We start from the raw sequence: 101616 nt of genomic DNA on the forward strand, positions 1-101616 counted from the left end.
TGCTCTGCAATGGGAGAGGCCACAACAGTGAGAGGCCCGAGTACCGTAAAAAAAAAAAAAAAAAAAAAAAAAGTGGTGATAACGGGCAACTCTATTCTGGCCTTAGGAAGAAAAGGTTCAATATTTTTCCACTAACTATTATATTAACTACAAGTGTTTTGGGTTTTGTTTCATTTACTTTATTCTACCTCATACCATTTATAAAAATACAGTGTAACTATAGAGAACTAAAGAGGATTTCTGAAATATAAAACTATAGGATTAACTGAAGAAAATTTAGAACTATATCTGTGACTTTAGATTTCTTAAACAAAACGATTTCTTACACAAAAGAAAAACTATCCAAAGCAAAAATTATGAGGGAAAAATAGACAAATTAAATTACATTAAAATTAAGATTCTCTCATCAATCAAAGATACCATAGATAAAACTAACACATAGGTGACAGACTGAGAGAAGAGAGATCTGTAAAATCCAAATCTTACAAGACACTAATGTCTAGAATGTACAGGGCACACCTGAAAATCAGGCAACAAAAGTATAAAGGAGCACAATAGGAAAATAATCAGAGAATATGAACTGTTAATTCACAGATAGAAAGCCAGAATGTCTAGTGAGAATGGGTTACTGAAGTTCAGTACTGATCAGAGACATGCTACTTAAACAATCCTGAGATACCACTTTACATGCATCAGAGGTAACACCAGTAGGTTGGCTAACAAAACATGCTAATAAGAAGTCCACATAGGCTGCTGGTAAGTGTGTAAATGTGTATAGTTTTTTTGAAGAGCAACCTGGAAGTCTTTAGGAATTTTCTCACAGGTTCACAAGAAAAGAGCAAATTGTGTTTATAACTGCAGAAAGTTGAAGTCAACAAAAATACCTGCTAAAAGAGTGGATAAATAAAATGTAGTTGATACAATGAATGTCTGTGTTCCAGTAGATTTGCACTGAATAAGGCTCAGAAGCATAATGTTGAATGAAGAATGTAAGAAATCAAATAAAACTTTTAGCAAAATACCATTTGTGTAAATTACAAAAATACACATGGAAAATGATACTTTGTATTTTTAGGATATAAACATATATATCTAAATAATCATATGTAAGGACAAACATGAAATACAGTAACACATAACTAATCTGGGAAAAGAAATGAAACAAGATCATGGGGGAAAATAGTGAAATAAAGTAAAAGATCTTCCACAGACCAATGACGATATGGTTCTATAAACTGTGGAATGTGATAAATTCTGTGCATTTAAATCTTTTTATTTTATGACATGCTGTCACAAAATTATATATCGTGTTTTATATTATATATATGTGTATATATATACATACATATATATATATATATATATATATATATATATACACATTCCTTTGAATGTGTATACTTACACAGAGAGACACATACACATACATATTTTATGACTGGAAGTATTTACTCCAAATATTAATAGTGGTTTTGTCTGTTTATAAAAAATGATTTTAGGGGCTTCCCTGGTGGCGCAATTGTTGAGAGTCTGCCTGCCGATGCAGGGGACGCGAGTTCATGCCCCGGTCCGGGAAGATCCCACATGCCTCAGAGCGGCTGGGCCCGTGAGCCATGGCCGCTGAGCCTGCGTGTCTGGAGCCTGTGCTCCACAACCGGAGAGGCCACAACAGTGAGAGGCCAGTGTACCGCAAAAAAAAAAAAAAAAAAAAAAAAGATTTTACTTTTCCTCTTCATACTTTTCCACATTTTCTAAATCTTTCTCAATAAATATTATATAATCAGAAAAAATCGATATTTTTTAATTAAATGGACAAATTACTAAAGGGGGAAGGCAATTTTAAACAATTTATTCTAAAAGGTTTTCGAAATGAAGTCAGAAACTTTTCAGTAGCAATACCCATTACAATATTCCTTGAATGGGAAAATCATTGAAAAATCAGGACCCTGTGCAATATCTCACTCTGAAGAGTTGCAGGGTTACTGCTGATTGAAGAGATCATTTGCATAGTCCAGAGTTTCTAGGGAATGTTTATTTTAACAGCACTCTAGGTGTTGTTAGATCTCTGGGACATGACCTTGTGTTAGTTAGCAATGGGGAAAAAAGACTTGTTTGGATTGTCTTATAAACCCTTTTCACTGTGAGTACCTATTGTTTCCTTAGCCATTGCAGATTAGTTCCCTGGATACCACAGACTCTGTTTAAGGTGAGTGACATAATGATCTCCTTTGTATTCTTAATATTTCAAAATCATATATCATGTTTCTAACAAACTTACCTTTTCATGCATGAAAAAACATAAGAGCTTACAGCCATTTGTCTTTCTTTTAATATAAGATATAACTATTTTGCTTAATCCTCAAAAGAAACAAAATATTTATATTTCTTAAAGAAGTGTCCTTCCAGAAAGCTGCCTTGGTGAAATCAAATTTTTCTGTGAGCTAAGCTACAGTTAAAAGTAAAACAAACATACCCTTTAGCCAAAGACTAGTCATGTGCCAGAGCTCCCTAGCCTGCCCTAGCAGTGGTAAATATAATTTCTTGAGCTTCCAGGGCATGTGTGGAAGGAAAAAATAAAAAATAAGAGATTCAAGACATTTACAAGAAGATGGAAAGGAAGAACCTGTAGTTGGGGGCAAACTAGAGCATCCTCTGAACCTGTCGGGTAAGATATGCTGAACTGCCTTAGGGACAAGTCATTCATGTAAGTCAAGGAGGTGGGAAGGAGACAGGTCAGAATAAAATGGATTTCATCCAGTGCTAGAATTCTCCAAATGCTCACAAAAGCCATCTTCAATGGTTCAATGGGATCACTAATTTTTAGAGTTCAAGAGGGGATGACAATTATGAGAAAACTGCAGAACTGCTGCTCTCCTACTATGTTACTGCAGTGGAAGATTTTTCATAACTATCTTCCTCTATTCACTGAACATTCTTTTTGTTCCATGTTTATAAGAAAATTGTATGGTAATGGGTATAATGCCTGCATGAAATTTTAGATATCTCTAAAATGCCTAGAGATGTTATAAGGAAGCATTTGATATTAGATGCTGAGCTATGCTAATAAAAAAATGAGAGAAATAATTCTCTTTATTTGAATGAAAATTATCAGTTTAACATAAAACAATTTGTCCTTATAACAATAAAATTTTATAGAAAGAGAAGCTACCCATTAGCTCTTTTATTAGCATCTCCTCAAATAAGAAGCTTTGGCATTACCATCTTCATTTTAGCATTTTCCAAATTGTCTCAGAATACTATAGCCAAAGAATAGATCAGAATATTTTACATGAGTTCTGTTCTTGCAGTTTTTGGTTATAATTGGAATAAAATCCACCTATATTTTTCAAGCTTTTGGAAGTTAAAACAGAGAGCATCTGCTGAGAATTGAGAACTAGTAATCTCCTGTAATTCAACTTCTACCTATTGTTTACATGCTGATTCCAAAAAATACTTTAAGAATTTGTTTTCTCTACAATTGAATTATTCTGGAAAATATCTATCTTTTCAAAATTTAATAAGAAAAACAAACAACATCAAAAACCCCTCTTTTAAGTTTCCTTGCTGAAGCAGTTCCTATATGAGAAGATCCTATTTGGGAGTGGGGGGATGGGGTGGTGGTCTGTCTAGTGATTAACAGGGAAACTTCACATTGTTTAGGAGCCTCAGCTCCCAAGGGCCCTGAAGACAGTTGAAAACCATTCAATCTCAACTTGGGTCTGATGTATAGGGTACAGGACTCATACTATGTATTTGGTCTGATCACAGCCTAATTTCTGGACACTCTTGTCCCAAAGTCTATGGTTCTGTGCTGCTGAAGAAAACCAAAAAAGGTGAGTTACATACCAATGAAATAAAATTGGCAGGCAAGTGCAGTGGTCTTTAAAGGAGCCTCTCTTTTTTTATGATTGAAATAGCTTAGGGCCGTAGAAGCTTATCTATGAGTTGGATAAAAAAGCTTGGATAAAAATCATGGGGAGCATCTTCACTTTCTCTCTACCCTCCCCAGACAATGATAATGAATTCTATTTCTTTTTATCTCACTCAATGGATACTCAAATGTGTGTCAATTCCATTTTAAATTGAAGGGTATATTCATCCATATGTCAGGGGATTTAGTTGCTTTTATTCTAGCACTTTTCGCTGAGCTTGTAGGACAGTTTAAAAATGCTTACTGACTTACATACTAAGTGAAGTAAGTCAGAAAGAGAAAGACAAATGCCCTATGATATCACTTATATGTGGAATCTAAAATATGATACAAATGAACTTATTTACAAAACAAAAACAGACTTACAGACATCAAAAACAAACTTATGGTTACCCAAGGGGAAAAAGGGTAGGTGAGGGATAAATTAGGAAATTGGGATTAGCAGATACAAACTACTGTATATAAAGTAGATAAACAACAAAGTCATACTGTATAGCCCAGGGAACTATACTCAATATCCTGTAATAAACCATAATGGAAAAGAATCTGAAAAAGAGTAAATATATATATATATATATATATATATATATATATATATATATATATATATATATATATATATTCAGTTATGTATGTATAACTGAATCACTTTGCTGTATGCCAGAAACTAACACAACATTGTAATTCAACTATATTTCAATTAAAAATTTAAAAAAAATTTAAATGCTTACTGATTTATTATGAAGAAATGCTCTAACTTCTGAGCATATTGGAGAAAAAAAAGTTTTTTTGGAGAAAGAATTCCTATATCTGATCTCAAACTCTTGGCTTGAATGAAGATTTATAAAATGAGGAGACTCAATTTTTTAACTGAAGTATCCTTCCATCCAAATAAAAAAAACATAAAGTAACCACATTAAAATATAATTTTAACTCATCCTCTGAGACTTTTGAGGGAGCCATATTTCAGTAGGGCAATTTGGCAAAATCTATAAACATTTAAAAATTTATATCATTTGACTGAGCCATTCTACTGCTAGGAATATTTGCTGGTCCCATGGATATACTACAAAAGTATGCTAAAATATAATATAAAGATGTTTATTGCATTATGTATGTATACTAAATGTCTACAGTTAGAATAATGGTTAAATTCAGTATCATACATCTATACAGTATAAAACTATGCAGTCATTAAAAATAAGGAAGTAGATAATAGGACTTTCCTGGTGGCGCAGTGGTTGAGAATCTGCCTGCTAATGCAGGGGACACAGGTTCGAACCCTGGTCTGGGAGGATCCCACATGCCGTGGAGCAACTAGGCCCGTGAGCCACAACTACTGAGCCTGCGCGTCTGGAGCCTGTGCTCCACAACAAGAGAGGCTGCGATAGTGAGAGGTCCACGCACCGTGATGAAGAGTGGCCCCCCCTTGCCACAACTAGAGAAAGCCCTCGCACAGAAACGAAGACCCAACACAGCAAAAATTAATTAATTAACTCCTACCCCCAACATCTAAAAAAAAAAAAAAAAAGAATATGCCTGCCAATGCAGGGTACACAGGTTCAATCCCTGGTCCAGGAAGATTCCCACATGCCATGGAGCAACTAATCCCCTGCACCACAACTACTGAGCCTGTGCTCTAGAGCCTGTGAGCCACCACTACTGAGCCCATGTGCCACAACTACTGAGCCCACACACCGCAACTACTGAAGCCTGTGCACTCTAGGGCCCACATGCAGCAACTACTGAAACCCACGTGCCTAGAGTCCGTGCTCCACAACAAGAGAAGCCACCACAATGAGAAGACCATGCACTGCAACAAAGAGTAACCCCTGTTCGCCGCAACTAGGGAAAGCCCAAGTGCAGCGACAAAGACCCAATGCAGCCAAATAAATAAATAAAATTTTTTTTTAAAAAAGAATGCTAGGGGCCTTCCCTAGTGGTGCAGTGGTTGAGAGTCCGCCTGCCGATGCAGGAGACACGGGTTCATGCCCCGGTCCGGGAAGATCCCACATGCTACAGAGCGGCTGGGCCTGTGAGCCATGGCCGCTGAGCCTGCACGTCCGGAGCCTGTGCTCCGCAACAGGAGAAGCCACAGCAGTGAGAGGCCCGCGTACTGCAAAAAAAAAAAAAAAAAAAAAAAGAATGCTAAGGGAAAAAAAATGAAGTAGATATACATCTATTAATATGGAAATATCTTTAAAGTATATTGTGAAGTGAAAAACAAAGTATAGAGTAATATACATCATACTTCTTTTTTGTGTATATATTTAAAGAACATGCATACATGTATATGTGTAAGGGGATGTGTGGAAGAATTTTCCCTCCACTTGCTACCTATAAAAAGAGAAAACTGATTACGTGTAGGAAGAGGTTCTGGCTATAGGTAGAAGGGACCTCAGGTGTTACATTTTTCTTTCTGTTCTTTTTAAAATTTTCAAATGCAGGCATATATTATATGTATTTTTTAAATGTCAGCAGAATTTTTCTGGTTGGTTATATAATAAATCATCTTAATTTTCTTCCTCATGCATTTCTATATATTTTAGAACACAATAAATATTATCAAATAAATAAGAGGCAGAATAACTTAATACATTATGGTGTTCTAAAAATAAATTTGAATCTCAAGAGATCTAGTTTTTTATTTCAATCAACTATTACAACAAACTAGAAATAAACTAGTTATGCTACAAACTATCACTCTTGCTGAAACAATGGGTGACAACTGAACAGACAAGTTCATTTCTAGTCTATGAAATATCCTTAATCTGGCAGAAATTTTGAGAATAATATTACAGAAGTGGCTGTAATTATGGACTTAAATTACATTATTCAGATTTCATCAAAACCCGTTTCTAAACTGTTTCCTAGACTCAATTCTATAACATTTATTCATTACATGGTATGCTTGCTCTCATTCTTCTAAATGCTGAAATGAACAAAACAGACAAAAAAGATCAACTGTCCTGGTGTTCATATTCTAGTGAAGAAGGAGAAAGGAAAGAGGAGATATTTATTTAAATTACATAGTAATTTATATATTAGGAAGATATGAATAACAGAGAAAAATAAAGCAGTGAAGGAGGATAGGAAACACTGGTGGGAAATTTTAATTTCAAAAAAGATGGTCAGGGATCTGATTTTATTTGTAAGATGAAAAGTAACTAAAGCTGTATTTTAAATCATGTTAAACATGAATGGTCTTATTTAACATCAAAACATATTTTAAATTTTCATATGATTCTTGCTGTAATTTGAGGAGCCCATAATTTTGAAAAATTCATGACCGATAGCTACAATTAACTTTGAAACACTCAAGTGTTACTACTCTTTTGAAAAACTAATATTTATTGAGTGATGATTCTATATCAAGGATTGTTCTAAGCAGTTTACATGAATTTTCTTCTTACTGAATCCTAACAAAAGCCTTATGAAGAAGGTAAAATTATTATTCCTATTTTATGGATAATAAAACTGAGACACAGAGAAATTAGGTGAATGACATTCTATTAATATTTCTTTAAATGGAAGTTACAATACTAATTACAGCAGCATTTTCTGTACATATTTAACCAGGTTGTGTGTTTTTTCGAGATACAAAAATCAAAATGGCAATATTGGGAGGGCAGATAAAGGTTTTGCAGTTTCCATCCAATAACACACAGATCCTCAAGGCTCCACAGCACATGAGGAACGACTGGTCCAAGTTTTCTCTGGCATTCAGCCACATCTGAATAAATCCTCTTGTGTTCTGGGTAGTGGAGTTCCAAGCACCTAGATGCTCCAGGAACAATAGTTAGCGTTATTAGAAATTCAATGAAGGAATGCATCTCATCCAAGAATGAGGAGGGTGGGGCTGTTACTTGTCATGTAGTCTCAACCTTACTGTTCCTGCTTAAGCCTCCATCTCATCATCCATAAAATGAGGGAGTTTAATCTGAAGGTTTCAAAGATCCGTTCCAGCTCTAACTTCCATGACTCTAAAAGTAGAGATAGTTGGACAGTGAACTCTCTTTAACAAGCTTCCAAGGTGCCAGAAAAGTAAATAGAGCTTCAAAAAGAAAGGTTCCAAAGTCCTTCTCCAGGCCCAGAAAAGTATGAAAAACTGAAAGGTAGTACTAGGTACTACTTGAGGGCACTGTCCACACACAATAAGCAGTTATTTTGAAAAGTATAAGATTATATAAAAATGTCCATTTAGGAATGAAATGAGATACAAATATACTACTACTTAGTTTGTCTTGTAGCCTATCACTGACAGTTCAGAGAAACTTACTAGTACTGGGGTTTGTAACTGTGGGAATGTCCACCCTAAAAATCTTTAGAAATAACATTTATACTCATAAGCATGTGAATTTACAGGTGTTACTTTGCCTTAAGGAAGGCAAGATGTTTTCTAAGATCATATTTGAGGTTGTAACTGAGAATGACCTGTAAAGTTTTACCTCACAGATGTTTGGTATGTTTAATATCATTTCTTTTCAGGGTCTGGAGGCTCTCCAGGCATGGCCAGACACTCCATCTTATATTTAATCCTGCTGAGTGCTCTGATTGACAAGGGTCAAGCCTGTTTCTGTGATCATTACCCATGGACTCAGTGGTCCAGCTGCTCAAAAACCTGCAATACTGGAACTCAGACCAGACAGAGGTGGGTGTGGACTTTGTAGCTTTTCTTTGTGCCCTGTGAAACCTCAAGGACAGAGTTAGCAAAATCAAAAGTGCCACACTAGGGCTTCCCGGGTGGCGCAGTGGTTGAGAGTCCGCCTGCGAATGCAGGGGACGCGGGTTCATGCCCAGGTCCGGGAAGATACCACATGCCATGGAGCGGCTGGACCCATGAGCCATGGCCGCTGAGCCTGCATGTCCAGAGCCTGTGCTCCACAACGGGAGAAGCCACAGCAGTGATAGGTCCGCGTACCGCAAAAAAAAAAAAAAAAAAAAAGAAAAGTGCCACACTAAGCGATGGGAAAAAAATATATCTAAAAGTATAGTTTTTGCAGAGTATAATCCGCAAATTTTTTCTTTTTAATTTTGAAAAGAATTCATGAATTTGGATGGAATTTGAGGTCTTTCCCACATAAGGTTGAAATGGAGTCTACTTTTGTTCTCCATAAAAATTGAGGTGTTTCAAATAAATTTAATAAAGAATCTGTGCAATATTTTCAGTTGACTAACTTGCTTAGAATCACTACTCAGGCTTTTTTTCAATCAGCACATAACTCTGCTTGCCTACAGTTAGAGAGTTAATTATGGAGAATTTTCTATTCATTCAACTGAGTCTAACAGGACCTCAATTGAGCAGCACTGCTAGCTATTAGCTTGATTGTTGTCATTGACCAGAAGGCAAGAAACTGTGTTTACTTGATAACATTTAATAATTCAGCCTTTTCATCAATTCAGACTACTCATCTCCCACAGTTTCTTTAAATCTGTTAGATATTTCTGTTCCATGAAGATGCACACATGACTTGGAGGAGAAAGGCATATATTTAATGTGTTTTAACTGTTATAGCACTTTTTTGAGATCTATTTTAGAAAACTATTTTTACATATGTAGTGTGAGTGTCATTAAATCACCAACTGACTGTCCCAATAAACCATCCACGAAGGACGTAAGAACAGATTTGTTTATAATACTCTGTACTCAAGAGTCCCTCCGTGGTTCTCTACTGCCTACCAAATAAAGTACCACAATATATTCCATCCCTCTCAATTATGCACTTCTCAGGTCCATCCCACAAGTCCCTTCATGGACGTGTCATACTCTCCACCTCTAATCTTTGCATATGATCTTCCTTCTGAATGCCCTTCCCTTTCTTGCCTGGGAAATTCACATGAATTTTTCAAAATGCATCTCTCATGTCACTTTCTCCTTTAATATTTGGGCCCATGGCACTCTGGCTCTATCTCAATCATTGTATTTATCACCCTGTGTTGTCATCTTTTAAGCAATTTGCAGAAACTTTCTTCTTCCTTTTCTTTCCCTTTCAGTCCCTTCCAGGAATTCAGTTAGGGCCAGCTTCATGGACGTGTGACCTATGCAGTCACACAGGACTGCACACTGAGAAGGGCTCTGTGCTTGGCTTAATGCTCTGCAGTCATTTTCTTGAAATTCTTAATAAGCTTTGAACGTGAGGCCCCCCCACCCGTTTCCATTTTGCATAGGGCCCAACAAATTATGGACCCTGTGCTGAGTTCCAGTAAGTGGTAAGAATTGCACGCATGCCACACTGCCTGATTTTCCACGAAAACCTTCTTTCCTTGTATTCACTGTAATTGAGTCAATGATCTTGTTCTTATGGAGCTGGAGCCACAATGAATACACTCATTCTAAGCAGCTTTTTCCTCACTGTTACAGACAAATCGTTGTGAATCAGTACTATCTGGAAAACTTTTGCGACCAGCTTTGCACCAAGCAGGAGACCCGAGAATGTAACTGGCAAACTTGTCCTATCAATTGCCTCCTGGGAGATTATGGACCATGGTCAGACTGTGACCCTTGTGTTGAAAAACAGGTAGGTGATATGTGGGTATATTCAGGAAATAGGAATCACAGTAAAATTTTCGAATTCCCTGACAGACTCAACAGTCATAGAAATGCTGAATTTCTTCAATATTTGAAAATAAACTCTCCCAGCTTCCACTGAAGGAAAATTCCATTTAGCAACATGTTGGGGAGGAGAGAGGATTCATTTTGCATGGCTTATTGTCATGTGAACACCAAAAACAATGTTCTTCCCCTCAGAATTGGTATTGCACCCGCCCAGCTCTGAATTCCACTGCCTGTGCCCTCTGAGAGCTCACAAAGCAAAAACAAGTGCTAAAAAATGGGGATTTCAGTCCAAGGTTTAAAATCAGACAGAAATGGGGGGTATTAATTAAAATGACTCCTTGCCTTTCCTCTAATTTCCCTCTCCCCATGGGAAAGTCCCTCTATTTGTTTATTGTTCCCAGCTGCAATATTTACCCATCTCAAGCTCATTCCTGTAAGGACACTGGCCCATGTGAACCCCAGTCAGGTCAGGGGCTAAGCATTCAGACATTAGGGAAGTAGAAAGAACTCATTATTGGAGCACCCACTCTCTGAGAGAAATTGTTCTAGGCCTTTTACGTACATCACCTTCTTCAAACTTCACATCACATTGTTTTTCTACCCATTTTATAGATGAGGAAGTGACAGCTCATTAGGGGTTAAGTAATTTGCCCAAGAATACACCACTAATAAATAGAAGACTACATTTTGAACTTGGATTTTTCTGACTTCAAAGTCAGTACTTTTTAATCCTGTCCTATTTCTTTCCTTCTCTGACTCTTTGTTTTACTACTGCCTGTTTAAAATCTTTTAAAGTGTGGAGAATGTGTCAGCCCTGGTTTCCATGGTGACTTCCTCATGCAAAAGAGCCCCCAAATCCTTTCACATTTATCATGTCACACTATCTTTGAGGAATAAAAGAGCTACTGTTATTACCTGGAAGATTTATTGCACTCAGGACACGCTCAGTAAATACGTGTGCATTTGATTTCTATTCAATTTAGAATCATATGATTTCAGAGTTAGAAATCTTAAGAAATCTTTTGTCCCAGTTCCTCATTTTACAGGTTGGAAACGTGAGACCCAAAAAGTATTGACTTCCCTAAGGACACACAATAATAGAACTGGAAAATGTCATTATTTAATTCAGCAAACGCCACTATAGGAAAAATCACTACTGTGATTGAGAAGCCCAGTTTTCTTAGATAGTTTTTGGCTTTGACCCAGCCTCTGTTACTCACCTTTCTCTCCTTTTCTTTCAGTTTAAAGTTAGGTCCATCTTGCGCCCCAGTCAGTTTGGAGGACAACCATGTACTGAGCCCCTCATGACCTTTCAACCATGCATCCCATCTAAGCTCTGCAAAATTGAAGAGGTTGACTGCAAGAATAAGTTCCGCTGTGACAGTGGTAATGTATTTTTGGAAAATGTTCAGTCTCCATTAAAAATGACTAAATAAATTTATTCCAATTGACTCCCAGTGAAAGTCATGATAGAGAAGTCCCACCATATTTTAAGCCTGTGGGGACAGGGGTGTTATGCTACCAATTACATGCTATTCATGTGTAAAATTATAGCTTTCAAGCTATAATCATCTTGACCACTTACTTGACTCATTTGCTCATCAAGTACCACTCCAAGATTCCTACACTGTGATACAGCAGTAGGAAGAGAATGAGGAGGAGGAAACGGAGGAAGAGGCAGAGACTTTTAAAAATCGGCTATTAAGAAGCACAAATCTAGAATCAGAATAAGCAATTGAAAGGGAGTGACAGATTTTTTAAATTTTAATATAGTTTATTAAGATAAGAATATTAAAGCTAAGATAGTATGTCAAGGGGATGACTAGAGATGTTGTGACAAATTTTCTGCTGTGGTCCACTGAATGACTCCAAAGGTAATTGGCAGAAGAAGAGGTTGAAAATGATTTAAATGGTGGCAATGTTCCCTTCAAGTCCAATTCTCATTCAGATTTGTAAATTTTGCTATTTAAGTATCATTAGATTATAATCAAATTTTGAATATACCACTTAATCTATGTATTCTCTTGCTAATTAATGGCTCTCCAAATCTCAACAATTTGAACGGTCTAGATGAGATTTCTACACACTTTTTCAGGAAAAGTCCAGATGGTAAATATTTTAGACTTTGCTGTCCATACGGTCTATGTAGCAGCTATTCAACTCTGGCATCTTAGCGTCAAAGCTGCCATAGACAGTCGATAAACAATTGAGCATGGCTGTGTTCCAATAGAATTTTATTTACAAGAGCAAGTGGCAGGTCAGTTTTCATCCATGGGCCATAGTTCACTGATTTCTTATATAAATAGTCAATTTAAAGTTAAAATTAGAGTTCAGATGAATAAAATCCCATCATTTCTGTGTACTCTGAGATACAATGAAAAGTATTTAGAACTAAATAGCAGATTTCAAATTCCTATAGAAAATTGACCCCAGACTTGGGTCTAATGTTTCTCTCTTCTTACTCCTTGCTTGCTGCCTTCAGCTTTGCCAGTCTTTTCTGAATGTCAGGCAGGAATGCTGGTGTCAGGGTTTTCCCTCTGTGCCTCATCCCCCAAACCTGAGATGTGAGGGTGGGACGTGGGTAGGGAGATAGACATTATGCCTACAAAAATAAGGTCATGTCACATATTGACAAAAGAGGGAATATAAGAAAAATCTTGATGGCAATGGCTCAGGGGAATGCAGACGTTAGCGTTATAACCAGAATATTAAGATAAAAATTTAGAACTGAAGCACAACTATTTGAACCTTGAAGGGTAGTTTTTAGAACAGATTACCAGGAAGAACTCTTTTATTCAATAGATGATAAATCTATGAGATTTATTACAAAAGAGCTTTGTTTAGGCCAAAAATATCCACAAGTTTGAGAAGGCTTTAGATACATCCATGAGCTAACAATTCATAACGAGGGATTTCAGGAAAGTTAGTGGTATAGGCACAGCTGATCTCTAGTTCATCAGCAATATGTCCATAACTAGTGATAGAAACTGAACTGTTGAAATACATCTGTAATGGTTGGTAAGCAGCTGCTACCCTGAGGTCTCTTAGTGACCTCTGCCCTACTGTCCAGATCCCTTCACCAAGAATCCCTAGATCTTCTTAGGATCCAACAACTAACTAGCTAATCCCTGGCACAAATAAGGTTGGAATCCATTCTGACTGAGCGGTGCCATGGCCTATTGGTTGTTAAATATTCCACCGAAGATGATACACCACTGTGCTCTCCTAGAAACATCCACTAGTGCCACTCTGAAAGGGAATAAAATGTTGAATGGACCATTATTTGTCTGACTCAGGATACTCAGAATGATGTTTGGCTCAATTAACAACAACATCAAAAAATGTCTATTTTTCCTTTCCTCTCTCATGATTGCATCTTCAGAGTCCCCCGAGACTAAATATATTACTTTAATGTATACATGGATCTTTGAGAAGTACCCATGAGGATAATCCCCATACACTATGCCAACTCCTCTCTCAAAGTTGTAACTTTAAGCATAAAGATGAGAATTTGCAACTAGTTATAAAAATAATATACCATTGTAGTAACACAAATCAGTTCAAGTAAATAGGAAAATCATGTACAATTCAAATGACTACATAGTTCCAGGTGTAAATATATATATGCATGTTCTGGCTAAAGCATGCTGACTTCTACAAATACTGTACTATCCGAATTTCTCTTCATTTTTCCCATTCCTTCTTTGGTATAGGATATATTTATGGCTTACAATCTCTCTCCCCTTGTGCTTCCTATTCCATTGTGTTTCCAAGGCCTGGAATCATTCTCAGCTGTGTCCCATCACAGACCTATACCACTCCTGCCACCCATTCCTAAACATCACTGAAGAGAATTCCTCTTGCTTTCATCCCTACCCTTGCTAATAAATCCTCTCTAATATCCCTGGAAGTACCAAATGAATAGAATTCCTAACATATCTGGTACCCTGCTCACAAACCTAGGTTAATGAGAACCGTACCTTACATGTGTACCCCTATCTCCACCTGATAAAATAGGATATTTTTTAATGTAACTGTATCAAAAATTAGCTTTTGTTCAAATTTGTGAGTGTTAGGTTCAAAACTTTTAAAAACTGTCATATGTGTCCTTTCTTTTTCTTTAGGAAAAGCATCTCTATTGCATACTAAATTACCCATTCTGCTCTGCCCTAAGAAAAGCAAACAGAAAAACTAGAGATGTGCTGTTTTAAAAACAGAGCGTCTTTCAGGTTATGTCTTGGGAATGACAGGAATTCAATTCCCTCTGTATTTTCAGTCTTGTATGTTTATGATGCTCAGAACTATAATAATGGTCTCGATACAAGATTTTGAATAATCAAAGGAGGACTTAATTACTTTCATTACATTCTACCTTCTTACTGAATGTTATTAACCAAAAAACTAAATACTTTCTGGGGAACTCTCTATTAGTACAAAACTTTAATTCACCAGAATACCCAATTTCCCCAAGCATTTCAGTTAGTCCAAATAGTCATGCATAGCTGTAGTGAGATGTTGATCACAATTTAAAATAGGTAACCAGATAAGCCTGAGTAAAACATTTAATCATTGTCAGTGAGACCCGTACGTAATGGTACAGATGCCAGCATCCCTGACTATAGGCAAGAGGCTGAGGGGAAGGAGACGGGCTGTCATTGTACATAAAGCATTTCAATTTCAGTAATATATAGGCACATGCTGATTCCTAGGATCCTTATGAAATTCATCAAGTTTATAAAAGAAGGGGATTGTCTGGGTACATGGAGTTGGTACTATTTTCTAAATTCACTCAAACTGTTACCTAATACTGTAGTACCTAGGCATTTAATTTGTCCAAAAAAATAATTAGATATAGTAAATTATATGCAGTGAAACAATTATTAAGAGTAATCATAAACAGTGACTATCTACATTAAAATATGTAATAATTATGTATAGTAAAATACACTGATAGTAAGTGTGCAATTTGATTATGACAAATATATACACCCACGTAAACAACCCCCAATCAAGGTACAGAAAATCTCCATAAACCCAAAAAGTTCCTTCTTTCCTCTTTCCAGTTAATCCCTCTCCTTGTTGTTGAACATCAGATAAAGGATTCAAACATCAGATAAAGGATTCAAACGGCACTCTTCTGTGTCGGGCTTATTTCACCCAACATAAAATTTCAGGCATTCAGCCACGTTATGTGTACCAGTAGACGTGTGTGTGTGAAATTATAGTTTTTTTGAAAAAAACAGTGACCTTGAGCCTGTTATCCTGAATCAAAAAAAAAAAAAAAAAAAGACTCTGAGCCTATTGTTAATTTTCTCCTACAGAAGATGATTTCTACAGCAAGCTCACTGTAATGGTAATGGGATTCTAGAATTATTTCCCTTATTTAAGACAATGAGCTCAACAGTGACTAAATAATTATATACTGACTTTTGTAATCCTAAAAAATAAGGGAAAACATCAGTTTGTCATTCCATTTCCATATTTCCTAAATTTTTATCAAAAATAATGAAAACTTGCCCTCAACCTTCCCTTGAAATTTAAAGTGTTCATGTTTCAAATCAGCAAATACTCTCTTAAATGACCATTTGTTGTCAATGTTGCTGTTTCTTGACTAGGTCGCTGCATTGCCAGCAAGTTGGAATGCAATGGAGAAAATGATTGTGGAGACAATTCAGATGAAAGGAATTGTGGGAGAAAAAAATCAGTATGCTCACGGCAGTATATTCCCATCCCTAGTGTACAGCTGATGGGCACTGGGTATGTATCACCTTTTTATCATTTGGGAAGTAGGACCATCTCAGAACTAATGAGTTGGAAGCAACAATGAAGCAATGAGACCCACCATTGTCTACATTCCTCATGAGTGTCTTACTCCTCTCACCAGCCCTGTCCCGGACACTAGGTTACCATGTTCAAGCAGCATGTGGCCATAATCCTCATTCCTCAGGAATAAAAGAATTTAGCATTTTCATATTTAGTTCGTAGAAGACAATGCTGTGAGTACTTCATAAACATAGTTTGTTTTAATTCTTATATAGCCTTCTGACAGCTCTGGAGGGGATCAGGGGAAACTGGTGGGAGGCCAGCCAAGCTGGGAGGTACCAGGGTGGATTCCCGGGACTATATCTTGAAAGGGTGAGGACCCACTCAGAAATGTGCAGTCTCCACATCTGTATGTTGGAAGACTACAAACTGATTTGAGGTTAGGTCCTAAAATTTCCTAATTAGAGCTGATTTCAATGAGAGTGATTCAACAGCATCTTCTTATCAATGTGCAGAAATCGTTTCCTTCTTCTCCATTCCCTGGAAGAAAACCTCAGCCAAAAACTCCTACTGACAATGGAGAAAAAGCGTATCAAAAAGTATGCTTGTGAGTGTATTGAAAGTGAAAACACTAAAGAAGCAAAACCATTCTTCAAGCATGAGAGGCAAGCCCTGAGACAATAGTGGAGACAGAGCCAGAAGGAAAGGAGTCAGGCAAACACAGAAAAAATATGGTGATAAAAAAACAATGATATGAAAAAGTAGGGGAGTAAGAGGAGATGTGAACATGCCGAGGGTGTCCAAAACTTCCTCCTTCATGGACTATGTGATGTATGGATAGGTCAGTACAGTTTAAAGGCAGAAGGTCAGACCTGCATTACCATCTGGTTCTACTTGCCCAACTTACAAACCAGGAAAAGGAGCCTCAGAGAGATTAAATAACTTGCCCAAGTTTAACAACGAGTAAATGGAGGAACAGGATTCAAACCCAGACTCCAAGACCTGGGTTATTTCTACCATTTCATTCTGATTTGGGACAATATCCACCTTAAAGATGGGAACGTAATGGAAGAAACCTCGGTGGGCCATGAAACCCTCCTCCTGATCTTTAAATAGTGCTCAGAAATTCTAATGTTCCTCTTTTAGGTCATGAGGACTTTGGAGGTTTGGCAAGAGATTCTAAATTCATTAGACTGAGACAGTGTCTGAGAAAACTTGAGGAAATGCAAGAAAAATTGAAAACGAGCTAAGCCTTAGTTGGAAGCATAAGAAAAACCAGTAATCTCTTGTACTCTCCTTTTCTCGTGGTAAAGAATTCTTCTTTCAATTTTTGCCCAGAAAGCAAATAGTTTTCTATAAACTTTTATTGCTTTGTAGTGGGTTTTTTTTTTTTTTTCATCTTTACTTGTATGGCCAGACTTGAATAAAATGAAACCTTGAGGCACCAAAGACAAACAACAGAAATTGCAAATACAACCTCATTTGATTAGAATAAAAACTAGAAGCTATTGAAACAAACTCAAGGACAGCAGTACAATGGAACAGCCATTAGTCTGGAAATAAGGGGAACCATGTTCTAGTCCTACTTGTGCATTAATTCATTAGATTGTGACCAAGTAATTGAACATCTCTGGGCTGTAGTTTCCTCATCTGTATGTTGGATGACTACAAACTGATTTGAGGTTCTGTCCTAAGAACTCCTAATTAGAGCTGATTTCATCGAGATTGTTTCAACAGCATCTTATCAGGGTACAGAAATGGTTTCTTTTTTTCCTTTCTTTGGAAGAAAAACTCAGCCAGAAACTCCCACTAATAATCACATTTTCTAATGTTCTGATTGATTAGGGGTGACATTAAAAACTCACCTCTTGTTCAGTTGGTCTAGACTTTCAAGTTACAGCTGGGGAGGACCACATGCTCTGTGTACTTTGGCAGAAGGACCATGTGGACCCCTGCCAACCAGAGCTGTTGTCCCAAGAATTCTCAGAAATGAGCAAAACCTACTGGCTCAGGGACAGCCAGTCCTCTCCTTGCCTCCCCAGGGATTGAGAGTTTTGAGAGCTGCTTACTGGAATCTCTCTAACCTTCTGGCCTTAGAATTTCTGCCTCCCTCCAACACATTTCTACCCAAAAAAGGAAGTTTCCGGGGTGGCTGTCCCTCTTTTTAAATGGCATCTCTCCAAGAAAGAATTTAATAAGACATACCAACATTGCTACTTTGTCAACATCAGTCACAAGGTCTGAAATCTGAAGCAAGAATCAGGCGATAGTAGTATGTTGTTTGTTTTTTCTCAGGCTCAGCCAAAGTACAAACGCGTATACATACACACATACACACACACACACACACACACACACACATATAATACATGAACACACATGCATATTTATGTATCTGTATATATGAAAATTTTAATTAAATTCAAAAAGTTACAAAATATAACATTAAAGCCAAATTAGATAAAACACTTTAGGAACCTAAAATATTAAAAGCCACGATATATTTGAAACACCAAAATATTTAAAGTCAACTTAAATGCCACAGAGGGGAGGAGAAAGAATAGAGCTCAAAATTGCTGCATAGTTGGCTTCACTTCTAAAAGTTTCCTCAGACGTGCCCTGACAGAGTCACCTCCACAAAAATCCTACCTTCAGGCTCTCTGCCAGCAGCTGCTACCTTCATAGATAACTCATGACCTGGGAACCATTTTTCTCAAGCCCTTTCTTTTTTGTGACAAATTTATAGTACATGGTATAAGTCAGTTAAAGGTAAACAATTCTTTTTTCCTCATTGATCCCTCTTAACTCAGAAAATGAAAGTCTTAAATACGTGTGTTTGTCATGCAAATTTAAGTACTTTGGAAAGTTCTTTCCAGACCAGCTCCTCTTATTTCCTCTCTCAAATAACCATTGATACAAATTCAATAAGGGTGAGAATTTGACTAAGAGATACAAGTTACAGAACCCACAGGAATCACTCTTTTTTTTTTTTTAAAAAAAAAAAAGAGCTTTACTGAGATCTGATTCACATATGGGTCCTCCTGCTGTGTACCTCATTTATTCTCACACTACTGCCACACTCACAACACTTCTGATGCCAGACATGGGGTAGGTTTCCCCCGACCAAGCAATTCTCTGTGTCACCAGCCAGGAGCCCTACAGTTTAACTGAATTTTGACCCAATCTACTTGGAGATAGTGTCAGATCCCATAGGTTAAGGGCTCAGTCCTGGAAAACTGCCCCTGCCCCCTGCAATGTCAGATGCCAATTGCAAGTTCAGGTTCTCACCTGTGCCTCTGACACATCGAAGATTTCCAAGAACTCATCCTTGGGTTTGATTAATTTGCAAGAGCTGCTCACAGAAATCAGTAAAATAACTTACTTATATTTACCAGTTTACGATAAAAGGATATGATAAAGGATACAGATGAACATCCTACTGGGAGAGATTGTTAGGGCAAGGATGTGGGAAGGGGAATGAGCTTCCATGCCCTGGTTAGGTACCACTCCCCCACACCTCCATATGCTCACTAACCCAGAAGCTCTCTGAGCCCCATACTTTGGGGATTTTTATGGCGGCTTCATTACATACGTGTGATAGATCATTACTCCTATTTCTAGCCTCTTTCTCCTCTCTGGAGAATGGAGGGTAGGGCAAAAAATTCCAAGCCTTGAATCATGGCATGATTTTTCTTGTGACCAGCCCCCATCCAGGAGCCCACCAAGAGTCACCTCATTGGAACAAAAGACACTGCTGTCATATAAGAAATTCCAAGGGATTTAGGAGCTCTGTGTCAAAAACTGGGGTCAAAGAACAAATACTAGAAGAAAAGATGCTGTTAGCGTTCTCATCATTCAGGAAATTACAAGGGTTTTGAGAGCTCTGATCCAGGAAATGGGGGACAGACACCAGTATATATATTTTCTATTATCTCATCTTATGTAATCCAGCATTATCAAATTTTTGACACAAAACTTTTTTTTCACAGAATACATATTAATATCTATAAGAACTTGGAAAACAATTAACATTCTGAAAAAGTTTTCATCTACCACAAAACAATTTCTTAAATACTTGATTTGTACTAAGCTAATTAATCTCTCTATGCTTCAATTTCCTCATTTGTAAAATGGGTATAATAATTATATCTATATCACATGGTTATCATAAATATTAAGTAAATATAATATTAATATTAAATACAGATCAAACAGTACTAGACTTATAGTAAATATTATGTAAGTATTTGTTAAACAAATTTTAAATATCATTATAGTTATTAATAAAAACAATAATATGATTACAATTCTATTAAAATATTGCCATTACTATTTCCTTATTAGCTCTCTATAAGAATTCTTTTACTGTATCATACTGAAGGAAGTGAACCCAGATTGGCATTAATTATGTAATAATTTATTTCATAATCTACTTCCAAAGTTTGTACTGGTTCTCTAACTCATGAAATAATTATAAACTCAAATTTTATGTCATGATGAAAGCCTAGAACAATTAAATAAGTGGAATAGGGAGAACCTAACAGAACCAGAGAGGCTGAGTTTGGCTTCCAGCCCTTTTTGGATACCTCACCATAAACTACAAAAAATGGGCTTTCCTTCAAGACATTTGTCATGAGTCAAAAACGTCTAAGAGAAGAATTTCTTTCACATACAGTAAATTTTAAAGACTGCTCTACATCTATTGAATTCTTTAAAATTACTTTGTTTATAGGTTTCATTTTCTGGCAGGGGAGCCCAGAGGAGAAGTCCTCGATAACTCTTTCACTGGAGGAATATGTAAAACTGTCAAAAGCAGTAGAGCAAGTAATCCATACCGTTTCCCGGCCAATCTGGAAAATGTCAACTTCGAGGTACGACAGCTTATCATGGGGCACTCCAAAGGCCAATGGTGATTATAAGCTAAATTTCCAATGAAAACTGAGGCATGAAGGAAGGGACAGAATAGAAAGGTAATGAACCTTTTTCATCACCTTTTATGTGTTGGTGTTTAATCCTTCCACAAGCCAGTAAGGTCAGGGTTATTATCATCAATTTACAGATGGAAAATAAGGAAACTAATTTGTCCAACGTTAAACAGCTAGTAAGTAGTGGATTAGAGATTTAAGCACAACTTTTCCAAATTCCAGAGTCCATGCTTTCTCCCGTGAACAAAGAGCTGTAACATGTCCCCACTCAGATAAATGACTTGGTTTATTCAGAAGTTTCTTCTACCATAGTTAGTTCTCTCGGATAGCCACAAAATTTAGACATAAAAGAGTGCCTGACTTCTAAAAAAAAAATTAAGATGAATTTAAGTATAATGGGGATACTTCGGCTTACTTCCACCCCATTTTATTAGTTGGTTTGGTTTTCTGTTTGTTTTCCTGAGAGGTAACAAGCAGCATACTATATATTCTCAGAATCTAGCCCAGTGCCTTACACATGATAAGTACTCCATACTTGCTGAACTAAACAATTTGTTTCTTTTAATTTATGATAAGAGAAACAGAAGAGACATGACTTTAATGGCTACATCCATGCATACAAATTTGACATACTAGAGAGAATTTCAGAAAATCTAATGATTTCTGAGACCACTTTACAGATAGTATGCGTTCAGCAAAATTCATTCAATCCCTTCTTAAAAAAAAAAAAACTTTTATATTCATATAAATACAGGCATTTTCCAATATGACAAACTCAGTTTAAAAACCATCTAATAGGGCCTCCCTGGTGGCGCAGTGGTTGAGAGTCCACCTGCCGATGCAGGGGATACGGGTTCGTGCCCCGGTCCGGGAGGATCCCATATGCCGCGGAGCGGCTGGGCCCGTGAGCCATGGCCGCTGAGCCTGCGCGTCCGGAGCCTGTGCTTCGCAACGGGAGAGGCCACAACAGTGAGAGGCCCGCATACCGCAAAAAAAAAAAAAAAAAAAAAAAAAAAAATCTAATATATATTAATGGGTGTGGGGAACTGTCCTTGGGGTACAACTGCCAAATTCAAACACCTTTGGGGAGACTTACCCTGAGAAGTCCCATCCCTGCCTGGAGGTAGATGCAACAAGAGTAACATGTGACTCTGATCAGGTAAAGAGAATACTCACTATCTCCCCACAGATCCAGAAGATGCTAACCCCGGAGGGTCCACCACTACCAAGGGAGGTAGAAAAGGTCTTGCTGGTATACTGAACAGGAACTCAAAAGAGACTTTTTTCCAAGGGCTTCCCTGGTGGCGCAGTGGTTGGGAGTCCGCCTGCTGATGCAGGGGACGCGGGCTCGTGCCCCGGTCCGGGAGGATCCCACATGCCGCGGAGCGGCTGGGCCCGTGAGCCATGGCCACTGAGCCTGCGTGTCTGGAGCCTGTGCTCCGCAACAGGAGAGGCCACAGCAGTCAGAGGCCTGCGTACCGCAAAAAAAAAAAAAAAAAAAAAAAAAAGACCTTTTTCCAAAGAAAAAATAACATCAAAAAGTCTGTCAATGATGGAAGATGTATTCTATTCTTCAGATGTATTGAGTAGGCTTTGTAGACAGAGCTAAAACCCAGACATTTACATATAATATCATTATGTTGGAGGATGCTTTCTAACTCCTAAACAACCAATCCATAAGCTTACTTTCAAAATACAATAATTTCCAAAGAAACATACTGCCTATATTCTCTGCAAGCATCCCTTTTATACAGTTTTACAAGTAACAAATGTTAATTAAGCTCAGCAAAAGACAGCAAACACGTGCTTAGATAACACTTTACACTTATATACCTAGGGTTTTCAAAGTACTCGCATATGTTGTTTTACTCAAGTGCCATAACAACCTTCCCAGAAAGAGAAATTTATTTTATGTTCATCTTACTTATAGGAGATTTAGGATCATTGAAGTTAGAAACTTTCTCAGAGTAATGAAGCAAGTAAATGGCACAGTGGAATTAGAACTGCTGGCTCCTGGCTGCTAGTCCAGGGCTGCCTGTACCAGATGAGACGTTGATAGTAATATCAAGAGAGATGTTAACGACTCTGCAATGAGGGCCAGGTCTGAGTACCTTTCCTAAACTATCCTTTAAAAGGTATCACCTGTGAAGTTCACCAATGGTGTGCCAGAGCCAGCTCTTCTAGCTTAAAAAAGCCAACTGTTAAATTTTCAGGATTTTTGCAAGCCGATTATTAAACACAGCCATCATTAAATATTAAATACATAACCTGACAGTTAAATAAAGATATTAAAAACACAGGTGATAATTACTCAAAATGTACTACTTCTCAATTACTTTGCCATATTTGACCATTCTCTATGCCCTTGAGGTTACTTACATCTATTGTATCTTAAAAATACTATATAATAATTTGCAGGACACAACACTTATCCATCAAAGCCAACTGTCAGTCCTTGCTAAACGTTATAAACCATTAGTTTTCCCACCAAAAAAATACTAATAATTTGCTACTGTGCATCTCTTCCCAAGTTTGAATTCAGGGGCATCATATAGGTAGGTAGCTTGAAATCAGCTATAGTAGGAATATTTATGCCACAAGAAAAGGCAAATGCTGTAGTAAATCACTGATTTTTTTTTCCCTCTCAGAGAATTGGTTGTTAAACATTTACCAGCAGAATGTTGGATCCACCCATATAATTTAGTAACCCAAGGGTGCATGGCAAGTTACATCAGGAAATACAGCCTGAAAAATCCTCATTCAGAAGAAAGCAGATTCATTTCGTTATCCATGTAGTTCTGAAACTTGTCCAACCTTAAGAAGCTGCCTGAGCTGATCTCTAACTATACGTCATTGAATTTTAGATAATATTCAATTGCTGAGGAAGGTCATGGTGATATTGCTTCAAACAAAGATTTGGAAAAGACCAGACCCAAGGTCACAGCTATTGGTTTACTTTCCACTGATCTCTTTATTACTTTGTTCATACCGTTAACAGGCAGCTGTGCAAATCTAAGCTATTCCTTACCGAAAACAGTAGAGGAAGAGAAATTCAGCAGGCATCTGACTTCCTTTCTTCTACAGTATGGGAGCTTATTGAGACAGATGAAATCATGGGCTGGCTGGCACAGAAAGATTAGAAGGGGGCTCCTGAAAGGAAGGCAATTGGACAGGAAGTCAGAATGGAAGACCATAGGAAGAATTCTGCCCCTCAGGGATCTTCCAAACGCTAAATACAGAGCTAAATACCATAAGATAAAGAGCTAAATACCATAAGATCCCTGCACTAGTCCCCAGAATTGTATCAGTGTCTCAGGAATCCTCCTCTCGTTTCTTTTCTTTGCTACCAGGTGTACGCTAAAGCACTTGCTGTCACCAGCAAACTACAGAGTGCAGTTACCACTAGACTTTTGATTCTTACCAATATACTGACCTACCTAGCCAAGGTCTCTTGCTATATCCCAAAGCCTCAAGCCTTCATAGATCTGCAATGCCCCCAAAGCCTCCCTAAATCCCTTGTGAAATTCACAACTTCAGGTTCTGTCTCTAACCCTCACACCACAGAAAGTAGGTGTCACCCTGTCCCCTCCATTCCCCAAGTCTCTCTTAACTCTCTTCTTCCCCTCCTTACACACCCAGCTCCTTTCTTCAAACACAAAAGTGAAAGTGTCAACACATATTGAGCCCCAGGAGGTCATCAGCTCACAAGATCCACAGGTAGTCAGGAGGGCTAGGAATAAGATGTAAAATGAGGATTAAACCTTTTCCTCAGAGTTTGCTTAACATCTCTTCCTGGGAAAAGCTAGGAAGATGGAGCTAATCAGAGCCCACCAGCTGTTCTTACACCTCACGAAAAGAACTCATCTTCCTCCTTTCAAATGTTGTCTTGGCTTTCCATATTCCCATTCATGAAACAGCATTCCCATTCATTCACTCATTCTTTCTCTCTCTCTCTCTCTCTCTCTCTCTCTCTCTCTCTCTCTCTTTTTCTCTCTCTCCTACACACACACATACACATTTACTTGGTCAAAAACTTCTGTTGACTTACCTCCTAAATATCTGTCAAATCCACCACTTTCTCTCCACCCAACCACCATTCCCCTATACCTGGCCATCCTCCTGAATCACTTGGCTGATTGCAACAGTTTTTTAAACTGCTCTCCTTGCCTCTACTTTAGTTATCTGTAGTTAACATGATCTTTGCAAAACAAATGTGATGGCAACATTCTCAATTTTTCAATCACTCAAATAATATTTTTAAAGAACTTGTCAGACGCGAAATCTTGCATTTAGAAGTCAATTCAAGTGCTTTAGCAGGGCATACAAGCCCAGGCCCCAGTTTCCCAGTTCAATCTAATTTTTCAGCACTGCTCATCTATAAAACTGCCTTCCCACCAAGCCAATATAGGTGGTCAGATTTTCTCTGAGCTTCTGCCCAGGATACCCAATGCCCCTACCTTACATACAAATATTGTTTTCTTTAGGCTGACACAGCTTTTCTGTGTGAGAGTTAATTTATAAAATAAAATATTTGTAGTCTGAGTATTTTTAGGCAAATGGTAAAGAAATGTCAGCAACTACATTTAAGTATGGTTGTACTGCTTTGTTGTTAACAGATGAGCCTCATTTGTGGACATTTTAAATGCTAATTAGCAGGCCCTGCAATGTCTCAAAGGAACACTGAACTTTTGACTGTATTTTACTGTTGAGCAAGATTCTCTTGCAGCTGGGTTATTTCTTCCCTTGACTAATTGTGCAAGCTATTTAATTTTGACATGTGGTTTGCTTCACAGTGCCTTTTAATATTGAATATTTTAAAACAAGAGATTTTTCCATTGCAAACCAGGCAAGCATTTTTTTTTTAGAATATAGTTGATTTATAACGTTGTGTTAGTTTCAGATGTACAGACAAGCATTTTTAACATAAAGAAGTACTCTTCAATCAATTTACTTTGCGACTTTAAAAAATTTGTCCATTGTGCTCTTCTTACCAGCATAACCATAACAAGGATTTACCTTGGACTTGGCAAATACCTGCTCCACTCATAATTCAAGTCCCACTGGCTGTTTTTTTAATTCTTCCCAGACCCAGTCAGGTGAAAACTGATAACCACCCACCAGGCAGAACCAATGGATGATTTGATTATTTGTAGACTTGGCCAGTGGAGTGCTAATGCCCAACATATGAATAAGACTAAAGGATTGGTGATGGAGCCAGAGCAGGGTAGGACAGGATCTGCCCTCCCCTTTTCTAGGCCTCAATTTTCTAAAAGATACCTTCCATTAGCTTGCAAATGGCATCAAATTCACAGGCAGATTAAAAATAACTCTCTATTCTTATCACCTCACTAAATCTCAGTTATGGAGTCATTTCCTTGACAGAGGTTTCCCTGGTATTGCCTCTCTGAGTTTTATAGTTATTTGTGGCACTCCCCTTGGCAACACAACACTACCCACATTGAATTAAGTGTCTGTGATTATCTTTCTTCCTCACTAAACTTTGACTCCCTGAAGACAGGAACTAACACTATACCTCGTTCTCTAGCAAGATGGGTCTTCAACAAACCATTTACTGAATGCATAAATGAATGAACGATCATTGCATTAAGTGTTCACAAGTAACTCCAATATTGCCTAAATTATGTCTTACTTCATATGGATTTTTCTCCAGGTACAAACTGAGGACGATGATTTGGAAACAGATTTCTACGAGGATTTAATTTCTCTTGAAGATAATAAAGATCAACAAAGTTTAGCTTTCAGCCAAGAGAAGAGCTCTTTTCATGTACCAATTTTTTATTCCTCAAAGAGAAGGCAAAGCAGCACCCATAATTCTGCCTTCAAACAAGCCATTCAAGCCTCCTACAAAAAGGTAAAGAAATGGTTCCTGATCTTTTTATTCTTTTCTGAAAATTAACACCAATTCCAGCAATCATGCAAGGAGAAAGAGAGTTTTTAATATCAAATGAATAGGATTGCTAACACAGATTTAAATAGACTTACTTTTTTGTGGTTATATCCCACTTCAAAAGTTGTAGAGGTAATATGTATAATAATGCTTCTTTTTTGCATGCATTTGGCTGTGTTTATGGTTGTTTTCTCTTTAACTTTTTTTCTCATTATTTTAGGTGTATTTCTTATAAATCACATGCCACAAAATGTTCCTTTTTAAATGTGATCTGACAGTCTAGGGTCTTTGCTAGAGAAATTCAGCCAACTTATATTTAGTATATTCCCTGAAATATTTGATCATATTTCTTCCATCTTTAATTTTTCGTACTCAGCTTTGTTGCTGGTTTCCTATTTCTTTACTTTTGTTTTTTCTGGTCACATTTCTGTTCACTCCTTTTTGTCCTTTTGGTTATTTTGGAAGTTCTACTAAACTTTTAAATTCTGCTGGTAGTTACCTTTCTGTAGTTAACAAGCATAATAAAACATATGTTTTTCTTTTATCCCTTGAAGTAATATCTGTAGTGTCCCAAAGGATGTTTTATTTACCTATTCCCCACATCCCATTCCAAAGATCTCCTTGAAAATATATTTGCTTGTCTTTTTCCCAACACTATCACAACAGGGCTCCAAAACCTCAGTTTTATTGAGGTAGTTCAAAATTTTTGTATTTCAAGTTATTCCTAGGATTCCTAGGGATTGTTTCGTATTCATTTATATATTATATATGTTCATTTGTAATTTATTCTGGTTCTTGTCTTCCCAATTAACAATTCCTCACATAAAACATAAACTCCAAGTTTATAATCTGTATTTTATATTTGCATTATATTTTATATATGTATTTCTATATATGTGTGTATATGTATGTGTGTGTATATATATATATATATGTATGCATATATCCATCCCATATACTCATTACAGTTTACTCTTCTTTCATCTTCCCTTTCTTGAGATCCTGTTCTCATTCAATAGCCATATTTTTAGTATTTTCTTCAGGTAGGATACATGCAAAGTATATACCCTAAATCCTTATGTATCTACAAATGCCTACCTTTTCACTGAGCAATAAAGATAAAGAACATTGTGGCTGGATAAAGGAATCTTGGAATATTGTCTTATTTTCTTGATAGTTGGTGTATGTTATTCCACTATCTTCTAATTTCAATTGTTACATAGGAAAAATTACATGTAAGTTGATCTTTCTTTTGTTTTCTCTCTGGAAATTTACAATTTTTTTATACTCTAAGTATTGGAATTTTTTCACTAATCTTGCCAGAAATGAATGGAACTCTTTCAATATATAAAAATGCATCTTCATCCATTAATTTTTCCTCATCTGTTCCTGTTTCTTTTATTAATTGCTTATAAAGGCTCTTAGATATGTATTCCAACTCTTAAATGATTTAGGGAATAGACATTTTCTATTAGATATTTTTAGACATTTACAAGTGTCTTTTAAAATGATATCTGTTCCTCATTACAACCACCACTCTAAGTAGGATTTGTTCTTTTGAAAGAGACGAATGGGGAGATTGAGCCCTGAATCATAGAACCTGAGGGGAGAGGTGAAAAGAATAAACAGAGGTACCAACACCAGAACCAATGGCACCAACACTGGAGGGAACCATTTTATGGTTCCTCCTGTTTTTACTGTAGTGCCCCTCATATTTTTTATTTATTAATCCATTCATACATTTATGTAAATATAAGAACTTATAGCACTACACAGATAATCTTTCCAAGCATTTCATTTATCTTCAAAAGAACCCTAAAAGGTAATAGTGGATTTTTTTTGCTTTATTTTCATTTTTTAAATTGAAGTACAGTTGATTTACAATACTGTGTTAGTTTCAGGTGTACAGCAAAGTGATTCAGTTATATATATACACATACATATATATATATACATGTATATATTCTTTTTTGGATTCTTTTCCATTATAGGTTACTACAACATATTGAATATAGTTCCTTGTGCTGTATGGTAGGACCTTGTTGGTTATCTATTTTATATATAGTAGTGTGTAGCTCTTAATCACAAACTCCTAATTTATCCCTCGCCTACCTTTCCCCTTTAGCAACCATAAGTTTGTTTCTGAAGTCTGTGAATCTGTTTCTCTTTTGTAAATAAGTTCATTTGTACTGTTGTTTTTTTTTTAGATTCCACATATAAGCAACATCATATGATATTTGACTTTTTCTGACTTACTTCTGTCTCACATACTTCACTTAGTATGATAATTTCTAGGTCCATCCATGTTGCTGGATAATAATTTTTTGATGTACTGTTGAGTCCAGTTGTGTCACTGGTGAAGTCAACTTGATACCAGTGTTCTTTGAATGGGAGACTGATCACTGTTTTGCTGAAATCCAAATGTACCACATCCATAGCAGAAATTCAACCTCCAAGTGGAGGAATGAAGGACTTAGTTCCTGGCCTCTTCTCTCTAGCTGTCTCAGGCCTTGGAGTTCCTGGCCTCCTCTCTCTAGCTGTCTCAGGCCCTTGGAGATGCCATACAGATTCACAGCTTCAAATACTATCTACATGTTGATGAAGCCAAAATTTATGTTTCCAGCACTGTCGGTTGAAATCTATTCCAACTGCTTGTTCAACATTTCAACTTGGATTTTAATAAGCAACTCAAAGATAGCATGTCCAAAACTGGGCTCTTGATATTTCTCCCTGCTGTAACTTGTCCCTTTCCCAGTCTTCTCCATCTTGGGAAAGGCAATTCTAACTGTGCAAGTGGCTGTGAGTAAAGACCTTGAGGACATGATTGATTCTTTTCTTTTCTTCACATCCCTATATACAATCGATCAGCAAATCCTACTAGCTCTGCCTTAAAAATACATCCATATTCAGACCATGTTCTATCACCTCCACAGCTACCATCCATGGCTCAACGCACTATGGCCTGGATAATGCCAATAGGTATCCAAGGGGTCTTCTTCCTTCCTCTTTAACTGTCTTTCAGTCTATTTTCAACAGAGCAGCCAGAGTGATACTGACTGGATACTGGCTATAAATCATACCATTCCACTGCTCAAGCCCTCGAAGATTAAAAGCTTAAGTCTGTCCACTGACCTACAAGACCCCTCATTATTTTTCTGCCTTCATCCCCCGTTATTCTCCCCTGTCCTCATTCAATTCAGCTCATAATGCCTCCTCACTGTTCCTCGAACACAGGCTGACCACACTCTTACCCCAGGCCCTTTGCACAAGCTGTTCCATCTACAAGCTTTCCCCCAAGATTTCTGCTTGCCTTCCTTTCATTGTTTTTTTTTTAACTGGAGTATAGTTTGTTTACACTGCTGTGTCAGTTTCTGCTGTACAACAAAGTGAATCAGCCATACATATACATATATCCCCTCTTTTTTGGATTTCCTTCCCATTTAGGTCACACAGAGCACCAAATAGAGTTTCCTATGCTATACAGTATGTTCCCATTAGTTATCTATTTTATGCATAGTAGTGTATATATGTCAATTCCAATCTGCTAATTCATCTCACCCCCCGTTTCCCCCTTGGTATTCATACCTTTGTTCTCTACATCTCTGTCTCTATTACTGCTTTGCAAATAAGATCATCATTACCATTTTTCTAGATTCCACAAGTATGCATTAATATACCATATTTGTTTTCTCTTTCTGACTTACTTCACTCTGTATGACAGTCTCTGGGTCCATCCACATCTCTAAAAATGATCCAATTTCATTCTCTTTTATGGCTGAGTAATATTCCACGGTATATACGTACCACATCTTCTTTATCCATTGCTCTGTTGATGGACATTTAGGTTGCTTCCATGACCTGGCTATTGTAAATAGTGTTGCAATGAACATTGAGGTGCATGTGTCTTTTTGAATTATGGTTTTCTCTGGGTATATGTCCAGTAGTGGGATTGCTGTGTTATATGGTAGTTCTATTTTTAGTTGTTTAAGGAACCATACTGTTCTCCACAGTGGCTATATCAATTTACATTCCCACCAACAGTGTAAGAGGGCTCCCTTTTCTCCACACCCTCTCCAACATTTGCTGTTTGTAGGTATTTTTGATGATGGCCATTCTGACTGGCATGAGGTGATACCTCATTGTAGTTTTGATTTTCATTTCTCTAATGATTAGTGATGTTGAGCAACTTATCATGTATCTCTTGGCCATCTGTATGTCTTCTTTGGAGAAATGTCTATTTAGGTCTTCTGCCAATTTTTTGATTGGATTGTTTGTTTTTTTGATATTGAGGTGCATGAGCTTTTTCTATACATTGGAGATTAATCCCTTGTCAGTTGCTTCATTTGCAAATATTGTCTCCCATTCTGAGGGGTGTCTTTTTATCTGGCTTATGGTTTCCTTTGTTGTGCAAAAGATTTTAACTTTCATTAGGTCTCATTAGTTTATGTTTGTTTTTTATTTTCATTACTCTAGGAGGTGGGTCACAAAAGATCTTGCTGTTATTTATATCAAAAAGTGCTCTGCCTATTTTTCCTCTAAGAGTTTTACAGTGTCTGGCTTTACAGTTAGGTCTTTAATCCAATTTGAGTTTATTTTTGTGTATGGTGTTGCATTCTTTTACATGTAGCTGTCCAGTTTTCCCAGAACCTCTTATTGAAGAGACTGTCTTTTCTCCATTGTGTATTCTTGCCTCCTTTTCCATAGATTGGGTGACCATAGGTGGTGGGTTCCACGGATCTATATTTCTGTTTTTGTGCCAGTACCATACTGTCTTGATTACAGTACCTTTTTAGTATAGTCTCAAGTCAGGGAGTCTTATTCCTCTAGCTCCATTTTTCTTTCTCAAGATTGCTTTGGCTATTCAGGGTTTTTTGTGTTTCCATACAAATAGTAAAATTTTTTGTTCTACTTCTGTGAAAAATGCCATTGGTAATTTGATAGGGATTGCACTGAATCTGTAGATTGCTTTGGGTAGTAGAGTCATTTTCACAGTATTGATTCTTCCAATCCAAGAACATGGTATATTTCTCCATCTGTTTGTGTCATCTTTAATTTCTTTCATCAGTGTCTTATAGTTTTCTGCATACAGGTCTTTTGCCTCCTTAGGTAGGTTTATTCCTAGGTACTTTATTCTTTTTGTTGCAATGGTAAATGGGAGTGTTTCCTTAATTTCTTTTTCTGATCTTTTGTTGTTAGTGTATAGGAATTCAAGGGATTACTGTGTATTAATTTTGTATCCTGCAACTTTACTAAATTCATCGATTAGCTCTAGTAGTTTTCTGTTGGCATCTTTAGCATTCTCTATGTATAGTATGATGTCATCTGCAAACAGTGACAGTTTTACTTCTTGTTTTCCAATTTGTATTCCTTTTATTTCTTTTTCTTCTCTGATTGCTGTGGCTAAAACTTCCAAAACTATGTTGAATAATAGTGGCAAGAGTGGACACCCTTGTTTGTTCCTGATCTTAGTGGAAATGGTTTCAGTTTTTCACCATTGAGAATGATGTTTGCTGTGGGTTTTTTGTATATGGCCTTTATTATATTGAGGTAGTTTCCCTCTATGCTCACTTTCTGGAGAGTTTTTATCATAAATGTGTGTTGAATTTTGTCAAAAGCTTTTTCTGCATTTATTGAGATGATCATATGGTTTTTATCCTTCAATTTGTTAATATGGTGTATCACATTGATTGATTTGCATATATTGAAGAATCCTTGCATCCCTGGGATAAACCCCACTTGATCATGCTGTATGATCCTTTTAATGTGTTGTTGGATTCTGTTTGCTAGTATTTTGTTGAGGATTTTTGTGTCTATGTTCATCAGTGATATTGGCCTGTAATTTCCTTTTTTGTGATATATTTGTCTGGTTTTGGTATCAGGGTGATGGCAGCCTTATAGAATGAGCTTGGGAGTGTTCCTCCCTCTGTGATTTTTTGGAAGAGTTTGAGAAGAATGGGTGTTAGCTCTTCTCTAAAAGTTTAATAGAATATGCCTGTGAAGCCATCTGGTCCTGGACTTTTATTTGTTGGAAGATTTAACCTCAGTTTCAATTTCATTACTTGTGATTCGTCTATTCATCTTTTCTATTTCTTGCTGGTTCAGTCTTGGAAGGCTGTACTTTCCTAAGAATTTGTCCAATTTTTCCAGGTTGTCCATTTTATTGGCATATAGTTGCTTGTGGTAGTTTCTTATGATCCTTTGTATTTCTGTGGTGTCAGTTGTAACTTCTCCTTTTTCATTTCTAATTTTATGGATTTGAGTCCTCTCCCTTTTTTTCTTGATGAGTCTGGCTAAAGACTCAATTTTGTTTGTCTTCTCAATGAAGCAGCTTTTAGTTTTATTGATCTTTGTTATTGTTTTCTTCATTTCTATTTCATTTATTTCTGCTCTGATCTTTATGATTTCTTTCCTTATACAAACTTTAGGGGTTTTTGTTGTTGTTCTTCTTCTTCTTCTTTCCTTAGTTGCTTTAGGTGTAAGTTTAGGTTGTTTATTTGAGATATGCTTGTTTCTTGAGGTAGGTTTGTATTGCTATAAACTTCCCTCTTAGAACTGCTCCTGCTGCATCCCATAGGTTTTGGATCATCGTGTTTTCATTGTCATTTGTCTCAAGGTATTTTTTTTTTCTCTTTGATTTCTTCAGTGATCTTTTGGTTATTTAGTAATGTATGGTTTAGCCTCCATGTGTTTGTGTTTTTTACAGTTTTTTTCTGTAATTTATTTTAATTTCATAGTGTTGTGGTTGGAAAAGATGCTTGTTATGATTTCAATTTTCTTAAATTTATTGAGGCTTCATTTGTGACCCAAGATATGATGTATCCTGGAGAATGTTCCATGTTCACGGGAGAAGAAAGTGTATACTTTTATTTTAGGATGGAATGTCCTGTAAATGTAAATTAAGTCCATCTGGGCTAATGTGTCATTTAAAGCTTGTGTTTCCTTATTAATTTTCTGTCTGGATGATCTGTCCATTGTTGAAAGTGGGGTGTTAAAGTCCCCTACTATAATTGTGTTACTGTCAATTTCCCGTTTTATGGCTGTTAGCATTTGCCTTATGTATTGTGGTGCTCCTAAGTTAGGTGCATAAATATTTACAATTGTTATACCTTCTTCTAGTATTGATCCCTTGATCATTATGCAGTGTCCTTCCTTGTCTCTTTTAACATTCTTTATTTTAATGTCAATTTTTTCTAATATGAGTATGGCTACTCCAGCTTTCTTTTGATTTCCATTTGCATGGAATATCTTTTTCCATCCCCTCACTTTCAGTCTGTATGTGTCCTTAGGTCTGAAGTGGGTCTCTTGTAGACAGCATATATATGGGTCTTGTTTTTGTATCCATTCAGCCAGTCTATGTCTTTTGGTTGGAGCACTTAATCCATTTACATTTAAGGTAATTATCCATATGTTTTTTCCTATTACCATTTTCTTAATTGTTTTGGGTTTGTTTTTGTGGGTCTTTTTCTTCTCTTGTGTTTTCTACCTAGAGAAGTTCCTTTAGCATTTATTGTAAAGCTGGTTTGGTGGTGCTGAATTCTCATAGCTTTTGCTTGTCTGTAAAGCTTTTGATTTCTCTGTCAAATCTGAATGAGATCCTTGCTAGGTAGAGTAATCTTGATTGTAAGTTTTTCCTTATCATCACTTTAAATATATCCTGACATTCACTTCTAGCCTGCAGAGTTTCTGCTGAAAAATCTGCTGGTAACCTTCTGGAGATTCTCTTGTATGTTATTTGTTGCTTTTCCCTTGTTGCTCTTAATATTTTTTCTTTGTATTTAATTTTTGTTAATTTGATTAATATGTGTCTAGGCATTTTTCTTCTTGGGTTTATCCTGTATGGGACTTTCTTCACTTCCTGGATTTGGGTGACTATTTCCTCTCCCATGTTAGGGAAGTTTTCAACTATAATCTCTTCAAATATTTTCTCAGACCCTTATCTTTCTCTTCTTCTGGAACCCCTATAATTCAAATGTTGGTGCACTTAATGTTGTCCCAGAGATCTCTGAGACTCTCCTCATTTCTTTTCATTCTGTTTTCTTTATTCTGCTCTGCAGCAGTGAATTTCACCATTCTGTCTTCCAGCTCACTTACCCATCTTCTGCCTCAGTTATTCTGCTACTGATTACTCTAATGTATTTTTCATTTCTGTTATTGTGTTCTTCATCACTGATTGTTCTTTAGTTCTTCTATGTCCTTGTTAAACATTTCTTGTATCTTCTCAATCCATGCCTCCATTTTATTTCCAAGATCTTGGATCATATTTACTATCATTACTCTGAATTCTTTTTTAGGTAGATTGCCTATTTCCTCTTCATTTATTTGGTGTTGTGAGTTTTTATCTTGCTCCTTCGTCTGCAACATATTTCAATGTCGTTTCATTTTGTCTAACGTAATGTGTTTGTGGTCTCCTTTTGGCAGGCTACAGTGTTGTAGTTCCTCTTGCTTCTGTTGTCTGCTCCCTGGTGGATGAAGTTGGTCCAGGTGCTTGTGTAGGCTTCCTGGTGGGAGGGACTGGTGCCTGTGCTCTGGTGGGTGGAGCTTAGTCTTTTCCTTCTGATACGCCAGACCACATCAGTTGGTGCGTTTTGGTGTTTCTGTGAGCTTAGTACAACTTTTGGCAGCCTTTCCACTGATGGGTTGGGTTGTGTTCCTGTCCTGTTGGTTGTTTGGTGTGAGGTGTCCAGCACTGGAGCCTGCATGCAGTTGGGCGGAGCTGGGTCTTGGTGTCAGATGGATATCTCCAGGAGAGCACACACTGATTAATATTTCCTGGTACTAGGAATTCTCTGGTGGTCCAGCATCCTGGACTTGGCATTCCTACCCTGGATGCCTAAGCCTGACCCCTGGCAGGGAACCAAGAACCCACAAGCTTCACAGTGTATCCAGAGAAAAAAGGAAAAAAAAAGGAAAAGAAAATAAACAGATAAACAGAACCCAATACAAATGACAAAAACAAAAACAAACAGCAAAACAACACAAAAAAGGAAAACAAAACCCAAGACAAATGATAAAAACAAAAACAAAGAAACAGACAAAAAAAGACAAAGAAAACAAAAAAACAGGAGAACAAACAAAAGAGCTCAAAAATGAAAACCATCAAAGACTAATTTAACAAAAACAAAAAATAAAAAACTAAACAAAAAAAGAAAGCAAACTAAATAAAAGGCAAAGAAACTATAAAACAAACACACAAAATGACCAAAAAAAGAACAAAAACAGGAAAAAAAACACAAAACAACAAAAAAGTAAAGTAAAAATAGAAAAAAATTTAAAATATTAAAAAATAAAATATAAAACATAATAAAAACAACAAAAACTGAATAAAATGAAACAAACAAAAAAGAATAATAGTGATAAGAATATTTCCTGGGGCCTCTGCTGTCAGCGTCCTTGCTCCCACAGTGAGCCACAGCCCAAATCCACCTCCCCAGGAGGTCCTCAAATACCTCTAGGTAGGTCTCGACCCTCTGTGGGCTCCATAGGGGCAGCTCAGGCTCCGACCTGGCCCAGCTTCCATGTGTACTTGCCCCCAAAGTCCACTGCTTTTAAAGCTAGACAGGTCTCTGTTGTGGGAACACTCATTGTCTATTCAGGTATTCCACAGATGCGGGATTTACCAAGCTGATCATGGGTGTTTAATCCACGGCTTGTACAGCTGCATGGAGTGATTTCCTCCTCCTTAGTCACACCACCACTGAGGCTCAGCTTTGGTTTTGGCCCCACCTTTGCATGTGTGCCACCCTCCGGCATCTGTTTCCTGCCAAGGCAAGAGGGGGCAAAAGCCACACTTGATTGGAGCACACTTACTCACTCAGGCCAGGGAGGGGTATGGTAGCCACAACTGGGTTGTGTGTGAAGTGTCTGTGCCAGCAGAGACCAACAGGCAGTTGCAACAGACTGGGATGCAGTCACTCTGGTGGGAGTCCCTCCCATTGCTGCAGAGGCAGGGGCTGGCATGTTGGGGCAGTGGCGGCCCTGCCCCTTGAGCACCACTCAACAATGGCACCTCATTTCCTAGGCAGACTACACTTCCTCTAGGGGCATTCCCGGCCTCAGAGCCCCTCACTCCTGTCCCCTGTTGTATCCACACAGCCAACAGTGGTCCTTTCCCCAGATATGCTCTCTTAACCCCACACTTTAGCACTCAGCCCCTGCCAGCACTGGCAGATTCCCATCTCAGGCAGGGGCACCCAGGGCTGATTCCCGAGGAGGCTTTGGCATAGGCGGCGCTCAGGAACTTGGAGCCTATGCAGGGAGAGGAGGCCTTGGATTGAGAGGCAGGTGAACCTGCTCAGATGGATGCTCCTCCCAGTGCCCATGGAGGCCAAAACAGTTGAGTGGAGAAGGAGGTTGCAATGGCAGCCCCACCCCTTGTGTGTCACTCAACAAGGACTTCTTGCTTCCATGGTGTCCCAGGCTTCTGCAAATTTTTCCGGTTGTGGAGCTCCTTACTCCTGTCCCTTTCACAGCCAACAGTTGTCCCCTCCCTGGGTCCATGCTCCAAACCCCACTTTCCAGCACCCAGCCCCGCTCTGCACCAGGAGACACACGACTCGGGCTGGGATGTGCAGAGCTGTGTTGTAGACCATGCACACAGCTCTTACTTTGTCCTGCCTTCCACAGATGGTCTGCTGCATTCCCCTTTGATCCTCTGAAGGTCCCTTTCTGTCCCAGCTGATTTCCTCACCATGAGGGTGTTTTACTGAGTGCAGGAACCTCTCCTTACCTTTGGCTTCCCACCAGGGGTACTGGTCCCTTTTTTGATTCTTCTTTTCTTTTGTCTTACCCAGTCGTGAGGGGATTTTTCTTGTCCTTTTTGGGGTCCAAAGTCTTCCTCTAATGTTCAGCAGGTGCTCTGTGAGAATTCTTCCATTTGTAGATGTATTCTTTTTTTAAAAAATTGGGATATAGTTGCTTTACAATGTTGTGTTAGTTTCTGCTGTACAATGAAGTGAATCTATTATATGTATACATATATCCCCTCCCTCTGATGTACTTGTGAGGAGAGACGAATTCAGCATCCTCCTATTCTGCCATCTTGACTCCTCCCCGTCGGTAGAAGATGTTTTTAACACCATTTTGCAGATGAGTAAATTGAAGTCCATATATTTATTTTTAATTCAACAGAATTCATCAAATACCTACCATGTGTCAGGCACTACACTAAAGTCCAAGAAGTCAAGTCACTCCGATTATCTTACTATGAGTAAATGCCAGAGTTGGGAATTAAAATCAATTGTCTAATTTTTGCCCACTATCACATCTACCACATTATACCTCAAGCTACTTGCTTATTCATTCATTCCTTTATTCAACATTTCACCAAACTCTGGAAAGAGTATTGCTCTGGTGATATGAGCATGTTGAAAAAGAATAAAATAAATTCCTTTTATAACACAGATTGTTAGTTCACTTTTGAATGGACTCTGGGTCATATTGTTCCCCTCACACTTACCAAATTATATTCTTAAGACAAGTTCGTGACAGAATTACCAGGAGGTAAAAAGACACCTCCCCAGACCCTTCTTTTAATTTATTGATTCAACATGTCTGGGATTGGGCATGTGAGTCTGGCTTTTTTTCAATAAGTCTCCCAGCTTGCTCTGAAGCAAATCCATTATTTATATATATATACCAGTCTCAAAATCAAGGTTTGCTTCACAGAATTTGTTTATAAATGTTTCAAACATGCTAGAGAACATTTGTAAAACCCTTATCTGTAGGTAAACAGCTGTTATTTTATCTTTAATAGTCTGCCCCGAAGTGGAAACATTTCAGGCTATTCACAGTATCAGGTCCGAACATATGAAACTGCTGATATTCAACCATTTTTGACTTACAAGATTGTCAACTTTGTGTGGTTCAACCCAACATCTTTGATTAGATCTGAGCAGAATAAGGATATCTCAGGTTAAGTAGAAAATGCTACTGCAAACTCTCTTAATCTTCAAATAGAGAAAATAACGTCCCACAAACTTGAAAATCAATCCAAGCCCTTAAAGTGGAGTTTAATGCTTTATTTATCTTGTCACTAAAAGATCTGACTAAACATTTGTTGGGCAGATAGTCTGTTTCAAGTCAAAACACCAGTTATCTCAGCAAGATTCAGTGCTTTTTTGAATTTCTTTACAAAATTGAACCAACAGAAAGATGGTTAAAATAAAGCAAGCTCTCACAGAATGTTGAAATAGACCACACATGGTTAATAACATACTGTCACATAATTTTTTAGTCCAAAATAGCCAGTTCTAGCCCCCAGGATCTGACAAGTGGGGCACCAAGGAGGTGCTTGTGCTAAGTCGAGTTACCAAAATTTCACTTGTATTTTCCACAATTTCATTTTTTAAAGCAACCTGGAAAATTTTAACAACCCATTTCAATGCAGATATCCAAACAGGCACATTTCAGTTATTCAGGAAGTAAGTGTGCTTCTTTCTAAAAGCACAATGTCCCTCTACTTTTCCAAAGCCACACCTCCATGACAAAATTCAAGTATTAAACTTAGAAATTAATGGACTCTTAAAATGTAAGCTCCATAAAGACCTCAATTTTTTCTTCCTTGTACACATCTATGTCCACTGCATATGAGATAGCTGAGAGATAAATGTATTGAAGGTAAGGAGATAGGAAAGAGTAAGGAAAGGGAGAGAAGGAGGGAGGAAGAGAGAAGAAAAGAGAGAGAGAGGTGGATGAATACTGACTCTTCCTCAAGTCTTGTGAGATTTTTCTTCTTTTGTGTTAACAGTTATTTTGTTCCACAATTATAGCACACAGAAAGATAGCTGTTTAATAATTTACAGCTATAATAATTTAATTAATCAATTTAACAATTTAACTAATAAAGAACTTTGGCTAAAATATGCCCCTCTCTCTTTTTATTACTTAAACTTTACAATTTGCTAAAATTGAGTAATCCTTTACAGTATATAAATTTTTTTAAAAGAACAGTATACATGGATACACACATAAAACAGTGGCTATGGAGAAAGACAGTATAATGGAATGAAATTTGGGGCATAATACCAATCACCTAATCCTAAATTAATTTGACATAACAAAAGAAAATTAAAGAAAAAAGAACCTCCAAGCAAATATTTCTATTTACGGATAGAGGAGAGAGAATACAAATAATTTTGTTTAATTTTACTCCTTACGTAATTTTAAGTCATAACATTTTGGAGTTGAAAGGGGTGTGAAATGTCACAGATGAAGGCTGTGCAGCAGGTGACATTTCCCAGACAACTGAGGCCCAGAGAATTGACATGCTTTTCCTGAGTCTATGACAAAGTGATGACTTGAATCTCATTGTGTAACTTCCAGTTGAAAATTTACACAATCTTTGTTCAATTATTTGCATTATCTAGGCTTTCTAAATAATAACGTGGTAGGGGTGCACCCACAATTGACCATCAAGAAAGAAATGTTTACTTTTTTTTTTTTTTTTTGCAGTACGCGGGCCTCTCACTGTTGTGGCCTCTCCTGTTGCGGAGCACAGGCTCCGGACACGCAGGCTCAGTGGCCATGGCTCACGGGCCCAGCTGCTCCGTGGCATGTGGGATCTTCCCAGACCGGGGCATGAACCCATGTCCCCTCCATCGGCAGGCGGACTCCCAACCACTGCACCACCAGGGAAGCCCGAAAGATTTACTTTTTGATACTTGATCTCTTTTTGGTAGAGAGCAAATGCCTCAGTCACACAGTTTACATGATTGAGGTCATCTTAATCTGTTTACCATTTTGAACATCTGAGGAAAAGGTACTGGAAAAAAATAAAATGAAAATTATCATTTTGTCTGTGGGAACATGCAATGGAGAGTTAATAATTGTTGTAATGCTGTGGTTAGAATGAAGCGGATGGTAAACATTTACTGCTTGATCCCTCAAGCTTTCATTACCTTTAATAAACTTTTTCTTTTTTTTTAATCCTTTCTCCTCTTCCATTTAGGATTCCAGTTTTATTAGGATCCATAAAGTGATAAAAGTCTTAAATTTCACAATGAAAACTAAAGATCTGCAGCTTTCTGATGTCTTTTTGAAAGCACTTAACCATCTGCCTCTTGAATACAACTCTGCTTTATACAGCCGGATATTTGATGACTTCGGGACTCACTATTTCACCTCTGGCTCCCTGGGAGGCGTGTATGATCTCCTCTATCAGTTTAGCAAGGAAGAACTAAAGAACTCAGGTTCGCTTTCTTCAACCTTCATTTTTAACTGATAAGATAGTGTGCAATACATTTTTCTATTTCTCTATCCTTTTAGTTCTTCTTTATTGACTTTATTTTGACCCTGCTTTATTTCCAAAATGATATGAAGAAAAACCAAAAAGTACACACTCAAGGAAATAAAATAGAAATAGAAAATTCAGACATAAAGAAGAAGGAAAAATAAATAGGCTTCACCTCTTTGGACATCAGATTTGACCCAGAATTTCCTGACATTAAGAACATCATAAGCTGCTTAGTAGTGGTAAACTAAAGAGAGATGCATGCCATCACCTCAAGGAAAACAAAATTTGTCTTGGAACTAAACTCTAAAAGATAATTTACTTATAGCAATTTTATAGGAGATAATAATTTTATAAAACTGTAATTACAGCATATCCACTGACAGTCTTTTTTCTTTCTTTCTTTCTTTCTTTTCTTTTTTTTTCCTTGGCTGAGCGCATGTGGGATCTTAGTTCCCTGACTAGGGATTGAACCCAGGCCCTCAATAGTGAAAGCGCAAAGTCCTAGCCACTAGACTAATTCTTTTTCTTTTAATGATTTTAACTGAAAGTCAAGGGCAAAGGATGAAAAGCAATTAAGGACTTGACAAGGGACTAAGTTAATATCGGCCAGATATGCACCTACTGGTGACAAAACTTGAAACCAGATGGGAAGCACTTTCATTTGAGGAAAGGTTGCAATTTTATATCTTGGGATATAAGCAGTGATATTTTTCTGCTTACATATAAAATAACAATATAAACCTTGGTTAAAAAATTAATCTTGGTTGCTTATTATCCTAGATTGCCAATATTAATTACTATTACTTAAGTACCTTGTATAAATTTTTCAGGCTCCTGTGTGAAATTTTTCAGGCTCCTGTGTGAAATGACACAGCATCCTTGTGATGCTTCTATCTTGAGAACATGGCTAGGAAATTGTATAATAACCAGAACCCAACTGACAGATTCCCCTAAATAAATCAGAATTCTTGGTCATCTAACTTTTTTTTTTTTTCGGTAGGCGGGCCTCTCACAGTTGTGGCCTCTCCCGTTGCAGAGCACAGGCTCCAGATGCGCAGGCTCAGCGGCCACGGCTCACAGGCCTAGTTGCTCCATGGCATGTGGGGTCTTCCTGGACCGGGGCATGAACCCATGTCCCCTGCATCGGCAGGCAGGCTCTCAACCACTATGCCACCAAGGAAGCCCCGATCATTTAACTTTTATACAAAAGAAATTAAGAATTTATTTTAAAAGACACCAAGCCAACTCTGAGGTGACTATAGTTTCAATCCTTCTGTTCTTATATCTCATTATGGCAAATGGTAATGTTTAATGGGGCTTCCCTGAGTCCTTCTAAACCTTAATTGATCAGATGTCCATCAAGATCTGCTTTTTAAGAAAGGAGATGGGATAAATGTCTTTGAGAAAGATTTTCAGTAAGAAGGTCTTCAAAATTTTTTGCCTGACAGAGTTACTGAAATCCAAGGCTTATGCTGTGATGGGCTTTCCACACTGCCTGCCTCTTATGTTTCCTTACCGTTATCCTTTCCACTGGAGCAATGTTTGCTTGATGAATTTCATCAACATTTATGATGAGCAAAAATCATTCGGGGAAGTCTCTGGCCCTTGACTTGGTTTCATCTCACCCTTGGGATAAAATTATTCTGGTCACTGCTGCTGTAGCCAAGAATAATTTCTCACTTGATAAGCTATACTCATCATGCATTCACAGCAAAGCCTCTAAAGGCTTAGAGTTCAGGTCAGTTAAAGAACGATGTGAATCTTTAGTCAGCCATCCAGCATTTTAATAGTTGAAGCCCCATAACAAAAATGAAGAGTGATGAGCTATACTTTCTTCCTGAAATATTCTCACCTTCTATCTTTTTCTCTTTAAATAAAATAGAGACTTCAGACACAGAGCCACACATAATAAGAGAAAGAAAGGGAGTTTGAGATATGATATAAAACTGATATATATAACCATACACACATATGTACACATACACACACTATATATATACATAGTATTTATAGTATGTGTATATATATTTATATTTAATATATTAAATAAGATATATATCCTTATATTCAATATTTTTATATATAATATATATTCTTATAGTCATTAAATATGTGCATTTCCGTGTATATATATACTTCTCTGAGTCACAATAATAATATTGGAGCTCAATTTTAATTGTGGTTAAGATGAAGCTCACTCAGACAGAAACAAATCTCAATAAAATGGTATTCTCTGGTGGGTGTGCTTACCTGTTTTTGCCCACTCTTCAGATGAATACATATTCTGGCCTCCTCCCTTTTCCCTCTTTCAGTCCTTCTCCCCTTACTTCTCGATAATGTAGAGTTAGATTTAGGCTTAGTTTTTATTTGCTTTATTCAATAAGAATTATTTGCCTTATTCAATAGGAATTATATCCCTTGTCATTAATTTTTTTTAAAATGACTTGAATACTTCATAGCACTTTCTCTAGTGCAAGAAGAATAAAACAAAATTAAATTGCTTTTTATTTGCATCCCTTGATTTATTCCTCTACTGCACAGTGTCCCATAGTCAATTTTAAACCTTGAATAAAAGTTGCCATTGCTTCAGCATGCAAGGTAAAAAGAATTTCAGGAATACAGAGAGAACATTAAACAATTAAAATATCATGTTATACAAGATGGTAATTTTAAAGTCCTTTGACTGGGAAGTCATTTTCTGCTCTGAATTAGAGGAGAAAAACTATACACCCCACTATTTATCAGTATGACCTTTTTTTGTGTGTGTGTGGTAGGAGGACCTCTCACTGTTGTGGCCTCTCCCGTTGTGGAGCACAGGCTCCAGACGCGCAGGCTCAGTGGCCATGGGTCACGGGCCTAGCCGCTCTGCGGCATGTGGGATCTTCTCGAACCGGGGCATGAACCCGTGTCCCCTGTGTTGGCAGGCGGACTCTCAACCACTGCGCCACCAGGGAAGCCCCTATCAGTATGACATTTTTGATTGACATTGTTGACCTTTGCCCAGTCAGAGTAGCTGAGGACATTTCTGAAATACTCATCCCTGTGTCACATCAGAGGGACACTCAAGCTTGAGAGGGCAAGTGCTTCAGCATCAAGAAACTCCTGTGTCAGTGTGGATTGGGTCAGGCACAAGCTATAGGACATCTTGTGAAGAAGAAAAGACCAGCACAGAAATTCACTGATAAAGCCTTGATATTTTGATCACTGCATGACCAACACCATGACTCATAAGAGAGATTCATCATTCAAATCTTTAAGCGTTCTCCTATGACCCTCAGCAAATGTAATTAACTTAATAGTTAATTAATTATGTTATAATTAGTGAATTAGTCACATATAATTTAATTTTCACTTATAAATCATAGAAACTTAATGAAAGGATAAGAGTTGTGCACTGCAGACGTATTAAATTCCTCATGTGGCCTAAACATTTGTCTGACCCACTTAAAAGAACAATACTACCAAAAGAAAAATGAGTTGTGTTTATTCAGTCTGACCAAAACAGCCATCAAACCAAGAATTCTTTACTCCAACCTGTAATATATTTCTTTGAATGGGTCAAACTATTGAAAAAACGGTGAAGTAGGAAGCCCCATCCCCATCTACTCAGCCTCATTCCTCGGTGATCTGAGCCCTCAGGTTTAACTTTCAGCATCATACTCACATGACGCATCCAGCTCTGAAAATATTCTTCCCTGCCTCTTGTAACCTGCAACCCTAAGAATCAGTATCTGATAAACTACTTTGCTTTAAGGTGCTTAAGAGCTCACATAATAGCTCTATCTCTCATGAGCTTGTATTTTTCAAGGCAATTTTTAACTAAACATCAAAAAAACTGGATTCTAATTTAGGTGTTTTGGGTACCAGGTCAGGTGACTTGGGAAGCTGTTAAAAAAAAAAAGGAAACACTTATTCTCCTCACATTACCCCAGATAAGCAGTACCAACTTAGCCTCCAAACAGCCAGACCTGTTTCTCTGTGCTCTGTCCCACTCAATCCCTGACATCCCCATCGGTTTTGAAGTCATTAAGAATAATGGTTAGCATTGGGGTGGAAAAGACTGATTCAGATACCAAAATCTTTAACAAATGATGCTTCAAAGTTTGTTAAAAGATAAGAACAATGAAGACCAAAGGAATTAGAATTGGATGTCCTGAGCTTCAGAGCATCAAGACTTTTACAAGAGTTATAAAACTGTGGAGTGTCATCCTATGAAAGCAGCACTGGGAAACTAGGAAGATATCAAGCCCAGGTCCAACTCCTAAAGAGGCTGGGAAAGAGGCAACATCAACCTCCCTTGGATACAACAGTGGAAATATATCAAGTCTAGGCTTGAATTAAGATGAGGAGAAAGAGCGAACAGTCATCAAGGACATAAAAGCAGAGTTCATGAGTCAGGAAGTCAGAATTTCTGATAGTAAAATGAAAGGGTTTTGGAGGTAGAGGTGGAGTGAGCAGCTAAGTCAGGGAAAGGAAGCATAGCCAAGTATGAGAATGAGTGTTCCAGGAAGGAGAGGTGACCAATGAGATCTACATTTTAGGTGGTGAACAGGGGAAGAAGTGAAATGGACTCAGTTCTCACAGAATCAGCTGTGACCCCAAAAGAAGACCTGTCAGCGAGGCACCAAACAGAGCATGTGTTCATCTCTTGACTTGTGGGGCTATACAAGGGCAGTGGCCAGCAGGACAGGAAAGCTTAGAGATTTATTGTGTGTAGGCAACATGGAGATGCTAACATGATCCCCATGGGGGAAACGGCAGGGACTCATATATACCTCTTCTCTTCAGCATGTCCCAGGGCCTGTGAAGGACTGCCTCTGTAGTAAAAGCCATTAATCATTTGAGCCCACGGGAACTGGAGGAGTTGTGTGCTGATATGGAGTACCTGTAGCTCCCCAAGTGCCCAGAGCCTCATGCTTCTCTTCCCTGAATTGTCCATGGTACATTCTCAGGGTTTTTTGCTTGTATTCCCTTTCCTAGGTTTAACGAAGGCAGAAGCCCAAAACTGCATCCGGGTTGAAACAACGAAACGCTTCCTTTTTTTTAAGAAAAAAACAGTGGAATACCGGTGCACCACTAACAAGCTCTCAGAGAAACATGGAGGTAACAATGCTTTCTCTTAGCAGCTTACCCAGTGCGTCCTGACTGGCAGTAATTTAACTACCATATTGCACATGACTGTGACTACACTATTTTTCACTTTTCATTAGTTTCATTTGTTTACCTCAGAGCCCTATGTGTGGTGGGGGAAGGGAGCAAATCAAATATTAGTACTACTTAAAAGGGGACATGGTTAAGATTTTCTTTATCTCCTATTTAGTTTGTTTAACTGAATGCACATTTACTGATTCTTCCTATCGGTCAAACTCAGTATTAAGCACTGTAAAGTACAGATGGGCATGAACTAGGTCTTCCAGTCAAGGAACTTACAAAGTAAGGATACATATAGACAATCACTAAAAATACAGAAGATGTAGTACATATATACAATGGAATACCACTCAGCCATAAAAAAGAATGAAATAATGCCATTTACATCAATGTGGATGGACCTAGAGATTATTATACTAAGTGAAGTAAGTCAGACAAAGACAAATACCATATGATATCACTTCTATGTGGAATCTAAAATATGATACAAGTGAACTTATTACAAAACAGAAACAGACTCATAGACATATTATAGAAAACAAACTTATGGTTATCAAATGAGAAGGTGGGTAGAGATAAATTAGGAGTTTTGGATTAGAAGATACAAACTACTATATATAAAATAGATAAGCGAGGTCTTACTGTATAGCACAGGGAACTATACTTAGTATCTTGTAATAAACCATAAAGGAAAAGAATATGAAAAAGAATTATATATGTGTGTGTGTGTATATCCATATATATGAAAAACTGAATCACTCTGCTGTACACCAGAAACTAATAGAACATTGTAAGTCAACTATACTTCAATAAAAATTTTAAAAAAAAGACAAATTAGTTGTAAGAGAAGTACATTAAAAAGGCTCAGGCAACAAAGCCAGAAACCTGAGTGCTGTCTTTGATTTCTCCCTCCCTCTTTCTAGCCTGTACATCCAATAAGTAGTCATTCCTCCTCCTTAATATTTCTCCCAGTTCTCCCCAGCTCTTCATTTCCATAGACATGTCTTCCATTCATCATTTCCAACCTGGATTACCACAGAGGCCTCCCAACTCGTTCCCTTGCCTCTGGTCTTGCCTTCTTCCAATCTATTCTACACATTTTCTGTTAAAGGAATATTCTCCAAGGCAAATCTTATCATGAAACACTCATGCCTTAAACTTGTCATGGTTTCAAATAGCCTTGAAGATAGGTTCCTGCCTCTCTCTCTGCCTAGCTAAACTTTATGTAGTCTCCTAAATAAGTCATGCTCTCTTCTGTGCCTTACCATTATAAATAACTCCTTCCTCTGTGTAAAGTTTTCTTATTCCCTTACTCTTCCTGACTGATTGCTACTTCTGCTCAGAACAAAGGAAATCAGAACCACAAAAACTCCCAAAATATGAAGTTTATATTGTCATGGGAGGACAGCCAAGGAACAGATAATAATATCATATTTACTATAATAATAAATAGGTAGTTTTAAATATCAGAGCCTATCAATGGTCTACATGTGGATGCCCATGTTGAGCATAAGCAAAATGAGAGCTGATATGACAACTACACATTTGTATTACTCTCCCCCCAAAAAAGAACAGTATGCAAAGCAATCAACCTAGTAATACAAACCAAAGAATGTACAGATTCTATACCAGTTTGTTTTGCAATAGAATAATTTAATAAGAATGTGAATTCAGTAAATCAAAAGCTCAGAGATTAAAACATTAAATATAAGAATTAATTGAAAAGGAAGATTTCAAAGCTAAGGTATAAAGACAACAAATATTGAAAAGTATTGCCATTATAGCTATAAATAGACACTGCAACTTCAAAATATAATTGTCTGAATATAAAATTATTAAAGAAAAGATCTAAAGTAATTCATAATGAATGCAGAGAAAAAATCCAGATATTAACCATTATTAAAGAATATCTAATGGAAATGGAATGATAAATGTAATTCAATAGATGGGAATTAGTGTTCCTGAAATAGAGAGCCTAAGAAATGAAACAGAAAAACTATTTTTTAAAATATATATAAATATACATACATATATATATATAAAGTCCCTGAAATAAAGGAAGAAATTTGTCTTGATTATTTGTATGAGAAATATTGTTCAAATATACAATTTCAAGACAAATTCTAGTTAATTAACTAAATACAAAGATTTTTAAAATGAATTCAAGTATCCTAGCTGAAAGAACAAGTTCCCTACAGAATAACAACAAAATCTGGCTGGCGTCAGACTTCTTCTTGACAAAATGCAAAGCTACAAGATGATAGAGCAATGTCCACAAATTTCTAAAAGAGAAAAGAAAATATGTTCATATGTAGAGGTAACAGAAAGACATCTCAAAACATGAGAGAATTCTGGAAATATTCATTCTTGAATACTTACTGAAAAAGAACTACTTGGCTATAAAATCCATCCAACATAGAGATGAGAAAATGTCAAATATGAATTCTAGTTTTCAGCTTGTAGGGACACTGCAAAATCAGAGACTATTGCAATAGTCTCCAAACTGGTTAATCAACTACCAATCCTGCCCAGCTGACACATTTCTAATATTCCTGAATGTGTCAACTCCCCAACCCAAGTTTTTAGTGCCTGGCTTATAGCAGGTTCTCAACTAATGCTTATTAATCACAATGACAATTTGCCTAAAAACAAAGACGCATTTATGCTGTTTTCTAAAAGCAAAGCACACTTAAGAACATAAATTTGGATGGACTGGTTCAAGATGGCAGAGTAGAAGGACGTGTGCTCACTCCCTCTTGCGAGAGCACAGGAATCAAAACTAACTGTGAAAAATCATTGACAGGAAGACACTGGAACTCACCAAAAAAGATACCCCACATCCAAACACAAAGGAGAAGCCACAATGAAACAGTAAGAGGCGCACAATCACAATACAATCAAATCCCATAACCACTAGGTGGGTGACTCACAAACTGGAGACCAATTATACCACAGAAGTCCACCCACTAGAGTGAAGGTTCAGAGCCCCATGTCAGGCTTCCCAACGAGGGGGTCTGGCAACAGGAGGAGGAATTTCCAGAGAATCAGACTTTGAAGGCTAGTGGAATTTGATTGCAGCACTTCGACAGGACTGGGAGAAACAAAGACTTCACTCTTGGAAGACACACACAAAGTAGTGCTCACATGAGGACCCAGGGGGAAGGAGAAGTGATCCCATAGGAGACTGAACCAGACCTACTTGCTAATCTTGCAGGGTCTCCTGCAGAGATGGGGGACAGCTGTGGCTCACCATGGGGACAAGGACACAGGCGGTGGAAGTTCTGGGAAGTACTCCTTGGTTTGAGACCTCCCAGAGTCCACAATTAGCCCCACCAAAGAGCCTCTAGGCTCCAGTGCTTGGTTGCCACAGGCCAAAAAACCAACAGGGAGGGAACTCAGCCCCACCCATCAGCAGAAAAGTGGATTAAAGTTTTACTGAGTTTTGCCCACCAGAGCAACATCCAGTTCTACCCGCCACCAGTGCCTCCCATTAGGAAGCTTGCACAAGCCTCTTAGATAGTCTCATTCAACAGAGGACAGACAGCAGAAGCAAAAAGAACTACAATCTTGCAGCCTGTGGAACAAAAAACCTATGGACAGAAAGACAGACAAAATGAAAAGGCAGGAGTTTCCCTGGTGGCACAGTGGTTAAGAATCCACCTGCCATGATATACTTAAAGTGATGAAAGGAAAGAACTGACAACCAAGGTTACTCTACCCAGCAAGGATCTCATTCAGATTCGATGGAGAAATCAAAAGCTTTACAGACAAGCAAAAGCTAAGAGAATTCAGCACCACCAAACCAGCTTTACAACAAATGCTAAAGGAATTTCTCTAAGTGGGAAACACAAGAGAAGAAAAGGACCTACAAAAACAAACTCAAAAAAATTAAGAAAATGGTAATAGGAACATATATATCAATAATTACCTTAAACGTGAATGGATTAAATGCTCCAAACAAAATACACAGCCTTGCTGAATGGATACAAAAACAAGACCCATATATATGCTGTCTACAAGAGACCCACTTCAGACCTAGGGACACATAAAGACTGAAAGTGAGTGGATGGAAAAAGATATTCCATGCAAATGGATATCAAAAGAAAGCTGGAGTAAGTGCTACTCCTATCAGATAAAATAGACTTTAAAATAAAGAATGTTACAAGAGACAAGGAAGGACACTACATAATGATCAATGGATCAATTCAAGAAGAAGATAAAACAATTATAAATAAATATGCACCCAACATAGCTGCACCTCAATACACAAGGTAACTGCTAACAGCTATAAAAGAGGAAATAGACAGTAACACAATAATAGTCGAGGACTTTAACACCTCACTTTCACCAATGGACAGATCATCCAAACAGATAATTAATAAGGAAACACAAGCTTTAAATGACACAATAGACCAGATAGGTTTAATTGATATTTATAGGACATTCCACCCAAAAACAGCAGATTACATTTTCTTCTCAAGTGTGCATGGAACATTCTCCAGGGAAGATCACATCTTGGGTCACAAGTCAAGCAACTCTATGACAATAAAAAGGACAGCCTGGAAGAAATGGACAAATTCTTTAGAAAGGTATAACTTTCCAAGACTGAACCAGGAAGAAATAGAAAATATTAACAGACTAATCACAAAGAATGAAATTGAAACTGTGATTAAAAACCTTCCAACAAAAAAAGTCCAGGACGAGATGGCTTCACAGGTGAATTCTATCAAACATTTAGAGAAGAGCTAACAGCCATCCTTCTCAAACTCTTCCAAACAATTTCAGAAGAAGGAACACTCCCAAACTCACTCTACAAGGCCACCATCACCCTGATACCAAAACCAGACAAAGATACTACAAAAAAAGAAAATTACACACCAATATCACTGATGAATATAGATGCAAAAATCCTCAGCAAAATACTAGCAAACAGAATCCAACAATACATTAAAAGGATAATAGACCATGATCAAAAGGGATTTATCCCACAGATGCATGGATTCTTCAATATATGCAAATCAATCAATGTGATATACCATATTAACAATTTGAAGAATAAAAACCATATGATCATCTCAGTAGATGCAGAAAAAAACTTTTGACAAAATTCAACACCCATTTATGATAAAAACTCTCCAGAAGGTGAGCATAGAGGGAAACTATCTCAACATAATAAAGGCCATATATGACAAAAACACAGCAAACATCATTCTCAAGGGTGAAAAACTGAAAGCATTTCCTCTAAGATCAGGCACAAGACAAGGATGTCCACTCTTGCCACTATTATTCAACATAGGTTTGGAAGTCCTAGCCATGGCAATCAGAGAAAAAAAAAGAAATAAAAGCAATACAAATTGGAAAAGAAGTAAAACTGTCACTGTTTGCAGATGACATCATACTATACATAGATAATCCAAAAGATGCCATCAGAAAACTACTAGAGCTAATCAATGAATTTGGTAAAGTTTCAGGATACAAAATTAATGCACAGAAATCTCTTGGATTCCTATACATTAACAACAAAAGATCAGAAAGAGAAATTAAAGAAACAATCCCATTTACCATTGCAACAAAAAGAATAAAAAACCTAAGAATAAACCCACTTAAGGAGACAAAAGGTCTGTACTCAGACAACTATGAGACATTGATGAAAGAAATCAAAGATGAGACAAAGAGATGGAGAGATATACTGTGTCCTTTGATTGGAAGAATCAATATTGTGAAAATGACTATACTACCCAAAGCAATCTACTGATTCAATGCAATCCCTATCAAACTACCAATGGTATTTTTTACAGAACTAGAACAAAAAAATTTTAAAATTTGTATGAAAACACAAAAGACCCCAAATAGCCAAAGCAATCTTGAGGGAAAAAAATGGAGCTGGAGGAATCAGACTCCTTGACTTCACACTATACTACAAAGCTACAGTAATCAAGACAGTATGGTACTGGCACAAAGACAGAAATATAGATCAATGGAACAGGATAGAAAGCCCAGAGATAAACTCCCGCACCTTTGGTCAACTAACCTATGACAAAGGAGGTAAGGATATACAATGGAGAAAAGAAAGCCTCTTCAATAAGTGGTGCTGAGAAAACTGGACAGCTACATGTAAAAGAATGAAATTAGAACACTCCCTAACACCATACACAAAAATAAACTCAAAATGGATTAGAGACCTAAATGTAAGACCGGACAATATAAAACTCTTAGAGGAAAACATAGGAAGAACACTCTTTGACATAAATCACAGCAAGATCTTTTGTGACCCACCTCCTAGAGTAATGGAAATAAAAACAAAAATAAACAAATGGACCCTAATGATACTTAAAAGCTTTGGCAAAGCAAAGGAAACTACAAACAAAATGAAAAGACAACCCTCAGAATAGGAGAAAATATTTGCAAATGAATCAACGGACAAAGGATTAATCTCCAAAATATATAAACAGCTCGTGCAGTTCAATATTAAAAAATAAAACTCAATTCGGGCTTCCCTGGTGGCGCAGTGGTTGAGAGTCCGCCTGCCGATGCAGGGGGCGCGGGTTCGTGCCCCAGTCTGGGAGGATCCTACGTGCCGCGGAGCGGCTGGGCTCATGAGCCATGGCCGCTGAGCCTGCACGTCCGGAGCCTGTGCTCCGCAACGGGAGAGGCCACAACAGTGAGAGGCCCGCGTACCGCAAAAAAAAATAAATAAAAAAATAAATAAAACTCAATTAAAAAATGGGCAGAAGACCTAAATAGACATTTCTCCAAAGAAGACATACAGCTGGCCAAGAGACACATGAAAAGATGCTCAACATCACAAATTAGTAGAGAAATGCAAATCAAAACTACAAAGAGGTATCACCTCACACTGGTTAGAATGGGCATCGTCAGAAAATGTACAAACAAATTCTGGAGAGGGTGTGGAGAAAAGGGAACCCTTTTGCACTGTTGGTGGGAATGTAAATTGATACAGCCACTATGAAGAACAGTATGGACGTTCCTTAAAAAGCTGAAAATAAGATTACCATATGACCTAGCAATCCCACTACTGGGAATATACCCAGAGAAAACAATAATTCAAAAACACACATGCACCCCAGTGTTCACTGCAGCACTGTTTACAATAGCCAGGTCATGGAAACAACCTAAATGCCCATCGACAGACGATTGGATAAAGAAGAAGTGGTACATATATACAATGGAATATTACTCAGCTATAAAAAGGAACGAAATTGGGGCTTTTGCAGAGATGTGAATGGATTTGGAGACTGTCATAGAGAGTGAAGTAAGTCAGAAAGAGAAAAACAAATATTGTATATTAATGCATATACGTGGAATCTAGAAAAATGGTACAGATGAACCAGTTTGTAAGGCAGAAATAGAGACACAGATGTAGAGAACATACGTATGGACACCAAGGTGAGGAAACACTGGGGTGGGATGAATTGGGAGATTAGGATTGACATATATACACTAATATGTATAAAATAGGTAACTAATAAAAACCTGCTGTATAAAAGAAATAAAAATTTTAAAAAGAACTTAGATTTTTCTATTTCTAACCCTGAGCTACTTTGATTAAATCATTTGACTCCAAACTTTTATAATCTGTAATGGTACCATTAAATTTTTTTGAGGATATATCCCTAATATATGTACACTTACTAACAAATGTTTATAAATATATTATTCTAAAAATACATTATGGACAAAAATATACACAAGTGTGCAAAATAGAAAATATCAAAAGATAATCTATATGAAATAAACAGACTTTTTCCTTGTCTTGCTCATATCATAATGATAATACTTCATAAAATTCCTTAAAATTTTTGATATGTTTTGAGAGTGGCTTGCTGTCAAACTCATATTGTGATTGATGAGAAGCTTGTGGAAGAAATACAAGTGTCTGTTCTTCCTTCTATTATTTGTTTTCCTTATGTTTGCACTGTTGGTATCATCTTCAGTCTGCATTTTCTTTCTTGAATCCTTTTAATCAATTTATTCATTTGTAAGCATTCTGTTCAAAGTAGCTAATAAAATAGTAAATAGACTTAACTAGTTCTTTCTTCAGGTTCCTATGCTTATCATATATAGCTCTTACCAGTGTCAATCCATTTATGACATATATCAACCTGCATGTCAGAGTCACTGTCAATAGGTATATGATATATGGGCAAATAATAATTTCTCCCTTATTTTATTTGAAAATTAAATGCAAAAAACTCTAAAAATTTCTTCTTATACCCCTCTTAAGCAGCTCACTTTGAAAAGGACCATACTTTTTTCATAGAGAGAATATTTCACCCCTTGTTCTAATCATCCTAGACTCTCTTACTGTAGAATTTCTAAACAGTTAGGGGCATGGCTGATCCTTACTGACACTCCAGAACAGACACCAGATTAATGTCATTAACTATTACCCATATCACTAGCCTTTTTTCCATTTGATTTTATTTCTCACTATAATTTCTTATTACTCAGTTCCTACCCATATTAAAGACACCATTAGTTAAGAGGAATTGTTTTGAAAATTTATATGAAAGATCTGTGCTGTATAGAGTAAATGCCAGTACCTCTAAAGCAACATTGTACCAACTTTTAACTTGAGGTTTAATTTTTTTTTTTTTTTGGTTAGCTGTACTTTTACTCCTTTCTTTAAGCTTAAAGGTATTCTATCAACATTTTTCTGTAATTGTAGTCAGTTATGGCATGGCAGTCAACTGATTGGGTACCAGAAACCATGTGGTTTATGTTATTCCGGGGGCCCAAGACATATGCCCATATAAGTCAAAAGTGGGAGGCTTGGCATCAAGGAGCAGGAGATGGAGTCCTCAGGCCTTGGGCTACATCTGCATGCCAGCCCCCCTCCGCCCCCTTAGTATCCATGTGTTCCAGGACAAATTACTTCTGGCTTCAATGTCCATATTTATAACACCTACTGCTCCGGGTTGTTAAGGGAATTACATAAATAATGAGTGCAGAGTGCCTGGCATACATGTGTTGCTTAATAAGTGGTAGCTGTTGGCACTATTATTATCATTTCTATTATTAAACTCCCTATAGGGACAAGAGACATGTTCTCTTGCTTTTCACTTGTTTACTTAATTGAGCTACATGACTCTACCATCTGCTTCTTTCTCCTGTGCAAATAGGCTTTACTTTCAAGTTTGAATTTGCAATAAAATTAAACACGTAATTTTCTTGAAATACCTTGCAGGTTCGTTTATGCAGGGATCAGAGAAATCCATATCCCTGGTTCAAGGCGGGAGGAGTGAGTATGCAGCAACTTTGGCATGGGAGAAAGGGAGCTCTGGTCCAGAAGAGAAGTCATTTTCTGAGTGGTTAGAATCAGTGAAGGAAAATCCTACTGTGATTGACTTTAAGGTAAGATAGAAAAGCATTATGGGTAAGAGCTAAGGCAGTTCTCTGGCAGCCCAAACTGTACATCACACAATTCCTTTTCCATTTTCTTCTCAGATGATAAAAGAAATGTCTTTCTTTAGTGTGTATGCACAACATACCTTTTTAAAAACCATTAAATTACACATCTCTTGTTTATGCTGTTCAAACAAGCATTTTGTAGTACAGCATTTAGAATTCCCAGCACACATTAAATACCAGAAGAGGGAGTTTAGTGCACCAAACTGCCTAAACTTACCTGGAGTAGTGCTCTACTCCCCATGTGTGTAATAAATTTGATTTCTGTACTTTTCTTGCAACTCTTTACTTGATGAGCCCTCTTAAATCTTCATTTATAGCTCTGTGGGGTAAATGGGATTCTAGACTTATTTGATTTTCTGTTTCTATCACCACTGATTAAATTTACCAGTCTTATATTTGTTGTAATTACATTAAAGGGTGATTTTTATTAGGTATGAAATACTTTGTCCACAAATCAGTCATATGCCACTTTGAGCCAGTTTTGCCTAAAACATAAGCACATTTTAAAAAGCCCCTTAAGGAGCTATTCTGCTCATTTCATTTAAATGAAAATAAAGGAGTTCAATCATCATGAAGGCAGAATGATTTACACGTAGCGTGAAGATACTTGGAGCTCTACATGTTATGGTAGGAAAATGAGGTCCATCTGGGCACTTGTGAGTCATACACTGCACTAGACAGTCATTCATCTGAGGTCTTAAAATGTTAATTAACATGAGCCCTGGAAGACCTAAATAGACATTTCTCCAAAGAAGATACACAGATTGCCAAAAAAACACATGAAAGGATGCTCAACATCCCTAATCATCAGAGAAATGCAAATCAAAACTACAATGAGGTATCACCTCACACTGGTCAGAATGGCCATCATCAAAAAATCTACAAACAATAAATGCTGGAGAGGGTGTGGAGAAAAGGGAACCCTCTTGCACTGCTGGTGGGAATGTAAATTGATACAGCCACTATAGAGGTTCCTTATAAAACTAAAAATAGAACTACCACACGACCCAGCAATCCCACTACTGGGCATATACCCTGTGAAAACAATAATTCAAAAAGAGTCATGTACCAAAATGTTCATTGCAGCTCTATTTACAATAGCCAGGACGTGGAAGCAACCTAAGTGTCTATCGACAGATGAATGGATAAAGAAGATGTGACACACATATACAATGGAATATTACTCATCCATAAAAAGGAAATGAAATTGAGTTTGTAGTGAGGTGGATGGACCTAGAGTCTGTCGTACAGAGTGAAGTAAGTCAGAAAGAGAAAAACAAATACCATACGCTAACACATATATATGGAATTTTTTTTAAATGGTTCTGAAGAACATAGGGGCAGGACAGGAATAAAGACACAGACGAAGAGAATGGACTTGAAGACATGGGGAGGGGGAAGGGTAAGCTGGGACGAAGTGAGAGAGTGGCATGGACATATATACACTACCAAATGTAAAATAGATAGCTAGTGGGAAGCAGCCACATAGCACAGGGAGATCAGCTCAGTGCTTTATGACCACCTAGAAGGGTGGGATATGGGATATGGGGATATATCTATACATATAGCTGATTCACTTTGTTATAGAGCAGAAACTAACACACCATTGTAAAGCAATTATACTCCAGTAAAGATGTTTAAAAAAAAATGAGCCCTGATTTTGTGTTAATTCCATATTTGTTACTGTAATTATTCTATTGATCCTGCCAGCAAGTTCATTTCTCCATTTTATCTCTCCACATTTTCTCATCTGGTTCCATCAAAAGCCAGTAGTAGTGTCCCTGGAAAAACAAAGAACACTGAAAGCCTCTCTTCAGCCTTTCCAGATTTTTCTCCTTGAGCCAAACTGGATGAGCATTCAGCAAAGCATTCCTGAGCTGCCTAACTCTTGGTCACTTTTCTCAGTACTTTGATGCATGCATTTGATGCTTAATAAACAAGTCGATGTAAATCCAAGTAAGCGACACCTCATGTGAGGCTTCCTCCATAGTAGAATTCCGAGGAAAGTAAGCTCCAAATACTTTACACCTGCCATGCTTTAGGGAAAGCAGAAGCCAGCTAACCTTGCAGATAGCTGCTCTACCCACTGTAGAAGGGAAAGAAGCTCCCCCGCCCTCATGGGGAGGGCTTTTCTCCACTAGTCCAATCGACAGATATACCATATTCTACAACAATTCCTTTGAAGTGTGGGATTTTCCAGACCTTGCTTCTCATTCCACGGGAATTGGACGATGATGGCAACATATGCCAAAGAGATGTGACTCTGACTGAACCTCCTCTCTCCCATCTGCTCTTAGCTTGCTCCCATTACAGACCTGGTAAGAAATATCCCCTGTGCGGTGACAAGACGGAACAACCTCAGGAGAGCTTATCAAGAATATGCAGCCAAGTTTGACCCCTGTCAATGTGCTCGATGCCCTAATAATGGCCACCCCACACTCTCAGGGACCGAATGTCTGTGCGTGTGCCAGAGCGGCACCTATGGTGAGAACTGTGAGAGGCGCTCTCCGGATTACAAATCTAGTAAGTGTCAGTAACTTGCTATGAGGTAGGAAGCTTTCCACTCCCAAAGGTATTGTAGGTTGGTCAATGAAAACAACAAAACAAAACAAAACTTCTCTGCATAAGAGAACTGCATAAGCAATTTCCACCTTATGCAAACTCACAAGGGAAATAGGCCTGGAGAAAGTTAGACTCAAAGGTCAAACAGTCCTGGTATGAATCTCAGCTATAACCTACCAGCTACATGACCTTGGGAAAGTCACCTAACCTCTCTATGCCTCAATCTGTTCATCCATAAAATGGGGATAATGCCACTATATACCCAAAGATTATATATGTGTATATATATAAAAAATATACAGCACAATGCCTATAACATAAAATAAATAAAATAATAAAACACACTATAAAGTAAAATATGTGATGCTTTTGTTATAAATCTCTTGTGCATTATAATGTCGAATGAGGGTACAGGACCAAGCAATGTTTATGGTTACCTCTAACCCTCCTTAGAAAGAAGATAGGTCATAGGAGTAAGAATATAGTCTGTTACCTTTAAAAATGTAATTTTATATATATTCTATTTGGAAGAAGTTCACATGTATACATATATTTATGTATATATGTATGTGTGTGATATGTTGCTGATAGTTGAAAATGATTCATAGTTGTTGCCATTTTATTCAGGCTGTGGGAACAGGAAAGGGAAATCAGGTGATATGTCAGGTCCTTTGTGCAGATAATTTCTTTTAATCCTCACAATAACCCTATGATATTCCACAAAGGTTCCCACAGCTAAACTGTGAGGAAGCCAAGTTGACCTGGCTTCAAAGCCTCAATTCTCCCAGAGGCACCATGATCGGTGGGTGGGTCTTCCTGTGTTCCAGATGCTGTAGACGGGAACTGGGGCTGCTGGTCTTCCTGGAGCACGTGTGATGCTACTTACAAGAGATCGAGAACCCGAGAATGCAACAACCCTGCCCCCCAGCAAGGAGGGAAAAGCTGTGAGGGGGAGAGGCAGCAAGTGGAGCACTGCACATTTTCCATAATGCAGAACGAGTAAGGATGGATACGGGGAGAGAGCAGGGCATCTCCCCCAAACACCGCTACTAAACTAGACAGTTAAGATATTTATTTTCTTACTGCTAAGTAAAGAAATGATTAGAATTTTACCTGTTCCAACACAACATACCAGTGAGGTGTTAGATCGGCTGCTACCCCTTTTTCTCTCTGTTTTCTCCTTTTTAAATGTATTATATACATATATATATACACACACATACACATATATAAAGTGTATATACGCAATCATATATGTATATACACAAACATGTAAATGTTATATATATATATATATATATATATATATACACATATTTATTGTATTATATACACATTTATTTTTCCCTTTTAGTGGACAGCCATGCATCAGTGATGATGAGGAAGTGAAAGAAATAGACCTTCCTGAATTAGAATCAGATTCAGGGTGTCCTCAACCAGTCCCTCCAGAAAATGCATTTATCCGGGTAAGCATCCTGACCTTTACTTTAGGTTTGGAATCCAAAAAAAAAAATAGAACTTAGGAAACATGCACTTTCTTTTATTTAGAGTTATTTTTTTCTTAGTTTAATACCTGTTGACTTAAAAAGTAAAAAAGGAATATTTAGAAAGGCTCCATCACTTTTCCCTGTGAATTCCCTGGAGGTGTCCTCATACCTGGTTGTTAGACCAAACTAACACACACACTTTTGTGTGCCTTGGCACTACTAACTCGTGTGGTGGTACATTTATGTGAGTGGAGAATGGTTTGGATGACTTCTGTAGGAATCTGCAACTAAGATCTGACTGTTTATTTCCGAATCTGAGCAAAGTAACCCCCTATCTAAGGCACGTTATCAGAGAAACAAACTAGTCTTGACTGTAACATAAGAGGTGTTGAGTCTGTAATGGCTTCTTAGGTTAAAAACCTATAGAACTCTTAAGCAGTCAGTACAGTTTTAATACCTTTTAATTTTATCTTTTTTCATTAACCACTATATGTTTCTATGATTAAAAACAACTAAATACTTTTTGTTAGTTCTGTGGCTTTAGATATAAACTTTCAGGAGATAGATAATATTTAAAATTGATCACAGGAGGCATGTGCCCTAATCAATTTTACCTTTTTTAAAAAAGTTTACCTTTCGGGCTTCCCCGGTGGTGCAGTGGTTGGGAGTCCGCCTGCCGATGCAGGGGACACGGGTTCATGCCCTGGTCTGGGAAGATCCCACCTGCCGCAGAGCGGCTGGGCCCGTGAGCCATGGCCACTGAGCCTGTGCTTCCGGAGCCTGTGCTCTGCAACGGGAGAGGCCACAACATTGAGAGGCCCGCGTACCGAAGGAAAAAAAAAAAAAAAAAGTTTACCTTTCTTAAACCCAGTAAGGTCTTTAATGTTTCCAACTGTATCATATTTATGATCAAAAATCAATACCCTCGATTCTCCAGGGCCAGCAAATAAATATCCATGGAGCATAGTCTGGGGCTAATGTATCTTCCCTGTTCATTCATCTTCTGTTCATGTATAAGGTACCATGCCTAAAGGTGTGAGGGGGAGGAAATATTTTGGAGGGGGAGTAATGTCAATTAGTCTTTACTCTAGAACCAGGTATTCTCACACTCCAGTTGCACTAGAGGCTAGTCTTTAGCAGGGCCCAGAAACTTCCATAGCTAACAAGATCCCTGGTAATACCAATGCTGCTAGTTCAGAAATCACACTTTGGAAACGAATCCTTTAGTATAGGGGTTAGCAAATTATAGCCTACAGACCAAATCTGGCCTGCCCGCTGTATTCTTTTCTTTTCTTTTTTTAATGAAATTTGTTGGAACACAACCACGTTACTTTGTTTACATAATGACCATAGCTGTTTTGTGCAACCGTGACACAAGGTGACAGACACTGCCTGACCTGCAATTGATGATCAAGGCCCTTTATAGAAAAAGTTTTCCAGTTCCTGCCCTACAACAGTATCCTCAGAATTACATTTTGTCAGATCCAGATACCTAAATAATTTTTAATCCATTTGTGCCAGCTGCTTAAATAAAGTATTAAAATGATTGACATTCTAATTTTAAAAACACACAAAGGGTTTAAACAGTGATTCATTCTTCTAATGACTCTTTACAAAATTAGATTATATGTTTCCATTTCCATGAATAAGTTCACTCCTTGTTTTAATTTGTTCTTTATTAAAGGCCTAATTCCTACCTGACAATAGTTTTTGCTCAAAAGTAATACAATTTTAACTTTTCCTAATGAGTACCTTCTAGATTCTTAGTAGCAAAATGCCCCTTATATGGAGTCAAACAGAGGCAGGTATGCCTCATTCCAGGCTAGAGCAATCATGTCATTGCACATGAAGATATCTTTTCAGTGACCAAGACACAAGTCCTACCCCCATTGGCAAGTGACAGTGACTAAGGGTCCTTGTTTAGTCGGTCTAGCAGATATGTTGGACAAAGCTTTATGGTTGCAGCATACACTTATACGTTATAGCTTCATAAAAGAAATGGAAGCAGAAGTTTATGACAATAATTTATTTCAGGATGAATGTGCAGGAAAAATGTGCAGCCTTTGAATAAAACATCTAGATCATTAATACTACTCATCATGCCATTTCCCTTGGAAACACAGCCATACCCATAATAACCAAAGATGGAATGCTCTTTTTTGTATTCAGGAAATTAATCATCTTCTAGGAGAAAAGTTGAATCACATGGCCAAGTAATAACAAATGTTGATGATCGAGCTTTCACCTCCCTCAAAATTCCCAACTTTGATTCTCAGAGAATAATTTCCTAGTCAATTCTTTGTACTTGTCTTCCACTAGGTAAGGAAAGAGTTACATTACTGTTACATTACTGTCTTCCTAAGAAGCAGAATGTTTTGCCTTTTTTCAGCAAAGAGTTATTAAGCCCCGTGTAAAGGTTTGTGAGGGGAGACCTGGTAATAGAAATGACACTCAAGTGTAGGGGCGGGGATGATAAATGTGATAAACATAAATTAGAGCTTTGTACAAGTTTCCCCCCAGTACTGAAAGGATGGTACACCTGATGAAGCTGGGGAAATGAAAGAGATTCTCCACAGAGGAAGTTCTATTTGAGTTGGGTCTTGAGAGAACGGAAGAGAGAAGATGTTGAGGATAGAGGGAACAGCCAGGTAAAGACAGGGAGGCATGAGAGTATTATGTGCAAAGAATATCAGATGGCTTTGTTTTGCTAGAGCATAGGTTGTATGGGAGGAAATGACAAGAGGTGAGGATGGGGAAGTGGGTTAAATCTCATATTCCAAGCTAAGAATATAAAACCCATCTTATCTTTAAAATCTTTTAGTGAACCCCAAATGCCAGGAGTTGTACTTTAATTACACATTAACTGGGAAAGTATATGATGACCAATAGGTTATTAGGAACACTTTCAAATGATTTGTAGTCAATGTGTTACCATAGCCTCTGCATATATTTGCTGTGTATGCAGGATACATTATTTATTCCATTTATAGCCACTACAGGATACATATATAGTTTTCTTTTTCTTGCAATAGTAAGCCATCTCATATACAGAGGGGAGCAAGTTATTAATTAAAATAAATATATATATTCTAATCAATTTAAGCAGCAGTATGGAAGATGGATTAGAAGAGGGACCGATTAGATAGTTGTCCTGGTGAGAGATAATACATGCTGTAAGCAAAGACAATGATGATGGCAAAAGAAAGGAGAGAATTTTGAGAGATATTTAGAAGTAGAAATTGAGCAGACTCTGAGTAAATACAAGAGTGAAGGAACAGAAAGAATCCAGGAGGACCCCGAGGTGTTTGAAGGTATTATTCATAACATTAGTAATGTGCTGATTTCTGTTTTAATTCTAGAATGAAAGGAAACTGTACTCCGTTGGGGAAGAAGTTGAAATTGTATGCCTTACTGGTTTCAAACCTGTTGGATACCAGTACTTCAGCTGCTTACCAGACAGAACCTGGAGGCGAGGAGATGTGGAATGCCAACGTAAGAACTGGGCAGGCCTTCCACATGACTCTGCTAGAGAATGGATGTGCCCCAAATAGATAGAGAAGAGTCACACCCTTAGATTAGTACACTTTACTATTTTTTAGTAACTGGTGAAAATGTTTAGAAAGGCAGAAAGTAGGATTCATCTGCTCAAATTAGATTTCAAACTATCTTCATATTTTAGTTTTCCTGCTCCTTCATATTAGCAGGACTGTGAGGCATGTGTTTAAGAAGAAATCTGGAAAGTCTGCTAACTGCATCTAACCACAGGCATCTGCCTTGCCCGACGTACAAAGAAATATGAAATAATGAGTTCCAGGAAGCTGATACTTACACTCTTTGTGTATCAGAGATGGAATTTTTTGTGAAATGCAATTTTCTCCTTGGAGCATATCCACATCCTTTGCTCAAAGAGAGAGGAGGAGTTTTCAGGCTCCCCACATACCCATGCTTCAGGAAAGTCAAATGCGATTCAAACAAGGCTCAGATGGGGACTCCAAAGAGTTATTCTGGAATATCATGACACAAAGTTGAGACCAGTGTCAATTAGAACATCCTGTCTCTGTGTCACCCACAATGTGGTGACCTGCTTTTGGGAAAACTCACTGGGGAGAAGAGTGGAAAAGATTATTTCTTGAAAAGCTCCCAATGATGTAATTAAAGGAGTATCTGAAGCCAGTTCCTTAGTAAGTTCTTCCGTTAATGGAACTAAAGACAGTTTCCCAGTTTCTAAACTGGGATCCTCAACCCCCAGTCTTTCTCATCAAAAGGCAGCATTAAAGCTGAACTAATGCAGTAAATCATATTAAAATCACTTCTTGGATTGCACAAAATCTGCCTGTATCCATTGAGTATTCTGTTCCACCAAATACATCTGAAATATTTCTCTCTCTGCAGGGACAGAGTGCCTCAAGCCAGTGGTGCAGGAAGTACTGACACTGTCACCATTTCAGACATTATATAAAATTGGTGAATCCATTGAGCTAACCTGCCCCAGAGGCTTTGTTGTTGCTGGGCCATCAAGGTACACATGCAGTGGGGATTCCTGGACGCCTCCCATTTCAAGCTCACTCACCTGTGAAAAAGGTGAGTAGCTGCTCAGTATACTGGGGTCTGCTAAGGTGGTGTCCTTTGTGGTTGGTCGTGTAGCATCTACAGAGGAGCTATTTCTTAAGAAGATTCCACCGATGGGCTGGGTTGTATTTCACCCCGTGTCGATGATGAGGTCAGGCAGCACATAAGTAGCTATTGGTCAAGTGAATATCTTCAAATATTAGACTGTGAGGTCAGTTTTCTTTTCCAATTTAATACTTCACGATTTTGAGGGAGTGCAAGCGCTCTCATATGAAAAAATCAGAATTGATGGTTAACTGAAAATTTAGTTCAAGTGGCGAGCCATAGAAAAGTAGTCCACACTACTTTTTAATTAAACATTTTATTTTAACTTAGAACATAGAAATACACAAATATTCACCAATTTTCTGACATAGGACCAACCTCTTAGTTCCTAAACGGTCTCCTGATTTGAGTTTCAAGATTTTTCTCAAATAAAACAAATGCATAATTCATCATCTATGTTATCCCATATCAGTTTCTCTAAAACAATGGGTTTTTTAACTCCAAGTGGGACACTTCTTTAAGAAACACCTCTGCTTAAGTCCCATCCCCTGGTTCTGATGCCATTGAGCTGGGAAGGCCCAATATTTTGTGTTTGTATACAATCTCTCCGAGTTAATCCAGATACAGACAAAGTTGAGAATTCTCTCTCTTTTGAAGAGAGGTGAAAGCTTAAAGGCAACTTTTGCAGCAAATTTGACTACAAAATGCTTTTATTTTTCCTTAATCTTTTATAGTAGTCTCATCCACATTAATTCAAAGCAAAATTTTTGCAAACCACTTTCAATTATTCAGCATTTTCAACTTAGTTTTTATAAAAATAACGTTTTTTCCTCCTTTATCAGTTGATATGTTTAATCAACTTACACAATTACAATAGTAACTGGCATAAATAGACTTGGAAACAAATAAAACTGACTCTTGGTAAGTCTATAGTTGGACTGGTAGGGGCAGAAGTGTGAAGCTGTGGAAGAGAGGAGCCTGTAAAACTTGCAGCTCAGTGTTGGACAGGCAGCTGGCATGGAGCAGCTGAAAACCCTGGTTAGTCTGGCCTGTTGGTTACTTGGAGGACAGTTAAGGGAGCTTCTACTAATTCATAGCTTCCAAATTTCTCAACATGCTTTTTCAAATAATGTCTCATTTTTAATCAAAGAATCCTTGATGAGCTCAGATATGATTGAGCTTATTTTGTCAAGGAAAAACCAAAGGCACAGAGAGGCTAAATTAGACCCAAAGTCAGACAGTTTGGGTCAAACAAGAACTGTGCAGCAGCTCTGATAATTCCTCAAGCTCTCTGCCATCTTGACTTCTTTATCCTCTTCCGGGCTTTTACCATGTGTGAAGGAAAAGGGGAAACTTAACCTACTATATAACCTTAAAACTATTGATAAAGAGACCCCATGGAAATTTGTGAGAACTTCAGGTTAGTATTGTGGCTTGGTTTCATACGACTCTTGATCATATATGTCAGAGGTATGAATGCATTTGGGGACCACAGGGTTTAGAGAGTTAAGATCCTCTGGGCATCTTAGGTAGCATCCTCCTCTTTATAAAAATAACAGCATATGTACACACACACACACAAACACACACACACAAATGCACACACATCTCCATGTTTGGAAAAGAAATTAAAATTATTATCCAAACTGAGAGATAACAAAATGTTCTACATCGAGATAAAGGAAAGAAATATCCCATCTCATATACTTCCTCTCAACAACATTGGCAGGAAGATCAATGAAGGGAGTCACAGAAAAAGAAAGAAAATCATCAATAAAACTGAGCACTCTTTCCTGTCAATGTGGGAGGAGCTGTGTGATAAAGAGACTTCAGGTCATTTTTTGGCCAGGAAGACTTTTAATTCTTTCAATGTGAAAAAGAATTTTGCTTCCTGAAGAAATGAGATACTGCACACCTCCACTGTTAGTTTTTTCCCTTCCTCTAAGAAATCAACACCTCCAGAATATCCCCTTGCCCTCAGCACTTAAAAATCTCAATGTTCTCATTTCCATGTTACTCAAAAACTGTGCAGGGCAGGCAGCATGGGCAGCTGAGGGCCAGTTTGGGCTTCCACCTGATGCTTAGTGAGGGAGCAAAGAGTCCTTGCAGGTGGTCATTGATAATGTCAAATCGGTAGGGAGGGAACAATGCTCTGTGTGCTTGAAAGTTGATGCTCTTTGGAAACAATGTATAGCTTAGAGTCCCTCCTTGACCTAAGTGTGGATTTATTTACAAAAGCCAAAGGCCACACAGAAACCAAAGAAAATCGAGCCCATGTCAATGGAAATCTTAGTATCTGAGACCTTACCAGCAGCTATAGGTTTCCATGTTCATGAAAGTTCTGAGCCAAATTTCACCAGATGGAATGAGGGTCCTAACAGAGAGTAATAATGGGGAATGGAAATGCATAGCAACAAAGAAGAAAACCTACCAATTTTCTAAATCTTTATTTTTGCCTCTTACATAAACCTCCTTCCCTACCAAACCTCCTGCCTGATATACCTGCCTACAGCCCTCCTTTGACAACTACTTGCTTACAGAGGTCACTGTGGTTCTGTGGATGCCTGATTAGTCAGATCCAGTCCAAGGTCTAGACTGTGTTTCATCCAGGAGGCTCAGGATGTCAACTCCAGGTTTAATTCAACCAGTCTAAAGCTTCTCTGGATGAGCCTGAACAAAAGCAAAGATAACCAAGATTTCCCCTTCCATATAATATATCCAAGTGTTCTTCCTTCTACTTTAATCTCCCTTCCTCTCATACACACTATTCAATTGCTCATCTTAGGTCAAGCATCATTTCCTTATAGATCTTCCTTACATTTCTCAGTTGTATTTTTTTGGTGATATGATCTCCTGGAACTGTATTTTTTCAAAATACCTATCTCTGCCTTTAATTATAAACCCATCACTATGATTGTTTGATTAATGTCTGTTTTCCCACTATTAGGGGATTACTGCTGTTTTCATTCTATTTTTTTCCACATAACATCCTAATATCTAGAATATCATAGGGATAAATTGTCACATTTGGGAGTCTCATTTCTTCATTGATGATTCTTATAAGAAAAATCTGACTTTCAAGCCATTATCCCCCCAAATCCATTCACACGATTGTCGTCACTGACATCCATATTGCTAAAGAGAATAGACAATATTTTGGTCCTCATCTGCCTTGCCTTCTCAGCAGCATTCAACAGTGTTGACCTTCTTCTGCACATTCGTTCTTTCCCTGGCTTCCAAGACACAGTGCTGTCTGGTTTAGCTTCTACCTCTCTGGCTGCTACCCTCTATTTTTGGCAGGCTCCTGCCTTTGCATGGACTTTAAATGTTGGAGTTCCTCAAGGCTCAGATCTGTCCCGTCACCTCATGCTACACTCTCCTGCTGGGGAATCTCACCCATACCCATAGCATCAATGATTCCCCTATAGGCTAATAACAAATTTAAATCTTTATCACAGACTTCTCCACTGAGTTTTAGACTTGAATATTCAAATTCCTATGTGTCTATTTTGTTTGGATGTCTTAAAGAGACTATAAGTTCAACATATGCAGAGAGGAATTCTTGAGTCATCACCATAGCTTCCCTGCAACTAACATCTTCTAGTATTTTCTATTTCACTTAAGACACCAATATCTATTCTCTTATGCAAACTATAAACCTAAGAATTATACTTGGCAGTTCTCATAACTTACTCACAATATGCAATAACATCCATTTTATGTGCTTAAAATGTCTCAAGTTCATCCACTTCTCTCCATTTCTACCTCTAGCACTTTGGTCAAAATTACCATTCTCTTTCACCCAAACTCCTATAATAACCTCATAAATTGTCTATTCTCTTGACCACCATGCCTCTCCAAATTCATTCTCCATAGAGAAACCAAAATTAATTGTTTTTCCAAATCCAGACCTGATTTTGTCAAACCACCGCCTGCTAAAACCTATCAAAGAGTTGCCACTGCTTATAAAATAAGACAAAAATACTTTGAAAGCCCTTTATGACCCTACACAGTCTGCCACACAGCCATCTCTCTGGCTGTACCTTTTCCATGCCCTTGTTTTCCTGGCTTTCTTACAGTTCCAAGAAAGTCACACATTACCTCTCTTTTGACCATGTTTATGCCTGCTATTGCCTTTGCTTCAAACACACTCCCTTTTCTCTTCCCATTTTACTGTTCATAACCTTCCTGTCTACATCAATTTTCTTGATTATATGCTTTCTCTTTAATAACACTAATAACAGCAATAATTCTATGTATACAGTGTGTTTTTTTGATTAATTTCTGTCTGCTCCACAAGACTAGAAGCTTTGAGAGCATGGGATCTGGGTCAAATTTTTCTTAACCCACTATCCCCAGAACCTATGGTGGTGCTGGGAAATCATAGTCGCTCAATAAATGTTTGAATAACAAATGAGCAAAAATTTCACCAATTCCATTTTCTTTAGTTCTTTGAACTTAGTAGCAGCTCTAGGTTGGAAAACGATAGCTCCTAGAGCTAGAAAGGACCTTTCAGATGGATTATTTTATGACAACATATTTGGAAAAGCCAAAATGAACGCTCTAACTCCAAAAAATAAATAAGAACATTTCACCACTGCCTTTTCTCCTAAATTCAAACTTATCACTTGAAATCCATGCTGTGCATTGTTCTTATCTACATTTTCTTTGTTTCAGATACCTTGGCACGCTTAAAAGGCCATTGTCAACCAGGGCAAAAACAGTTGGGATCTGAATGCATTTGCATGTCTCCAGAAGAAGACTGTGGGTAAGAGATACTTTATGGACTCTGTTTAGAAATAGAAAACCAGTCTAGTGTAACCAACTTAATGGAGGAGCTGGGTTTCTTGAACCATGAACACAAAGCATATTAATTCTTCACATAACTGATACCCACTGTGCTCTGTTGAATTCCTCCTTCCTCACTTGGTAGCAAGCTTTCTTAATTGCCTCTCACCCTTGTCCACTAAGTTTGCATGGCTTTTGTTACTAAAACAGTCTCATTCTGTGGGCACGAGCTGCAACTATAAGTGCAGACACCAGAGATGGGCATGAAGCGCTAAGCCTGCTGCTGCAGCCACCAAGAATCCTATATGCAAGCACAGGTCACTATCCACACCTCCCGTCCTGGGATCCTGTGCAGCTCGCCACTGCCAGGGTCCCATGATCGAGGGACAACTTCTCTGGGAGAACACAAGGTGTGCCTCAGGCTGGTGCAACATCATGCCAGCCTCTGCCACCGCAGGATCGCCACTCATTCTGTACCCCTCCGTCACCCCAGCCTGAGTGAGCCAGAGCACCATAATCAGCCACTCCTTTAACCCCTTTCTGTCTGGGTGAAGAACAGATGCCAGAAGGCAACATATATGAAGAGGCAAGGCCAAATCCAAAGCTGAACCCCAGAAGCTGTGCAAACAAATGAGAGAAAGGGAAATTTCTCCCAGAAGCCTAAGGAGCAGCAGATTAAATCTTCACAATCAACTTGATGTACCCCACATCTGTGGAATACCTGAATAGACAAGGAATCATCCCAAAATTGAGGAGGTGGACTTTGGGACCAACTGGAGACTTGGGGATTGCTGTATGTGACTGATTTGTTTCTAATTTTTATGTTTATCTTAGTATAATTTTTAGTGCTTGTTATCATTGGTGGATTTGTTTATTGGTTTGGTTGCTCCCTTCTTTTTTATTTATTACTTTCCAAATTTTATTAATATTTTTTTATTTTAAAAACTTTTTTATTTTATTTTATTTTTTTCTTTGTTTCCTTTTTTTCTCCCTTTTCTTCTGAGCCATGTGGCTGACAGGGTCTTGCTGCTCAGGCCGGGGGTCAGGCCTGAGTCTCAGAGGTGGGAGAGCTGAGTTCAGGACGTTTGACCACCAGACACCTCCCAGCACCATGTAATATCAATAGGCAAGAGCTCTCCCAGAGATCTCCGCCTCAGTCCTAAGACCCAGCTCCACCCAATGGCCAGCAAGATCCAGTGCTGGACACCTCATGCCAAACAACTAGCAAGACAGGAACACAACCCTACCCATTAGCAAAGAGGCTGCCCAAAATCATACTAAGTTCACAGACACCCTAAAACACACTGCTGGAGGCAGCCCTGCCCACCAGAAAAACAAGATCCAGCCTCATCCACCAGAACACAGGCACCATTCCCCTACACCAGGAAGCCTACACAAGCCACTGAACCAACCTCACCCACTGGTGGCAGATACCAAAAAGAACGGGAACTACAAATCTGCAGCCTGGGAAAAGGAGACCCCAAACACAGTAAGTTAAACAAAATGAGAAGACAGAGAAATAAGCAGCAGATGAAGTAGCAAGGTAAAAACCCACTAGACCAAACAAATGAAAAGGACATAGACAGTATACCTGAAAAAGAATTCAGAGTAATAATATTAAAGATGATCCAAAATCTTGGAAATACAATGGAGAAAATACAAAACATTTAACAAGGCCCTAGGAAAATTAAAGAGCAAACAAGCAATGATGAACGACACAATAAATGAAATTTAAAATACTATAAAAGGAATCAATAGCAGAATAACTGAGATAGAAGAACGTATTAGTGACCTGGAAGATAAAATAGTGGAAATAACTACCACAGAGCAGAATAAAGAAAAAAAGAATGAAAAGAACTGAAGACAGTCTCAGAGACCTCTGGGACAACGTTAAATGCACTAACATTTGAATTATGTGTGTCCCAGAAGAAGAGAAAAAGAAAGGGTCTGAGAAAACATTTGAAGAGATTATAGTTGAAAACTTCCCTAACATGGCAAAAGAAATAAAGTCCAGGAAGCACAGAGAGTCCCATACAGGATAAATCCAAGGAGAAACATGCCAAGACACATATTAACAAACTATCAAATATTAAATACAAAGAAAAACTAATAAAAGCAGTAAGGGAAAAGCAACAAATAACATACAAGGGTATCCCCATAAGGTTAAGAGCTAAATTTTCAGCAGAAACTCTGCAAGCCAGAAGTGGCAGGACATATTTAAAGTGATAAAAGGGAAAAACCTACAACCAAGATTACTCTACTGAGCAAGGATCTCATTCAGATTCGATGGAGAAATTAAAACCTTTACCGACAAGCAAAAGCTAAGAGAATGCAGCACCACCAAACCAGCTTTACAACAAATGCTAAAGGAACTTCTCTGGGCAGGAGACACAGAAGAAGGAAAAGATCTACAATAACAAACTCCAAACAGTTAGGAAAATGATAATAGAAACATACATATTGATAACTACCTTAAATGTAAATGGATTAAATGCTCCAAACAAAAGAAATAGACTGGCTGAATGGATACAAAAACAAAACTCATATATATTCTGTCTACAAGAGACCCACTTCACACCTCGGGACACATACAGACAAAGTGAGGGGATGGAAAAAGATATTACACACAAATGGAAATCAAGAGAAAGCTGGAGTACCAATTCTCATATCAGAAAAAAACAGACTTTAAAATAAAGACTATTACAAGAGACAAAGAAGGACACTACATAATGATCAAGGGATCACTCCAAGAAGAAGATACAACAATTGTAAATATTTATGCACTCAACAGGGGAACACCTCAATACATAAGGAAAATGCTAACAGCCATAAAAGGGGAAATAGACAGTAACACAATCATGGTAGGGGACTTTAACATCCCACTTTCAGCAATGGACAGATGATCCAAAATGAAAATAAATAAGGAAACACGAGATTTAATTGACACATTAAACAAAATGGACTTAATTGATATTTATAGGATATTCTTTCCAATCACAATAGAATACACTTTCTTCTCAAGTGCTCATTCTCCAGGATAGACCATACCTTGGGTCACAAAACAAGCCTTGATAAATTTAAGAAAACTGAAATCATATCAAGTATCTTTTCCAACCACAATGTTATGAGACTAGATATCAATTACAGGAAAAAAAACTGTAAAAAATACAAACACATGGAACCTAGACAATACGTTACTAAAAAACCAAGAGATCACTGAAGAAATCAAAAAGGAAATTTAAAAAAACCTAGAAAGAAATGACACTTAAAACATGACAACCCAAAACCTATGGGATGCAGCAAAAGCAGTTCTAAGAGGGAAGTTTATAGCAATACAAGCCTACCTCAAGAAACAAGAAACATCTCAAATAAACAACATAACCTTACACCGAAAACAATTACAGAAAGAACAAAAAAAAACAGTTAACAGAAGGAAAGAAGTCATAAAGATGAAATAAATGAAATAGACATGAAGGAAACAATAGCAAAGATCAATAAAACTAAAAGCTGGTTATTTGAGAAGATAAACAAAAGTGATAAACCATTAGCCAGACTCATCAAGAAAAAAAGGGAGAAGACTCAAGTCAAAATACTTAGAAATGAAAAAGGAGAGGTAACAACTGACACTGCAGAAATACAAAGGATCATGAGAGATTATGACAAGCAGCTATATGCCAATAAAATGGACAACCTGGAAGAAATGGACAAATTCTTAGGAAAGTACAACATCCCAAAACTGAACAAGGATGAAATAGAAAATAAACAGACCAATCACAAGCACTGAAACTGAAACTGTGATTTAAAATCTTCCAACAAACAAAAGTCCAGGACCAGATGGCTTCACAGGCAAATTCTATCAAACATTTAGAGAAGAGCTAACACTTATCCTTCTCAAACTTGTCCAAAATATAGCAGAGGGAAGAACACTCCCAAATTCATTCTATGAGGTCACCATCACCCTGATACCAAAACCAGACAAAGATGTCACAAAATAAGAAAACTACAGGCCAATAACACTGATGAATATAGATGCAAAAATCCTCAGTGTAATACTAGCAAACAGAATCCAACAGCACATTAAAACGATCATACCCCATGATCAAGTGGGGTTTATCCCAGGAATGCAAGAATTCTTCAATATCGGCAAATCAGTCAATGTGATATACCATATTAACAAATTGAAAGATAAAAAGCACGTGATAATCTCAATAGATGCAGAAAAAGCTTTTGATAAAATTCAACACCCATTTATGATTAAAAAAAACCCTCCAGAAAGTAGGCATAGAGGGAACTTTCCTCAACATAATAAAGGTCATATATGACAAATCCATAGCCAATATCATTCTCAATCATGAAAAACTGAAACCATTTCCTCTAAGATCAGGAAAAAGTCAAGGTTGCTCACTCTCACCACTATTATTCAACAAAGTTTTGGAAGTTTTAGCCAGAGTAATCAGAGAAGAAAAAGAAGTAAAGGGAATCCAAATGGGAAAAGAAGAAGCAAAATTGTCACTGTTTGCAGATGAAATGATACTATACTTAGAGAATGCTAAAGATGCTACCAGAAACCTACTAGAGCTAATCAATGAATTTGGTAAAGTAGCAGGATACAAAATTAATGCACAGAAATCTCTGGCATTCCTATACACTAATGATGAAAAATCTGAAAGAGAAATTAAGGAAACACTCCCATTTACCATTGCAACAAAAAGAATAAAATACGTAGGAATAATCCTACCTAAGGAGACAAAACACCTGTATGCAGAAAACTATAAGACACTGATGAAAGAAATTAAAGATGATACAAACATATGGAGAGATATACTATGTTCTTGGATTAGAAGAATCAATATTGTGAAAATGACTATACGACCCAAAGCAATCTACAGGTTCAATGCAATCCCTATCAAACTACCAATGGCATTTTTCACAGAACTAGAAAAAAAAATTTCACAATTTGTAGGAAAACACAAAAGACCTCGAATAGACAAAGCAAACTTGAGAAAGAAAAATGGAGCTGGGAGAATCAGACTCCCTGACTTCAGATTATACTACAAAGCTACAGTAATCAAGACAGTATAGTACTGGCACAAAAACAGAAATATAGATCAATGGAACAGGATAGAAAGCCCAGAGGTAAACTGATGCACATATGGTCACCTTATATTTGGTAAAGGAGGAAAGAATATACAATGGAGAAAGACAGCCTCTTCAATAACTGGTGCTGGGAAAATTGGACAGCTACATGTAAAAGAATGAAATTAGAACACTCCCTAACACCATACACAAAAATAAACTCAAAAAGGATTAAAGACCTAAATGTAAGGCCAGACACTGTAAAACTCTTGGAGGAAAACATAGGCAGAACACTCTATGACATAAATCGCAGCAAGATCCTTTTTGACCCACCTCCTAGAGAAATGGAAATAAAAACAAAAGTAAACAAATCGGTCCTAATGAAACTTCAAAGCTTTTGCACAGCAAAGGAAACTATAAACAAGGTGAAAAGACAACCGTCAGAATGGGAGAAAATATTTGCAAATGAAGCAACTGACAAAGGATTAATCTCCAAAATTTACAAGCAGCTCATGCAGCTCAATATATATATATAAAAAAAAACCCAATCCAAAAATGGGCAGAAGACCTAAATAGACATTTCTCCAAAGAAGATATACAGATTGCCAACAAGCACATGAAAGGATGCTCAACATCACTGATCATCAGAGAAATGCAAATCAAAACTATAATGAGGCCTTACCTCACACAGGTCAGAATGGTCATCATCAAGAAATTTACAAACAACAAATCCTGGAGAGGGTCTGGAGAAAAGGGAGCCCTCTTGCACTGTTGGTGGGAATGTAAATTGATACAGCCACTATGGAGAACAGTATAGAGGGTCCTAAAAAACTAAAATAGAACTACCATATGACCCAGCAATCCCACTAGTGAGCATATACCCTGAGAAAACCATAATTCAAAAAGAGTCATGTACCACAATGTTCATTGCAACTCTATTTACAATAGCCAGGAAAAGGAAGCAACCTAAGTGTCCATCAACAGATGAATGGATAAAGAAGATATGGCACATATATACAATGGAATATTACTCAGCCATAAAAAGAAATGAAATTGAGTTTTTTGTAGTGAGGTGGATGGACCTAGAGTCTGTCATACAAAGTTAAGTAAGTCAGAAAGAGAAAAATACCACATGCTGACACATATATACGGAATCTAAAAAAAATTTTTTTTAAAGGTTCTGAAGAACCTAGGGACAGAGCAGGAATAAAGATTCAGACGTAGAGAATGTACTTGAGGACACGTGGAGGGGGAAGGTTAAGCTGGGACGAAGTGAGAGAGTGGCATGGACATAGATACACTACCAAATGTAAAATAGATAGCTAGTGGGAAGCAGCCGCATAGCCCAGGGAGATCAGCTCTGTGCTTTGTGACCATCTAGAAGGATGGGGTAGGGAGGGTGGGAGGGAGAGGCAAGAGAGAGGGGGTACAGGGGTATATGTATACGTATAGCTGATTCACTTTGTTATATGGCAGAAACTAACACAACATTGTAATGCTATTATATTCCAATAAAGATGTTTTTTAAAAAAATAGTCTCATTCTGATGATAAAAACTCATTCCTGTCCAGTTTAAAATCAAACTCATGTATATCAAAGCCTTTCTTTTCCCCCTAAATATAGGGCAAGTTTGTGCCTCCAAAAGCTTGGAGTAGAGAAAGAGGTGTGAGCATGGACTTCACACACACACACACATGCGCACACACATCCCTTTGTGAGATTAGTCTTTCATGTGGTGGCAGAGAGCTTGATGAAAAATGATATATCCTTATATGGCTGCCACGACTCTCTGATGTTATAACTGCCTTTTTTTACATGAACTAACCCTGGCATGTCGAGGGTGCTTATTAATTTAAGGGCTACTTTCAGGGAAATTTAATCTGAAATAACATTAGCTTAAGGTAAAGTTTTGTTTCTCTATCTCACAAAATAAATGCAGCGGAAGGCAGTCTAGGGATGGTCTGGTGATTCTCTCATTTCAGATAGGACTGCTGCTCCTTCCTGCTTTCTGTTCTGCCATTCATCTTTTTTAAATCTAATATTCATAATTTATTTTTCCTTGAAGTATAACTGATACTTTACTTATTTATTTCTTTTTATCAAAGTAAATTTTCTCTTTTGACATTCTTAAATTTATTTCATGATCCAAGACTTCCCTGCTGGAGTACAAAGGAAGGAAGACCAGAAATGGACACAGTCTCTCTTTTTAAGGAGAGTTCCTGGGAAAATTATCATGGTGTCCATCTCATTACCCTTCTCTTATTCACATGGCCCGGTGGACCTGCAAGGGAGGCTATGAAATGCAGTTTTTTGGCTGGAAGCAAAAGCTTTTTTGAATAAAATTAGAGTTACATGACTGAGGGAGAGAATGAATGATGGAGTAGGAAGCCAACAGACTGTGCCCAGCTGCGATATTTCACGTTTTTTTGCTTTGAAATATATATTTTAAACAACACAGACTGTTCTAAGACAATTTTCATCTTTAAAACTGTGTGTCCATAATTGTTACTTTTAAATTTTTCTTCTATTTCTTTGCATCAACTTTTTTTTTTCACTTTTAACACTGATTCGCTCCCACATTCCTCTGAGCTACAAGTGAACAAACACTTGTAGGGACACATTAATTTGTTTGTTTATTTATTTATGAGAACACTACAGGGTCTTTTTCTGTAACATTCCACTGGTAGAATTCAACCCAAAGATGGCTCTATCTAACCTCCTCAGTATTAACCACAAGTGGTCCACTTTGTATGAGCTTCTTGCAGCTGGGATCCCCTCACCCAGCAAATGGCCTTCTAAGGAGTACTTAAAATGTTCCCATTGTCCATTTAACCCAGAGGAAACTTCTATCTTTATCTTTGCAATACCCAACCATGAGAATACAGACTGTCCTCTGGAACTGTCTGAATTTCAGTTCAGTCCTACCTCTTTAGCCCCTTTCTATACTCCTCAGTCCTCTTTTTATATGGCATTGAGGATGTTTGTGAGAATGGCTGACCCCACAGCTTAAGTTCTCAGAAAGTGGCCTTTTGTTCTCAGCTATGGGCTTCAGTTCCTGGAAACAATTTTACATACTGGTGCACTGATTGTTAACTCTAAAGTTGACATTAGAGAAGAAACTCATATTTGGAGTAATCAAGGCGTTCTTGTCCTCTCAGTAAGAGAAGGACTATGGCTAAACTTTTGTTAGCAGGACCCATCCATTTACTCAGATTTAGCAAGTTACCCAGGGATTAATTGACTTAAAAGCTCATGCTCTTAACCACAATACAAATACACTTACAAAGCTATATAATTATATATAATATATAATTATATATATATAATTATACATATAATATATATATAATTATATATAATATATATAATTATATGTATAATTATATATAAGACTCTTGTATTACAATTAATAAGTGTTAAAAAGTGTTCAGAGGAGGTACAGTCTACCATCGGCTAGGTCGATCAGGATTAGCTTCAAAATGTAGCCAGGAAATGATCTGGATGCCAATAGGCAGAGAGGAGAGACAATATGACATTGATTGAGTAGGGCTTGGCATGGTAGCAAAGGAACAATAATCTTATTAGTTTAGAAAGTTGTCAATTTTTCAGATGATAAAGAGGGATTAAGGAGGATGGGAAAATGATTCTAGAAAGAAAAGTTGATTGGATCAAAATATGGAAGATTTTGATCATCAGAATTTAATAATTCAGACTTTAATTTGAAGGCAATTGGGAGTAGTACCATGCTTAAAATGAAATTTTAGAAAGAGGAATCCCAGTTCATGCCAGATAAAATGAGAGCCTGAAAGGAGAGAAATTGGGGGAAAGAATAGCTAAGTGGTAAGTTAACATATGTGTTGGCTACATGCCATCTCTTCTTTTCTAGTCTTCATATATAAATGCTTGCTTTCCTCTCTTGGACAGCTTTTATTCAGAAGATATCTGTGTGCTTGATACACGCTCCAGTCATCACTTTACTTCAACCACTTGTAAGTTTTTGGCCGAGAAATGTTTAAACAATCAGCAACTCCATTTTCTACATATTGGTTCATGCCAAGATGGTCCACAGCTAGAATGGGGCCTTGAAAGGACAAAACTTTCATCCAGTAGCACAAAGAAAGAATCCTGTGGCTATGACACCTGCTATGACTGGGAAAAATGTTCAGGTAAGCTCCAGCAGTGACCCATACTGGAAAAGCTCTCACTTAACCTTCATCTCAGCTAGTATATCTTACTTGCATTTATACATTCTTTCTTTAAAATAACCTTTCCTTAATCAAAAATAATTCTTTTCATTGTAAAAAAAATTTATGAATTGATTGAAATAGAAGGGAAAAGTAGAACCCAGCCCACCCACAAGTTTGGTGTAAATCTCTCCTATCTTTTTCTGCACATACATAATCAGTCCCACCCTTAGACCCCAGTAAGAAGAACACCCATCCTGATCTATGCTTTAGGTACACTTCTTCCCCATCCCCAGTTTTGGAGGGCCTTTATCAAAATTGTCTAAGTTTCCTCTGGCAATTGGAACCAGCTGGGGCCAGCGTAGGTACAGTGCCCTGAGCCTGGACATGGATACCAATTACCAGAAGCATCTGTCTCAAATTTTTTGAAGTCCTCTTGCAGTGCCTGGAATCACTTCAGGCTGACAGGGTTATATAGGCAGGATGTCTTGAGCCCACACACAGTCCCTCATGGGCCCAGGCCCTGTTTCTTCCTTGTGGGACATTCTCCTACTCTCTCCTGCTTCTCTCCCCCATGAGGCATGGGGTCAACCAGATGTTCCAAGGAGCTCTGGGACTCCACCTGTAGAGTCATCCCTCACTCACAGCTAGACCTCGTTCCCAGAGAGAATTCTGGTGAGCCACTGGCCAGCAAGGTAGTCTTTCTCCAAATTGCTTGAGATCAGACAGCTAAGATGGTGTGACACTAATTTGAAGTGACTTTAATCATTTATATAAAGAGGCACCCCATTAAAAAAATGTCCCTGGGCCTCCCTGGTGGCGCAGTGGTTGGGAGTCCGCCTGCCGGTGCAGGGGATACGGGTTCGTGCCCCGGTCTGGGAGGATTCCATATGCCGCGGGGCGGCTGGGCCCGTGGGCCATGGCCGCTGGGCCTGTGCGTCCGGAGCCTGTGCTCCACAGCGGGAGAGGCCACGGCGGTGGGAGGCCCGCATACAGCAAAAAAAAAAAAAAAAAAAAAAAAATGTCCCTGAGGCCTCACACACCTCAGGGGTGGCATTGATTATATTACAAGTTTTTTTAAAAATAGGATCATCTACTACATCTTATTTTATATATTGCTATTTTTCACTAAATATATCATGAAACTATTCCCATGTCATAATGTTATTCTGCCACAAAATTTTCTTTTATTTAATTAATTTTAATTATTTTTTTATACAGCAGGTTCTTATTAGTTATCCATTTCATACATATTAGTGTATATAAGTCAATCCCAATCTCCAAATTCATCACACCACCACAACCACCCCCCACCGCTTTCCCCCCTTGGTGTCCATATGTTTGCTCTCTACTTCTGTGTCTCAATTTCTGCCCTGCAAACTGGTTCATCTGTACCATTTTTGTAGGTTCCACATATATGCGTTAATATATGATTTTGTTTTTCTCTTTCTGACTTACTTCACTCTGTATGACAGTCTCTAGATTCATCCATGTCTCTACAAATGACCCAGTTTCGTTCCTTTTTATGGCTGAGTAATATTCCATTGTATATATGTACCACTTGTCTTTATCAATTCATCTGGCGATGGGCATTTAGGTTGCTTCCATGACCTGGCTATTGTAAATAGTGCTGCAATGAACATTGGTGTGCATGTGTCTTTTTGAATTATGGTTTTCTCTGCATATATGACCAGTAGTGGGATTGCTGGGTCATATGGTAATTCTGTTTTTAGTTTTTTAAGGAACCTCCATACTGTTCTCCATAGTGGTTGTATCAATTTACATTCCCACCAACAGTGAAAGAGAGTTCCCTTTTCTCCAAACCATCTCCAGCATTTGTTGTTTGTAGATTTTCTGATGATGCACATTCTAACTGGTGTGAGGTGACACCTCATTGTAGTTTTGATTTGAAATTCTCTACTAATTAGTGATGCTGAGCAGCTTTTCATGTGCTTATTGGCCATCTGTATGTCTTCTTTGGAGAAATGTCTATTTAGGTCTTCTGCTCATTTTTGGATTGTGTTATTTGTTTTTTTTTAATATTGAGCTGAATGAGCTGTTTATATATTTTAGAGATTAATCCTTTGTCCATTGACTCACTGGCAAATATTTTCTCCCATTCTGAGGGTAGTCTTTTCATCTTGTTTGTACTTTGCTTTGCAAAAGCTTTTAAGTTTCATTAGGTCCCATTTGCTTATTTTTGTTTTTATTTCCATTACTCTACGAGGTGGATCAAAAAAGATCTTGCTGTGATTTATGTCAAAGAGTGTTCTGCCTATGTATTCTTCTAAGAGTTTTATACTGTCTGGTCCTACATATAGGTCTCTGATCTATTTAGTGTTTATTTTTGTTTATGGTGTTAGGGAGTGCTCTAATTTCATTCTTTTATATGTAAAGAAAGCTGGAGTAGTGCTACTCCTATCAGATAAAATAGACTTTAAAATAAAGAATGTTACAAGAGACAAGGAAGGACACTACATAATGATCAAGGGATCAATTCAAGAAGAAGATATAACAGTTATATATGCACCCAACACAGGAGCATTTCAATACATAAGGCAACTGCTAACAGCTGTAAAAGAGGAAATCAACAGTAACACAATAATAGTTAGGGACTTTAACACCTCATATGCACCAATGGACAGATCATCCAAAATGAAAATAAAAAAGGAAACAGAAGCTTTAAATGACACAATAGACCAGATAGATTTAATTGATATTTATAGGACATTCCATCCAAAAACCACAGATTACACTTTCTTCTCAAGTGCGCACAGAACGTTCTCCAGGATAGATCACATGTTGGGTCACAAATCAAGCCTCAGTAAATTTAAGAAAAATGAACCCATATCAGGCATCTTTTCTGACCACAATGCTATGAGATTAGAAATGAATTACAGGGGAAAAAACGTAAAAAACACAAACACATGGAGGCTAAACACTAAGTTACTAAGTAACCAAGAGATCACCGAAGAAATCAAAGAAGAAATAAAAAAATACCTAGAGACAAATGACAATGAAAACACGATGATCCAAAACCTATGGGATGAAGCAAAAGCAGTTCTAAGAGGGAAGTTTATAACTATACAAGCCTACCTCAAGAAACAAGAAAAATCTCAAATAAACAATCTAACCTTACACCTAAAGGAACCAGAGAAAGAAGAACAAACAAAACCCAAAGTTAGCAGAAGGAAAGAAAGCATAAAGATCAGAGCAGAAATAAATGAAATAGAAACAAAGAAAACAATAGCAAAGGTCAATAAAACTAAAAGCTGTGTCTTTGAGAAGATAAACAAAATAGATAGACCATTAGCCAGACTCATCTAGATAAAGAGAGAGAGGACTCAAATCAATAAAATTTGAAATGACAAAGGATAGTTACAACAGACACCACATAAATAAAAAGCATCCTAAGAGACTACTACAAGCAACTCTATGACAATAAAATGGACAACCTGGAAGAAATGGACAAATTCTTAGAAAGCAATAACCTTTGAAGACTTAACCAGGAAGAAACGGAAAATATGAACAGACTAATCACAAGTAATGAAATTGAAACTGTGATTAAAAATCTTGCAATAAACAAAAGTCCAGTACCAGACTGCTTTACAGGTGAATTCTATCAAACATTTAGAGAAGTGCTAACACCCATCCTTCTCAAACTCTTCCAATAAATTGTAGAGGAAGGAACACTCTCAAACTCATTCTATGAGGTGACAATCACCCTGATACCAAAAGCAGACAAAGATACTACAAAAAAAGAAAATTACAGACCAATGTCACTGATGAATATAGATGTAAAAATCTTCAACAAAACACTAGCAAACAGAATCCAACAACACATTAAAAGGATCATAGACCATGATCAAGTAGGATTTATCACAGGGATGCAAGGATTCTTCAATATATGCAAATCAATCAATGTGACACACCATATTAACAAACTGAAGAATAAAAACCATATGATCATCTCAATAGATGCAGAAAAAGCTTTTGACAAAATTCAACACCCATTTATGACAAAAACGCTCCAGAAAGTGGGCATAGAGGGAATCTACCTCAATGTAATAAAGGCCATATATGACAAACCCATAGCAGCCGTCATTCTCAATGGTAAAAAACTGAAAGCATTTCCTCCAAGATCAGGAACAAGACAAGGATGTCCACTCTCACCACTATTATTCAACATAGGTTTGGAAGTCCTAGCCTCGTCAATCAGAGAAGAAAAAGAAATAAAAGGAATACAAATTGGAAAAGAAGAAGTAAAACTGTCACTGTTTGCAGGTGACATGATACATAGAGAATGCTAAAGATGCCACCAGAAAACTACTAGAGCTAATCAATGAATTTGGTAAAGTTGCAGGATACAAAATTAATGCACAGAAATCTCTTGCATCCCTATACACTAATGATGAAAAATCTTAGAGAGAAATTAAGGAAACACTCCCATTTATCATTGCAACAAAAAGAATAGAATACCTAGGAATAAACCTAGCTAAGGAGACAAAAGGCCTGTATGCAGAAAACTATAAGACACTGATGAAAGAAATTAATAATGATACCAACAGATGGAGAGGTATACCATGTTCTTGGATTGGAAGAATCAATATTGTGAAAATAACTCTACTACCCATAGCAATCTACACATTCAGTTCAATCCCTATCAAATTACCAATGGCATTTTTTATGGAACTAGAACAAAAAATCTTAAAATTTGTATGGACACACAAAAGACCCCGAATAGCCAAAGCAGTCTTGAGGGGAAAAAACAGCTGGAGGAATCAGACTCCCTGACTTCAGAGTATACTACAAAGCTACAGTAATCAACAATATGGTACTGGCACAAAAACAGAAACATAGATCAATGGAAAAAGATAGGAAGCCCAGAGGTAAACCCATGCACCTATGGTCAACTAATCTATGACAATGGATGCAAGGATATACAATGGAGAAAAGACAGTCTCTTCAATAAGTGGTGCTGGGGAAACTGGATGGCTACATACAAAAGAATGAAATTAGAACATTCCCTAACACCATACACAAAAATACAGTCACAATGGATTAGAGACCTAAATGTAAGACCGAACACTATAAAACTCTTAGAGGAAAACATAGGAAGAACACTCTTTGACATAAATCATAGCAAGATCTTTTTTAATCCACCTCCTAGAGTGATGGAAATAGAAACAAAAATAAACAAATGGGCCCTAATGAAACTTAAAGGCTTTTGCACAGCAAAGGAAACCATAAACAAGACAAAGGGACAACCCTCAGAATGGGAGAAAATATTTGCAAATGAATCAACGGACAAAGGATTAATCTCCAAAATACATAAACAGCTCATGCAGCTCTATATTAAAAAAATAAACAACCCAATCCAAAAATAGGCAGAAGACCTAAATAGACATTTCTCCAAAGAAGACATACAGATGGCCAAGAAGCACATGAAAAGCTGCTTATCATCACTATTTATTAGAGAAATGCAAATCAAAACTACAGTGAGGTATCACCTCACACCGGTTAGAATGGGCTTCATCAGAAAATCTACAAACAACAAATGCTGGAGAGAGTGTGGAGAAAAGGGAACCCTTTTGCACTGTTGGTGGGAATGTAAATTGATACAGCCACTATGCAGAACAGTATGGAGGTTCCTTAAAAAACTAAAAATAGAATTACCATATGATCCAGCAATCCCACTACTGGGCATATAACCAGAGAAAACCACAATTCAAAAAGACACATGCACACCAATGGTCATTGAAGCACTATTTACAGTAACCCAGTCATGGAAACAACCTAAATGCCCATCAACAGACGAATGGATAAAGAAGATGTGGTACATATATACAATGGAATATTACTCAGCCATAAAAAGGAACAAAATTGGGTCATTTTTTGATACGTGGATGGATCTAGAGACTGTCATATAGAGTGAAGTAAGTCAGAAAGCAAAAATCAAATATTGTATATTAATGCATATATGTGGAACCTAGAAAAATGGTACAGATGAACCGATTTGCAAGGCAGAAATAGAGACACAGATGTAGAGAACAAACATATGGACACGAAGGGCAGAAAGCCGCGGGGGGGTGGGGGGGTGGTGTGATGAACTGGGTGATTGGGATTGACATGTATACACTGATGTGTATAAAATTGATGACTTATAAGAACCTACTATATAAAAAAATAGAGAAAACCTATTTATTAGGTTTATAGACATGTGTGCAATTTAAAAAAAAAAAACTACTGTTACCTTGAGAAAAAAAAAACAACATAAGAATCCTTACCAGTACTGGTCAAGTTAGCAGAATGTCTTGGGGTAGTCATACTAAAACATGAACATTTCTTAATAAGAGATTTAAGTCATTTAAAATATCCTTTGGGGCTTTCCTGGTGGCACAGTGGTTGACAGTCCACCTGCCGATGCAGGAGACACGGGTTCGTGTCCTGGTCCAGGAAGATACCACGTGCCGTGGAGCGGCTAGGCCCGTGAGCCATGGCCGCTGAGCCTGTGCGTCCGGAGCCTGTGCTCCACAACGGGAGAGGCCACAACAGTGAGAGGCCCGCGTACCGCAATCAATCAATCAATCAATCAATAAAATATCCTTTGATCCTACACACAGTTAGAAAACTGAAAGCCTTTTTCCCCCTAAAGATATGGTCTGCCTCTGCCAGCCTTCTTAGTTGGTGAGCAAAAGTCAGTGTCACAGAATTTCTGTTCCTGTAGCACTACAGAACAGAGTCAATGTACAAACCACAGCATTTATAAATAGAGGAAACTAAAGATGTATTTTATACCCAAACCACTCATGGCAAATTGGGATATTACTAATTTTGAGTTGAATTGAATGTCACCTTGATTAAGTTGTGTTCTTGATTACATTGTGTACTACTTTGTTACTCTTTTCCTTCTCTATAAAGAAAGAAATGAGAAAATGTTTAAAATGGAACTCTAAAGTAACATGAAGTTCACTTTGCAAAACTTAGAATACAGAAGCCTTCCTAAGGAGCCTACTTTTATAGCTATGAAATGATTTATCTAAATTTCAAAAATATCCAGCATCAACCAACAGGAGGGAAAATGTATTCAATAAACATCCATTTAGTATCCAATATGCCAAAGTCACTGTACATAATAAGGTGAGAGGTGTGATGAAAAAGGAGCTTTGTACCCTCAAATTGTTCAGTTTGGGGAGTTAATTTTCACAGTTTTTCAAATGATTACATGAATAACTTTAATACAAGACAGTATGTGACAAGAGCAGTAAGAGAGATAAATACCTTCTGGCCAGGAAGGGTTTCATAAGGATGGAAACATGAATTAGTGGAGGTGGCAGGAAGGGCCTTTTCATGCTAATAATCTGAAAATCATCTTGCTAAGAGTATTTAAGCTATAACCATACTACAAGAGTGGTGACCGTGGCCTTTCCAGAAGCCTGGGGAACTGACATCCTCTCTAGAGGTAGAACAGTCTCCTGTCCTTCACCAAACACTATAGTTTCCAACAACAAGCAAGACTCTCCCCAACTAGAATTATCTAGCTGATTGGCAAATGTGTAAAGGGGAAATTCACGCCTTTTCATGAACTATTTCCTACTGAGGCCAGGAAGCTTATACATTTAATGATCATCTCCCCATTCCCTTTCCCTATTTTCTCCCATCAGTTGAGACACATGGGAAAGAACTGATACCTGCCCCAAAGAGGCTACAGCCTGATTCTCAGGCTGACTCAGATATTTTGGCAACATATATTATCACAGATCCACCAAATACATTTCTTTTTGAATACTTATACCTGCACCCTCAAATTCAGAATTAAAATCAATTGATGAAGCAGAATTAATTGAGCACCTTGTTAACAACTGAATAGGATAAACAGATGGAGGAACCATAGTTACTGCTCTCTAACAAAGCACTTATAACTGTCTTGGGAGAAAGACATATGAAAAGCTAACTAACAAGAAAGTATAAAAAAATCAGAGGTAGTGCTGACAAATTTACACCATTAAGGTTTATTTAAAGGAAACATCAGTGGGGGTACGTGGCTATAAAATGCTTCATGAAGGAGGAGAGGCTTGTACACAGCGGACATGTGGGGAACTGAATACAGCACATCAGTCCGGCAAAGGAAGGGGCTAGTGTGGGCAAAGCACACAACCTGGAACACCTTCAGGGTCTTGCTTGGGAAAGAGAGAGGAAGTCACTCTACCTGGGATGGAGAAAGCAGAAAAGATAATGTTGCGAAGGGATGTTGAGACCATCTGTGGAGGACCTTGAACTTTGACTAAAACATACGTGTGTATAAATGAGCCTATATCCATTTACTTAAAACTGGTATAATATGCTTGGCTTTGGTAACTTTACCCCTAAATGATCATTTTAAAACTCTTTCATGAACACAAGATTTATATGAATTATGAAGTGTTGGGGTGGTTTTAAAACCAGGCCTTATAAAAGTATCATCTAATTTAACTGCTTATTAAAAATCCAGATCTCTAGTCATAACCCAGGAATATTCTAGAAAGAAATTTAAAATATGACACAGAGTTATGTTAAAAGAGTTCAGGCTTGTGAGTCATTCATGATTTAAAATATGCCTCTATCACTTACTAATTGTGGGACCATAGGCGTATCACTTAACCTCTCTGAGCTGAGTTTCTTCATCTGTAGAATTAGTATAATGCCATATAGTTCATATGTTTATTGTGAGAATTAAATAAAATAAAGCACACAAAGCACTTGGCATAGTGTGTGGTTTCATGGTGCAGGCTCAATAAATGATACCCTATATAAGTGTTCCCAGGTGGTGCCAATGAGAAAAGAACATGAAGGACAGACTGAAGACATTGTGGAAATGGATTGATTGGATGTGGGCAGTGAGTGAGAGGGAGGTGTCAGAGGTAGCCCAGCTTTTGCATCTTACTGACTTACCAGTGCCCTCTCCTCTCTTATACCCAGATCACTCCATTCAGCCACAGTTGGGTCATTGCCTTTGTTCTAGCATTCTCACTCATTGCCAACAAAGTGCTCACTGCTCTGGGGACAAGTTAGGTAAAATCAAGCCCTAAAGCACTGTGGTGAGTCACACTGTCTCTCTCATTGCAGCTGCCACCTCCAAGTGTGTCTGCCTATTGCCCTCCCAGTGCTTCAAGAGTGGAAACGAGCTCTTCTGCGTCAAAATGGGATCATCAATGAGCGGGAGAACAGTGAACATCTGTGAAGTAGGAGCTGTCAGGTGTGCCAACAGGAAAGTGGAAATACTGCATCCTGGGAGGTGTTAGACCTAACACAGTTACTGATAAACAGATTTACTGCCCCAAAATAATCCCTACAAAAGGACACTCTTGAACCAACAGCAGACTGTCATATCCAGGAGTTACCAACATAAATCCTTTTGTGTTTGTTTCACATTATTGTTCTCCCTGCCTCCCGTGTCTTCTCCCCTGTCCAGTTCCCATCCATGATGTTCTGTAGCACACCCCTAGGTAATAACTTCCACATCAATCTAATAAATTCTTCTGTTCATGTTGCACTAAAATGATGGGACTTCTGAGGACCTTATGAAGCCTGTGGTATTAAGCATCCTGACAAGTAGAAATCAGAACAAAAACTGTAATTTTCTTCAATGAATCAATAAGCATAGAAATCTACAACAACTTGTAGAACACATTCTTGAAACCCAACCTTCATGCATTCACTCAACAAATAATTGTGAATGTCTACAATGTTCCCAGTACTGTTTAAGGTGCTGGGGAATCAGCAGTGACTAAAACATACAAAAGCCCTTGCCTTCATAAAGCTCATATTCATGTAGAGGAAGACATACAGAACATAAAATAAGCAAATAAAATATATAGTATGTTTGATGGTAACAATTGCTATGGAGAAGATAATGCAGGGAAAGGTAAGTCCCATCCTTAATCCTCGTCTTACACGAGGAAATATTCTATAGTTAAAAAGTATCACAGAAAAGATGATTGGACTCAAGTGGAAGTTGTCTTGCTTAAAGTAGTTAATAAACTTCTGGAGTTTTCTCCTTAGGAAACTCTCTTTGCCTCAGCTAAAGCACATCAGAAAGTTTTTAAGTTAAAGTATGTGATGGATGGAAAATCATAAGAGAATTTCAAAGGAATAATTTTTAAGGTAAGGCATATCTTTCGTATTAGGCCATACCAAGTAGACACCCACTTCTTAGAGTATCATTTTGAATTGGGGAAGAGAAACATCTTTGGAACAGCAGTTCTCAAACATAAGTGTGCATTGGAATCGCTTGGAGCACTTGTTAATATAGATGCCTGAGACTTAGCCCCAGTTTCTGGTTCAATAGTTCTGGGGTGGGGCCTCAGAATCTGTATTTCTAGCAACTTTCCACATGGGACTGCTCATGATGATCAGGGGTGTCGCGTTGTGAGAACACTTAGCCTAGAAATTGAGTCATCAAACAGCTAATACAACTACTAAAATAATGATCTCAAAACTTTAGCCAGCCAATCTCCAAGCAGGTAAGTGGAAGCAGATTCCCTTCCTCTAAAACTCACTGGGATGCCTAGTTAATGGAAGGGGTCTATGAGTCACAGCCATCTGGCTGCACCCTCTTTAGACCTTATACATTAAATCTCACTCTTCCATCTCATTAATCATAAGATCTTAGCAAAAATATAAAACATCTTGGAATATCAAAGGCTAAGTATGAGGAAGGGAAAAACCAAGAAAGAGAAAACACATTTTCCTGGTGTAACGGCAATTGAGTGGGAATCAGTCTTTGCCCAGGAGTCAGTGATGCATCTTTTCTCCAGTCATGCCACCCTACACCTTTCTCACTACAAAAATGATGCAGGCCACTCTTGTAAGCTTCGCGCCCTCAGCACTCCCAAGACGCCAAAGTGAGGGCAAAGTTTAGGCATGAAATATTCCCACATTCAAAGGAGAACCACCACCAACTGAGTCAAGACACTTTGCTCAGGACTGACGACTCTCACTAGCTCCACATGTTTCCGGGCTATACAGCAGGACTAGGGGTGGGAGGGAAGCCATAGGGATCTGCAGGCGCAGGAAGGTAGTGCTCATAGTAAGAGTCCTGTTATCTCCCTCAAGTCCTTTTCTTCTCCTTGGTGAGGAGGAGGAGGATGCTGTAAGTATCCACTGAAGCCAGGCAACCAAAGCCTTGAAAGAATCATTTGTTAGGGCACCTACATCCAGGATATACAGTGCTGCCCTCGGTGGCTGGAGGCTGTGGAACCTTAGAGCTGCCACTGGTGAGCAGGTTGCTGGAGGAGTTTCTGGGAGGCATGGATTCTCACTGGGAGAGTTCTCTCTTACAGGAGCACAAGACCACTTCCTGCCTAGGGCATGCTGAAGGCAGGATGCTGACAGAGTGGTCTGCAACGTTTCCAGGGTGACAAGGGAGTGCTGTGGCATGACGGAAAAAGATGGGTGCAGCCCTTTCTCCATCTCAGTCCCAAGGTGTACGGAAAGACTGAAGAACTTTGGTGGTTCCCATGGCTCCCTAGGAAGGAGCAGAGAGAAGAGGAAAAGCAGGCGCTCTGAGGCCACCCTGCATCTTGGACATGAACCTATGGAAAGCACCAAATGGAGACTCAGCTGCCTCTCTCACAGGAAGTTCTGGGGGACAGTGTTGGTAGGAGAAAAGCAAACACCACCCCATGGAAACACAGGGGCCACCAATAACATAGAACCAGATTCACTGAGAACAAGACCAAAAGGGACACCCCATCACTGACTCCTGCCATCTCTCTGAGTCCACTTCCTTCCAACACCAGACCCAGCAGATGCAGGGGACAAGGTGTCCTAGAATGAGACATGCCTCTCCATCACTTCTATGAGGGGTAGGAAATTTGCAAGAACAATCCTCATCCCTTCCCTACCCCAAGTCCTCTGACCCAGAAGCCTGGCTGACACTGGAGGTGGGGAAAGAGATGAGATGTAAATTGAATATAAGATTAGAGACTTAAACTGGACTGACTTTTAAAAATAGTGACTAACCAGCAATCCATGTGATCTGTCTCAGCCTTAATTGAGGCAAGAGAAGACAGGGATTTGGCAGAACCTAGAGAAAACCATGACTATTATTAGCTTGCTGGGGCTACCATAACAAAGTACCACAACCTGCATGGCTTAAAATAACAGAAACATATTGTCTCACAGTTCTGGAGGCCAGAAATCTGAAATCAAACTGTCCACCAGGCCACGTTCCTTCTGAAGACTCTAGGAGAGGATTCTTCCCTGCCTCTTCTGGCTTTTCGTGTTTGCCAGAAATCCTTGCCATTCCTTGGTTTGTAGATGCATCACTCCAGTCTTTGCCTCCATCACCTCATGGTCACCTTCATTGCCTTCCTTCTGTGTATGTCTGTCTGCCCAAATGTGCATTATCTTATGAGGAGAGCAGCCTTGTTGGATTAGGGTCCACTCTAATGACCTCATTGTAATTAGATTACATCTGCAAAGACCCTATTTCTAAATAGGTTTACATTCGCAGGTACCAGGGGTTGGACTTCAATTTATCTTTTACTGCAGACACAATTCAACTCACAGCACTGTGATTGGGGAAAAAATGTTTCCTGTTTATACCCCATAATATAATCAAAGGTTTATACCAGCTATTGCATTCATATTGTTTGATTAAAATCAGTCAAGCTTGCTTGTTTGCTTTAAAGTATTTTATTCTTTAACTTGTAGCAATCTTCCCTTTTAATGGTCATTGGTTAGTCTTTTTTACCACTTTAGTTACCTTTGTTTCAAAGGATTTTTTGAGTGCAGGAATCCATTAAAGTTTGCATTAGGCTAATTTACATACCATTTACCAGTTGAATTTTTCACACTTTGACATTAATATTTTTTTAACATCTTTATTGGAGTATAATTGCTTTACAACCTTGTGTTAGTTTTTGCTGTATAACAAAGTAAATCAGCTATATGACATTAATATTAACATAGCAATTTAGTACAATAAGTGTTAAGAGCTAGTGATAAAATTGTCATCATGAAGCAGAGAGCAAAACTGAAACATATTAAATACCTGGAATTTGGACCTAGAATCTCCTGCACTGTCCTAGAAGATTAAACAAATTCTAGATCAAAGGTAAAACCTTCATCCTCTTAGGCTATTAGAGATGACTGCTAAGCTTTGGTGCCTGTAGCTTAAATAACTGGAAACCAACTCAGGTCCTTTTTTTTAATATGGATTTTAATTTTTGTTGATTCTGCAAGATATTGACAAAATAAATGAGACCCCAGTTTAAAGAACTTTATAAATAGATGATATATATATCTCAGATGTCCTAGAAACACAGAGTTCTAAGACTGTGCTTTTTTCCAGTCCTCTGGTGGGGGGATATTCAAGTTTAAATGATGATTTCTTTTTTTTGGCGGTCTTCAGTAAAGCTCACTAAATTTTAGACTAAATTGTTACTCTTTCTACAAAAGCCTGCAACTCCCACAACCAACATTCCTTAGAGTTAAAGACTGAGATCTTCTGTTGTTTCCAGAAGAGCACCCACAAGCTAAAAAGAACCCACATCCCTTCCTAAAATCTGAGTAACAAGAATCTGACAGATCATGATGGCTCTGGTTGGTGTTGGGAACCAAATATCCTGAGGCTTGATTAATTGGATCCTGAATGGCTGGCTGTCTCCAAGGTCACCTTTATTCTTTTGGGATATATTGTGCATGGAATCAGTGAGGCATCCAGTTCTCAACCAAATAAATGGCCTGCAAAATTATAGTTGTATCCATTTTATTTTATGAGCATGAGACAGGCCACTGCTACACTACTTGCCTTCTAAACAAGTTCTAGCTACACAGCTTCAGTCCCATGTGTCAAATATCAGTTAACAGAGGTACGTGTCACCAATCAAGGGACTCCAAAGGACGGACAGTACATTGAAAATCATGCTCACAAAGATTTATATAGAAAGATGTTCATCACAACATTATTTATAATAGCAAAAAATGACACAGCCTAAACATCCAATAATAAATTATGTCCCCTTTATATGATGAAACAGTATGAGACCACTGACAAGCATCTTTTAAAAAAGATTTTAAAGGACATGATAAAGTGAAAAACCAGGCTGCAATACTATATATACTGAGAGTTGTGTAAATTGTGTGTATACACATGCCTTTAAAAACAATGATTGGGAGAACAAACCTCTGGAATTTGGAGTTATTTTTATTTTCTTATTTAAGTTTTTCTGCATTTGCTAGATTTTCTACAATCAGCATGTATTTTTAAAAAAATCTTTTTTGTTTTTATTCCAGTCATGAAGGTAACACAAGCTTGTTGCAAAAACTTTAGAAAATACAGTACAAAATTTATACTTTAATAAGTTATTTTCATTTTGATTTGTTCTCACGCTCACACATTTGTTATTATTTCTTGTTGTTTGTTGTTAAATATATTATTCAGCATGCACTTGTTAATATAATCAGTCAAGAAAATCATTCTTAAATCTTCTCTTCTACTTAGGTAGAAAAAACACATAGCTAATTCTGCTTGTTTAGAAAATTGATAGCAAATAGGCCTTGGAGTTCAAGCCAGCTCAACTAGTCTGGATTTGCATGCGTAAAGCAGGTAGTAACTCTCAGCCAGACATGTGAACCTCACACGGATGCATTCATTCATTTAAAGCATTGTCTGAATACCTGCTAAGTCACAGGGTTAGACCTATAATTGTGCAAAGATTTTGGACGTACTTACAGTACACTGGGAAGATTTTCAAGATATAATTAAATCAGTATTATACAAAATAGAAAGCTATTTAAAAATTACAGGTACAAATAACATCTTTAGGGAATTTAAAGAAAACTGGACAGTTAATAAAATAATATCAAGCCTAAATTCTCAAAGTTTTATTACAGTTGGAAACACTGAGTAGCTGTTTGAACTTGGACAAACATCTGAGACTGTTTCCTCATATGAAAACCGGATGATACCAGCCAACTCACTCTATTTGTGCTGAGGATTGGCTAGAGTGTACTATATATTTGTATATATATATACATATATATATATATATATATACACACACACACACACACATACACACACACACACATATACATACACACAGCAACTACTAAAGAGCCTAGAACGAAATGTGCATTCAACTATTCAAATACTATTATTATTTAACACCAATGGAGAAGAGTGGCTGGACTTCTCCCTTTATTTCCTGTCACATGAGACTCTTCCTGTATTGCCATTCTTGCCATTGAAGCATGATTTATTAAAGAGTCCATGGACTGACTTAGATTGTTCAGGGGCGAGAAATGGCTGGAGTATTCAGACTAAATATTCAGACAAAGTTTTCAGACTAAGTTGATTAAATGTACTTGTTCACTGTGCTTGCACAGGCATGACCACAATGATCAAAGTCAGCAATAAAGGTTTTAAGTTCTATTTAGAATGAATCACCCTTTATACCAAATAAATGGAGATGGCCCAACGTTTACAATCAAAAACCTAACAATCTATGATATCAAGTAATGTGGACAGAAGACCCATGATTAGAAAGTGAAGAGGAAATTAGACTGGGCAGCTGGAAATACACTCCAAGGATTACTTGCTTGATACCACCCCGCCAGTATGCAGTGACACAATAGATTTGAAAAAAGCTACATTTTTACTTAAAACATGACCCTTAACATGAGGGAAAAGCCATACCGCAGTTCAAGTCATGAGATGAGATTTTTTGTCCTTGCTGAAGCTGTATTTGTAGTCATACCAGGGTATAGAGAACCATCCTAACTGAAGCATTTCCATTTTGGTTATAACAATTGAGGACTAATTGTTCCTTAGGGCGCGTCTCCCCTTCCATTGAAAGACAGTGATACACATTGGGACATTGTTGCAGTTGTCAAAAATGCTGCTCACCAGTGTTGCTGGCTCTCCATCTCCCAGGGACTTGGCAGGAACGTACTTCTTGGTCCCCATGGGTTAGGGTGTCATGTAATTGGTTCTGACCAATAAAATGACTAGAAGTACATGTGTAGCTTCTGGACAAAACATGTAATTGCTGGCGTGAAGGTTCCCCCAAGCCCCCTTTTCCCTGTGGCACATTTGAAATGCTGGCTCCCCCATCAACCTGAGTCCCTGAGTCAGTAACATGAGCAGAGTCCTCTATTCTCCATTGAACTTCTATGGAACTTCTATGGCATGAACAAAATATAAATGTTTCTGAGATTGGGGTAGGGGGGTATATTTGTTATATTGTTACCTAGCGTACTTGTCTGATGTTAACTGTAACAGATGACATAATGACCTGGGAAGCTGAGCTGTTTCACTTGTGCAAATTGCATCCCAGGACTCTCGGTTTTCCTATGGGCATTACTGAGTAAATAGGAATTGTACTGCTGTGAACATGGCCTATAACCACTAGTATGCTTGGGACAAAAATACAGAACAAATTAAAATTAGGAAAAGGGAGAGATTATACTTAGTTCTTAAATATATTCTTTTTTTTTTTTTTTTTTTTTTTTTTTTTGCGGTACGTGGGCCTCTCACTGCTGTGGCCTCTCCCATTGTGGAGCACAGGCTCCGGACACGCAGGCTCAGCAGCCATGGCTCACAGGCCCAGCCACTCCGCGGCATGTGAGATCTTCCCGGACCGGAGCACGAACCCGTGTCCCCTGCATCGGCAGGTGGACTCTCAACCACTGCGCCACCAGGGAAGCCCCTTAAATACATTCTTAATTGCATCCATCATTTTATAGAGAAATTGCTTAGTGGAAAATTAAAATTAAAAGAAAATAAATTCTTACATAGAGAGTTTACCTGCTAGGACTATAAAGAAACATAAATACAAAAATGGTGAACACACTTTTAACAAACTCCTTAGTATACTTGGGAAGTTTTTTAGACTCTTAGAAATGCATTATTTTAAAAAGCATTTCAAAGTTAATTAAATCTACTTCATATTTCTTGATTACCAAATCATAACTATTATGTTTCATGCCATTTGCTTATCAAAATTACATTCTAAAGAACTTCAGGCATTTGCTAATGATGCAGATATACAAAAATGGATTTTTCATTCTAATTTCTAATGCTTGGATATAACAAAATCTAACTAGTATACTGTAGCACAGGGGTCCCCAACCGGTCCGCAGCCTGTTAGGAACCGGGCCGCACAGCAGGAGGTGAGTGGCGGTCAAGGGAGCGAAGCTTCATCTGCCGCTCCCCATGGCTCCCCATTGCTCACATTACCACCTGAACCTTTCCCCGCCCGCCAACCCCATGGAAAAATTGTCTTCCATGAAGCCAGTCCCTGGTGTCAAAAAGGTTGGGGACCGCTGCTGTAGCAGGTAGAATTTATTGTCCTTTCTCCCACATTTTTTCAGCTCCCAGCCAATGGCCAGTATTTCAGGAGAGGCTGGTGCCAGTCCCAACACCAGACCCAAGAAGTTAACCACAATTGGGTTAAGTCAGTTAATGGGGTTCCATTTCCCTTCCACGGGTGGTTTGGACATGGGCAAGTGATGCAAATCTGATGAATGAGCGGTAAGGAGCATCTTCTGGAGGGCTTCTTAGAAGGAGTTTCTCACGCTCCAAGACTTCATAGGAAGAGATGGTCTCTTCTGAATGTTGCCATGTCTGAATGTGATGCTTGAAACTACTGCAGCCATCTTGCCACCATGAGAAGTTTTCCATTTGTGGTCTAGGCCAACCTATGGAAGAGGCTCCAATAGAGACCTTTGTGGTCTCTTAGACCAAAACCTTTGTGGATCCTTGTGAGATCACTGAGCCACTGAATTACCCAACTCTGGAGCATCCATGTTTCTGGTCTTCCTGTTATAAAATAATACAATTTCTCTATAGCTTAAGCTATTTTTGAGTTGGGTGTTCTGCTACTTGTAGCCAAAATTATCCTGATTCAGAAATTAGGTTTGTTGTACCTTCATGATGCTGGTAGATTGATAATACATTTTTCTTTTGAATGACTATAACTTGTTCTTAAAAAATGGAGAATTCTCTCTCTTGGTTGATGATACTTAACCTACATCTAACAAAAAGAAGATGAACCTTCAGAAATGGGAACTCATAAGGCAACAATTTAAGTGTATAATAAATTTCTTCATTATTTCTTAGAAAACCAAAGTCACCTCTAAATCTTCCCAACCAACCAGTATTTAATTGTAGGCCTATTGAGCACTCAGTGACATGTTTAATTCTCTGAGGTGAAAGGGAGACCTAAAGCTTACTAAGCCACTACTGGGTGCCAGAATCATCACATAAGTATTTTATTAGCCCTCACAGCCACCCTAAGACATAGGTATTATTGGCTTCATTTAGAGATGAGGAGACTAAAGATCAGAGGCCAGAGCTACTTGCCAAAAGTCTATACCTAATAAAAAGCAGACACAGACTCCAAACTTGGCCAGTCTAACTCAAGAACTCAGAGGCCAATGGTACTGTATCAGTGCTAAATGTATTGATTTTATACTTATACTGTGGTTATTGTAGTGGTTGTAGAGATTGCTGCAAATCTTTGACACTCTTCCATTAAGATATGGGTTCTACAATTGTCCATCAGCAGATGAGTGGATGAACAAACTGTAGTATATACTACATACAATGGAATATTATTCAGCTTTATTATTATTATTTTTTTTTTTTTTTTTTTTTTTTTTGCGGTACGCAAGCCTCTCACTGCCATGGCCTCTCCCGTTGCAGAGCATGGGCTCCGGATGCACAGGCTCTCAGTGGCCATGGCTCACGGGCCCAGCCACTCCGCAGCATGTGGGATCTTCCCGGACAGGGGCACACACCCGTGTCCCCTGCATCGGCAGGTGGACTCTCAACCACTGCGCCACCAGGGAAGCCCTTGCCTTCTTCTGATAGTAGAATGAAGCAGCACCCTCACTGGCTGCCCCTCTTGGGCAGATGGTCTTAATGAGTGGAGTGTCCTCTGGGTCCACATATGCAATGCAATCTTCTGGTGGATCTCCTGAGCTCACATAATACATCTCCTCCAGCATGCATAACTCCCTCAGCCTTTTTGCTTCCTCTACAATCTGCCTCAGCAACTCAAGCATTTCAGTTTCACTCAGCGTGAGCTACTACTTTCTCCAGACTTCTAATAACCAATCCAGCAGTTAACTTGCCCCATTTTCTGGGGTCCTTAGCAGGGTGTTAAATCCCATGTTTGAGAAAGTGCTCCTAAAACACTGAATTCTTGCTTATGTTGTCTTACATTCCAACAACTAGATCAAAAACCCTAAGGGATAACACTTTAAAACCTTTAAAAAGATATCAGATACAAAATAAAGTACTTACAACTGAAATGGTTTGACACCTGTGAACTTTTTTAAAACACTCAATAGAAAAGTAAAGGAAATAAAATGCTCATGTGGAAAGTGATAGATGAAATTAGAATACCAAAATGTTGATAAGTACTGAAGCTGGTTGATAGACTTATGAAGGCCTATGTGTGGTCCTTATTACATGTTTTCTTCTTTTGTGAGTATGTTTGAAATTTTCCATGATAAAAAGATAAACAACAAAAAGGAATTTGAGAGCTTCAGATTTTTTATTTTCTTATGGAGTTTCAAGGTGAAAACATTTTTGGATTTTTTTATACAAGGCAGGAAGGAAGCTTTAAATATAATGGAAGTGGGCAACATGAGAGAGAAGGAGAAAGCCAAGGAAGAGAAGAGGAGAAGGAAGAGACAGAGAGGGAGGAGAGAGGGAGGAAGGGAAATCTGACATATAATAGGGGATGGAGATCCAAAACTTAAATGTAACTTAAACACTGCCCATTGGACATTCCTTTTTCACAGAGCTGCAGTCTCTGGGAATTATATGTCTTGAGAAGATGCTGTGTGTAAGGGCTCTTAGTCTTGTAGGTGACAGCATGGCCTTTGGAAGATGGGAGACTGGTGTTCTGAAATCTCCAAGAGCCTCAGGTATGCTACCTTGAGGTACTATGTCTATGTTTAACGTGTGAAATAACTCGCTTTGCATAAGGGATTCTAATATGGAGTCAGGGTTGAGAACCACTGGATTAAGGGATAAAGATGGAGGCACTGTCTTTCACAGGGAGGCTACGTTGAATAATGATTAGGAGCATTATTTTGGAGTCAGACAGGCTTGTGTTTGGATATAATCCTGCTATTCTTAGCAAGTCATGTAACTTCTCTGTGCCTCACTTTTTTTGGTTGTCAGGTATAAATAGAGATACCTACTTCATAACGCTGTGAGCAGTGAATATAATATGATGTGCTATTGTTTGAAAAACATCTAACTCTACTTCCTAGCTAAGTGTTCAATGAAGGGTAGCATTGTTACTTTACAAAAGGTTCGTGAAGCCAGAAAAGCCTTCAAATTTCCAGAGGAAAAAGTCTCTAATTAGGAAATAGCATTACAGATGAGTAGGGGAGATTTTGGTTTTTGTTTTTTTTAAATAAATTTATTTATTTATTTATTTTTGGCTGAGTTGGGTCTTCATTGCTGCACGCAGGTTTTCTCTAGTTGTGGCGAGCGGGGGCTACTCCTCGATGCTGTGCAAGGGCTTCTCATTGCGGTGGCTTCTCTTGTTGTGGACCATGAGCTCTAGGTGCATGGGCTTCAGTATTTGTGGCTCACGGGCTCTAGAGCACAACCTCAGTAGTTGTGGCGCACCGGCTTAGTTGCTCTGCGGCATCTGGGATCTCCCCAGACCAGGGCTCGATTCCATGTCCCCTGCATTGGCAGGCAGATTCTTAACCACTGCACCAGCAGGGAAGTCCTTTGGGGGGTTTTCATAAGAACCCTCAAATTACACAGGAGACAGCATTAATCCCCATGGTTCTAAGTCTGACATCCTCCTCTTTCCACACATGCCTATATAAGCTTACAGAAAGGGGCATTTCAAAAACGTATAAGAGGGATTTCCCTGGTGGTGCAGTGGTTAAGAATCGGCCTGCCAATGCAGGGGACACGGGTTCAAGCCCTAGTCCAGGAAGATCCCACATGCCTTGGGGCAACGAAGCCCGTGCACCACAACTACTGAGCCTGTGCTCTAGAACCCACGAGCCAAAAGTACTGAGCCCGCATGCCACAACTACTGAAGCCTGCGCACCTAGAGACCATGCTCCGCAACAAGAGAGCCACCATAATTAGAAGCCAGTGCACCACAACGAAGAGTAGCCCCTGCTCGCAGCAACTAGAGAAAGCCTGCACGCAGCAAAGAAGACCCAACACAGCCAAAAATAAATAAAATTTTAAAAAAATCATGTATGAGAAAATGCAAATCAAGAGCACAATGAAAAACAAATGTACCTCATATTGTTAGGAAAAATTAATCTGACAATACTGAATGTGAGAGAATAGCTATATCATTGGGATTGTTTATCTACTGCTGATGGGGTATAATTGTGACACTTGGGAAAATACATTGGTATTATATTGGATAGCTGAGCAGCCATACACCTTACTATCTAGCAATTCCACTCCTAGGGTTGTAACCAGGAGAAATTCCTGCACAATTTACCTAAAGACATGAAAAAAGTTCATATCATTTCTAGGTTGTAATTAAAAAAAAAAAAACTGGAAATAGCCAGAGTGCTAAAAAAAAAAAAAGCTCATTGTAAAAAATTTAGAAAATATGGTCAAAAATAAAGAAAAAAACATAATTACATTGTCTTCAGTATTTTTCCTATGTATAAATACAATTTAATGGGATAATACCACAAATAGTTTTATGTCCTGTCCTTTTGAGTTCACATATGAGTTGATATTAAGCTGGAACACACAGTACAACCATTTCAGTCACTAAAATATTGAAATATTTCCATAGTGGTTGGAAATAGTTGCTACCTCGAGGCTTCCATATGCCCCTCTTGAATTTGGTGTGGCTCCACCCGAGAACCTACTCAGACTCCCTCACATTTCAGAAACTAGAGGAATGTGTCTGACACTGCCAGAGGGTTCCAGAACTCTACTGCAGCACAAATACATTAGTACTTGTGCCATACCAGTAGCATTTGTGCCATACTATACTTCTACTATGCCATGTAGAATTTTTAAATTTAAAAAAATGCTTATAATGTCCATGCTGTGGTCATGCCATAATTTATTCAATTTTTCCCTTATTTTTTTAACAATTTTTTAATATTTTTATTTTGTAAATATTACCGTGATAAGCATCTTTGTTTCATTGTTTCTTTGGGAGATTGTGACTAGGTCACACAAGGATGAACAATGCTGAAGCCCTTGGTGTATGCTTTCTAACCTTGGTGATGCTATTTAAATACGGCACTGGGTTGACTTGAAAAGAAACCTATGTAACAAAGGAACCTCAAAGGCTAAAAGATCCTGAAAACGCGAGAATCCCGAATGAGGGTTTTCCTGACAGAGATACAGCATTTTAACTTTTAAAAAGAACTTTCTCATTATATATTGTTTCATTTCATACTCAAAACAATTCTGTAGAAGATATTACCATTGGTAATGTGTTCCAAACCTATCAGTTAATAATCTATATAGCTGAGATTAAAACAGGCCTTGTGAATGCATGTGCACTCTCCTTATTCCACAGCTTTCAATTTGATATAATATTGTATATATATGTGGATCAATACTAACCCTTTTTAAATGAATGTTGCCGAAGTTTTACTCTCATACTTGTGCTTAAGTTTGATATTATCCAAAAAAAGCCACTAAGAACAAGTTCTGACTTTAACCAGATAATGGCCTTACCATCCTTAAAGTCAGATGACTTTTCTTCCATACACATAAATAATTTCCAAGTGCTGATGAGTTTAGACAAAATGTCATGGATAATTTTCACCTCTAATATAATAAAAGTGATTGTATTACTCCTGCTCAGCACTGGAATAAAAATTGCAGTGCTCCAGGAAAGGAAAATATGATAACAGATCTAATGATTCTAGTAGAGATGATGTTTGTCCCCAGAGTTATTTTTTCACTTTGAGCAGAACTTTCATTTGCGCTCATCCTTCCATCCTGCCTCAACTGTACAAACTGGCATCCTTTCATAGCCAAAGCC

At 38.0% G+C, this 101616-nt stretch overlaps 1 protein-coding gene across 3 annotated transcripts; it reads left to right on the forward strand.

The window, feature by feature from the left end:
- The first annotated feature begins 2088 nt into the window (after window positions 1–2088).
- On the forward strand, window positions 2089–88240 carry C6 (complement C6). 3 transcript variants are annotated; one of them, XM_082622351.1, is made up of 19 exons: window positions 2391–2665; window positions 3769–3833; window positions 8420–8582; window positions 10293–10449; window positions 11729–11873; window positions 16103–16244; window positions 20983–21121; window positions 26847–27047; window positions 41029–41269; window positions 46294–46416; window positions 55673–55839; window positions 58194–58419; window positions 59286–59457; window positions 59813–59924; window positions 63305–63437; window positions 64338–64526; window positions 69237–69327; window positions 78348–78589; window positions 87713–88239. In XM_082622351.1, exons 3-19 carry the CDS (start codon window positions 8440–8442, stop codon window positions 87886–87888), a joined length of 2799 nt encoding a protein of 932 aa, XP_082478477.1. In that variant the 5' UTR covers window positions 2391–2665; window positions 3769–3833; window positions 8420–8439; the 3' UTR covers window positions 87889–88239. The 3 variants fall into 3 exon arrangements, with proteins under 3 accessions (XP_082478479.1, XP_082478477.1, XP_082478478.1); XM_082622353.1 differs by lacking the exons at window positions 2391–2665; window positions 3769–3833 and adding an exon at window positions 2089–2206 and having other exon boundaries at window positions 87713–88240; XM_082622352.1 differs by lacking the exon at window positions 3769–3833.
- The last annotated feature ends 13376 nt before the right edge of the window (window positions 88241–101616 follow it).

Source organism: Mesoplodon mirus, assembly GCF_964341445.2.
Source record: "Mesoplodon mirus genome assembly, chromosome: 5".
Taxonomy (NCBI): Eukaryota; Metazoa; Chordata; class Mammalia; order Artiodactyla; family Ziphiidae; genus Mesoplodon; species Mesoplodon mirus.

What these genes read in the sequence shown, in the direction of transcription:
- C6 (XM_082622353.1), top strand. Translation starts at nt 8,440, where the DNA reads ATGGCCAGACACTCCATCTTATATTTAATCCTGCTGAGTGCTCTGATT. An exon ending in TTTTCCATAATGCAGAACGA is followed by an intron (nt 59,458 to 59,812) that starts GTAAGGATGGAT and finishes TTTCCCTTTTAG; the next exon opens with TGGACAGCCATGCATCAGTG. An exon ending in CAGAAAATGCATTTATCCGG is followed by an intron (nt 59,925 to 63,304) that starts GTAAGCATCCTG and finishes TTTTAATTCTAG; the next exon opens with AATGAAAGGAAACTGTACTC.